Genomic DNA, 144,179 nt, shown 5'->3' with positions numbered 1-144,179 from the left:
CGTGATATGTTATCTCACATAAGCTTTAAAGTACTTCGGAGTAAACGGCGAGAAAAGCGCGTCAGTATTATCTGACTAGTTTTCTTCTGCTAAGAACCAAGTGTGAGTTTTAGCTCCAGTTTGCTCTGTAGAAACTTGGAGGAAGGAAAGGCTAATTCCTTCTAGTCGCAGGTTCCGTAAGAAATGCCCTGCTTTACTAGGTCAAATAAATCGAGTATTTTTTTTAAATCGCTAGGTAAGCTATCCAAGTATTTTCGAAGATACAGTGATGAAAGAAAAGTGTGTAATCTTTTAGATTGACATTACGTTGAAAATCAATGACTTACTACTGCTATTCACTCAACTTTTTCTCTATTTTCAATTCGATTATAGAGGTTTAATCCTTCGTCTCTTTTTCGGGTTCATCTTTAGAAAAATCTCACTATGTGCGGGGTTGGGAATCGATCCCCGGATGAGCTTCGATTAGGCAATAGATGTACCAACTAAGCTATGCACGCCCTCATCTACTCAACGATATGCTACACGTAGCTTACTTTTCTAACATTTTAACTACAACACAACTTTACTAAAACTAAAATAAAACAAGTTTTATATAAATCAAACAGTTTTACTGTATATTTCGTTGGTAACATGTTGTGTTGTTTGTCTATTCTAAAAATTGTATTATCGTTATGCTTTTTGCCCGACACCTGTTAGTAAATAAAGGTACTAAATATATAAATAAACAGTGACTCATTATTTTTGCGTTAAGGGGGAAGCAAAAATATTTCGAAAAATCATTGCAGATAGTACTTGGAGTTTTGAATTAAAGTAATAGATCGGCTCAATTCATTGTATAAAACGCATGGAATTAGATTTAAACACCTTCAGCAGATTTACCTAAAATTTGCTCAATTCTACAATTTTATTGAAAAAAATAACTTGTGTGTATCTCGAGTAATTCAATAATTTATGTTATTGAAAGAAGAATTTTTCTGTTTTCCCTGAATATCATAAGGTTTTACGGACAGGATAATATTCCTACTAAATTTGCATTCTGCACCACTCTCTATTGCATCACACTATCAATCTGAACTGATTTCACAGCTCGGATGCTATCTCAATAAATTTAGACGATCCATCAGGAATATTTTATTTAGTTGTAAAATAGCACTCTCTCTTTCCATCCTTCTCTATGTTTTGTGTGCGCTCTTGCATAATACTGGAGGTGGTTTGTGGCCCAATTTTTAGTTTTCTTTGTTACAGGGCACTCAGGTGTTATCCTCTGAATTGGTGTTGGTAGGTGTGTGTGTGTGAGTTTACAACATACTCCGGTAGATTCCGAGAGTGGGAGTGCATCTTTCGCGTGTCATAAGCGCGGTTTTGTTTGAATTATTTACAACTATTTTCTCAATGAATTTCAGTGTGAGTTCTAGGATATTATGGTGTTTAAATTCTGTAAGTTACGTTGACTGCGAAGTGTTTTCTTCAAAATTGGCAAAAAACAATTTAGGAGTTACTGTTGAATTCATTTTTTTATAATTCATGTTTTCTGTTAATTTTTCAAATTGCAAAATGAATGAAAAAAAAAACAAGAACACACATTCCGTTTAGTTTTACCTAAAACTGGGGCATAGTAATACATTGTATAGTAGTCAGTGGTGATTATCTATTTTGGAACAATAACAGATAGACAGATTATTCTAACCATGCTCTGACCCAGCGCCAGTTCTTGTTCAGGCTACATTACATTTGTTACACTAATCGAAGAACAATTTTCTTTTACATCCCTGGAAACCCCGTTCATGGGCTGGTCTACTGGTCATAACCAAAGCCAAACCATGCAAAGCATCGCATGGTCGCAATAAAATGTCAACATATTTGCTAGCGCCATTTAACTTCACTTGGTATGTAGGTATGAATGTGATGTGTTCTGTTCCACCCATTAAGGTATATGCGTCCCTTTAGCATAGAAAAAAAACAGTAGAGAATGCTCGAGCCATTATAATATGGAGAGTGAACTTCCTGGTATAATGATCCTTCGACCGCGGGTGACGGCTGGCGGATGCTGTACGGATTAGTTCGCTGATACACATGCTCCCGTATTGCGTCTTTCGTCTGGAATCAAGAATAGCAGGGAACTCACCCAGTGCATCCGTGTTTTTTTTTGTTTTTGTGTACGGAAACATAGTATTCTACAAATACTACATACCCACGCTCAATTGTAATCCTATTGAGAGCTTTTCTCGGTCGCGTAGGATTTTTCTCTCACATTCACTCATACGTGTACTTATATCTAGTATTGATAGATCCACCGACCACGTGGTTTACCTTTCTCTCGAGCATAATCGACCATAAGGTGGAAAACCGGCGGAACTCAGTCTCTACACTCTACACAGTGATGCAAGCTGAACTGGGCTTGGATGCTTCTAGTATAGTATCGATACAACACTCACCGCTGAATTCCGAACTGAAACTTTTGCTTTTTATCCGATCCTCTTAAATCTTTCAGGAAATGAAAAACTATTAATTAGTTGTGATTTACATAATTTATTTCATTCAATTTATTTTCCTATTCCGAAAGCTGGGGTCTTCCTGTTCATTACACACATTAAATTTTGTGCAACTGATGTGCCGTTTTTTCGTGTTTCGAAGATCAGCGTAGTGTCAGGACCCTAGATCCGGCCTGAATCGAATTGAAAGGTTGTGCTTCCATTTAGATGGCTTCTGAACATACTCTTTCTAATACTAGTATCTTAACGTATATTATATCAGAAAGAGCAGCGTAAAACTGATACACACACCGTCCTAATTCGTAGAGCTTTTTGTTTTACTATGTTTGTTTGATATAATATATGGAGTTAAGTTTGCATATAATTTATGGAGCTAAGTCACTTTATACATAAAGGGCACAAAACCTAACTTACGGGACCACGGAAGCTAGGAGTCTTTTAGTGTGTTCACAAGTAGGACTAGCGTCAGCATGGTCGAGTAGTCAGGTGTCATGGTTTTGAAAAGAAGAAATCAAAACGTAAACCCCTGGACTTATAGGACTCAGGTTCCTCGGCTTAAGAAATTTTTTTCAAAGTTTGTGCGACCTTTTCTACCTTTCAATCGGAGAGAGTGGATACACTTGATCCTTTTGAGTTTTCTCATTTCTCCGTATGAATAAAAGAAATTGATTAGAACTGTAATAACTAAGGATAGTATATAAACCCAAGTAATATATGAAAATAATGCTAAAATAAAGTTTTTTGTAAAAACATGGGGTAACATGATCTCCAACCTGCTAGGACTAAAAAATAAAATAGACAATGATTAATTGAAACTAAAGTTCAACAAATAATCTAATCTGACAAAATAATTGAACAGACTACTGTCACACTAACTAGTATCACGACTAACTTTAACCATATCATTCGCTTCCGAGCATTCGGTCGAGAAAAAAGTAGTTTTACTTTACTCCGTTTTTCTGCTCGAGTTCGTCGTGTAGCGCATAAGAATAATAGTGAAGGAGGCATTGCATTTATCACTCATATCAGTAAATGTAGGGTTACCAAATTGGCCTAGAGCAAATTAAGGACACATTAAATCAAATGTTAAAGTATGCACTTAGTATTCTGACAATTTATTAATTCTATAGTAGTGGTCGTCACTAGTGGTCATATTTGGAAAGTTCTAACAGCGATTTGTTCGTAAAATACACGTGTTACAGTGGGAAAAGTTTCGTCTTGATATAATCAGTAAAAAGCTGTGCTAGATGAAAGACGAGAACAAAAAGATCAGTGGGCAGTGTCAGAGAAACTCTAAGTCGATTTATATGTTTTTTTTTTTTTTTTCAAATTTGATAAATAATCTCAGTTATTTAACAAATTCGAAAAAAACATCGCATTTAGTGTTTCGAAATATGCAAGCTCTTTAAATCAATAAACATTTTCTCCAGGACGCTATTTGCATGAACTGTACCTATTTCAATGGTAATATTATTTACTACAAAAAATCTAGAACTGAACCACTCTTGAACATGCACTTCGATCATTACTTGACTCGAAATTATTTTCCCCAATCGATCAAACCTGAGGGCAGTGTGTTGAATACTCTTTATTTAAACATAGTTCTAAATGTGTTTCAAATGAAGCAACAAACAGCTTCAAAGTTCGAATCAAAACTGTTTGAAATAATAAATCCAAACGATTTGCTGTGGATGTAATCGTTACGAAATATGAAACGTTGTGCTATTAGGTACTTACAAACCAACAGCAGCATTTTGACATGAGAATTATCAGCCCAATGCACACACAAGCATAAAAGAACGCTAACGCTAACAAACAATCAGCACACACACGTGCAGTTTGCTGAACTCAAGCCAAACCCACCCTTATCTCCCAGAAGTAATACCGAGAGGTAGTCCCTGGGGCGAACAATGGCGGAGCCCAATGGAGTTTAGTCGGTATTACCTTGTTCATGGTTGAGACCTACACTCCAGTACTCCAGTGTGGTAGATTGGCATCTACTAAGCACGTGTACTGGGTCAGTGTGTAAATTGCATTCTCCATTGTAAAAAAAAGGCCAAACCCACCCTATCAACCCATTTTACAAATCATCGAGTATACACAACTCGAACCATACCATAGCATATCTATACTCGTTCGTTTCAAATCGCTTCGCACACAACAAATAACCGAGAACAAATTCGAACACGGTTAACAGTGTTCATCCGCTTATTGTACCGTCCGGACGTTATAGACATTAGGTTGTTCGTTTGGCAGACGAGCGACGAATGATTCAAACGGACACGCGGTACTTCTGTTTGTAACTTCATGTATTTGATTTAGTCTCTCAGGTGACACATCCCAAATATTGAAAGCTCTGGCTAACCAACGAGCGATCTGCGTTTTACAGACAACTGCAATCATGCTGCAGCTGATACAGCATCATAAAGCAAACTGATGAATTTTTCTTCTGGACCATGAAATATACGTGTCACATTTTTTTGACGACAGAAGACCGTGCTAACAACGCCAGCTCGCTCGGTCGAATAATTTTGAAATGTGTCTAGGTTTGAGACTAAAATTAAGGACCTTTGAGGTAAAATAAAGGACGCTTCCCAAACTCGTCAAAATTAAGGACATGTCCTTTAAAATAAGAACGGTTGGTAACCCTAGTAAATGAGTCCGGAAAATAGACCTTTCTCGTCAAAAAATTTTATATGATAGGATGCTTCCTTTTTTATCCCCAATTCGTTACTGCCGATTGTCGCGATGATTTGGTACCTCTAACTATTGAAAAAAATCAAAAATAGTGCAAGCTGCTCATTTAACCCCATATTCTGAATACCTATCTTGCCTTGTTTCCCCGTATTTTTACACCATTTGGATGAATTTCCTGTGGGGAATACTAAAAGGATGCCAGATCTGCATATATATTAGTAAATCTGCAGATTTTGCATTTTCACTACAGATGTTTTGCAGATTACAAATATTTAGCAGAACAAAGCCTATGCCAGCCAATTTATACACAAGCCTTCAACATTTTTGATCATTTAAAATATATACATACTACATTTCTATGTCAAATTTATTGAAGATTTTTGTAGCAATCTGCAGACTTTTATATTTTCACTGCAGGCTATTGTTTAAATAGACCTGGCATCACTGATGCTGAAATGATTCATTCATATACCTGTCAAAAACATAAAGCATTGCATGAAAATGTATAACCTCACTTTTCTGACAGTTCAGTGTGCTTGTTTACCTAAGACTTGTTTACATGGACTTTTAAAATTTACATTACTTGAATACTTTCGATGCTCTTTGAAAGACTATCAACTCAAGAGGGATGAGGATTGGAACAATGGGAACCTGGTGCCACATTATGCAACCAATTCGAATCGACCTTTTCACACAAGCTTGAATACAATAAACCTTTCGTTTTGAGATGCGTAATGTCACCCCTGGTTCATACATTGACCAATCGGCGCTAGATGCAAAACCCGGTGGCATATGCTGAATCGTAAGATCAAGCATTGGGCTATAAACGATTGCTTTCTGGATGATGGATAAGGATTTGTACACATTTGTTTGTTTGCTTGTGGGTTAAGTCCTAACAAGATGATCCGATTTATTACTCATTTTTAGGTGGTGAAGTTTACCTGAACTTTATAGGTAACGAATCCGGTCGATGATAAGTTGTTGAAATTATCGTTCAATGCCCATACCGAAAAACGTTTCCATTGGGCAGAATGCCTACCAGCGTATGATAGCTGCAAACATGAGGACAACAAGGTTATCGCTTTCGAATGGAACAATTATTTATTATTCGTGTTCAAGTTCCATTACAGCAAAAGTTTCGTCGATTGACGATTATCGCATTGTCGTTGATTTAGCCGGCAAATGCAAAACAGTGGTCGGCACTGACGATAAGGAGTAAGAAGGATTTGATAGGAGTGATAAGAATGCAGAGCATTATACATTCTGGAAGAATATCAGGGAGGAGAAATTATATGTAAATTTATATTATATCCCGAGTTGCCATCATTTTTGCGCCGCAATAAAGCTTTCTGCAACTGCTGTCTTGTTCAAATTGGCAGGAAAAAACTAGGCAGCGAATGATAAATTGCATAGTCAATTTATTTACTTTTTCGGAAGGATAAGTAATTAGTATGTTGTGAATATATATGTGTCGCCGGTGCCGTGTGTTATGGTGGTACCGGACGGAACCGTTGGTCAGCAGACCGTCCTTGTCGTACTGGTCATAGATGCGTTTTTTTTCATCTGATAGCACTTGACATGTTTCGGAGATCTGTCTTAACGCTCTCTACTTAGCGCAGGATACGCGAAACCGCTGCTAGCTTTCGAAAGAAAATTCCTAGCTGCTGCTACTCTATCAGTCTCTCTCTCTCTCTCTCGACTGAGGACTACAATTTCGGTCGACTAAATTGTGCTATGAAAATTGTACTTCCTGGAATTTCACCTAACGAGATCAATTCATTGTGAGGAATTTTGCTGTGTGGATTCACTTCGGCAGCCAGGTCTTACGTTTTGGGTAATTTTGCTATCTTATTCTGCTGAATAAATCATCTGGCTAAAGCCTCTACGTTATACTATGGTCACTTTAAAAACGCATTGATATTTAATCTTGTAGCTCTTGGCAAGTCAGTCCTGGCACTGTTCTCGACTCATCCTGGCACTATACCGCTGACGTCGCACTTATTACGGTGATCAAACTTGACGAGAGCGGCAGTGGTTTCGTCGGAATTGTTCACTCGACAAGCAGGAAGTGCAAGGACTCTGCTACTTATGCCTAAGCCCCTCGTTGAAACCTTCGTCCTGTCGGAGTGTTAGCTTCGTCCGATACCGGAGCGTATTGCTGAACCGAAGCAGTCTGCTACTGGCGCTGCTTCCTTCGAATCGGAATAGCTGAATATTCCCGTTAGCCGAATGTCCAACGTGGCCGAAGGCAAACCGATTGCAGCAACACCACCAACCGTAGCTGAAATTTTGGCCTTTAATCCAAGTCCCTGCCATTGACATAGCGACAGACGAGTGCGGCGCAGGTTGGACCATCGGTTGACTCGGTGCCGGACAGGGCGAAACAGCTGCAACAGGAGCGGACCTAGTATGGGGTGTAAAGGTCATCAATTGCCATAGATCACCAAAATGCTCTGCGACTAACATTGTGAACAAGACAAACCAAACGAAATTGATCGCAATAACGATAAAATAATCTAAATTCTACCCAAACATTTGAAAATGAGAAAAAGGCAAAAGAAGTTTTGGTCGAATTCATTATAATTCTATTTAAAAATTGAATGCTGTTTTATTTAGTTTGATTGCGCATATTGTTTACATCAGACACACCCCTTAATTCATTGAGTACGTATTTCACTGCCTTTATAATCCTTTTGGAATCAGTTACAATAATCCTTTATAATCATTTTATAATAAGTGTATTGCTAGTTAGGACTTTTATATCAGCCGGGCTCTTTTATAATTTGTTATAAAATCATTATCAAAATTCTTCATAATCCATTGCTGCGTTATGTTTATGTACATGGCCAGATAGATAATTTTTAACTGGGACGGAACGTGCGGATACGAAAAAACCTAATGTCAATTGTAGCCAGGGGAGCTGTCAAATGCAGCCAAAGGGAACCGTCAAATGCAGTCAGGGGGGGGACTGTCAAATGTAGCCAGTCCATTTAAAATATGTGAGGAGGAAAGAGTGGCTATGCAAGACAAGAGGTAAAATGAACAGAAAAAAGAAAAAGAAAACATCTATCCACAGGTTCTGTCCCAGGATTTTAATAGAGAACATCAAAATTCGATTTGTTTGCATTTGGCAGTAGGCTTTTTCAAATGTTTGGCTAGAAATTCCTTGCTTCTTCAATGAATCATGTACAAGAAAAGTAAAAATGTTAAATTTAACGGAACAATGTATGATGCCGACATCAATTAAAAAATACAGCTGAGCGACCTTGTTGGGAAAGTGTTAACATTTGGTAGCGAACCAAACCAAGTTTCTCATACTATGATCGAATCAACAAAAATTCCAAGATCATGTAAACAATCTCTTTGAACTGTCAAAAAAGTGAGGTTAAACATTACCATGCAACGTTCTCCACCGAGAGGTTCACTTTGTTTACATAACCAATGAACTTTGTACCGCGACTCACCACTTCATTTGCCGCGTTGCCAGGTAGCCAAGCAAAAATATACAAAACAGTGCTACCCAAACACATATTTTGAGTCCCACCATTCTTGCAAAGGTGAAAAAAATACTCAACATTCTTGCATTTTTCAAATTTAAAAAAAATCATTAAAAAATCACGATAGCTCTAAAAAGTATCATTTCAGCGGAAATATTCTTAAAAATGTGTAGTCTTTTGAATAAAAATAAGAAAAAAGGGGGTTAGGTCGGACGAGAAAGGTCTATTGATCACTTCGACAATAAAAGCTCACATTTTCACACGAAAGGTTATTGACACACAACTTCTCTGGATAAATACAACGCATTATTTCTCCAGATAAAACCGCCGGAGAATGAGCGAAAGAGTTTATCACGGCATCCTTTTTCCGCTCGCTGCCTTGGTGCTATTCAAATGTCCTATCTGGTGCTATTCAAATGTCCTATCTAACAAAAAGAGCACTTTGCACTAAGTTTATACTACCCATGATCGCATATTTGTCCCGTTTTCTATGGATTTTCCTATCTTTATGGGACTGATATGCGATCATGGGCAGTATAGTGCAGCTCGAAAGGCGGCAATTTTGACTAGGGTATCATTCAAAGAGTGGAGGGGTAAATATTAACGCGGCCGAATTATTAACATAAGAGAAAGTGAACCATGCTGCGAGTCTCTTATTGTTAGATACGTCTTTTTGAAAAATCCTGTAGATTTATTCTTTGCCAAACTCGTTTTGGGCGATCTCCGTCGGGTTTGCACTCTATGTCCTTTCGGATAAAATTCGTTCACTGGTTTGCCTATTTGTGCCGCGGGTCATGAAGTGATTCGATTGCAAACAGTTTGACCACACAGCCACCTACTACGAGTGAATTCCGCATGATCTTCCGTTATGTACTGCGTACAAGCATCGTGGGGATCCGATCAGAATGCAATAACAAGATTATAATAGAATGCAATTTTTGTAGCGAACTGTGTTATAAATCAACTGAAAAGCTTCAGCGGGCTCGGACAGCTTTGTTTAAGATTTTGTTTATGTTAATTGTTAGGTTACACTGACCGTTTTCCTTCCAATGCTGCAAACAGTATTAATGTTCACATAATTCAAACTAAAACAAAATGACCTATAAAATTATTTATTAAAATAGACTATCAATTGTCGTAATTTGAGTGCAAACAGAAGACATCTTTTTCACTTGCTACAATTTGAGATATCAACATTTGAAAAGGTTGTGTTTTTCACCAAAAATGATAAGCTCTAGAAGTTTCAAGAAGACATTATTGACGAAAAAAATTATTTATTTAAAAACTTTTTTTTAGAGATACCCTATTAACCAACATTCAAATTGCTATAACATTTAAACCATTAAAGTTTCAAATATGATGTCTTCAGCAAAGTTACACTAATAACTCAATTTTTTGTCTTTTGACTTAAATACCAATTTTTGGTATCTAGCGGGGAAATTAAATAGATCAAATCTGTTGGGGTGATCAGCTGCCGTTGTGTGTGATTCTCGCTTTGCAGGCAGGGTACGATCACTGTCGCCAGTGGGATAATCATATGTTCTTTCTGGGATGTCGCCATACCCAGGGATAGCATAAGGGTTAGTTCATTGGGCCGGAGTCTCAAAGGTTGCGAGTTCGAGTCTCGCCTCTGGGGGGAATTTTTTCACATGATTGCTTAGCTTCACTCACCATTTCCGATCGTTTTCCCCCGTTGGATACCACCAGTCCTTCAGCAAAGTTTTTTTTAAATATTGTATTACAATTTCACGGAACATTTCGCGGATTGATTACTCATGAGATAGAAAATAATTTTCAGATCATTCAAATAATTAGGGTCATCCTAATGCCACCCATCTCAAAAGATGCCTCCGTTGACACAGATTATTTATTCTGAACACTTTTATCATTTTTAATACTGCAATCGGTTCACTGTGTAACGTTGGTTCAATCTCCCAGTGAAGTAAAACTGGAGATCAAGGGAACAGCAAGAACAAGATACGATCTTCTACTTTCCATGGCTCGAATACGAAAAAGTGCAAACAGAAAAGAGCGGAAACACTAGCAAGTGCATGGTATATTAATAAGCCATTTTTAAAATAACGGAATTTACACAAACGTTTCAGACTATTCTGAAACAATGGTTCTCAAATTTGTCTGATTCGTTTTATTGATTTACTTTATTTAAATCAGTTTTGTTTTAATTTTCATTCCATATACTCATTTTTTAGATCATTTATTTCATTTAGTATTCATTTTTATTTATTTTGTTTATTTGAGTTCATTTATTCAGTTCATCTATTTTATTTGTTTCATTCTGTTCAGTTTCTTCATTTCATACATTTAACTCATTTGCTTTCAATTTATGTATTTTATTCATTTTTTCCTTTATTTTATACAGTTATAATCTTTATTCATTCATTCATTTCAACGCTTTTTTGTGAAAAGGGCGATACTTACAAATGTAAACATAAGGCTTTTTTCATACATGCGAATGAGGGTTTTAAAACGCAACAAATTAACCTAAAAATTTGGATTCTACGATATTGCTTTCTTAAACTACAGCAAAAAATACAACGGGCGAAACTGTATTTTTGTTTGTTTATTTAAAGTTTCGCCCTCCACGCTCCATGCAAAGAAACAGGGCGATACTGTTTTTGCTAGCAGTTTAGAGGCGAAACTGTTTTTTTCGTATTTTTTAGGATTATCAAGCTGATACCAGCTGTAAATAGTAACAATGATCACTATTGAAAAAACCCGGACGAAATCGGTGGAGTAAAACGGTAGTTATTGTAAAAAAACGTAAGGGCGATACTTCAATGCTGATAGGTGGGACCGAAAAAGTAAACAATCGCCAAAGGGGCGATACTATCATTTTGTCAATTTCAGTAGCAAAAACAAATTTTATTTTAATAATTTCAAATACTATAGGAAGATTTGGGTTTCGATCACTGAATCATGCAATCTAGGATGTAAAAAACACAATAGTTCGTAAATAGGAAATAAAACCAAGTCCGGAAATATTCACTGTTGATTTTCTTTGAATGGTGTCACTGCTAGTATCGCCCTTTTCAAGAAAAAGCGTTGATTTTAATCCTTCCATGCAAATTATTAATTTGACACAAATCAATTTATTCTATTAGTTTTATTACATTTTTATTATAGTTTATTTTTTTATTTTGATCATTTTCTTCGTTTTATTCTGCTTATTTTTTCTTCTTTTTATTTATTTCGTCAACTCTATTCATTTTTGGATTTCGTTCTTTTTTTTATTTTTTTTAATTTTGTTCATATTATTCAATTATTTTACTTTGTTTATTTTATTAATTTTTCTTTCTATTTCATTCCTTTATCCATTTTGTTTATTTTATTCATTCTATTAATTTTACTTGTTTTATTCATTTTGTCATTTTTATTAGTTTTGTTGGCTCTGTATATTTTAGAAGTTGGGTCATTCCACGCGAAGTGATCAAAAAAAGATGCAAACTTGAAATCGACCTTCACGAATTTGAACCAAATTTGGAGGAATTGTTCATCTAGGACCAATATATAAAAACCCAAATTTTTGTGTCAATTGAACCACCCCTCGGGTCATGGGAGCACCCCCCGTTTTGGCAAATTGCCAAAACCATTGATTTTCTTTTGATCATATCTCCGGTTCTATTCACTCTAGAATCAAACCGCAAGTTGGATTTTGAACAACATTGTTGAAGGAGTCTAGAAAAAAATAATAATTTTTGCCGGCAGTACTGCCAACTATGCTATTTTTCAGTTAAATATTAAAAGTTAATTTTTCTCTTAATACATATATTTTAATTCTGAAAATTTTAATGCCATCGCGTTCCTCAGACATTTTTACATAAAAAACACTTATCATCCCAATATAATATGAGCGCATCCTGAGATATACCGTTTTGAAGGGAAAAACATTCCTCATTTTTGGCTAATACAAAATCCATTTGTATTAGCCAAAAATGAGAAAATCTTCAAACGGTCATAAAAATCGACCCTGATCTGCTAGAAGCACACCAAAAACGTAATTTTTCATCATTTCTCGTCTACTTCACGAAAAATTATGTTTTAACTCAGAATAGTCAAGTTGGTTTTTTAGTGTTGTGCCCTTGCGATTTTATATGGGAAATTGCGGTTTTTTTTCTCTTCAAAACGGTGTATCTCAGGATACGCTCATATTATATTGAGATGATAAGTGTTTTTTATGTAAAAATGTCTGAGGAACGCGATGGCATTAAAATTTTCAAGATTAAAATATACGTATTGAGGGAAAAATTAACTTTTAATATTTAACTGAAACAATCGTATAGTTGGCAGCACTGCCAGCAAAAAATAATATTTTTTCTAGACTCCTTGAACAATTTTCTTCAAAAGCCAACTTGCGGTTTGATTCTAGAGTGAATAGAACCGGAGATATGATCAAAAGAAAATCAAGGGTTTTGGCAATTTGCCAAAACGGGGGTGGCTCCCATGACCCGAGGGGTGGTTCTTCAATTGACACAAAAATTTGGGTTTTTATATATTGGCCCTAGATGGACAATTCCTCCAAATTTGGTTCAAATCCGTGAAGGTCGATTACACGTGCCTTGATCACTTCGCATGGAATGACCCAGTTTTATAATTTTATTAATTCTATTCATTTCATTGATTTTTTAATTTTATTATATTAATCACTTTAGTTATTTTGTTTTTGTTAATTTTGATTATCTGATTCTTTTAAAGCAGCATTTTATTTATTTTATGATTTTTATAATTCTTATTTTTATTCATTTCATACAGCTGGTTTAGTTTATTCTAATTTGATTTATTTTATTAAATTCATCTATTTCGTTCCATGAGAAACCGGTTGACCGCAAAATATGACCATCGTCGATGCGAACGAAACTTTGCAGTTGTATTCGGTTTATGATTCTCCAGGATTTTCTCTGGCAATTGCAATATTTTAATTCAAGATAATTTTTGTAAAAGGGTGTAGACGTTTCAACGTGCATTAATTCCCCAAAAATTTAGGTCAATACTCTATTTTATACAGCGAAACTATCTGAGAACGAGATACAGGGAATTAATACTTCTTCACGAAAAATATACACTGAAAAGAATGTTGTCATTTTTCACAAAAACAAAAATTTAAATTAAAAATTTAAATTGCAGAAAAACCCATTTTATTATTTTTTTATATTTTGTCTAGTCTAGTCTAGTCTAGTCTAGTCTACACATACACAGCCAATACATGTAGGGATCCTAGAAAATTGCAGACGCTGGCCCACAATTTTTCTTGTCATTATTAATGATTGTGGCACATATTGAATATGACACTAGCATTAAAGCGGCCAGGCCAACTGTGCAGCGTACAAAATAAAGATGCTTCAAAATTATACGGCAATCAAATTTTTCATTCAATGAATAACTTAATCAACGGATCATTTTGAACCTTGAATAAGGAAGACGCGTGGACAACCGTACACAACCGTTTCAATTTGATGGAGGTTTGATAAATCGTTGGGAGTGACTTTGCTAAGAGGGTTAATGTCACTCCTTTGGTCCTAGGTTCCTGGGATGGGACAGAAGTATTTAGCCCTGCCCTGGCTAATGAGCCAGGGTTATAGCGCCCTTACTCGCTTATTATTTTTTTATATTTTGTCAACAAAAAACTGCAGAGAAAAGAAATATTTTGAATGTAATTGCATGATGGAGAACTTTCCGGTAAAAAGTTTTTTCTAACAATAACATTATACATGTTTTTAAATTTCACGCTAATTGGCATACAAAACTGTATTTTTATTACAGAATTTAATTCTAACTATCATTTTAAATCAAAATGCATTGAACAAAAAATCTCCCAAAATGCTAAAGTTTTCGAGATATTTGGAATTTTGCTCCAACAAAAACAAGTAATTCGTGTATTTATGCTCTTTTTAAAAGTTATTCGCGTTACCCCATCATAAAATGTCATCAATCTAATGTTTATCATTTTAAAGACGTAAAAGAAACTTTTTCAGTGTATTTAGATCAGAGAGAAACTTTCAATAGAATCGTTTTTCTAACAACAACTTTTGACATGTTTTTGTCGACAAAATATGAAAAAATTTAAAAAAAAATGTTTTTTTTGCAATTTAAGTTTTTAATGTAAATCTTTGTCTTTGTGTAAAATGACAATTTTTTGCAGTGCATATTTTTTTCTGAAGAAGTATTTATTGTAACTCGTACTCAGATAGTTTTGGTGTATAAAATAGAGTAATCAAACAAAAAGAATTAAATTAATTCACGTTGAAACGTGTAAACTTCTAAAAAATTGCTCTAAATAATGTTTAGTCTTCCATGCCGATGAGACCTGTAAAGTTTCATTGGAATCTTTGATTTTAGAGATTTTCGGAGGGATCTTCGTGGAATTCCTCATTTCGTTTATTTTATTCATTTTCTTTTATTCATTTATTTAATTTAATAATTTCATTTATTTTAATAATTTTATATTTTTTAATTTAATTGATTTTTTTTTATTATTTTTTTATTCATTTAGTTTATTAGGTCATTCATTTATTCAATTAATTTAATCTATTTTATTCATTTCATTACGTTTTTAATTTTATTCGTTACAATCATTTAATTCGTTTTAGTCATTTTGATTATTTTATTTATTGCTTTCATTTTATTTATTTTATTCATTTATTTTCTTCCTTTTATTAATATTATTAATTAATAATTTATTCTCCATCCCATTTGTAAACTTAATTTCTTCTATTAATTTCGTAACTTTTTTTTTAATTATCTCAGTTTTTCATTTGATGGGTTGAACTAATTTGAATTATTTATTTCAATCTTTTGTTTTAAAAATTTGATTGTCATTGTTTTGCTTTAATTAATTTTATTCATTATACACTGAAACCACCATTTACGGACTCTTTTTAACGTAATATTCGATTTACGTAACTTTTTTGCGAACTAAGTTCGAGTTGTATACAATGTTACATATTCTTAGCTACCTAATCGATGTCAGAAGTCATTTTGAGATCCAAGATGGCGATTTCCAGTTTAGAAAAAATCTCTATAACCTCAACAATATTTTTGTATTTTTGGCATCGTATTGACGAGTGCATGACGGAAATAGATGTCTTTAGCCCTTTTGTAATTCAAAATGGTGATTTCCGGTTTAAATAAATTTGCTAAAACCCTAATAATATGGGTATTTTAGACACGGGGTTAACTAGTACATGACGAAAATCGATATCTGAAGCTATTTTGAAACATAAGATGGCGAATTCCGGTTTAAATTTCCATATTGTTAGAGTTATCGTGAATATTGCTCAACCGGAAGTCGCCATCTTCGATTTCGAAAAGGTGTCAATTGTCCATTTTCATCATCTACTTGTCAAGCTCGTCTAAAAATACCCATATTGTTAGGGTTATCGAGAATATTGCTCAACCAACGAATTTTAATAAGAATGTGGAGCAAACTTTTTTTTGCGAACTATATCCCAAATAACGAACACTTTTTTACGAACTAATTCAATTTACGAACTTCCGGTTTGGATCGCAAATGGAGGTTGCAGTGTACTGATTTTCTATAATTTATTCAGTTTATTCGAGGTTTTATTCGTGCAGGACTAGAAACTATATTCATCCCATCTCTAGTTGGGGCCTACTTCGCATGAACTCATGAATGATCTAACGATGATATGTGTAAGAAATGTCTCATTTTCTTAGGGAATGGTAAGTAGGAATTCATATCAATCCGACCCATATTAAAACCTCAGCAGAAAATTTCCTTCTAGTCATCAAGTGACGTGACTGTGAGAATAGGGCCTCATGATAGCCATCATTGCCGACCGCCCCCATCTCCATCGTTCACGAAAAAGGATAAAACGATAAGGTAGGTGAGAAGTGTTGATGCTCAACCTACTTAACGGAAGGTAGTCGACTCATCAGACTCTTCCAAAGATGTCGCAGAGTTGGTGGTTTGAAAGGGTATAAGGTTTGAGATACTCTCCAAGCAAGCGATGCGACCCGTAAAAAAGTTTATTAGATAGTTTTTTAGTTAATCGGTTAATCGGTAGCCGGCTACCGAGAGTATCCTTCCGGTTCACTATTTATTGTAACAGAATTTAGAAAGATTTATTCTTTTAATTTCGTAACTTTTTTGAATAATATTTAATATTGAAACGCAACATTATCGAACATGTTCAATCTATATTGCATTTATAACGATGGAAAAAGTAGCAACTAGAGACCATTCATAAATCATGTCTGAAATTGTTTAAAATTTGTTCTGCCCCTTTCTCCATTGTCGCTGTGACAATTTTTATTGTTAATTTTTTAAAATTTTCTGTATTATCTTAGAAGCGTTTTGGACCGAGTCCTGTACAGTGTGACAAGTACCGTAAACCGGGGTGACATTGATCACTTTTCGAAGTAATCATTACATATTTTTAGACGCAAAACATTTTTTTCAAGTTTAATATTTTTAAACCATGTATTGATGTATGTAGAACAGGATTGGATGGTTTTACCTAAAATTTTCCACTTACAGCTATTTTTTCAAAAATTATTTCAAGTTGTAGTCCGTTTTCGTATTCCGGGGTGACTTTGATAACCTGTATGTTCAACCACATTAAGTTATAGATGTCAATGTTTTTCATTCAAATGTTTGTTTAAACTAATTCTAGAAAGATACTCATTGTTAAATAGATGTTAATTGGTATTATACAAAGTATTTCAATGTACTTGAAATTCGAGTAAACGAAATTCGTATAATTTGAATCCAACTAGAATAAAGGATTCTGAAAACCTTTAAAACTGCTAAAATTGTTTTATTTCAGTGCTTTATCAATGTTCAAAAAGTTTCATCCATTTTAACACGTTAGAATATTGAACAATACATTTGTTTTTGTGAATTTTAGCTTTAAATAATTTGAAATAATTGCTAACTAGTTTTACAAAAAATGTATTTAAAATAAACAAACTCTTAAAACTAAATTTGGCATATCCCAATCTAAAGGAAAATAAAAACTCGCTTGTAATTTTTTACTTTTGCTCAAATCTGAGCTTTATTTGTTTTAAAAAAAATAGACACTTTACGAAGCTTCGTAAAAATAAGGTAAAGTCAAATTTCGGTTTTTTGTAGTTTTTGTACCCAAAAACCGAACAATATACTCAAAAAGTATAACAAATCAGTATTTTATAAGTTTAGAGTAAAAATCATTCTAAATTAAAATGATTCTGTCGACTATTCTGGTTTAATAAGCGATCTACGAAAAAAGTTTCAAGTGATCAAAGTCACCCCGGTTTACGGTATATGGTTTACAGGCAAGGATTTCGAGCCTTCCGCGAGTGACATCACTCACTTTCCCCTAGAATACATAATTCGCTCAACGTTTTGCTCCCGAGCGCGGCTACTGGGTACTCACTACGTTTGGCGTGCCTGTCTGTGCATATAGATAGGGTCTGGGTTGGGCATGCGACACACAGAGACTGCGAGATGTTATCTCGAACTTCGTGTGTCGGTTTTGGCGTGGCTGGGGTCCTTTCTGGGTGGCAAGTTGGGTGGTACACTAGTAGCGAGTTCACGATCTTCCGATTTCCCTTGTTGAACACAGAATCGCTCGTTCTCCTGGTCGGGTCGTGGTCCGGTCGTCATTTAGTTGCCGCACTCAATGGAATCAAGTTGTGTATTTTTAATCTCGGTCTAAAAGTCTCCAAGTGTGTTCTCTGTATCATTTTTTCAAAGGATAGCAAGCTGAAGATCTGCAGTCGAAGGGAAGTTACTACCTGGAAGGAGCTGTTTGTTTTTGTGGTTGTGTTTGGTGAAAGCTGATAGTTGAAAAGTGACAAAAAGTGGTTCGTTGAAAGAGAGTTTTACTATCAACGGGGTGAAAAGTGTCCCGTTTTAAGCTGTGAGGTGTGAAAAAGGCGACTGCAAGTGTTCGTCTGGGCCTCGCCACTGGCGCTTTTGGCAGGAATAAACCCACCCATTATTACGCTGGGAAAATACCGTTCAGTGTTATATTGCAAAAACATAGTTTGCTGAATGTTGGCGAAAAATAATAATTTTCTGCATCACTGGTGATTTTATTGTTCCCCGGAATATAGTAGCTTCTTCTTTAAGTTTTATTAATAAGTAAAAGACATCATGTAAGTATTAAACTTTGTTCACTAACAATCCTTATATAATTCGCGACTGCTCTATTTGAAGTTCCACCAACCAACACCCTAGTAAAAAATCTAGAGCATCAATCGTCCCTACTCTTGCAAAGATGCACACACTTTCGAAAGTAATCCCGTCTTCCAATCTCATCATTCCGATGGTTTTCGATTGCCGGCCTTTGTGTGATTTTAACTAGATTTTTGGCATATCCTCCTTCCAAGCTGGGTGGAAGGAGGAAAACGCCCATTTAGTGTCCATTTGTGTGTGTGTATGTGTTCCTATTCATATAGATTGCGGTCTGTTTTCTGCTGTTCGTTCAACTTCTTTCGTGTGATGCTTCCGAAGCCTCCTTAGCTTGGCTGCTGCACTCGCAAGGATGTATATGTGTCACAGTTTCAGGTGGCAGGAGTGTGGGAATAACAGCTGCCAATTAGACATTTTGCTTGGAGTGTCTGCGAAGGGTCATGCGGGGCACTAGGTAGTTGCTTGTTGGGGCTTGGAAATTGCTACAATTTAGAACCTCGATTGTCTCAAATTTGACCACAAAGTGAAATTGCATCTCAGCTCCAGTTTATACATCCCTTGATGGAAACTAACATTATTCCTTCCGGAAGGCGCATGATTATCTACAGTTCGGCGACTGTCTGAAACTCTAAGACAATTTTGCCTGAATTTCAGAACGTTATGCACTCAGTGACTGTCAGAGCGTTATAGCAGGTCAAGTGGCATTGTGCTTGGCGCACTGTTGATCGACATCATGTTTACAAGTTATACATATGTGTCTAGTGTAAGAAACAGGACTTCTACTTATAAATAGTGTCAATGTTGATTGAGAGCACTGGTGTGTTCCTCGAAACATAAAGACATCAACCCAATTCATAGTTTGATGGAGACGCACGGTTTATAATGTGCTGCATATTATAAACCGTGCGTCTCCATCAAACATTTCGATAATTACAAAGTTGGGTAACGCAGACCCAGCGAAAGTCACTCGAATCGAACCCGACAGGCGATAAACATTCTTACCTTCCTCGAGAGATACTGAATGCAATTGCTTGTAATCAAGTATGTTTATACCAAGCACTCAGCTTGCGAAGCTCAAGAGGTGCAATGATCGCAGCCACCTGAATTCGGTGAGTCTTCCTATAACGAAACATTTGATCGAGATTCGACTCTCCAACCTCCGTTGCCAAGGATGCACTCGCCTTCCCCGTGATTTTGTGGGGAGGAAATCGCTTCTGGGCGTAAGTCGGCATCTCAATAACAATAACAGTCGTCATTGAAGCTACAGATCTTCCTTAGTTTCGGACATGGATATGAGCCTGTTGCGCGATGCTGCGCAACACCTTCATCTATATTGAAGACCATATCACGTAATGGCTGCAAATCAATGGGTGGATCTTCTGGCAATGATGGGATTTCAGCTGCAGGTACCTCAACAACCGCAACGGATTCATGACGTTCACTCTCGAATGACACTGAACTTCGCCTCGACACTGTTCAGCTCTATTGGAACTTCCTACTGAAACCTCCTCGAAATGTTTCAAAAATTTAGAAGAACATGATTTTTAACAATTTTGTAGTTTGTTTGGTGTAAACAAATTATTGCGTTGCGTTGCGTTGCGTGTTGCGAAGCACGGTGCTATTTGTAGATTGCATACTAACGATTATCATGTTGCCTATAGGTAGCTCAACTCATCTTGCTTGTGAGATAAATGATCGGGAATGAACTTTATCTCTTATGAGTTCAGTAAACCAATAGCATGAGAATCGTTATTACCGGCCACGACCATCTTCACCGATACTTAGGATAGGGTAGGAAATGTTGATGTAATACCTACTTAAGGAAGGCCCCCAACTCAGCGACGCTTCCATAGGTATTACGGAGTTGGATTGAAGGACAGGTACAGGTCTAGGATTCGCCACAAGCAGGCAATGCGACCACAAAATGAATATGTTTTATGCGGTTGGATAGTTAATCTCCGAGTACACGTATACTCAGGGCAAAAATGTCTTTAGTTATGATTTTTCTTGTGTTTAAACTCTGGATAGCCGGCCATCGAGAGTGATTTAGTTTCTCCCTAAGCTACAGCAATTTCAACTCCAAACAGCCGGCCGTAGGAGTATTGCTAAAAGTGCGAGCTAGTCTGATATCAATATTCGTTTGAGAATTGGGCAGTAAGAACACAAGATAAGAGTATTTTTAATATGCACTTTTAAATAAAGCCACAACTTGGTCTTTTCTCATATCGAGTCATAGCCCCCGCGGGCTGTAGCTACCTCCAACCTCTAAGACAAAGTTTCGCAGGACCACCGATCGCGATCTACTTTCAAATATCCAGTGTATGCACATATATACACACATGCACACATGTATGCATGCCTGCATAAATACATATGAAAAGACGCATGTATACATGTATACATACACACTCATGCGCATATTCACACACATATATTCGCACACACCTATGTGCACATATACATATATCCACATTTATACCCACACGCGTTTAACAGCGCCAGCTGAGGGGCCATCGCCGCAGCGCTGTACAGAATTAGGGTCCTCGATCTATGCGCGATCCTGAAGAGCTATTAATTGTATAACGGCACGTAAACGATTAACTTTCACCTTGCTAACTTCACACGACATTCAAAGAACCGTAGAGCACAACGGAAAGCGACTACTTCTTCTGTCTCATGAGTTTTTTTTAACTAAATATGCCAGTATTCACGTAGTTAAAATCCTCGTAATACAGGTAATACAACAATAATCGCACGCGTCGCTATGCTAACCGGAATGCATCCTGCGAGGTATAAAATAAGTATAACCGATGTGTCTGAACCGAGCGACCCTGTATGTCGGACACACAACCGACGACACACGCATGTTTTATTTCTCAGCCTACTACAAGAAATAGAAACAAACCTAGAGACAAGAAGAATAACAAGAAACCAATTTGCCAATTAAAAATGAGCATAAAGGGACCGCCAGTGTCGTACTACTCCACTATTGACCAGAACCAAACGAGATTGCAAAAATGTTCTCTGAAGCAACAACTTGAGAACATCCTGCTGATCTGCATAGTGCAATCTGTATTGATGCATACATACTGATCAATATCGACGCAGCCACAGTCCAAGATTTTAGAGTGTTGCCTTTTGCATAAAGCAGAGCGTCATTGATACATGCAACAATATAATCCAAGTTCTCACTTAATACTCAGAAACCCGGCATAGCGAATGCACAAATGAAATATCCGGCAGTATACGCAGAAATCGCAATCACATTAAAATAGACAGTTAGAAATCAGGCTCCAATTACCATAGACTTTTTTTTGCAAATAAAAAACCACAAAAGGGTACCCTCCCAAGCTCCGCGCCCATAGACTTTTCTACGGTTCATGCACGCACACGACACAAACCCCGAGCAAACGAAAAGCCCATAATACCCCCATGCTCATGGGGTTTGTCATGGGTGTTTGAAATGGGTTCAACCCATGAAAACACCATCACCATGGTCCGGTAGATCCCATATAAAACACCATATGTTGGTGTATTTATGGGTTACTGAGACCATTTTATGGTGTTTTGATGGTTGTGAATTTTGGCATGGACCATGTTTAAAGTCTTTTCAAGGGGCTATGTGGTTTTTTTTAATCTTAAATACGTTTATTTAGGCCCAAATGCTTTAGCTTAACGAGGCCGATAATTCATTTTTTTAATTACATGTCACATGTTAGTGGGGGAAGGGAAAGCCGTATTTAGGGGCGGCTTGCTCCCCTCTTATGTAAGTAAAGGAAAAAGGTAGGAAGTGGGATACATATTGTGTAATTGACATTGTCGTTTGCTGATCGATCATTGTGGCGGATATGCACACTTTCTTGTAGTGTTGTAGTTTCCAGCCTGTAATCGCAGGGGTGAGGGGAGGGTCGATATTTCGGATAATTATTGGCACTCTATATCATCTGCATGTGAGGTATGTCATGATGTTCTGGATAGACGGTTATCAAGAAGGGTATGCACCGAAGACTCGTGAAGCAATGCCATATTGTAGATACAGGGATAGGTTGGTGAGATTCTACTGTGAATGAGAGAGGAGAAAATGTATTAAACTTGGGCATCAATAGTTTTCAAAAAGATATAGATAAGAAAAATATAGGGGTGGTCACGGCTTGCTAGGACGTCCCGGACTGGCACATAGGGTGATCTACCTCGGGCCCGAAGGGAATCTATTAGTTGGGACCTGGCAACACAGTACTCTGCGCACAGCCAAACAACATGCTCGATGTCGTGATAGCCGTTCTCACAAACACAATGATTACTTTCAGCAAGCCCTATACGACGGAGATGCGCGTCAAACGAGTAATGGTTGGACATGATCCTTGACATCGTACGAATAAAGTCCCGGTTCACATCCAACCCCTTAAACCAAGCATTCGTTGATACCTTCGGGATAATGGAATGTAGTCACCGTCCCAGATGCCCATTGCTCCATGAGGTTTGCCAACTATCGAGCGTCCTCTGACGAGAGATACTGAAAAATTCGTTGAAGCAAATTGGTCTTTCGTAAGTGTCGCCTTCTAATGCGCCCACCTTGGCTAAAGAGTCCGCCTTCTCATTGCCCGCAATAGAACAATGTGACGGGACCCAAACCAAGGTAATCTGGTAAGATTTTTCAGATAAAGCACTCAGATATTCCCGTATTTTCCCCAGGAAATACGGTGAGTGCTTTCCAGGCTTCGCCGCACGGATGGCCTCAATGGAGCTGAGACTATCCGAAACGAAGAAGTAATGATCTGAGGGCAGGGTGTCAATGATCCCGGGAGTATACTGAATGGCAGCTAATTCTGCGACGTAAATTGAAGCAGGATCATTGAGTTTGAATGAGGCAGCAAGATTTTCGTTGAAGATACCGAAGCCTGTGGTCCCGTCGAGAATTGATCCGTCAGTGTAGAACATGTTGGCGCAGTCGACTTGATGGTATTTGTTTTAGAAAATATTTGGGACCACTTGTGGGCGAATATGATCCGGAATTCCACAAATCTCTTCCTTCATAGATGTATCGAAAAATACAGTTGGATCAGAAGTATCTAAGAGATGAGCACGGTTGACGTTATACGTAGATGAATTGATGTTCTGTGCCATGTAATCGAAGTACAAGGACATGAATCGGGTCTGAGAATTAAGCTCGACAAGCCTTTCGCAATTTGCAATCACCAATGGGTTCAGAATATCGCATCGAATGAGCAATCGATATGAGAGGTCCCAAAATCAATTTTTCAGCGGAAGAACGCCCGCCAGCACTTCGAGACTCATCGTATGGGTCGAGTGCATGCAACCCAAGGCAATACGCAAGCAACGATACTGGATTCGCTCCAGTTTGATGAAGTGTATGTTCGCAGCGGAGCGAAAGCAGAAACATCCGTTCTCCAACACTGATAATATCGTTGTTTGGTACAACCTGATTAGGTCTCCTGGATGGGCACCCCACCATGTTCCAGTTATTGTACGGAAAAAGTTGATCCTTTGTTGGCACTTCTGTTTCAGATACCTAATGTGACATCCCCAGGTACCTTTAGAGTCGAACCATACCCCGAGATATTTGAATGTTGAAGCCTGAGCAATAGTTTGATCCATTAATTGAAGCTGTAGTTGCGCTGGTTCACGCTTTCTAGAAAATACGACTAGCTCAGTTTTCTCGTGGAGAACTCGATACCCAGCTGAAGAGCCCAAGCAGACAAATTGTCCAAGGTATCTTGCAGTGGTCCTTGCAAGTCGACGGCTTTAGTACCTGTAATAGAGACCACACCGTCATCTGCAAGCTGCCTTAGCGTGCAGGAATTGACAAGACATTCGTCAATGTCATTCACGTAAAAATTGTAGAGGAGAGGGCTTAGACATGAGCCCTGGGGAAGGCCCATGTAGCTAAATCGTGATGTCGATAAATCACCATGCGAGAAATGCATTTGTTTTTCAGACAACAGGTTTAGCAAAAAGTTATTTAAAATTGGCGAAAGACCATGCTGGTGCAACTTCTCATAAAGAATGTTGATCGAAACTGAATCGAAAGCCCCCTTAATATCCAAGAATACTGATGCCATCTGCTCTTTGTTAGCATATGCCATTTGAATTTCTGTTGAGAGCAACGCAAGGCAATCGTTCGTCCCTTTGCCTTTGCGGAAACAGAATTGTGTATCTGACAGTAAGCCATTTGTTTCGACCCAATTATCGAGGCGAAACAAGATCATTTTTTCGAATAACTTCCGGATACAGGACAGCATTGCAATCGGACGATACGAATTGTGGTCGGAGGCTGGTTTTCCTGGTTTTTGGATGGCGATGACCCTCACCTGTCTCCAGTCATGTGGGACAATGTTACCCTCAAGAAACCTATTAAATAAATTCAACAAGCGTCTTTTGGCAGAGTCTGGCAGATTCTTCAACAAGTTGAATTTGATTCTATCTGGCCCCGGGGCTTTATTGTTACATGATAAGAGAGCAAGTGAGAACTCCATCATCGTAAACGGTGTTTCGTTCGCGGTATTGTAAGGCGACGCGGCGCGGTAGATTTTTTGTGCCTGGGCGGAATCCGGACAAACCTTCTTGGCGAAATCGAATATCCAACGGTTCGAATATTCCACGCTCTCGTTAGCACTGTTTCGGTTTCGCATACGTCGGGCCGTGCCCCAAAGAGTACTCATCGATGTTTCTCTTGTTAACCCGTCGACAAACCGGCGCCAGTAACTGCGTTTCTTAGCTTTCATTAAATTTTTCATTCGCTTTTCTAATATCGCGTACACTCGATAACTAGCAACTAACCCGTCGTTCCGGAAGGTTTTATACGCGGCAGCTTTCTCCGCGTACACGTCTGAGCACTCTTTGTCCCACCACGGGTTGGGAGAACGTTTTTGGGTGTTCACGTCGGGTACTCGTTTCGTCTGAGTTTGAATCGCGGTATCGAGAATCGAGTTGGACAAAAACTTATATTCTTCCTCCGGCGGAAGTACCTGTGTTGAATCGATAGTTTTGGATATCTCAGTAGCGTAGCTCTTCCAATCAATGTTTCGTGTGAGGTCATAGGGAACATTGATTGGTGCCGATGGTCTTGAACCAGTGGTGATTGCAATTACAATTGGTAAGTGGTCACTACCGTGGGGATCAGATATTACCTTCCACTTGCAATCTAACCGTAGTGATGTCGAGCATAAAGATATTTCCAGTGCACTTGCTTGCGCAGGTGGTCTAGGAATCCGTGTCATTTCCCCTGTGTTCAGAATTGTCATATTGAAGTTGTCACAAAGGTCTTGAATTGTCGAAGATCGATTATCGTCGTATAGACAGCCCCACCCCGTACCGTGAGAGTTAAAGTCTCCAAGAAGCAGGCGGGGCGAGGGAAGGTGTTCAATCACGTTGGAGAATCTTCGATATCCCATCATGGCCCTAGGAGGAATGTAAATAGAAGCAATGCAAAGATCTTTGCCTTTGATTGTTGTTTGACAAGCGACAACTTCAATGCCTGGCGTCGAAGGGAGGTTGATTCGATTGAAGGAGTAGCACTTTTTGATCCCTAAAAGTACCCCCCCCCATATGAGTCTTCTCGATCCAAGTGGATAATGTTAAAATCGTGGAAGTTGAGGTTTATATTAGAAGTTAGCCATGTTTCACATAGGGAAAATGCATCACAATGATTGTAATTTAGCAAGTGTTTTAATGAATCAATTTTGGGGATAATACTTCTGCAGTTCCACTGTAAAACAGTGATCAGATCCCTGATTCCGTCTAATAAGTTAGCCATCGAAGGATACGATCGCTGTAAGGAGGGGCCATTGTTCAGTCAACTGTTTTAAAAATGTTCTTACTGTTGGTAGAATAGCAACAAGCAAGCTTTTCATGGGATCGGTAATGTTGAAAGCTGTGAATATCCAGTCCACAATGTCAGAAAATTTAAGGAATCCCGTTTTAGGTTGAGTTTCTGACTGTAAAATTGGAGCACTTGGGATTTTTGGTGCCCCGGGGAGTGCTGGGAACTCCTGGTTGTATCTCAATTTCCCAAAACCAGGAGGTATTATCTTCGGATTTGTACCAGCACTTCCAGTTGATGAATTATTTTTATTTTGTACCCTTGTTTGGGACAACCTAGGACCCTTACGAGGAAGTTCAGGTGAGTTTTGATTAGGTCTTTTCCTAGTGTTTCCAAGCGGAGCCAAAGAATGCCCCTCGCAAGGGTCGTTAGAGGCGTTATCGTCAGTTGGCAAGAGAGCGAATGAGTTTTCGGAGATAAGTGGAACAGCTCTTTTAAGCATTTCTGCGTAAGAGCGTCTGGAGCGATCTTTGGCGGATCGCTTCAGTTTATCCGCGCGGAGTTTGTACGTTGGGCATGTCAAAAGTGCATGCGGATTCTCCCCACAGTAAACACACTTCTCAGCGGGCCTACTGCAAGTATCATCCGCATGTCGTTCCCCACATTTACCGCACCGTTGCTTGTTGCTACAGTAGGTGGCCGTGTGACCTAGCTGCTTGCAATTGGAACAATTCATGACCCGCGGTACAAACAGGCGTACAGGTAGACGAGCTCCTCCCACTTCAACGTAGCTCGGAAGTGCAGATCCGGCGAAGGTTACGCGAAACGAGTCTGATGGATAGTAATTACCATCTTCGAAGGACTTTGAGTGGAATTGCTTGCACTCCAAAATTTTAACTGATTGAAGGTTAGGGTCCTTAAAGCGGCCAGCCCCATCATTCATCAGATCATCGACAGTTAGACCCGCATCACTTACCACACCGTCGATCTCCACATCAAGAGAAGGGATGTAGACGCGATACTCCAGCGTAAAGAGGCTATTGCTAACGATTTCATTGGCCTGTTTCAAGTCAGTAACGACTACGCGCAGTTTATCTGACTGAACCTTTTTAATCTCGGTTACGGCCGAGTAACGTTTTGTCAGCTCCCGTGCAACAGTTATGCTGTTTAACGGTTTATTTTTGGCCCGAAAGTATACCACCCAAGGACCAGCGGATCCATCCTGGTAAACCTTGACTCGGGGGGGCTGTGAGACATTGGGGGGAAGTGGATCGACCATAACATTATCTGTCTCAGTATCAGATGTACGTTCTTCTTCCCCGTAATATTCGTCTTCGGAGGGTGATCCTTCTGTTTGTTCCATTTTCTTGCGGGAGCAACACGCTCGACCGCACTGTTTAACTTAAATCAAAATAAAAAATCAAAAGCCATAAAAAGAAAAAAATCGATAAGAAAAGTAAAAAACGAAACACTTCACCAGTTGGTTCCTGACGAGCTGGTAGGTGAATTGATCCTTCGTTTGTTTTATCCGTCACCCGCGTGACCTTCACACAGTAGAGCTGATATAGCTCGTCTAAACAAAGCCGTCTTTCAGGCAAGAAAACTGTTTAGTAACGCACTTCACTGATATCGCAGGTAATAATTATCACTCGCGGGACTGTTTAGTAATGCTTTACTGCAGCCTCTGCCACAGCAAGCACCTTCGTACTACAGAAAAAACTAAACCACACCGGAGAGAACAAAAAGCACTTGTTTCCCGGTACAAAGTTGGGTTACGAATGAAGGGGCTATGTGGTGTTTGAACCCATGAGTATTTGCTCGGGACACCACATCACCGGCTCGTGGACAAAGACGGCAAAAGCAAATGGGACCGCACTCAACCTAGAAACCGCACCAGTACCAACAAGAACTCAATTCAAAACAGGGATGCCAAGTGTTTTTCCAAGAAGTCTGTAATAACTTTCGAAAAAGTGTGGAATTGTCTGGATGGCCTATTTTTTTGAAAAAGCTTGAGGATTTAATTTGAGGCTGTGAGCTTTCAGCATCTTGGATTGTTGAAATTTCCAGCTGATGCAAACTTAACAAAATTTATTCGCTTTTAGCGAACAAAAACTTTGCCATTTGTGTTTCCAGCTATTCTAAAAAGTTTTGTTTTCAAAATCGTAGCTGGAAAAGGTGGTTTAAAAATCAACGATGCATTCTTGTATCTCATTTTGTTATTTTTCTAATCGTCTGGATAAATCTGGACAAATTTTCTGAAATCTGGATCAGAAAAACATAAATCTGTATATCCGGACGACGCTTTAAAATCTGGAAGAATCCAGATAAATCTGGAAGGTTGGCACCCCTGATTCAAAACCCAAATTCACACACACATTTGGACACGAAATGCGGGCCTAAAAAGAGCACAGAATTCGAGCGAACACCCCCCGCGGTGCTCACCTACAAAGCCTGAAAAAAGTTCGCTTCTTCGTTCCGCATCCCTAAACATGAACATTGCACACGAATACATTAAAGGGAAATACTCCCTTCGATATTCTGTCTCCGTATACATCAGCCGTGTAATACCGTTTCATCAGCTGACTTCGTTCACGTGATCACAAACACTTATAGATGAAAGCTTTCATTTTTTTCTCTATTTCTTCCAAAGTACCTTTTGTATACGACGATACAAAAGCAGCAATTCACTTAAGTACACTAACTCATTCGAGTACTGCTAGGTACTCAGAACAACCACTTAAACTTTCCCGTATTAATCGAATTGGACACTGAAAGCTTCTCAATTTCTCGCGCGTAAGATGGCTTGAGGCGATGTACCTGTGTAACAACCGAGTATAGGGGACAAACGATAGTACCAATACCAGCATCACCAGCGAAAAAGCTCTTGTAATGGCCTCACATTCTACCAATTATAATTGTTAATATTACGGATAAATCTCACGGATACAACATGCACTTCACTCAATTTCGCATGTAATCACACTTCACGTCACAGTTATACAGTTTCTATCGATAAATTTCACGAAAATTCACCCAAACTTTTGTAGCCAACTAAAATTCGCGTGCAACCCGCAACAACAGTGCTGCCGTTCATTCTGTTTGGTGTAAACAAATTATTGAGAAAAATATACGACAAACACAAACTGGGTCATTAAACGAGAAAAAAATCTTTTTTTATTACATACATCGATAAAGCTGATTTTCGTGATTACAACAATGTTTTTTCCAACTCATTTAACGTGAAAATTTAATTTAAATTTAAAATAAAGAGATATGTTGAGAGTCTTGATTTGACACTATCAGAAGCATTTGACATATCGAATTTCACGACAAGTGATGCCATGTCAGAAAAAAATGAATAGATGTTTTCCCGGTTTTCCCACAGGGTTATTTTTATTTGACATGAACACCACACAATGCATATAGTTTTTTTTTTAATTTTGGGTGTTGTCTTGATAGGTCAGATGTAAACGACCGCAGTTTTCCTATGTTTACATAAAATTTATTTAAAAAAAAACAAAAAAATCGTTTTTACGTATTACAACGATATTTTTTTAAATAATGTTATATTATGTATATTGGACTCAAAATTTATCGAATGGATTGGAAAACTATATATAGCTTAATGACCCAATTGTACCCACTTTGAATTTCTTTATTTGGTCGGTGTACTCTGTACTCTTAGTATAAATACCAGGCATCACATACAAGCGTACTAGGTAAACATAAATTTCAATTTACTGAGAATGATATAGCCGAGACGACAGATGATCAGAAATCAAATGTTTTAATTGCCGCAAGGTTCTACTGTACCGATTTCGTTGGCTATTTTCGGCAAATTTAAGACTAAGAGAAACGAAAGCAATGAAATTGATAGACGGACATGTATGAGCGAATCACTTATCAACTTAGAACGGAAAACTAGGACTAGGCAGGCTCATATGGACATGATCGAATGGAAATGTGAAGAATCCTTTGCCTTCTGCTGGTAGGAGTTGGGCGTTGCACCCAAGTCTACCGCGTATAGAACATAAGTCACCATCATGCGCTTGGTGGCGATTGAATACATACGTCACGGCTTGATGCTAGCAGAAGGGGAAAGAATGATCACGGGGTCGTTCTACGAGAGGATTTGCGAAGAATTTTTTGCCGGTGTCGGCGGTAAAACATGTTTGAATTGACTTAGAAAGTGTAACTGCAAGCAAATCTAACTGCTAGAAGGAACTATACAGTAGGCCATGCACACTGCCGTTGACAAAAATTTTGCGAAAGATTCTCAGGAATCGGATAAATTGCAGTAATTTAAAAACAGAGAAATCTAAAAGAAAGTCTCTTCGGTACAGTAGAAGCAAGTGCGATGCGTTTTTTTAGATTTGTCGCAAGCAAGTGTGATGCTAAAATTAAGGTCACCCATATTTATAGTTTCTAGCTATTTTAGTCGTGTCATCAATGCGATCAGTATTTATAGGGGAACCCGGGGCTATTCGGACCTACTTAAGCAAATCGCTCTTTAAGGTGGATAGATGTGAAAAAAGTTACAGGTCAAAAGTGCTAATTGTTAGTTTGAAACCTCAGGTACATTTTGATGCCATAAAAGGTTCATTTGCACCACTCAATGGCAGCGCTAAGCGACGATTTGCAAACCTATCTATTGTGGCTCATCAATGTTCTACATCTTAAATTAGATTACTAACACTCACTAACACAATCAACTGTTTATTTCTCATATACACTCATAATCTTTTTCATTCCAAAAGTACAAACACTCGTGGCCTTCGCGATAACACAAATGCGAAGATGCAATTGCAATCATCCATACATACTTACGCCCGCGATCTCGCCAACATTAGAACACCCCGGTAATTAGGTGAAGGTTATAGCACCTATAAATTTACAAACTCTAGTGATGCGGCAGAACTCTCTTCGAGTATCTGAACAGTAGGGGAAACCTAGGAGAGTTAAAACAGAGGAGAGTTCAAACAAAGCCCATTGCTAACGAAACCATGCCGTTAGAAATCTGGCCAAAGTACTTTTGTTTTACATCTTTCGTATGTGTTTAACAAAAGCATTTTTGCAAAATCCCTAACGGCATGTTTTGCTAGAAATGGAACTCTCCTCTGTTTCAACTCTCCACGGTTTACCCTACACAGTCACGTTCAAAAGCTCTTTACCCTCGGCTCGAGTAGCATAGGTACATGCCTTCAGTTGGACCAATCGAAAAAATAACGTTCATACCTACTAAATAACACTTTCCATGGCGACATGACTGGGAACTTTAGTGATATGGGGAATCTCATTCTTTTTTAAAATTCAGCACGTTAACATACAAACGCTTAATACCTTCGCGATCATCCACGCATACCTACGCTCGCGGTCTCGGTTATGGACCAATAAAAATGACGCTCATGTTCACTTGACAACTCATTCCATGGCGACATGACAGGGATGTGATATGGAAGAACTCACACTCTCCTAGCAGCTGTACCGTACACCGGAACTTAAGTATCAGATTCACGGTCCGCGTGCGATTATACAAGAACACATGCGAAGGTGCGAATGGACACTCGGTCATAAAATAGAGTTTATACACGCAAAGTTACATACACGTTAGCACACGCGATATACAAACGCACACGCAGTCGAACACGTTAACGCACAAACGCTCGAGCACTTCGCGATGAGAGACGTGATATAAATCGTACAATGAATATCACATTCAGAATCACGGCCCACTGCAATTGGTCTTAAGCAGTGTTTTAGTAGGTGACATTTTCCATCTCGTTTGCAACTGTAGCGAGTGATTCTGACGGGGAGTCCTTCCGAGACCCTAGCTCTACAGCTCTAGTAGATAGCATAAAAAATCGAATATAGGGGAGCTATGGCCTTTTCTTCTTAACCCCTTTTATTTTAAGAGGCTTGCGGTGATCACGATGGATGTTCAGCAGATCAACCAAAACCCTAAACTCCTCGCTTAGTGTAGAATTATTCCTCGTACCTTAACGATTAGTTGGATAATTTTTTTAGTTTCTAAACACTCAGTGTTTTATCGCGGTTTTATACGAGGTTTTTTACGCGGATTTTCCAATTATCGCGGAATTAAGTTTAATTTTTGTGTTTTGAATTCAGCTCGTCAGTAACTAGCACCAACTGGGTGTCTAGTTGGATGATGTATCTAAACTAGTACCCAAATTAGCTCTAGTTTGACATGAAAAACTTCCAAACAGTTCACACGACATGTGAACGTCTAAAGCAACTGACTTGTCTCGGGTGATGTCCCGGGAAGTAAATGCAGAAGCTCTAGTTTGCTGACTAGAAAGCGAAAACGAACTCTTGTCTTTTTGTTAGGGAGCCAAACACCTGGCATTATGGAATTTTGGGAATTAACCCAAAATAACGCATCATCGTCTGGTTAGTTGGTGCTTGTTACTGACGAGATGAATTCGAAACACAAAAATCAAAGTTAATTTAAGTTAGGTCTTGTGCCCTTAATGCGTAAATTAATTTAATCCAATTTTCCCTTTTGGGAATTTATTTTGTATAATTATCACGGTTTTTCTGAAAAATATTATAAGTCATTTGAAAGTCGACGATTTTTGGCAAAATAGAAAAGACGGATCCTGAAGAATTATTGTGGCCCGCACCCAGTGATGTACCGAAGGGAAAAAATCCATCTTCCCGGGTTTTTATTTTTGGGTTTTAACCGGGTTTTTCCCAAATCATTTTAACCCGGACGAAATATGGGTTTTTTCGTTTTATCGAATATATGATGTTCATTTAATGTTTTAACCTTTCGGCAGTCGCGCTAGTGCACTGAGTGCACGCTGCTCTGAAAATCTAGCGAAATCGTCTTAGGGCACCAGCGGCTGCTCGTTCAGTGGGCCACTTCCGGAGGGTTAAAGAATCATTTACATTTGAGAGACCGAAAATAAAAGTCGCAAGGATAAGACATACTTTGTAGAACCCACTCTAGATATCTTAGCATGTAAAAATCGAATATAAACATCAAGCGTGAAAATCGGACAGAGATCCTTGAGCATGAGAATCGCTTAAAATATTCTCACCCGAAAAAGTCGGCGAGTATGAACCTCCAGTATAATTAGCTCACAGGAAATTCCATACAACGTTACATTCAAGATTAAAAGTTGGATAAAGAAAAGTCCTTTGTAAGAACCGGACATACTTTTTTACGATTTTTATTCTATAGGACATAATCGAAAAGCTCCTGTCCGATTTTGAAACTTGATGACTTTAATTTCGGTCCATTCCATATTCCAGTTTGTTTCATATAATACTGGGAACAATAGTCATTGTTACTCTGACTAGTGCAAATTAGAATAATCGTGTGATGCCCGAACTACTTTTATTCTGCTTGTTACTCATTTTGGGGGTTGCTATACTTTTAGCGAAATAAGGTAGGTATTCACACATAATTTAGAAAATACCTATTTAGTTCGGTGAAAAGTAAAAGTGAGTAATATGCAGAAAGCGAGTGGCCTTGACATTCGTCTTTAGTATGAACAGTAATCAGAACTCTCACAAATCGCAATCCAAATTCTTTCGGCATCAACTACATCAGCAACAGTAGAAAAAATGTGTAGTACGTTTGGGTGGATTCACAGTAAGAAACGTAATCGACTTAGCCCAAAACAGGTTGAAAAGTTTTATCACTTATTTAACCACAATATTTGTAAAGAAATGTTGGATCACCGCTATAACAATGATTCAATCGAGGAAAACCATTCAGAATTAATATACATGCAAAACTTTATGACAATAATGCTCATAAATAAAATAAAAATGTTTGTATAACAATACATTAATGTTGAATTACTAAAATATCAAAAATTGCAAAAAACCCAATCTTCCCGCGAAAAAAACCGTTTTAACCGGGAAAAAACCTTGGGTTTTTTCCCCAAAATTATAAAAACCCGATTTGGTACATCACTGCCCGCACCTCAACAATATGGTTATTTTCGGAATGGCCTTGACGAGTGGGTGTCAGAGGTCAATGTTTTGCGCCTTTTTGAAATCGAAGATGGCGACTTTCAGTTCGATAAAATTCACTATAACCCAATCATGATGGGTATTCTAGGGAATGTCGTTACGATTAGGTACCAGAGGTCAACGTTTGACGCCTTTGTGAAATCCAAGGTGGCACTTCCCGTTTAACGAAATTCACTTTATACCAATCAATATGGGTATTTTCGGAATGATTTTGACAAGTGGGTGTCAGAGGTCAATATATGACACCATTGTGGAATCCCAGATGGCGACTTTCGGTTTAACGTAATTCGGTATAAATCAAGCAATATGGGTATTTACGGAATGGCCTTGTCGATGCTTCCAGATATTTAACGTTATTTTGAAATCCATAATGATGACTTTCAGTTTAACGAATTTATTTATAATCCATTCAATATGTTTGAAATGAATTTCTTGAGTGGGCGTCGGAGATGGATGGTTTACCTCATTTTAGAATCCGAGATGGTAATTCAGGTTTAGCGAAACTTTATAAACCTATCTAATTTTTCTTTTGGGGATTATGGTGACGAGTAGGTATCAGAAGTCGATGTTGTTTGGGGTTTATGTCATTAATTCAGAAATTACGACAGCTTTGAAATATGGAAGATTTGTCAAAGTCTGTGGTAGAATCAAAATACAAGCCACTAATCACATGTTTGCATACAGACGCTCGAGACCCTCGCGATGATACACGAAAACGAACGTATAATCGCGATCATCCACGCACAATTACGCCTAAGTTTTCGAATACACAAAAACGCCCTGATGATTAAGTGAATGCTTCTGCACTTATAATCTGATCAACGCAATCTCAAGCGCCAACATATAAACGCGCATTTTTACGCGATCGTGAAGGCTCTGCGCCCGCATATCTGAACCATGCAAGCAATATCACAATCAGAATGACGGCCTGCTGCAATTGGCCTTAAGCAATGTTTTAGTGGGTGACATTGCTCGTCTCGTCTGCAATTGTAGTGATTGATTCTGACGGGGAACCCTGCCGAGACCCTAGCTCTACAGCTCCAGTAGGACAACTCTCGAAAAAAAGCTATCACAATAACGCATTTGATGACTCCCAACTGATGAATGAAATTCGTGGCTTTACTGTGAAGACGCGATATTAACAGCCCCCGATTTTGTGTGTCACCGATTTTGTTTACCTTCGATTTTGTCAGCTTTTTGACCCTATTTTGACAGCTCTATTTAATGGGCTTTAGCAGTCGAACCAAGTCAAATTCGGGTAGATCCTTTTTTGAGCATAATTTTCTTATCTTAGTATACTAAAAAAATCAGAATGGGTTATGAGGCTTTGTTTGGGGATTAAAGAAGAATATTTTAATAGCTTCGGTTTATTCTAAAGATGGAAAAAATATGTCCTGTTCTTTCCAATGTCCCCTTTTTGTCAGCCTAAAATTCGCCAACGGGTCTTTACTGTATTTTTAGCACATGTTACTCATTTCATGGATGCAATATTTGCAAAAATAAAAAATCTATTTTTTCAATCATATGCACGAGAAGATCCCCTTAACGAGATTATATTCATAATGAAGAGAAATGATAATGAGTCAAGGATAGAAACCAAGTCAAACCCATTCGAAAACAACCATATTGAATGGGTTATACAAAAACTGGCTGTGGTCCACCAGGAGGTTGATAACTCTATTATCTTTCTCCGGACAAAACCAGCCTAGAGGCCGCGTGGCATCCGGTGGGTTTGAAGTATGTCAGTTATGGAAATAACAGTCAAATTCATTCGCAAAGGTGGCCGCGTCACTTATGAGGAGGCAAAGAGCTTAAGACCGATCAGTGTGACCTCCTTCCTTCTCAAATCAGTGGAACGTTTAATCGACCACTACATTCGGGATGGGAGCTTGGGCGAGCACCCGCTGCATGCAATGCAACATGCATATCAGCGGGGGAAGTCTATTACCACCCTGTTACCCAATGTTGTCTACAACGTTGATAAAGCTTTTTCACAAAAGCAATCAAGTTTGGGAGTTTTTCTCGATATTGAAGGTGCTTTTGACAACGTGTCTTTCGAATCCATTTTGGAAACAGCACGAGATCATGGAGTACCTTCATATATCACGAACTGGATACACGCAACGCTTAGCAACCGACATCTGTGCTCATCGTTAAGACAAGTAGAGATGAGGAAACTGAGTGTCTGCGGATGTCCTCAAGGTGGTGTAACTAGCCACACAAGACTGTGGCCCCAAATGGTTACTTGGGATGAATATACACTTGCTCCCAGTGACCTTACACTCACATGTAGTTTTCCTTTTAAAACTTTCAATGTGAGAATTCCTCTTCGTGAGGAATGGCGGTCTGGCTGGATGGAGCGACAACTTGAATAATACGTAGTTTGTTATACGGACGGTTCTTTGTTGGGGAGCCGAGCCGGTGCTGGTGTCTATTGTCATGGGATGAGATTAAACCAATCTTATTCGCTTGGTAGATACTGTACCGTATTCCAAGCAGAAATCTTTGCGATTCTGTGTGGCGTACAATCCGCACTTCAACAGGGAATTTGCGGTAAAAGAATCTATTTTTGCTCTGACAGTCAGGCTGCCCTGAAAGCACTTAGTTCGGCAGATTCGAGATCGAAATTAGTAATCGCATGTCGAACTCAAATCGAAGAACTTAGCATTTCAAATGCTATCTACCTTCTATGGGTACCCGGTCATTCCGGTTTTTACTGGAAATGAATGGGCGGACTAATTGGCTAGAGCTAGCGCTGCGACTGATTTCGTTGGTCCAGAACCAGTTCTACCATCGTCAATAAGTTAGATAAAGCACAAGATTCGCTCTTGGGCTGCATTCGAACATGCCAAACATTGGCGTATCTTGCAAACTTGCGTTCAAACAAAGGCTTTTCTGCCGGATGTGAGTCCGAAAATGTCAAGAAATTTGTTGCATTTTTCCAAGCACAACTGCAGTATTCTGGTCAGGGCACTGACTGGACATTGCAAACTCAATTATCACATGGCTACTATTCAGCGCGCTGAGTATTATTCATGTGATTTTTGTGAATCCGATTACGGAACATCATATCATTTGATATGCAATTGCCCTATATTAATGCAATTGCGCATCCGGTTTTTTGGTTCTCCATACATAGATGAACCTATGTACAGAGAGCTGAAATTTAAGGATATGCTTTTGTTCCTAACCCAGTGTGGTAAAGGGCTATAGTTTTTTTAGCCGTATTTGAATGACAATATCTCTTCGGGGGTGTTGTCGTTCTGTTATCTCAATATCCCCTCGGGGGTGTTGATATATCCGCTCACTGTTTGGGTAGAGGTTCTAAATCCCTCCGGGGGTTGGAAGTTTTATTCCTGCTGTTGTAACACCTGCAGATCGTTCAGCATCACTCCGGGGGTGCAGAATGCTCTGTTTTAATTGTTCTGTGTCGTTGTTTTCCTTACCCCTAACCTTACCACTTCCCCAATCCTTCTCATCAGGAAAATGATGAAAAGACGATTCTTGGCAAGGCACAAATCTCCGATCAATATGGGGAACGTGCCATTTGAGCCAGACGCTACTGATTCCTGATTCCCCTTAACGAGATTATATTCATAATGAAGAGAAATGATAATGAGTCAAGGATAGAAACCAAGTCAAACCCATTCGAAAACAACCATATTGAATGGGTTATACAAAACTTTGCTAAATCGGAAGTCGCTATCTTAAATTCTAAAATTGTGTTCGACATTCTGATGCAACATTTACTTCTCAAGTTTTTCTAGAAAATACCCGCGTTGATAAGGGATAACAAAAAGTCACCATCTTGGATCATCCTTGCTAAACTGCAAGTCGCCATCTTGTTTTTCAATATGGCGTCAAACATCGACCGTCCACGAGACCATTCTGAAAATCTTTATATTGATTGGGTTATAGTGAAATATTGTCTTCAAGATCCGCCTTTCCTATTTTTTTTTCCAAGAATCAAGTTATATAACTCCTCTTCTTGAACTTCCTGCAGGTCTGCTACTTTTAGTTTGATTAAAAATATACATTTATTTTCTATTTTATGTGTGAGAGGTGATTTTTTCTTATGATTTTCTATTTACTTTTGAACGGCCTGGTATTTTGGATTCGATCAATCGGAAGCTCAATTGAATATTCGTTTCTTTATTTTATAGGGGAACCCGGGGCTATTCGGACCTACTTAAAAAAATCAGTCTTTTAGGTGGATAGATGTGGAAAAATTTACCGGTCAAAGGTCTTAATTGTTAGTTTGAAACCTCAGCTACATTTTGGTACCATAAAAGGTTCATTTGTACAATTCAATGGCAGCGCTAGACGACGATTTGCAAACCTCTATGTTTTTCCATCCTTTTACAATGTAGGGGTAATTCGAACCCCCTACGGGGCAATTCAGAACGTCATTTTTCTTTAATTTTTTTACAATGGAATTATGTTTACCTATGAAATATTTATAAGGGACAGTCCTTAAGAAGCAAAAAAAAATTAAATTGATTTACAATTTATTTCTGGTATATCACAGCTGTCGATTGGCGGCCCATGTATTTTCTTTGCTGTGGCGTGTGCAATGGGGTGCGCAGCCGCAAGCCGCTGAACGGTGATTGACGGAATAGGGGGTCCGAATAGCCCCGTACGCTCATTTTGCACAAAAGTGGTAAGCGTTTCAAAAAATGACTGTGTTTTCACCCAAACAAAAATCATTTCATAAAGTTGGAGCATCAAGCTTTCCAAAACACTTACCGTTTATTTTTTCACATTTATTTGTTGATTTAATCACGATTTTTCCATTATAATGATTTTTGTTTTGAGAATGGCAAAAAAGCGAAACACGTTGTATCTTCTTTCTACAAAGAATCAAAATCAGCTCTCAAAATTAATGTTTCAGAATAGCGGTTCCACGAATATGTACGATAGTCAGAAAGTCTTGCTATTTTCTGAGAAATCGAGGGGGTCCGAATTACTCCCACTGTCTTAATAGCCCCGGGTTCCCCTACTAATTGTACTTCAAAGAGGATTTTTTGATTTGATATATTCAATAACAAATAAATTTGATAATTTTATTAAAAAATATTAGCAATTCACACGCATTCATTATTGCATTATTTGTGTGTTCACATGTTTTTATCCAGTCTACTTTCTCATCTTGATCAAAGCAGAAGCTAAAAATCGTTCCGTTTCAGATGTCAATTGAGCAGTCAATTTTATCTACAGCTTTGGGGCTGCCCACTGTAGTGCTATATCGTTACCCTGTGAATATATAGACTTAAAATCTAAGGCTTAAACTTACAACACTTAAACGAATCATCGGGAGTGTAAATACATCTGTTTTTTCGCTCTCGAACCAATATCTCCATGCTGTCTCACTTGTGATCGCTGCTGCAATGATGAGAGGCTTATATGACTCATTCGAAGAGCTAGTAAACATGTGTCGTTATGGCCTAGGGCGTAGAGAGGCGTTTTCATAGAGTAGATGTTTTCCTTATGCTACCCGTTGGTCTTTTTTTCTAGGGCGGTTTAGTCTCCAACACATACATACAAACATAATAACATTAGGAAAATTATACAAAAAAATGCGTCAATGACGTTGGTGCGAGGCAAACAAAATCATCACACTCATCATGGGTCTGAAGCTTATAAATGCCATTTTACAACTCAAAGAGTGTCTGTGTCGTCATAACAATCTGTGCGCGAATAGCTCCATGCTCAAGAAGGATTGCTTTTGGGTATAAGATTGTAAACGATAAAAAAGGAAAAATTGAGCGCGCTATTTTGGGTGTAGGTTAGTACATTCATGTAGGGCAAAAATCAGCGTACATGTTAAGTGCAAGGCTTATATAACGATCCTATTGATACTAATACTATTCGAACATAATATTGACATCAGCAATGATCGCCTGCCCATTGCACTGACAGCTATTGTGTCGGGATTTAAAGCTCTAGGGCATTAGACATTCTATAGAAATACGTTTTGAAGAAAACTCAATGACCCGGTTTCATCGTATTTTTTCCTCTCGCTTTTTCAAGTATGAGAAAAGCAGTATGTACCGAAATGCCGCGAGGATTAATTTAAATTTATGCAGTATTAACAAGTCTCAAGCGATGGAGAGAAATGCCTGCCAAAGACAAGACTGGAGGGCAGAAGAGGAAAACTGGAAACCGACGTCAGAGCGAAAAAAGGACCATCGGCTAAGAAAACACCCGAAGCCCTTCTTCTCAACCGGACCGGCAGTCGACTGGTGGCGAGCTTTTGTCTACCGTTCCAGAACATTGAGAGATTAACGAGGGTGGATAAGAAAAGAATAGTTGCAGAGAAGAGGATTAGAACCTTTTTTTGCATAGTGGAAGGTGCATTTCCACTCGGTTCTTGGCTATGCAGAACGGAGTCATGCCACCTATTTTGGAGCCAGCTACTTTACTGGATCCCGTAATAACGAGAACATAGATTGTTAATCAGTTCGTCTGAAGATTACAAACAGTTTCTGTCTAGTCATTTAGACATCTTACTGAAACTAAATAACTTAGCCTTATAATATGTTAAGAAAAGTTGTTGTATTTTGCACGGTTCTTTTTTCATTTAAATAGTTCGGCTTTAGTTTTAGTAAGATCTAAAATTGAACTCTTTAACAGTTCAAGATAGAGCTTGACTGCTTCAATGAAGTTGTTGAACAACACAATGCAATTATAACCCAATTCGAATTGACAAATGTCTCTGACCGATGCAACAGTCGCAATTTTCCGATGCAGCCTGTTTCGTACACCTGCAATTAACCTAATGTCGAAATTCAATGCTATAATGGTTCTTGCAGGCATCATCCCATTCTCGCTTGCTCCGCCGAAAGTTTATCAATAATATAGCTCCGAAAGTCCTGCTCCCGAGCTGCCGTAAAAGCAGTATCAAATTTCGATACCGCGCTCATCTCACCGAGATCAATCAGCATTAATAGAAATCGGTCTAAATGTATCCGACGGTCGTTGAAGGTGGCAGTTCTTCGGCAAAGTAGAATAGAAACCGTCTATGTCCTGAAAACGAATGTATCCGCATGTACCAAACATCATCAACAGGCCCGGTCGAGTTTCGAGTCGGAGTTCTTGCATATCGACTTCTAGTTCATTATTTATTTTTTCATTATGGCTGTTGTCACCTGCACCGCTGACACTTTTGGGTGGCTGAGGCTTTTGGCTGAGCTCCAAATTTGACGTTAAATGGCAACATCATCCGGTTGAACATTTATGGGGTCGCTGTTTCCGGTGACATTATTATTATTGGCACAGTCGGAGACGGGATTTGGCCACCTAATGGTTTCTGATAGTATTTTAATTATCCTGTGGGAGTTTAGTGGGGTAGCTTGCACTGTATTTCAAAGTTATTGGCAATTTATGCCGATTGTCTTCATTTTTGCATGCTCGTAGGGAATCGAAATTATGTCGGAACTCCGTTTTTTCCAGGTTTCTTCTGCAGTTTATCATTTCGGTGCCACAATTGTTTTGACCTTTTAAGGACATTATACATGCGGGCCACAACATAGCTGCTACGCCGCACACACTCCTCTCCCCTGCCTAACCATGTATCTGACATGAGCAAATATGAAAATACGTTTTTCAACACTAACCTTGCTGGTGTGCCACGAAACTGCTACTTAAGGAAGCTAGAACATTTTCCTATACAATCAACCCGAGTTTTTGACGGAATGTCATCTGTAGCTTCTATTTTGTGCGAAAATATCACCCCTCTTCATTTGGGGTTTCTTTTCGAAACCCGCTTATTTTTCTTCTTCTCGTTTTCATTGCACTTTTTCAAATGCACTTTATTCAAATTTATTATTATTATTACATCTTTGATATATATCGTACAGATTACACTTAATGCTATTGCTAGTGTCAATGTTAAAAATTTCTAATTGCTAACTTATAATTAGATTTAGTGGTATGGAAGTCATAAGCTAAAACAGTTTCGTTGAATCTGCTACAACATCTGTCTAGCGGATTGTTATGGCCATATACTGTGCGGTGCCTGCGAATCCACAGAAGCGGACGATTCCTTATATCACGAGGGGGTACAAATAAATGCATCCTTGAGAGAATGTCGGGACAGTCAATATTGTTCGACGACATATCGAAAATGAACATTCTTTGCAAGAACGTGCGGCGAGACTCCAGCGTTGGCAAATCTAGCAACATGCATCTATTATTATACGGCGGAAGACGGATAGGGTCGTTCCAAGGCAATTTTCTGAGAGCAAATCGTACAAAACTTCTCTGAACGCGCTCCAGTCGGCTGCTTTGAACGGCGTTGTATGGCGCCCATACTTGTACAGCATACTCCAAAGTGCTCTGGACCAGTGCGCAGTATAAAGATTTCAGTGCGTAGAAATCCACAAAATCGACAGCGTTCCGTTTTAGAAAACCCAATGTTGCAAAAGCCTTCGCCGTTGTTGCAGTGATGTGGTCGGCGAAACGAAGTTTTCTGTCGAATAAAACTCCCAGGTCACGGATAGAATCCACCCGCTCGATGACACAGGCTTGAAGAGTATATTCGCAACGCCTTATATTTGCCGAACGTCCGAAACTTATCATCTTACATTTATCAATGTTGATCTGCATACCGTTCAGCAAACACCATTCCTCTATATTGGCTATATCGTCTTGGAGTACAGCAGAGTCCAGTGCTGAAGCAATTGAACGAAAGATTTTCAGATCATCAATAAGAATAAGAGAAAGATCAGTGGGCCTAGGTGACTTCCTTGAGGCACACCGGTTGGCGTTACGAATGCGCTTGAGCATGTAGTGCCAATTCTAACGAAGGCAGATCGTTGTGAGAGGTAAGAATGCAGCCATCTGGTAACCCACTCAGGAAAGCCTAGTCGCTCCAGCTTCAAAACAGTAATGTTGTGGGGCACCTTGTCGAATGCTTTTGCGAAATCAAAATATATAGCGTCCACTTGTTGACGTTTCTCTACAGCTGGAACTAGAAAGCTCGTGTACGTCATCAAGTTCGAAGTAGCGGAGCGTTTTTTCATAAATCCGTGTTGTCGTTCGTTGATTATGTTGGAAGAAGCAGCGTGCATCGCATTGTACACAAACTTTTCCAGAACTGTAGCTAGGCAGTTCAGCAGCGAGATTCCTCTGTAGTTTTCAACATTGTGCCTATCTCCAGCCTTATGAATAGGAACTATAGCAGCTTCTTTCCATGCTGTTGGGAATATATTTTCCGAGATTGAACGCTGAAAAATAATACTTATTGGCGCAGAAAGTGCTCGGGCACAATGCTTTATAAACACAGGAGGCAAGCAATCCGGACCAGGCTCTTTCAAAGGATCAACGCTGGACAGAGCGCTCGCTACATCAGAATCATTTACGTTAGGAAGAGGAAGATTGATATTATGCGTTGGCAATGTTTCAAGGTACTGTTGCGATGGATAGACAGGAGGGCTGGTAAATACATCTCGGAAGTGATCTGCAAAATGCTTCGCCGACTCGGCAGCGGACTGTGAATTTTGGTCTCGAAGATCGACATTTTCTGGTACACCCACGGAACGTTTTCTGCTGTTTATAAATGTCCAGAATGTCGAAGGATTATTTCGAAGGCTGCGCTGAACTTGATTCAGATATTCACCGAATGCACTGTTCCGGGCTGTTTCTTACTGCAGTTCAGTTTGACGAAGAATAGTTTTGTTGTCGTCGGTCCTATGATGTAAATATCGCTTTCGTTGTTTCCGGAGTACGTTGCGTAGGCGACCAAGCTCAGCGTTCCACCACGGAAATTTATATTCTGCTTTTCTGCTGACACGTTTTTTAGGAACATTACGGCGAAGAATCTCATATATGGCATCATAGAACGCCACAACTGCCTGATCTAAGTCATTTCCAACCAGCATCTCACGCCAATTGAGTGCACCAATGGCCATTGAGACTTCATCGAAGTTGCATCGAGTAAAGTCAAAATTGAAGTCGTCGTTAATTGTATCAAAAGCTTCATCGTCGTCAGAACGCATATCAAATCTTAAAACGAAGGGTTTATGGTGAGGGTCAACCTTCAGTATAGATGTGGGAGGCTCAATCAGTTCGAACACGTCCGTGTCATTAACGAAAGCTAAATCGAGGGTCCGTCCATTCACGTTGCTAACAGAGCAGATTTGATACAAGCCACCAGCGACCAAAGTTTCTGTGATGGCCGTCTCTTGTTCCGTGGTTGCATTTTCATTGCATTATAATCGTCATCAAAAATCTACCGAAGATTAGGAAGATTATAATCACCTACAACAAGTACATTGTCGCGCCTATTACATTTGTCCAGGATGCTTTGGACTGCAGAAGAGTGAAGGTTGTACAAGTCAGGATCACTGTTCGGCCTTAGATAAATGCAACAAATATATAACGATCGACCAGGCAGTGAAACGCGTACGACAACTTGCTCCAAACATTCACATCCAGGTATAGTATAGTCCCAGTTAGATGTTTCTTTATCGCTATGAGAACACCACCTCCGCGACGTAGGTGACTGGTAGAAGAGTTGCGATCGCATCGGTAGATTGCGTAGTTCGTCGTTAGCTCGGTGTTTAATATATCATCACGTAACCAGGTTTCGGTGAGAACGATAATGTCGTAGTCGCAGGAAGTGAGCGCAAGCAAGAAAGCCTGCGTTTTTGTTCTCATTCCACGAACGTTCTGGTAGTAGACGGACAGGAAATCAGGTGTTGTACGCAACGGCATGCTATGAACCAAGAGGTTTTCAGAAAGCGAACTGTCATGTAAAGCAAAATACTCGCCTGAGAAGGGAGTTCGGAATACCCCCTCACGACCTCCGACCGCAGGACCGGGACGACTAAGTGGGTCGCTGGCTGGTAGCGCGACTGCGTCGGAGCGCTCGGGGGCTTCCGTAGTACTGTATAACGTGCGTCCCGGTGATGGACGCGACGAACAAAGTGCACCTTCATTTAGTTGGTTAAAATCGTTAGAGAGCACGACCGGGTCAGGAGGGTGAAATTCCAGTCGACTACTGTGCAGATAATCTTCGGTGACGGCGTCTAAACGGTTGTGTTCAGCAGCAGTCTGTAGTGGGAGGCGTTCTGAGCGAGCAGAAGCGATGCGATCTAACTTTCCACTTGGACATTGAAGTTGTTTGCCAGGCAGGATTGCAATGATGGTAGAATCAAACGAATTGTTTTTGTCGACAGACTGCAATTGAGATTTGTTTTGAGGGTGTGCAGAATCTATAATTGCTTCGGAAGGACATATACCCTCCTTAGCTTTACCTGACACAGAAGGAGTCTCCGATTCGTCAGGTATGTTGATTGCCGAGGAAAATAAAGTTGGAAAGAGATTTTCCGGTATAGCGTTGAGCTACAGAGCACCACCAGATGAATTCCTCTCTGCAGCAATCCTGATAATTGGTCGTTGACTTGTTGAGTTATTCACAAATTCCCTGAAGTAAATGTTTTCTGGCCAGGTTTGTTTGGAGAGGGCCTTATCCCTATAAGATTTACGAACGCCGATCTTAAATGTTATATAGCTCAGAGATGTTCACACACCACTGCAAAAATACTCGCGAAACTTTAATCGTTTACTAACAAAACTTCAAATTTTCTGCCAATGTGCAGATGACCAAAAGAAAGGACTCTCATTTGTGCATTTGAATTTTCATTTCAGATTTCAGTTTTTCTCAAGCGAGTTGGTGCCTAGCAACGTGGCTTCCACATATCTTCACCTTTAAGTGATTTAGTGTGGTTAGTAGGCCAAGCCGAGTAGGAACAAAATCATGCTTGAAACATTGAGTACACCTTCAAAATCTTGATTTGTTGTTGAATAACCATTTTTTGAAATCAAGTATTTCGTTTCCATGAAAAATGACTTTAAATAGCCTGAAATTTTAACATCTGGTGTGCCAATATAAACAAAAACGTCAGAAAAAAAGTTTTGTCCCCAGGACTTTGTTAAACATTTCTGGTGGAGACTTTTTACATAACCGAATTGAATTTCCTCAACAAACTTTGTATAAAATATTTGTTGCTGAAAAAAAGGATTCTATGCATGGTTTTAGCTCAATTTTCGAAAAAATGTACGGATATTATGCGAATTTTTTTGTCCTCAAAGAGAAAAAATTGAATGAGCTAATTTGTATGCAAGGGCACAACACCTAACTTGGAAAAGTTAGATTTCGGTGTTTCGACTTGGTGTCGCCAGTAACTGACACAAACTTGGGGCCGGTTAGACGATAAATTAAAACTAGCAGCATATTGACACCAGTTAGATATAAAATCCAAACAATTCAGAAAACTTATGCGAACTTCTAAAATTGTCGGCTTCATTGAAATGGAGATTCGCAGTTTAAAATCAGTAACGTTTGTATGATGAACTAGGAATGTTATACAGTAAAGACCCGTCTTTATCAGCCCCTTGGTGAATTTTAAGCTGATAAAACATTGATAAAATCGGGACATATATTTTTCTGTCTTTTCAATGAACCGAAGCTCTTAAAATATTCGTCTTTTTTCTTTAGATATAACCTTGCAACCTTTTCTGATTATTTACTTTAACTTTCCCTTAAGGGGGTCTGACAGCGTAAAATTTAAAAAAATAATATTTTTATTTTTCATTTTTTGGATCTCTAAGATAAATAATAGATGTCCAAGAAAGGATTTACTCGAATTCAACTTGGTTCGTCTGCTAGAGCCCATCAAACTACCAACTATCAATTTTCATGTGAAACTGATAAAATCGGGTCAAAAAGCTGATAAAATCGGGGGTAGATAAAATCGGGGGTAGATAAAATCGTGTGCTGATAAAATCGGGTCTCCACTGTAGTTAAAGGGAGACTGTAATGTTAGAAATCAAAAATTTTAATTTGATGCCAAATAGCTTCAAAATGTATGAAATGTGTACATTTGTTGCCAAAAAAAATCCTTCCGGACCTAGAACATTTTAGCAATGAAAGTGCTCCACTATATGGGGCTGGGACTAGGAGTAAAACTAAAATTTTAAATTCAATCCGCGTCACGTAAATGTGGCATAATTTTAAACGACTGTAGCGCTGTTAATTGTTGATGGATTTGCGTCATTTATAGACCAATCGATTCAGAGAAGACCAACTTAAAAATTGATTGAAAATCATGTAACATTATATTGGTATTTCAACTGTACACTATTGAAAAATCCGTATTATTATAAATCCGTTGTGAAAATGCAAGAAAACAGACAATGTTTTCAATTACGTTTTGTTAATTGTTGATGGATTTTCATGATTTGAACACCAATCGATTCAGAAAATTGCCAGTAAAAAATTTATCTGTGTATTTTATTAGCACACTATTGAAAATCCGTAAATCCGCAAAAAAAGAGAGAACATACAATTTTCACAAACTTGTGCAAAACTTTTCCTAACACAGACCTCATCTCGATACTCATAAACGTCTTACATTTTTCATCGCTTGATATAAAAGGAATGTTTCTGACCGCATTCCTTCATTGCCATACCTACTCTGCTGATCGGAAGAGGTAGGTTATCGCTACTGCTGCTGGTAGGATATCTGTTATATTTGATACGAGTCACGGAAGGGGAGCTTTTGTGTGTACTGGAAGGATTTTGCTCGCAGTTCCAAGCGACGATGGTGGAACAAAAGCGAGGTGGCGAATTGCTGGTTTATGCAGTGCGTTTAGTCGTGCAAGCAAGGCTCAAATCGTTTCATAGGATTCTCATCCTGTGTCACAAGACAGTTATTAGCAAACCGTCCTTATTAGGACGACTACATAATGGAAAAAGAATTGATGAAGGAAATTGATTTTATTAATTTGTATTAAGTTTGTGCTTGTTAATTCTGTACCTTTACCAGTAAACCATAATATAAGCAAATATTCTTCAAATTAATAATGTAAAAACTAGAAGGCTTTTGCAAAATGAATGTGGCAACCCTGCCACTAAGTGAAAGCCACACCAAAAAAAAAAAATGATGAAAATATTTTTATTTATCGTACAAAAGGATGGCCTTCCATCTGCACCAAAAAGTTGATAAAAGAGATAGGCTTGTTTCACAAAGTGCTTATGTGACATGAGCTGCGAAAGGGAAATGTTCGTGTGTGTAGCAGAAGCGAATCGCCGGCAAGGTTCGAATCGTTTCAAATGATTATCGTCCCGTATCACATAACATTGGTATCAGCAAACATAACATACATAATGGAAAAAAGAATTAAATTAGAAAATTCCTTTTATTAATTTTATTAATGTATTAAGTTTGCGCTTGGTAATTCTGTACTTTTACCAGTGAATCATAATATAAACAAACATGATACAAAAATCCCTTTTATAAGCTTGTCTTAAATTTGTGCTTGTTAATTATCAATTCTGTATCTTTACCAGTGAACAATAACATTAAAAGTAACAGCGTAATTTGAAAAATAATGCTATATTGATGTGATGATGGTGCAAAGGGTGTTCGCTAGTCATATCGCAATTCAATGTCGGTGGCCGAATCAGCTGCATCTCGATGTTAAGAATGTTGAAGCACTGCAGTTAGGTTGCGTGCCGAATGTCGTGATTATACACTAAGGTTTTTTTTTACACGGGGGATACGTACCGTGTAAAAAAAAACCGTGCAAAAAAAAAACCGCGTTAATTGCGAAATCCGTGTAAAAAAAAACCGCGTTGATTGCGAAATCCGTGTAAAAAAAAACCGCGTTAATTGCGAAATCCGTGTAAAAAAAAACCGTGTTAATTCAGAAAACCGTGCAAAAAAAGACCGCGTTAATTCCGAAAATCGTGCAAAAAAAAACCGCGTTACATTCAATGCAAAAGACTTAGACGATTTTAGGAAAAGGGATGATTTCGGAGTTTTATCAAAAATGTTCTAAGTCCTTTTGAAGGCAAAAGACTTAGACGATTTTTGAACAGGTTTTTTTTGCACGGATTATGCAAGTAGCACGGTTTTTGCTTTTTCCAATTCCTTAGGTTTTTGTAAAAGTGGAAACGTCGGATCTTGAGGTTTCCTTTTGTCCCGCACTTTAACAATATGGTTGTTTTCGGTACAGTGTTAACGAGTAGGCACCAAATATCGATGCCTGAGGCCATTTGGAATACCAAGATGACGACTTCCGGTCTAACAGAATTTTCAATAACGCAATCAGTATGCATATTTTCCGAGCGGGCCTAATGAGCGCATGATAGAGATCAATGTCTGAGGCCATTTTGAAATACAACATTGAGACTATCGGCTTAGCGATATTCTGTATAACTCACAACATGGAGTGTTTTGGAACTGGATTGACAAATATGCAGTTGCCAGAGGTCTGAGTATAAATATCCAGCGTAAAACAAAAAGATACATTTATTTTTGTATATTTTGCATTTATAAGATAAGAAAAATGTGCTCATGAATGGATTTACTCGAATTTGAGTTGGTTCGTCCGCTAGAGCTCATCGAGCGAATCTTCAAGCGAGACTCAAAGTCGAATCAAAAAGCTGACATAATCAGAGGGAAATAATAAAATCAGGTCTTCGCTGTATTATTAAGGGGGGCGTCTGGTGTAAAGTGCTCAAACCGAAAGTTATTTTGTTTTACGATTTTGAAGGCAAGGAAACAATGCATCTTTTATGTAATGTTAAGCTTTAAATTTGTACGTTTATTCTGTACGAAAAAAATATTTGCGCGGCCTTATTCTGCGCGGCGTGTGACGTGAGACGACAAAACTCACCTCACTTTACGTGACTTTTCTCACCCGATTCTGAGAGTCGACTCGGGTGAGATGAGATTCCTCATTGCGGTTAAATGGGAGTCTCACGTCACCCGAAGTGACTCTTCAGAATTGGGTGAAGTCACGTAGAGTGAGGTGAGATTAGTCGTCTCACGTCACACGCCGCGCAGAATAGGGTCGGCAGCCACGCAGAGCCACACATACGAGCGTTCCAAGAGTAGACGTCCAACCATTTCCACGTCGAGGAGCGCCGCGGCTAACACGATGACTCTTGATAAAATTGTTTGACACAGGAAATTAAGTAAAATTTGTAAAGCTTAGACTTGTAGTTACTCGATGAACCCAAAAAAAGTTCGAGTTTAGGAAAATGGCTTCATGTAAACCGAAAAATCTCATATTTTTCTGTAAAATTCGTGCACTTTTCTTCAAAATAATAGAGAGAACAATTTTTTCATTCTGTTTTCTGTGGTTCACCGACAGGCTACACATATTGTGCATTTTCATAAAAAAAAGTCAATTCTTTGGTTAGTTTTTGAGTTATCGTGTTCACCAATTTGAAAAACGCGGTTTCGAAAAAACGCTATTAAAAGATACTCCATATCAAATTGCATCACGGAAAAAATGACGTGGAAAACAATCCATTTGGTATTTTCTCTTAAAAATTTGGGTGGAAGTAGTTTAAAGTGTATTGTTCACACTGTATTTTTATCGCTGTCAGTCTTAAGAAAATTGTTGCCGATAGATTGAAATCTGCGTGTGTCACAGCAAATACGCGCGAGGAATGCATGGCTGTTTAAAACAAAAGAAGTTCAGCGTGGTCACCGAGATTGCGGGAGACTATTCTAGAGGCTCAATACTAACAATTAAGTGGATAAAAAAGAAGTCGATTTTTTTGCCCACTACACCAGACGCCCCCTTAAGATGAATGAGATGTACACTAAAGCAGAGATGATGCTTATAGAGATGCGCGAAGACTGAAGCCAAAAGTTCCAATCGAACCCAAAACAACGGTTCCAAACTAGCAATGTAAACAAATATGGCGGATTGAGGAAGTAATGCGTGGGGAGTATTGAAATTGAAATGAAAAGAAATGCATGTCTGCATCCTGCATCCTCGATACATTTTTTCTAGTGCAACGAAAAACATGTAGACAGGCTCAGTAACGTAAATCAATGCGTTTCCAAGTTACATGATTGAGTATTGTGGGAAATATTTCAAAAAAGGAATTCGCCAAGCATTCATTAAAACTACAAGTCACTCGCTGTTTACACAATATTCCTGGTTGCCAAAACTAGCAGACAAATAATTTGTAAAACCGTGCAGCCAAATTTACTGTTTTTCTCGCCGCGTGTCTTTATATTTAAAACATCGTCTTGGCACTAAAATAGAAGTCACCATCTTAGATGAAAACATGACTTCCGGAATTGACATCCGGTATCTATTCATTAACGCTATTACAAAAATTCTCACATTGTTGTGGTAATTGAAAATTTTACTAAACCGAAGTAGCCATCTTGATTTTCGAAATGGTCTCAGACATTGATATTTGGCACCTACTCGTCAATCCCGTTCCAAAAATACTCATATTGATTGGGCTTTGGAGAATTCCACAGAACCGGAAGTCGCCATCTTGAATTTCAATATGGCACCAGACATCGATATCTAGCGTCTATTCGTCAATTCCATTCCAAAAATACCCATATTGATTCGATTTTAGAGAATTCCAATGAACCTGAAGTCGCCATCTTGGTTTTCCAAATGGCCTCTGACACTGATCTCTATCATGCGCTCTATTAGGCCCGCTCTGAAAATATGCATGCTGATTGGGTTATAGAGAATTCCACTGAACCGGAAGTCGCCTTCTTGGTTTTTAAAATGGCCTTAAACATCGATATCTGACGTCCACTCATCAATCCCGTTCCAAAAATATCCATATTGATGGAGTTTCAGAGAATTCCACCGAATCAGAAGTCGCCATCTTGGTTTTCAATATGGCCATCGATATCTGACGTCCACTCATCAATCCCGTTCCAAAAATACCCATATTGATGGGGTTTCAGAGACTTCCACTGAACCGAAAGTCGCCATCTTGGTTTCCAAAATGGCCTTAAACATCGATATCTGACGTCCACTCATCAATCCCGTTCCAAAATTACCCATATTAATGGGGTTTCAGAGACTTCCAATGAACCGGAAGTCGCCATCTTGGTTTTCAAAATGGCCTTAAACATCGATATCTGACGTCCACTCATCAATCCCGTTCCAAAAATAGCCATATTGATGGGGTTTCAGAGACTTCCACTGAACCGGAAGTCGCCATCTTGGTTTCCAAAATGGCCATAAACATCGATATCTGACGTCCACTCATCAATCCCGTTCCAAAATTACCCATATTAATGGGGTTTCAGAGACTTCCAATGAACCGGAAGTCGCCATCTTGGTTTTCAAAATGGCCTTAAACATCGATATCTGACGTCCACTCATCAATCCCGTTCCAAAAATAGCCATATTGATGGGGTTTCAGAGAATTCCACTGAACCGGAAGTCGCCATCTTGGTTTTCTAAATGGCCTCAGACATGAACATTTGGCATCTACTCGTTAATGCTGTTCCAAAAGCAATCACTTCCACTTTTCCAAAAATCTTCGAAATTCTTTGCATTCAAAATGGAAAAGCAGAAACCGTGTAAATTTGAAAATCCGTGCAAAAAAACTTGGTCAAAAACCGTCTAAGTCTTTTGCCTTCATAAGGATTTTTGCTAAAACCGTGTTAATTGCGAAATCCGCGCAAAAAAAAAATTGATCAAAAATCGTTTTTTGCCTCCAAAAGGACTTAGAACATTTTTGCGAAACCCGTGCAAAAAAAATTGTTGAGAAATCGTCTAAGTCTTTTGCCTTTAAAAGGACTTAGAATATTTTTGCGAAAAACCGTGTTAATTGCGAAAACCGTGCAAAAAAAAACCGTGCTAATTGCGAAAACCGTGTAAAAAAAGCCGTGTAAAAAAAAACCGTGCAAAAAAAAACCGTGTAAAAAAAAACCTTAGTGTACTACAATTGAATGACTGAACGGGACAGAAGATCTTTACCACTGGCGGCTCCAGAGTGTGGCTGGTCTCCGAACCAGTGGCGTAGCTAGAAATTCGGTTTGGTGCAGGTTTTGATAAAAATCTCTGATATTTTGAAAATGTTATAATTTGATCTATATTTGATAAAATAGTGTACAAACAAGAAGAATCAATAAAGAATAGGTTCCAAAGTTATAGAAACTTAACTAACTTCTAAACTATGCACAATTAAGCTAAGAAGGTTTGGTGCGTGGCACTCTAGAACCCTATGAATAGAGTAAGCTTACTTTATCATATTTTTATATTTTTTCCATACAAAAATCAGCAAAAAAGGTTGGGTATGGCGTTGGCGCCGAAGTTAGGATAGTTTTGATTTGGGTATACACGTGTCAAATTAGCTCAATTGAAATAATTGTTCTTCCGTTGCCATATAACCACATCTATAACAATTTTTTTAGCTTGTTATACAGTTTGCAGTCTTTATGACTGACTTTTTTATTTTAAAGTGAAGATATTGAGAACACTAGGATAATTAAGTGAAAAGTTGAATTATAATTTTCCAGCGGCTTATCTTGCAGTGCTAGAAGCTGCTCAATTTTCATCTTCCGGTGCTCAATTCTCCTAGAATTTTTAAAATATTCCAATTGTTTGGAAAAGGTAGTAAAATGCACTCGAAATTGATAGGTTTCAATAATATTTGTGGACAACAAAGATCTATAAAAAATTAATTTTTCTCCGTTAACTTAAACTGTTCCTTACACTAATTGTAATAACTTCAGTTCTTCGGATCAAGTTCAGAACTGTTTTGCTCAAATGAAGAGTAATAGTCGCAGTTATTATTCTTACTTGTTTTTTGAACAAATCTTATGTAAATCGAAAGTTATAGATGTTTATAAGCGTTGTTGTTTATAAACAACCTGGGCACGATGGGTTAAATGAAGGTTGGATATTCAAAGTGATATAACTAACAATGTCCCCAAAATTCATTTGATTATTTTTTTTGTAACCCTAAGTTGATGCCTTCATTTTGGCGAGAAGGGCAAGTCAAAAATTTCAATAGCTTTATTGCATAAAAAATTGTTAGATAGTTTTATATTGTTAAAAAATTGGAACCTAAACCTTTTTGATTCAGCGCGCAAAGACGAATGACCCATCGAGGTTAAGCTCCAATAAACAATATAATAGAATAACCGCAACCAGATCGTCATTTCATAATGTACAGATACGCAAATTAGTTACGGGATTTGCGTTTCGACTTCGTCTCATCAGAATCCGACACTAACATAGTTAACGGACTAGGCTAGCGCCGGATTGACGCTAGCTCCAAAACCGGAGACAGAGTTTGTGTTCCTAGCAAACCCATAGTCAAGTGTGATATCCCGCAAGAAACTTCCATAACTAATTTAGTTATAGGTTTTGTACTCTTCACTTCACCAAAATTGTTCTCCACTAAGGAGAAATATTAAATATTTTTTTGCATATACAGTATGCTATGTATATGCAAAAAAATATTTACTTAAAAGCCATAAGAGTCGATAATACCGCTGCTCAAAGACAAATTGATACCCTTAAATCTTAGGTATCTTGTTCCATTTCATCAGGAAAGACCCACAAGCTTGGCATGAAAGATATTGCTTTTACACTTTCCCACCCACGAAGACGTTCCTTTCTGGAGTTCTACTTATTTTGCCACTCACCATAACGACGAGTTCGGGGAAGGAAAACTTGTATAAAAATGTCAATCCTATCTGCTTTTAGCAAACAAGGAATGAACAGACGGGCGAATGGGATTTCTGTTGGATTTCCTTTTTTTTTGTTTTGTCTACTCTCGTTTGCGATTTCACTCATTCGTGAAGGACGTGCAACCGAAACCGGGTGGGGTCTGTCAACGTTGCCAAAGGGCACACTACCCGATCAGAAAACCATATCAAAAATATATCAAAATTATTGCTCAATTTGATATTTATATCATATGATCATATAATTTTGATATATGTCGCTTGGAACAAATTATGAATAAAATTCAAATTATATCATGTTTTGATTTGTTAATAATGATATCATATAATATATCATATTAATATCAACCATGTTGTCTTTTCAACATAGTAAGAACAACAAAATAATATCTTTCCAAGACAGTTTTACGAAGCTATAACAACGCCATCAGAGATGAATCCTCCAAAGTATTGGCTCGAAAAAAACTTACTGGTAGTCTTGTCTTGTCATAGGTTGTAAATGAGTAATTCCACGCGAAGTGATCAAAAAAATATGCAAACTTGAAATCGACCTTCATGGATTTGAACCAAATTTGGTGGAATTGTTCATCTAGGGCCAATATATAAAAACCCAATTTTTTGTGTCAATTGAACTACCCCTCGGGTCACGGGAGCACCCCCCGTTTTGACAAATTGCCAAAACCTTTGATTTTCTTTTGATCATACCTCTGGTTCTCTTGACTCTAGAATCAAACCTTTAAAATGACTTTTGAAGGAAATTATTCAAGGAGTCTAGAAAAAATATAAATTTTTGGCGGCAGTGCTGCCAACTATGCGATTTTTTCAGGTGAATATTAAAAATTAATTTTTCTCCCAATGCATATATTTTAATTTTGAAAGTTCTAATGCCATCGTGTTCCTCATACATTTTTACATAAGAAACACTTATAACTTCAATATAATTTGAGCGGAACCCGAGATACACCATTTTGAAGGGAAAAACTCAGATTATTCTCATATATTTATTTTTATTGGCCGAAATTGAGAAAATCTTCAAACGGTCATAAAAATCGACCCTGATCTGCTAGAAGCAAACCAAAAACGTAGTTTTTCATCATTCCTCGTCTACTTCACGAAAAATCACGTTTGAACTCAGAATACTCAAGTTGGTTTTTTAATGTTGTGCATTTGCGATTTTATATGGGAAATTGCGATTTTTCCCTTCAAAATTGTGTATCTCAGGATCTGCTCAAATTATATTGAGATTATAAGTGTTTCTTGTGTAAAAATGTCTCAGGAACACGATGGCATTAGAATTTTCAAAATTAAGATATATGTATTGGGAGAAAAAATAATTTTTAATATTTAAATGAAAAAATCGCATAGTTGGCAGCACTGCAGCCAAAAATTTATATTTTTTATAGAATCCTTGAATAATTTTCTTCAAAAGCCATCTAACGGTTTGATTCTAGAGTCAATAGAACCGGAGGAGATATGATCAAAAGAAAATCAAGGGTTTTGGCAAGTTTTCAAAACGGGGGGTGCTTCCATGACCTGAGGGGTGGTTCAATCGACACAAAAATTTGAGATTTTATATATTGGCCTTAGATGCACAATTCCTACAAATTTGGTTCAAATCCGTTAACGTCGATTACACGTGCCTTGATCACTTCGCGTGGAATGACCCAAATACATAAGAGAATGTACGTTTTGTAAAGTTACTCGCTACTAACAAAACACAACAGAGAAAATGTTCCGCTGCAGGTCCACGAAGCAGCAAGTAGCAAACTATTGAAGAAGAGTATAAGAGAGAAGAACATGCGAAAAAATAGGAATAAGCATTTTAAATCTAGTAAGGATTTAAAGCGCAAAACAGTAACGCCTCAGAAGAAAAAAACAAATGAGCAAATTATAAAAGTACACTGAACTAACTGCGAGTTCTAAATCAGAACAACTTCTAACAAGTAGCTGCGACGGTAATAACAATAATAAAATTATTAAGACAGCGAAATTAAATGCAAATTGTACTAATGAGAATTATCTTTCACAAGAAATTATTAGATTTATTAATTAAAAACAGAAGAAAAACATATTTAGATTTATGTGATACAATTCTGATATTTTCAGATATATTTACTGCCCTCAATTAGATATAAAGTATCTTAAATATCCGTCTGTGTGATATAATTATTATATCAAACCAAGACTCAACAAAAATATTTTATATCAAAATAGACTGAGATATAATAAGATATAACCGATACATTTTCTTGGTATAAAAACTTGATATTTTAACAACTATCCAGCTATATTTTATATCAAACAGAGATAGATATTTTTCCATGATATAATATCTTATTTTGATATAATTTTGATGTGAATTTCTGATCGGGTAGTAGATACAAAATACAAGGTTGGGTATGGCGTCGATGGCGTCGACGTTAGGATAGTTTTGATTTGGGTATACACGTGTCAAATTAGCTCAATTGAAATAATTGTTCTTCCGTTGCCATATAACCATATAGTTATAGATGAACTATTTTTTTAGCTTGCTATACGGTTTGCAGTCCTTATGACTGACTTTTTTTTATTTCAGCGTGAAGATATTGAGAACACTAGGATAATTAGGTGAAAAGTTGAATTATAATTTTCCAGCTGAACGATGGTGTATCTTATTTTTTAAAATTATTCCGAACACTATTCAATCAAACCAAACCATTTTTTCTGCAAAACAAGTAAGTTCGCGGACGTTGACCTTCCGAACTTCCCTCGTGCGCTGTGGAACTCCGTGCAAAACTATCTCAGATATCACTTAGTTGAAAGTGTAATAACTTCTGCTAATGAAGAAGGTAAAGCGGTGCGTCTCCCGCAATATCGGTGACCATGCAGAACTTTTTTTTTAAACAGCTTAATTTAGCTTAAATTTCCCTTAAGGGGGTCTGGCAGCGCAAAATTTTAAATCAAATGATTTTTTTGCATATTTTGGATCTCTAAGATAAGAAAAATATGCTCAAGAAAGGATTTACTCGCATTCAACTCGATTCGTCAGCTAGAGCCCATCAAACTACCAACTATCAATTTTCATATGAAGCTGATAAAATCGAGTGTGGATAAAATCGGAAGCTGATAAAATCGGGTCTTCACTCTATCGCATAAGACCCATCTATCGATCAAATAACAAACATTTTTACTTTCAATGCTCATTAAAAAAGTCATACTAAAATGTATTTGAGCTGCAAAATCATACTAAAATGTATTTCAACTACAACACTAAGAAAAACCACGCAAATGTACAAAAGAATTTGCGTAAAGTGAAAAATTGCCTAAACGATCAACAACTCTAGAGTGCCATTTATTACAAACAATCGCTATCCGATCACCGAAAACGCAACGTTTATAAGTTTTTATTCGTGAAAAATTAAGTCCTTAAGTTTGTTCCTTCTGTTTGTGTATAAATCACTTAGAAGTATTATTTTTTGCCGTTTGAAAGTCAATTTCAAATTAGCTTTTAAACGACAAAAAACAACAATGCGAAAATAGTCATGTGTTGGATGCAGCATTCAAAAATTATTATATGGCGAAATAAGAAAAGATGCATACAGAAATTAATATTGTATTGATGTTGTACGTACTACATACATGTTTCGTTTTGATTATAATTTCTCAATTCTATATTTGAGTTAAAATAACTTTGGCGTCCAAATGATAGGTGAATGGGCATATCATTTGATATGCAACTGCCCTGTAGTAATGCAATTACGTATCCTGATTTTTGGTTCTCCATACATATATAAACCTACGTACAGAAAGCTGAAACTGAAGGATATGCTATTGTTCCTAACCCATTTTGGTAAAGAGCTATAGTTTTAGGCGCATTTGAATGATAATATCTCTTCGGGGGTTATCGTTCTGTTATTTCAATATCCCCTTGCTCACTGTATAACTAAAAATTTTAAATCCCTCCGGGGGTTGGAAGTTTACTACTGCTATTGTAGCACCTGCAGATCGTTCAGCATTCCTCAGGGAGTGCAGAATGCTCTGTTTTAATTGTTTTGTGTCGTTATTTTCCTTACCCCTAACCTTACCACTTCCCCAATCCTTCCCATCAGGAAATGATGAAAACACGATTCTTGGAAAGGCACAAATCTCCGACCAACATGGGGAACGTGTCGAACGAAAAATGGGCAATATTAGAGCGAAATTTGAGCTTGAAATTTGAGCACGCGCCCCAAAGCGATTGAATCTTTATATGGGAACTACATGTATTTTTCACACGTTTCACAAGAGAAAATTCATAACTTTTTTCAAAGTGATCGGAAAATGCTGAAACTTGGTAGAGTTCGAGCACACTATGAAAGCTTTCAACTGCCACCCTACTGTTTCAGTAAGGGGTCTTTGAAGCATCTAACCCCGTACTTCAACAGGTCTTCGCCATCGATCTCCACAGCCATTGCAGACACGTATACGCTAAATTTATGCATAAAACGGTCGCCGCAAGCAAGCTGGTTTGCCTGGTCGAGGTTATTTTTTCCAAAATGTTTTTTCCGTGATCACGATTGCCGAAACAATAGTCAACCGATTTTCTTCAATTTTTTTTTTCAATTGATCGTAATTAATTTTGCTCGTACCTTAACGGTTCCTTTTTTATGCATAAATTTTTAATTATAATTTTTAGAGCTTAAAACAGCGATTTTTAAGGAAAACGTTCCAGAATGCAGGAAAAAATTATTATTTATTCAACTAATCGTTTAGGTGCGAGGAATTCTCATGTAGTAACGGATTTTTTTGAGTTTTAAGGTTTTGGTTGATCTATTGGTCTTCAATCGTGATCATCGCAAACCTCTTAAATAAAAAAAGGTTTCGAAGAAAAAGCCACAGCTCCTCCAATTATCAATACATTTTTATAAACTTATGATTATTTATTTCACTGAAAAATGTGCTATCAAAACACTATAAGTTCGAGTTAATGAAATCATCGCCTTACGCCTTTACGTAAATTTAAACACAAAAAGGTATGTTCCCCTTGAAATTATATGCGGCAGTGCCATCTGCAGGACAATATCTGTAATCTTGTAGATTTTTTGGAATAGAAGCGAATTCGAAATTACTCCTGTTTGTTTTTATCTAATTATGAATTTTGGAATGGACAGTGCTCTTCGATATGTTAAACAATATAGAATAGGAGCTCATTCGAAATTATCTTAAAAGGAGGTTATGAGCTATAACATCGAAATATGGCAACCGATTTGCTAAAATTTATGATTTCCTGTAAGCTTGACCGATTGTTCACATTTCTTCTCGAACAAGTTTCCACGATCTCGTACCAGAATCGAAAACCGTTGATAGTCTCCCAAAGCAAGATATTAGATGAAAGATATTAACCAGCAGACAGTCGTAAACAAAAACATAAACATGATAATGCATACGGTTTCATTTATTGTTGTCGCCAACAAAAATACAGTTATGTGACATACACATTTTACAACATGACTTGACAATCATGAAGATGATATTTGCACTTTTCGTGGTATTACCATGGTTGAGAGAAATCTGAGAGTTCGATTTGACAAGCGATCCATATTGACAATATGAATAGTATTGTATGTTTTGCGAAACTATTCACGTGAAAATTTTAGAACGATGTACAAAATTGCATACTAAATGGATTATATCGTGAAAGTAGAAACCTTTTCCATGGTTTTATAAAGTACTAGCTAATACTCATCGCGCGTTGCTGCGACTTTCAACGAAATAGGAGGAAAACACAATTCGTTCCGTAGCGGCATTTGGCGGCCAGATAATCCCCAACCAATAGCGCATAAACACCCTCCATAACAAATGCCTACTATGTATAAATTTTGACGGTAATCGGTTAAGCGGTTTGGGAGTCCATAATAAGATTAGAAAATACCCCTCGCGCGTGGCTGCGACTTTCAACGAAGTAGGAGTAAAACACAATTTCCTCCGAAACGTCATCTGGCCGGTAGATAATCCCCAACCAACAGAAAAATTTAACACAATTATAAAGCACGTGATTGCAGTTTTCAAGTCAGTGTAAATTGCGTCAATCTGTGTGATGCATGTCGAGGTGAACTCCAATAAATTTGTCGAGACAGGCAGAAGCAAAATAATTCGCGAACAATTCACAAGACGTTGCTGCAGAGGTAGATTCGGTTTGGTCCGAATACACGGTAGACGGCACTGATTCAGATTTCCGCTTGGAATTTACAAAACTCCAAAATGCTCTTGGGTTTCTTCTTAAACTTGATTGGATACGTAGAACGTACGATTTGTATTATTGTTATTTGCGTTACGTTAACGGTACTCATTACTAGCACGATGAAAGCAATCTACAGTCTCCGGAGTTTGCTGTAGTCGAAGCTTACGTTGACATGCATTTCGTACACGTTTTAAATTTTTTTTATTTTATTACAAAACATTTCCGCCATATAGTCAACTCTATTCAGAGCGGAAAGTTGTGACCAGTCTATATTGCGTAGATAAGCATGCAAAGCAGTAGAGTCGATCTAGCGGAAATTAAGAGAATCAACTACGGACACGAAAGGCGCCTCACTGATTTTATATACGGCTATGACTGAAATTTCGAGCGACGGATGGTGACTGGGAGCAAAGGATCGGCGCAGCATTCGACAACACACGTAGATGAGCAGAAACATAAATCCAGTGTACGGCCCAGCAGACTGGACACACAATTAAATTGGCCGAGAAATAAAAAGTTAATTCCGTCCAAAAGATAGAAGCGAAGACAGAAATCTGCTTCAGTCCTTGGCTGCTAGCTGTATCGGTGAGGCTGCTAATATAGCGTTAGAAGCAGACTTCCCATGAACATGGACAATTTTGTAGCTGTGTACAAAATTTCGTACATGTGTTCAACTTCAAACATGCTTCGTTTCGATGTATAAGTTCGCCTCGAACATCGAACTCAAGCGAACGATGTGCAAACTCTAGTTCAAGCATCCGTGTGCGTACACGAGAACTATTCGCACATGGCCAAAAGAGTCAGCGCTAGTGACGATGAGAGTGAGAAAGAGAAAACTGGTGCCACGAACCGATGTGTACGCACACCGTGTACGTACATCGGGGTTCAGTTGTGCAGGCAAACATGTGCACGTGTTTAGATACGAAATAGCGTGTTTGAGTTCGTTCACGAAGTGTGGGTTTAATATGAGCACAGAACCAGAGCGAACATTGTGTGCGATGTGCATATGGGAAGACTGGTTGTAAGACAGCGATCAACATGCCTCCAAGTCGTGATTTTGTGCTATTACGGAGAGAGCGATCGCAACGGTAAACGTTGAAAGCAGTTCCAAACAATTGGAGATTATTGATGCTATCGTCCAAGCCTGTTTTCGTTAGCCCTATTACATCATAATTGCAATCTGATACCATGAGAAACAGGTCGTCGATTTTTGTTTTCAATCCACGAACATTTTGGTAGAACAAAAAAAATCCTGCTTTTGTCCTGAGTAGAGCGCTGCAAAAAACCATCATTGAGTGCAGGAGAATGTTTATTGCCGTTATTCGCCTCTGATGGGAGCCTGATGGCCTGAGCCTATGATAAGGACACAAAATCTAAATTTGTTATGGTCGTCTTCGTTCGACGTCGTCTCATCAGCATTCAACACTAACTTAATAACAGGACTAACTTAACGCCGAATTGACGCTAGCTCCAAAAAACAAAAACTTAAAAACTTCTGGGCAAACTTCTAGTCCTAGTCTTGCGGGACATCACTAATCCTGTCACTAAGTTAGTGTCGTATTCTGATGAGACGAAATCGAAACGCAAATTCCATTTCTAATTTTCTTGATTCGGGTTTACTTGTTTATTGAGAGGTGCCGAGCCAAAATGCCGGAAGCAAAATTATAATCGAAATACAAAGTCTTAACAGTGTTTACTCAAATTTTCATGGCGATCTGAGCACTACAACTACAACACTACTGAAATTGCAGCTATTAACAACACGGTATATCCTAAATACTTGCGGTACACTGCGCCAATCGTCGTAAGGTGCCTATTGCTGGCAACACTAGTCCCGTGTTTCAGATTTCGTGAAGTTTTTTGTCGTCTTTTAAAGCAGCAGCATCGAAAATATAATAGTGTATGTTCTGCCTTGTTATAAACAATCCACACAAAGATTCGCGTTCAACTTTCAACGCGATTATGTTGCCATCAACTTTTTCGAATAGCGACCTGAAATTTTTTTCTTGCTTCATTTACTTAAATGCTAGTCTTTCTAAAATGTGTATATGTTGAAAAACTGTGTATCGCAGAATTGAAACACAATTATTGGTATTGTAAGTTGTGACTTTTTTATAGTGAAGAAATGAGCTGTTCAAAACTGTGATGAATTCTTGTTCAAGAGTGCAAAATAATATTGTAGGTTTAGTGAAAACGTCAGCAGCGGTGTCGGTCCGTCACTGATTTAAAGTCAGAATCGTCACCCGGGTCCTCATCGATGCCTTCTTCGTCAACTGCATCTCAGAGTTTTCATTGTTGTGGTGCCTGACGCCTGCCACCACCCAAATAAATTTGGTGAGATCAATCCGATTTATAATAATTTTTATTATCCATTTTGCTGAATATATAAAATCACTCCAAACTCACATCCCATTTCCCCTTCCTACTAACAAAATCTAACATCCGTAATACCTATGGTGATTGCGTGGGTTCCCCGTATATTCTTAAGTAGGAACTCAACTAACATTCCCTTTAGCTATCGTAAGGACATGATCAGGTGTGCAGTGAACTATGTGATCGTATAAAAAACAATTCACTGTATCAGCCACCCATGATGAGTGTCGTTTTTGCTATGTTATGCTATCAACTTTTTCGAATAGTGACCTTGCAGTATTTCGAATGCCATTGAACCAATCTATCTGAAAATTTCACGGGTTGGTTATATTAACAAAAGCTAGTGATTGAAGAAAGGAGTTGACCATTATTACTAATCCTTTTGCCAACTACACGAATTGATTTTTTTTAGCGAAAATCGTCACAATTTTTGCAGTTTTGTTTCTCGTGACCATATTTCCAATAACTGAGCTAACGACTCTTTTCTAATTTACTATTGAGTTTTTCGTGAGATATCAATCTCAGTAATGAACACAAAAACAACGTTTTGGCGTTCATTTCTTCGATGATTGTTAAACATTTTTGTAATGAAAAGCTTTTATAATATAATTTATCATATACGCAGCCTTCTTGTGAAAAACTTATTTAATACCATTTTGCTAGTTTGGTTAGAGAAAAAATAATTCCTAAACCTTCTCGATCCGTTACTGATTTGCTCTTGCAATAAAAAACAGTGGAACTAAAATTAACTTGCTTATTAAGCAGCTCATGTTGTAAAGAAGGAAAAACCTTTGAAAAGCGTTACCCGAAATGGCTAATAAATCGTCATATCAAACACAGAAATAATTATATTTATGTTCCTTAAGGAAGCTACTAAGGATGGATTTTCTTGGTTGTATAGGGAAGGCACGTACCCCCCGTGCCTTCCTCTGGAGCCGCCAGTGGTGATACTGTAATCAAAGATAAAATCCTTCATTAGTGATTACATGAGTAGGTAAAAAAGCGAAGTGTTTTGTATACATTTGCTTAAGGAGGCCTTCTGGTTGTAAGCCCGAATTTCGAGTTTTTCCCCGGATGGATTGCAAAGGAACTACTTAAAATAATTTTTATTTTTAAATTTAGTCAACTCTTCTTCTTACGATTTTGCAATTGAAAGTGTTAATTTAATCTAATCTTGCCCTAGAAACGCCTGTAACCGCGACTCCACAAAAAATTGCATCCGACTTTATGGTAAGCTTTCTCCGGTTCAAGTGGTTGAAATTGGAAAAAAAGCGATATTTCTGTAAATGTTTTTTTTTCCATTGGCTATAGCCCGACACGAGCTCCTTAAAAATTAATTGAAAAACGTTCAAATTAGTTTGTTATATGCACAATAGACCGGCAACAATTTTGACTTTTTTTGGAACACTCTTTAATCGAACAGTAATTAGCTTCACATAACATTTGTCAAATATGAGCTTTTTCCGAAAACTCTAGCTCATTTACAAGATTTTTCAAGTTTGTATGCGAAAATATATGAAAAATAAGCAAAAGAAACAATAAATTTAATAAAAATGCCAGTATCATCTTATGCATCCCAAAATCTGCAGATATATTGCGTAAGGTGTAAGAATCAACATTGCCGCAGACTGCAAATTGATCCGATTTTGGAGTAAAAAGATATTTTCATATAAAGTAATGTGTTGCCTCTCTTTCTCGTACATGCTTTGAATAAGAAAGTTGAAAAAAGCGATTGGTCTTCAAAGTTAAATAACTTTATCGGGGATCCTCCAATCAATATGCAATCTTCTACAAAGCTGTTCGTTATAAAATAAGCTACGCGACCATACATTTTGAGGTAGGTAGAGTTACTGTGGAATTTTTATTGGATTTTAAGTTTTTATTTTCGAGTTTCCATATATATTACTATAGAAACTTGAAACCTCTTGTGAGTAAACTAGACCTAGCGGAAACAGCTCATATTTTGTATATGATTTGTGCATCCAATTACCAATTGAATTAGCAGTGTTCCGAAAAAAAGTCAAAATTGTTGCCGGTCCAATGCACAACCTTCTTATGAAAAAAGCTTGTTTAATACCATTTTGTTAGTTTGGTTAGAGAAAATGGGAAAAATTACCAACCTTTGTGGATCCGTAATTGATTTGTTCTTGAATAGTGAAACTATAATTAAGTCGCATATTAAATAGCTCATGTTGTAAAGAAGGAAAAATATATATATTTTTTTTAAGTCTGGGGATTTTCTTTTGAAAGCAGAGGTAGTCCAAAACTGGTTATCGAATAATTGCTCATAGAGTTTCACAATACTTCCATTTTTAACTTAGAAAAGATTTAAAATTTCGAAATTTTTAAAATATTCAAGGATGTCTCATATTCGTAGTTTTTATACGTGTGATACGACCAAATCTTTTCGTTGTTTGAATTAACAGTCGCTAATCGAGTATCTTGAACAAATTTCGATCGATTTGTTTATTGTATTTAGTCTAAATTTTATTGCACTTACTTTACATTTCATGACAGTCGTTAAACCGCTACTCCAATCCATCGCATAGCCAATTCAAGTTTTTCCCTTTTTTCTTCTCTTTCAGATGTAAGTAACAACGTTAAGCTGGCAGTAAAATGTGCTATTTCCACCACAGTCATTCCATTGTGTTCGTCCACTGACACAATTTTCCACATGATGTAAAATGTGGTGAGGCTGCCAATCTATGTTCGTCCCATCTACTCATACCCATACACATACACAACAATTGAATCGGTAGCCACCGGTACCGGTAGGTATTTATGTGCTGATTCCTTGCAGCTATGCTGCGCTAGCTCAACCTACCGATGCTACAGATGCCTTTGCCGTCAAGGGTGGTGTGGGTGTTTGTTGGAGCTGGTTTAGTTGATATGGGTGTCCAGCCTGCGGGTAAGGCTGCCTTTAGCGGAATGTAACACTACGGAGGTTCTTTTGTCACGGCATGGACGCCACAGTTTACTGATGTGGTCAACGAACCGAGAAGTGGGAAAACATCATAGTATCAGATTATTGAGATCGAGTTTTTCCTACTGCACGAAATGCTCATTATTATCTGCTAGTGTTAAAATATTTGTGCATGTTTTGGGCCGATGTAGCAGACACTGTGGAGTGCTACTTCAAATACGTTACAAGCCTGTTTAGAAAATATTCAACACCGACATAGCTGATTACAGGATACTAATAGATTTCAAGCTCATGGGTAGATTTAGAGATGCCTTTTCAGGGCAGGTTTATAGTTGCTTAAAACCTGTTTTCAATCAGGTACATACTATGGCTGTTCGACGAAGCATCACTACACTACAAAGAATGAAAATAATTGTACGAAACAATGGAAAAAAGTCATGTAGCAATTCACAGCAGACGATTACAAAGCTTTCCTCCAGTCGTCCCTCTGATCGACCCACGACAGGGTAAAAATTGCAACCATTGTTTGATAATGGGAAAGTTCGATTCCCGAGGACAAGCATTCATGCAATTGCACATCTTCTCTCGGGACTGCCAGCAGCAGTGCATTCGAGCGGTCCGAGACTCGGTCATTTCGATTTTGGGTTGCGTCCAATTTGCAGGCTTTTGTAGCTACACCACCGACCACCGCCGGTGGGGAATTTATTTGTGGAACAGACGTTATACTCTGTTGAAATTGGTGACCTAAATCTATACCTATATCTAATAGAGCGGGGAATTAGTTTCTCTATAGCATAGAAATGCTACTCTCTCTCTTGGAAAATCCGGTATAAAGATCACAGGTTACAGCTGGTTTGTGACGAGCTCGGAACGACGGTGCATTTGTTCCATGTTTGTAAATTGTCGTCCCATCGCCAAAGGCAACAGAAAACCAGCCGTTTTAGCAGGATGCAATAATTTGTATATGTGCGAACGTGCAGTTTGGAGTACTGTTCACATCCGTTGGCTAGTGTAGTCGGTGAAATCGAGTTTTACCTTCCCTGCGGATACGGAAATGTATTGGATCGAAGTTTGCATTATTGCATTGCTAGTAACCCCAAATAAAGAACTTATCTTTAATTCTATTATTGCTCAGTGATACTGTAATTAAAGATAAAATCCTTCATTAGGGATTACTTTACAGGTAATTAAGCTAAGTGTATACCATTTGCTTAATAATAACCTCTAATTTATTGTTACTCTTCGTTGTAGTTCTTGAACAGATAGATTTGTTTTCAATACGTGTAATTCTTTCTGCTATTCTCATATGGAGAGAATATGCAATTACTCCAAAAATCGACCTTCTAGCCGAGGCGGCACAAATCGGTTTCCCATTACTTGACAGATCCGTCAATTTTTCCGTTTTTATTTTGATAGGTTATGTAATCTTTCTAATCTTCGGCTCGGTTAGACAGGATCGGAAAACGTTTAGGTTCAAATAAAAGGTATAATCATTAGGATGGGTCAATTTCTGTAGAGCTGAAAAGGCAGAGCCGTCTTAAGACCACTCGTAGCTCCTGGGCACTATTGAACGAAGGGGCCCTTCTAGGATAAACACAGATTAAGAGTAAAATTCGATGCAAACGATTAAGCGTCACATCACACCAGGTTCCAAAATGGGACAATTGAAGGCTAGAAATATGCGTTGTGTTTCTCTTAAAAGTATCCGTATACAGTAATGTTTCGATTATATCACGGTCGGTCTTTATTTTAGCGTGACATATTTGAAGCGTGGTATATTCAAATAAAACAAAAAAATACTATTCAGGTATCAACCCATGTATTTATATAAACAAAAAGTACTAAAAAGTTAAAGCTAGTCAAAAAGAATAAATCATATTAGGGAAATGAGCTTATTTTTGCCATATTTCTATTATCATATTACCTATTTGAAGCTGTTGATTAAAGCAGCATCTGCCATCTTTGTTCAATGGGTATTGGGTATTGGAATTGGAAAATCGATTGCCTTGTACGCAGCGCACCTGGGTTCGAGTCGCGACCCCGCACATAGGGTTAGAATTTTTTCATAAGAGATTTTTCTAACCCGAAGAGGAGAAGGACTATAACTTTAAAACCTCTGCAATCGAAAAAAAATGGTATGGAATCAGCGGATAATTTTTCTCCACACAGCCTCACTTTACGTAGCTCATACCGTTTCTTAAAATTGTTGAACCTTCCAAAACTAACCTTGTAGGAATCTGGACCAGTAAGGTTTTGGGCAGATTTCTTGACTATTAAAATCAGTGTATTCGAAGAGATTACGATTTAGTTCTCGTTGTTTCAACATCCATAGAAATAGTCCCATCTTCAATTGTTGATGTTGTCCTCCCAAAAGAAAAGTATTCACATCAATTCAACAGATGCATATCTCGACGTACCTACCATATCTTGCGTATTTTTTTAATTATTTTGCGGATAGCTAACAATTAAGCGAATAAAAAAGAAGTCGATTGTTTACCCGCTACACCAGACGCCCCCCTTGAGGACACAACAAACAAGTTATGAGGAATTTAAAACCAAAATTGGGAAGATATTTCGTCAATCCTAGTTATTAAATATGATTTCGAGATTATTCACGTTTAAAGTTTCGGGCCACGCCCTCCGCCCCGTAAAGAAACAAGATGAACAGTGCTATAACTTGGCTTCTACTGCTTAGACCTCTATAAAAATTTGAGATACTTTCCTAAGAAACTACACTTTTTGATAAAAGTTTTTTTTTAGATTCCGCGTAAAAAACCGCCTTAAATCGAGAATCCGCGAAAAAAAACCGCGTTAATTCGAACATCCGCGTAAAAGAAAACCTCCAGAAAAAGACTTAGTATTGGAAGTTTTTTGTGCGGATTTCGCATGTCCTCTGGGACCATTCATAAACCATGTAGACCGAAATTTAAGATTTTTAAAGAAGAATAATCGAGCGTTAAAAATTGATAAACTTTAGAAAACAATTTGAAATAATGCTGTCGATGTTTAGTATTATCTAGACTAAAATATTAAACCAAACATGCACACAAATTTCACTTTTCGAGGACAAATTTCAATATTCCTAAGATAATTCGATTAAGGGGACGAAACTATCCAAATCTATCTATTCTTACACTCAGGTTTTAACGCGGTTTTTACGAGGTTTTTTTTATCGTGTTCGTTGGAAAATTCGCGTAAAAAGACCACGTTAAGTCGAAAAACCGCGTAAAACAAAATCCTCAACAAAAGACTTTTTGTTGAATATTTTTGGCTGCTAATTTTGCGCGGATTTCGAAAAAATATTCCAAGTCCGGAATCCGACCCAGAAGATTTTCGGAAAGATGGTAGAGATGGTAGATGATTTTTGGCGCCATTTTGAAATTCAAGATTGTGATTTGCGGTTTAGCGAAATTCGGTATAATCCATGCAATATGAGTGATTTCGGAATGGTTTTGACGAGTAGGAGAAAAAGGTCGATGTTTGATGAATTTAATATAATTTGCTGATTTTTTTTTCTATCATTTCATTCCATTTCACAAAAATGACTAGCAGGCGTCAAAAATAAATTTCTGGCACCTGCTCGTCAAGACCATTCTGATAATATCCATATTGATTGGGTTATAGAGAACTTCGCTAAACCGGAAGTCGCCATCTTGAATTGCGTCAGATGGAAGTGAACTTCCCCATGGGGTCTGTCCACCCAGCTCGATATGTTAGGTATCAGCCGGTGGGTCCACCTGCCTTTCGAGGAGTTATCCCACTCACGCTGCCACCTGGCGACCGAAGCCACCCTGGTGCGCTCGCGGGCTCCTCTATTTCCACGAAGCTCGAAGCACTCCTCATCTTCCCGGATGAACAGCCCGACTGGCATCATGCTCGCTATCACGCAGGATGCATCGTGTGATACCGTGCGGTAAGCAGATATCACTCTGAGGCACATCACGCGGTAGGTGCTCTCCACTTTCTTTAGGTAACAGGTTACCCTCAGTGCTCTTGACCATGACGGGCCGCCGTACCTGAGGATAGATACGACAACGCCTGCCAGTAGCCTACGTCTACTGGCGCACACCTTTGAGCTGTTGGACATCATACTCGATAATGCCGCAACAGCAGTCGACGCTCTCTTGCATGTATAGTCGACATGGCTGCCGAAGGTCAGCTTGTTGTCTATAGTGACTTCGAGAGACTTAAGACTTCGCTGTGAAGTAATCGCGACTTCTCCCACATGGATAACTGCATGTTGTGCCGACTTGCGTTTGTTGACGATAACTACCTCCGTCTTGTGCTGAGCGAGCTCCGGGCCTCTCGTGCTCATCCATTCCTCCACCGTGTTGATCGTGTGTTCTGCGGTTAGTTATACCTCAGGGATTGACTCCCCATAGAGCTCCAAGGTTAGTACCTTTCCAGTATCCGGTACAGACCCACCGGTAGGCTAATCCGGTGTAACGAGAGCGCGATGGCATCCCAGCTTGCGCTGTTGAATGCGTACTTCACGTCAAGTGTCACTAACGCACAGTATCGAATACCTCGCCTTTTCCGTTGGATCGCTATCTCGGCAGTCTTTATCACTGAGTTGATAGCGTCCATCGTGGACTTACCCTTCTGAAAGCCAAACTAGTTGCTTGATAGGCCGTCCTTACCTTCTGCGTACGGGGTTAGCCTTTTGAGGATGATCCTCTCAAGCAATTTGCCAGTCGTGTCGATCAGACAGATTAGTCTGTACGCCGATGAGTCGCCTGGCGGCTTCCCGAGCTTCGGCAACAGCACCAATTTCTGCCTTTTCCATCTATCGGGGAAGCGGCACTCGTCAAGGAATCTCTGCATAGCTAGCCTGAATATGTGTGGCTCGAGACAGGAAGAGTACTTCGATAATCGTTGCCAACCGGTCCGGAGACCGTTCTGGGGGTGGAGAGCCTCCTTTGGTCTTGGCCATCACGAGTCTGTAGGCATCACCCCACGGATTCGCGTTGGCACTCTCACACAGGTTGTCGAAACACGCTCTCTTGCTGCTTTTAATGGACTTGTTAAGGGCCAATTTCGCAGCTCGAAACAGTTCACGGCGGTTCTGTCTTGCATCCTCGGTGCGGGCTCTTTGCATCCTACGTCTAGCTCTGAGGCAGGCTGATCGTAGAGCTGCAATCTCGGCACTCCACGAGTATACCGTTTTTTGGCAGGGTTTTCCTCGGCATAGTGGCGTCGCACGCGCGTGGTAGGACGGCTTCCAGCGCATCCCCGCTTAGACTGTCGGTGTAGGCCTCCAGTTCCAGGGCCGCGGTGAAAGCTTCGATGTGGAAGTGATTGGACTTCACCCCGCGTACCTGACAGCTATCTCCCGCCCTCGGATGCTGCACACCATAGTTGATCCTAAAGCGAATTGCTAAATGATTGCTATGGGTGCAGCCCTCGTCTACCCTCCATTGCATGCCTGGAACCAGACCTTATGTATGTATTTATGTATGTGTCAAACAATCTCACCAATTTTTCCTCAGAGATGGCTAAACCGATTTGTACAAACCTAGTGAAAATAAACCTCAAATGAAAGGTACAACCTTCCCATAGTTCGCTATTGAATTTTCTATTGGTCGGACTCCTGGTTTCGGAGTTACGGGTTGAAGAGTACGATCATGCAGCAAATTCCCATATAAAATGGTACCAACATGATATCCAAATGATGCAATACGTATTAAAATGTGCTCAACATCCAACATCGAAGTCACCTTGACCACATTGGCCACCTATGACGGTTCTTGAGGCCCCTGGGAAAACTTGCTAACCCCTTTAGTTAATGTCATACCTATTTCTCAGCGCATTATTTACCGATTTTTACAAACATGGTCATAAATGACAGGTCCTACGTTCCCATCAGCTGCTATTTAATTTCTAATTGATCCGACTTCCGGTTCCGGAAGTACATGGTGATGAATTCACAGCGAATCCCGATTTCAAAGTCTACAGCGATGAATGTAGAAAGGTGATTTTTTTTGGAAAATGTTACCACAACTACCTGGATTTGTAGTTTTAGGTCACTAATAGTTATTCAAAGTCTCCTTAGCCACATTTTCCACCATCGACGGTTCCGGAAGCACCGGCGGAAGTATCCAAATTTAGATTAACAGTTATATCAATTTCTCAGTGATGATTGGACCGATTTGACCAAACTTAGTCTCAAATGAACGGTGTTGCGTCCCCAAAAACCGTTATTAAGGGCCATTTCGATCCGACTTCCGATTGCGGAGTTATGGGTTGTGGAGTGTGGTCACAGAGAAAACTCCTATTCAAACCGATACCGCGATTAATACAAAAAGGATTTTTTCTGCTAAAATGGGAGCCAAACATTTTGCATTTCTAGATCTAGGTTACTGACGTCCCATCGAAGTCGTGTTGACTACATTGACCACCATAGACGTGCCCGGGAAAAGTGACCATCTTTCAAAATTAAGGGAGGCATCTAGTGTAGTGGGTAAAGAAACGACTTCTTTTTTATTCGCCTTATTGTTAGTATTGAACCTCTAGAATACACAGAAAAAAATGTGTAATTTTGAATTTATTTTCATGCACATATTTGGAACATGCATATAAATGTAAAATTTCTACCACAAATACACACAACTTGTCGTGCTTTCTTCAACGAATTTTATTATAATGTTACACGTTGATTGAAAATTACAGTTTCATTAAGCGGCACACCTTAATGTATTTTTAATCCAATATTGCTTTAAATAAAGGACATGTAATATCACTCGAACGAAAGTGTAAAATCATACGCTTTTAGATGAGTGCATCGAATTCAATTTAATTTTCAATCAAATTTTTCATTCAAACTTTGTATGTTTACATTCGTATTGATTCACATGTCGTGTAAATTTCATTATTTTTGGGTGTGTAGTCTTCCGCAATCTCTGTTGTCACGCTGAATTTTTGTTTCAAACAACCATGCGTTCCCCGCGCGTATTTGCTGTAACACATGCAGATTTCAATCTATCGGCAACATTAATAGCATTTTTCTCGAAACCGCATTTTTCAAATTGTCGGACACGGTAACTTAAAAACTATTCAACGGATTGACTTGATTTTTTTACGACAGCTAAATTTTCCGAAATTCAAACTTGTTTCTATTTTTTTGGTTCATCGAATAACTACAAGTCTAAGCTTTAAAAATCTTACTGAATCTTCTATTTCAGACAATTGTATCAAGAGTTATCATGTCCGCCGTGACGCTTCTCGACGTGAAAATGTTTGGACATCTACTCTTTACGCGCTTGTATGTGTGGCTCTGCGTAACTTAAAAATACTTTTTTCGTACATATTGAATGTATAAATAAATCCTTACATTACACTAAAGGTACATTGTTACCTTACCTTCGAAATCGTATAACAAAATTACTTTCGGTTTGTCTAGTCTAGTCTAGTCTTCACCTACACAGCCAATACATATAGAGTTCCTGGAAAATTGCGCCTACAATTTTTCTCGTCATTTTTAATGTTTTTGGCACATGTGGTATGTGATACAATCATTAAAGCGGCCAGGCCAACTGTGCAGTGTAAAAAATGAAGATGATTCAAAATTACAAGGCAATCAAATTAATGATTTAATGAAGAATTTAATCAGCGAATTATTTTGAACCTTGAATAAGGAAGAAACGTGGACAACAGTACCGACCGTTTCAATTTGATGAGGGTATGATAAATCGTTGGAAATTACTTGGCTAAGAAAGTTATTGTCACTCCTTGAGTTCTTTCATAGGATAAATGTATTAAGCCCTGCCCTGCCTAAAACAAAATTACTTTCGGTTTGAGCACTTTACAGATCCCCCACCCCTTAACAAACACACATTAGATTCTAGTACGGTCACATAGAAAATTCCCATACAAACTGGTAACACCATGGCGTCCTAATGTAATACATATATAAATGGATTCAACATTACTTGGATTAGCGGGTCTAGATCAGATCTAGAATGACCAATCAGGAAATGAACATCGAACACCATGTTCGCTCTAGTTCTGTGCTCATCCTACACCATCATTTCGTGTGCAAACTCGAACGCGCTAATGCGTACCAAAACACGAGCACATGTTCGTCTGCATAACCGAATCCCATGTACGTACGTGGTGTTCGTACACACAGGTTCTTGATAGTAGTTTTCTCTTTCTCTCACCCATCATCACTAGCATTGACTCATTGTTTTGTGTGTGCCTTTCTTATGTACGTACACGGTGTTTAAACCTAAGTTTGTACATCGTTCGCTTGGGTTCGGTGTTCGATGCGAACCTGTACACTAAGGCAAAGCATGTTTTAGGTTGAACCCCGGGGAACTCGCCAAGTTCCTAAGCTTATGTCCTATTTTCCACCGAACTCTTAACTGATTTTTACAAACTGGCCTAGACCACTGATGGTGAACCTAATTTTCTTGGAATTTATTGTCCACTATCGATAATTCCTGGTTTCCGAGCATATTCCAGAACTAAAGCCACTTCGCTGATGACTGAATCAATTATCACTAACTATGACTAGGTTATGTTATGAAGTTAGGTGTTGCACTCCCCATCCATCCCTCTCCTTCCTCTCACACCCCTCCTCCACTCTCGCATTCCTCCCTCTCGAACCAACCTCACACCCGCTTTCGCTTCATCCACCTGTATACCAAAATACGTTAGGTTGTTCCCGACGTATCCTCCCCCTCCCACTAATTATCCCCCAGTTCCTCACCACCCCGCATTTCAAAATATGTTAACATGAAGACAATTTTGAACTGATGCTGATTAAATATTATATTATTGCTTGTTTCAAGTGTGTCAGCGTCAACATGTTGCTCGTCAGGTTCGTGGCAATTGATTTATTTTTTTTTGTTTTGAGGATGGCAAAAAAATGAAACACGTTGTATCTCCTTTCTAAAAAATCTACAGAATGAGATTTTTGTGTCAAAATTAATGTTTCAGAATGGCGCTTTCACGAATACGTACTACAACCTTAGAAAGTGCTACGATTTTCTAGGAAATCGAGGGGGTCTAAAATTACGGTCTTAACAGCCCCGGGTTCCCCTACTGTTTTCAGCTTTTGCATTATTTTTCAGGCCATACTCTCTTGGCAAACATTAAGTTTTGAAGGAGATTAAGTTCATGCTCAAAATCAGAGATAATACCATAATTAAATATTAGTCGGACTAAAGCTTACGACATGTTAGTGACATATGTTTACAGAATGTTAACATTGTATATTGGTTTCAATAGTTTGGTTCTTCGAGTAGTATTAAGATACTGATGTCCAAAACCAACTCTGTAATTATCCTATCGAAGCATGTTATTAAATTTCACCGAAAAGAATTGTAATAATGTTCCAATGATTTACGAAAAAATGCATTTTGTATAGAAGATTCGTACATCGGTTGATCGTGAACATTAAAGTTTATTGACAAAGTAAACACAGGCGTCACATCAAAGTATCTACCCAAGGACAATGCTACTTGTACTTATTCAGCTCTCATTACTAAATCAAAGTTTAGATCGTTGGACCTTATGAAACCAACCCAAATTTTATCTAAGCGAAGGAGCAGTATTCTCTGATTTATTGGGCGGTATGTTGAAACCCCAATTGTGAATTATTCTAACCCCATATCCATTCCAAATAACCACTCGTTCAGTGGACTAACGGCACCTGTCTTGTATGTATGCCTAAACGGTAGAGTCAAGTTAGCTTGAATTGACACCCACCGCGACTCGGAAAAGCCATACAAATATACAGTGCAAAGTGTCCAACTGTCAAGGCAGACGATCACTATACACATGGAAACTCGAGAACACGCGCTCCTGCAACGTGTTTTTTCCTCCGAAAGGGATGAGCGGTTACAGTAGATAGGGTATAATAGATACAAACCTGTCCGTGAAAATGTGGTCAGCGGTAAATACTGGGAGGAAGGTGACGGTTTGGTTATGGTTTACTCGCTCGATAGTAGCATAGTAAATGCGGGCCTAAATCACCTAGCAGATATGTTATGCAATCTGCATATTCGAAAAAAAATCGTGCATGTAAATTGGCCATTGACTCTTCCATATTTAGAGCGTTTGGCAACATGTAGTGAATATCATTTGAAAGGTTTTGAGAGTTTTGGAATTTGACCAATTTAATTACCGAAATTTCGTCATATACTGTCAAATACTGTCAGTGTTTAATTGAACAATATGTAGGTTCCCTCCTCCCACCCACGCAAACAAAAGAAATGAAACGGAACAAATTGACTTTTTTATTTCTACTTTAGAGGTTTAAGGTCATTCGCCTCTTCGGGTTAGAAAAATCTCTTAAGAAAAATCTCTATGTGCGGGGTTGGGACACGAACCCAGGTGAGCTGCGTACAAGGCAATCGATTTACCAACTACGCTATACCCGTCCCAACCATTTACCTTTTCTTGATGTTCTGGTCGTGATGAAGGCATCATCATTGATTTTTTAAAACAGGTATACAGGACATCAAGCAATACTGAAAGAGTGATCAGTTGTGAGAGAATAGTTTTTTTTGTATTTTTTTAAAGTAGATATAATTATAAACTAAATTGTCACAAGATCACGATTTCACTTTTGTAACCGCCAACAATTAATTCGATCAATGAGCGCTGACGACTGCACAGAACACGTATGGACACTCATAGAGTGTATTATGAAGAGTTGCTCCTAGACTATCATTACAATCGAGACATTGGTATTTCTAGCAGAGGGGGTACATCATTTCATCTGAGATTTCCACTAAGGTACGTTCAGTGGAAAGAGATGGTTAAGAAAATCCGATTAAGGATTAGGGATTCCCAATCAGAAGAGAACAACAGATTTATAACAACTGGAGTTATTTATTTCAAAAATATTTTGAAACAGAGCCTGTTATAAATCCGGCTGGTTAGTTGTTGAAATAACAAAAATTAAAGCAAAAAACTAGCTAATGATAACAAAATTGTAACAAAATTTGATATGATTTTATCAAAGTTAAAACAAAATGAGATCTAATTTTTTTCCAAACCTTTATTGAAACCTCTGTGAGAGAATAGATAAAAACTGTATTTGATATAATCATCTAATGACAGTGATTTAGTAACAAACGATCAATTCATAAATTGATCTTTCATAACAGGTTATGTTATAATATTGATAGTATAGAAAACTGTCCGCAATCCACTTTTAATTCCGTCATCTGAATTCAACCCCAGTTGTTATAAATATCAACCATAGCTATAATTGTGTTATTGTTTTGTTATGCTCTTCTGATCGGGTTAGCGCGGGGATCTAAATTGAGCGACGTCACTTGGATAATGTTTCAGAATCAATTAGTGTATTTTGACCATATCTACTTTTTCACTAAACCACCAAAAATTCAAGAGTCAGCCATTAGAAGAGACTGATGTGCACTAGGAAGTTATTGTTATCGAGCTTTTTACGCAAATCAATTAATTTAATGCGAATTGCCGGGACTTTTGTTTAATTCCTTCCATCAAGTTTTGAATAGCTTTCTTGGTCACTTTCAAGGTCGCAGAACGCCGGTTTGCTTTGAACTGTAACGTTGCTCGCGGCATACTACTTCATAGACTTTTTCGTTGTGACAAGATGGAACAATTGTGATGCTTGAGAAACTGCACATAAATTTCCTGGTTGATGGCTCCAATTGCAATTTAAATGTTGTTCTTCAAACCGCAAGAAAAGATGGCTTGGCACACGAGATATTTCTTTGCGAACTTTTACAGTTAAATGTTTCGGAAAATCTCTGCCACCTTTTCTCTTCCAGTCGACGTATAATATTCCTGTCTAGGAAAAGGTTTAAGGGCTACCTTGGCGACGGTTTCGTCATCCTGTATCACGCAATCAAACTTCGTCAGTATCTTCGTATACAGCTTCCGCGATCTAGCCGACTCGTTTTGCTTATCGTCACCAGCTTTTTGTAAGTCGACAATCCGGCTCCTTTTTTAGCTCGATCCACGGTTGAAGAGACACTCTCAGCTTGCTTCGATTTCCCCCCGATTCAGTCTTCCCGGCTGTCGACAAACGTTTTCCAAACACTTTTATTATGTTGGTGACAGTTGATGCGGCCACGTTTAATAATCTCTTCAACTTGGCGTTCGAGTAGTTCGGGTTATCGAGATACGCGAGCAAAATTTTGCTCCATTGCTCCTCTTGCATCTATGCCATTTTGTCAACTGAAGAGCAAATGTCAAAATCAAACAATAGGTAAGATGCTTTTTTATGCACAATGAAAAATGCGTCAAGTTCAAGTCGACCAATTTTTTATCGTAACATTTTTTTTACCACCGTTTGACAAAAAAAACAACTTTAACACTGTTCGACAAAAAAAACCAACTCGAGTGTGCTGAAGTTTTATAACAATGGTAAATAATCCCCCTAGAAATAATTATAGAGAATTAACTTTTCCAAAAACATTCAAAGACTTGGTATCTTTCGCAAAGTTGTTGTGAAAGATATTAGAAATAACTTTGTTGCATAGATGAAAGCTACAGCATATCGAGATATAGAAATAAATTCCCGAAATTTTTAAAAAAATCAATTTTCTTTGTTTAAACTTTTTAATATTTTGAAGACTCATACCTTGGATTAAAAGATGTATTTCTGGAGAAAATTTAGATTAAGACGTAAGTAACAATGAGATTCTTTTTGTTGTTTTTCTCTTCTGTTGATTACTCGGTCGTTTCAACATTTACTACACAACTCTTTGCATAATATTCTAGTAAAAACCGTCGGCTTTCGATGTGTACTAGAAAATTAGTGCAAAGTGTTATTATTTTGCAAAACGCAATATAGTGACGTCGTAATATTCGAAAGAGAAAGTACACAAAGAGAGGCTTTCAAGGTTACTTACATCCTAATCCAAATGTCTCCACATTCTTATATCATTGCCAACAACTTTGCTGAAGACGCGAAATCTCTAAATGATATTTTTTGAAGAGCTGATTCTTCATAATTACGCTGTACTTTTTATAATACTCCTTCAAATATCTTAACCTTCAAAGTTAACCGTTTCGAAATTATGACATCTCGACCGTAAAATACTGTTCAACATCTATTTAACGATATTTATTTAGTAAGGGACTAGAAGACATGAAGTATTTTAATATTAAGAGCCCCAGTACTCAAGAAAGAGGAAGGATGTGAAGGAAGAAAATTTAGGAAATGGTGGAATGCCCAGTAAAATATTGAATTTTATAAAACTCAATCAGCCCACCCCAGAGTCGATTTCTAGTTCCACCAGGAGTACTTGTTATAAATTTGAAGCAAATCGGACAAGTCTAGCCAGCAGACCAACGTGCCTGAAGTTTGTATGTGATTTTTCGACAATTTACGTGAAGAAAATCCTTTAACTCACATTTTACCGCTAGGTGGCCCTGCATGCATCGTCATATCACTGTATGTGAAAATAAGAAAGATAATAATTAGATTTAGCTGAATAGTAAGTTCAGAAGAATTGTAGTACATAGAACAAGTTATGTTTTGGTTGGAAAATTTTAGTTCCGCCTGTGATAGCATAGAGGGCACCAACACAAACTTTTCGTGGAAGAGAGATATAATATTGAAATATTCGGAAGAATTATCGCAAAATGCCTGTTCTACAACTTTGTAGAAGGCACCTAATTTCTATCTCTCTCCGTTGAAAAGTTAGTGTTGGCGCCCTCTATGCGGTGACATGTGAATCTAAAATGTTCTAAACAAAACATGACTAGTATTAAAAGTTTAAGTTAAAGTTTAAGAACTAGCAGTCTTCGACAAACTTGTAGACAATTAAATTATTTTTCTTATTTTCACTTACAGTGATGATACTTTGCATACAGTGCCACCTAGCGGCGAAAATGTCGTTTTTTTCATGTAAATTAACGAACAATCCCATACAAATTTCAGGCGCGTTGGTCCGGTAGCTAGACTTGTCCGATTTGCTTCAAATTTGGAGCTAGTACTCCTGGTGGGACTAGAAATCGACTCAGGGGTGGGCCGATAGGGGTCATTTTCTCTTGTCACTCTAGTAGAATAGGGTCATTTGAGCAAGGTTTGAGCTTTCCGACGACTTAACACTTTGACTTCTACTGCAGAAAGCAGGATGTTATGGCATTTTTGTCGACGCACAGAGGAGGAACTAGAACAAATTCCTGGCCAATAACCAAAATATTTTTTTTGACTTTGTTTCGTTATATTTTTTACATACCTGAAAACCTGCTGTATAATGTGGCAAAATTAGGAGCATGTCAAAAATTGGTAAAGAATTTTTGCATGGATGCAAAATGGTGATATTCTAAGGGGTTGTTTAATAATTTACATTATACATCCAGCAATTTTGCTTTCTAGCGATAATGACTGTATTAAATAAGAAAATATTATTACAAACGTAGTTGAACACAACCATTTGTATAACTTCAGCCTAAAACTAACTGAAAATATTAGTGTTGCTGTGCATTGCACTAATTTTAAAAAATACGTTCTTTAAACATTTAATTCTAAACTTGAATGACAAAAAATATATTAAACGGCGAGATCTGGCAAAGTTGCAGTATTACAAAACAAGATTCCAGCTATCCAAAAAACATAAAAACTCCACAAATTCCAAGCGATTTGAAAATATTGAATTTTTTTACTAATTTGAGGTACACCGAAATGCTGTAGGGCCAAATACTATGTTTGGAAAAACGTTTCTCTATGAATACGTGCACAGGCGTCCCTTGCCCTCTCACTTTTCCACTGATTATCTGTTTATGCAACTAGAAAAACAAACGTATTCACAAAGATCTTCTCGAGATTACTAGTCTTCGAAAGGATGTAGACAATTGACCTCTGCACTGTTAGATGGATAGATGCCAAATTGTTCCAAAAACTAGTTATTGTCTATTTTTAGAAATATCAGCAGTAAATAATTTTGGCCAGGATTCGACCCTAGTGCGACGGCGAATCGCCTGAGTATGCGGCATGCCTGGACAAGTGTAAAGTGACTTTTATGTTGTCAGAACCGAGTACTATGGCTCTTAATGTTAAAGGTGCTTCATGTATTTCAGTCTCTTACTAATTGCATGTCGTCAAAACATAAAATTTATTGGCAGTTTCAGCTTTTTGCATTAGATGATGATGGGGATTCGGCTTTTTCGAACAAAAAAGTTCGTAATACTTGTGTGAACATTTGTATACTGTATCCTAAATAGAGGTATAAGTATGTCGGCCAATTTGAAGTCTTTGTGTGATCAGTACCAACCAAACGAAATGGCGACAATAGCGTACCTGGTAGTGACGTATGTTCTCTGTACTATGATATTTCCATTTATTATTCACTGGAATAAAGAGATGCTAAATGCTTGTAGCGGTTTCCCAAATACTTTTATCTACCTGCCCGGCGGACCATAAGTGACAGGGCGGCCAATGTGCTACTACCAAGAATCCGTAAATCGTCAACACGACAAAACAAAGAAAGTAAAAGAATTTTAAGCTTACCGACTTGTATTCTCGCCAGGCTTGTTATTTGCTCACATAATGAGCCACAAAGAGTGAAATACACCGATTAAAAATAGAGCAGGACAAAAACACTGCGATCTGCAGAACGACCGCACAAAGAGAAATTTGAAAACGAAAAAGAGTAAAATCTGTGCACCAAGAGCTGCACAATTTCGTTCAAAGAGTCACCTGGAAGAGCTACTTTTTTGTGCTTCCCCTCACTGGAAAGCAGGTAAGAAGGCGAATCAAACAACAATTCAGATAAAGTCTGATCGGAAGAACGTTTTAAAAATGTTTTTGGTTGTCTTCTCTACTTACGTGCGCGTAGGAACAAGATTCACACTAAAGAGCCTCTTTATTTCTACTCTTTGTGGCGTGCAGCCATGGAGTAGAATACACGTGTGGGAGCAACACGCATCGGAGTGAAGAGGTTTATTGTGAAAGAGAAGAGCGGTGGTTCGCATGAGAAGTGCAAAGAGCGTTTGTTATTCTTCTCTTTATTTGCTCTGAGGTGCATAACATCTCTGATTCTCGCCTCCCCTCGCTGCGTTCTGCTATTTTTGCTAGAGACTGCTCGGGACGTAAATATGCTTTCGATCGGCCGGGATTCCAAATTGATTTGTTGAAAATCGAGTTTGGGTCGGGTACGGATTTTTATTTATTTTTTATGAGGAAGCGGGTCGAGTTCGGGTTTTGTTAACTTACAAAAAGAATAGTCGGGTTCGGGTCCGTGTATTAAAATACCATACCCGCCCATCTATAGTTTTGTTCATATCCCGTATTTGTAAAGTAGCGGTTTGCCCACTACTCGGGTTCTGTTTGCCCGGCGGACCCTTCTTATCAGGGCGGCCTAGGTACCTCTACAAGAATTTCGGATTTTCGTATGCAAACAAAAGGGTAAACAAACAAATATAAATTTTACCGTTTATTCCCTCCAATTCTCTCCACTGCTGCTGCTGCTGGGCGGAAAGGCGGATGGTCTCGTCCGACCAGCCAGGACAGCAATGGCCGTGTTCTCCCGATTTAAGTTGGCTGCTCCGGCAGCGGTCCTTGACAATTAGCTAGGGAGGTGAATTTTGTTATTTTGTTGGAACCTCCCTAGCGACGGGGCGAATAATCGCCGGGTCCACTCACTCCCCGTGAATGACCCAGGTAGACGCCGCAGTGACCTACTTCAGATGGATCCGCTGTCCAACCTGCATCGCTCTCCTTGACGATTAGAAGTGGAGGAGAGCTAGGCTCATAAATTTACAAACACGGTCTCAAACATTAACCCATTGCTCGCGCGATCATGAATCAGTCACGTCCGGATGTCTCTACTCTCGATCCTAGCAGCCCTTAACCAGACCAATTAAAAAATGACTCCCATATTGACTAGACAACACGTCCCATGGCGACATGACTACTAGCTTTAGTGAAATGGGAGAAGTCACTCTCTTCTAGCATCTGAACCATACACTAAAAATTAAGCATCAGATTCACGGTCCGCGCGCGATCATTCAAGATCACGCGAATATGCGAATGGCCATACGGTTATAAAAAATAGTTTATACATGCGAAGTTACATAGACGCTAGCAAACACATCAACAACGTAAACATGAAAACGCTCGAGTCCTTCGCGATCCTCCACGCACACCTACGCCCGATATCTCGCAAACAGGATAACTCCCCGGTGAATAAGTGAACGTTTCAGCACTTATGAATCACAAACGCGGTCTCACTCCTGAGACCTACAAACCTCCGTTTTCGCGCGATCATGAATCGGTTACTTCCGGAAGTCTCTATCCTCGGCCCTAATAGCATATGTTGAATACCTTCAAACAAAAAAATGATGTTCATAGCCACTAAACATCATGTTCCATGGCGACATGACCGAGAACTATAGTGATATGGGGAACTCACTCTTTTGTAGCATCTGAACCGTGTACTGAAAATTAAGCATCCGATTCACGGTCCGTACAGAGGAGTCGACGGAACAATTGGTTCGATGGCGAGTGCCAAGAGATATTGAACCGGAAGAATGCAGCACGCGCAGCGATGTTGCTTCAAGCCCCTCGTCAGAACGTGGAGTTATATCGACGGAAGCGAAAACAGCAGACTCGTCTTTTTCAGGACAAAAAGCGCCGCCTGGAAGAGTCTATAAGAGAGAGGAAATGGAGCTGCTGTATCGTTCTTCAAGAAGCTGAATGACTCTCGCAACGGTTTTGTGCCGTGGGCCGAAATGTGTAGAGACAAGTAAGGTGGCATCTTGACGGACGAACGTGAGGTGGTCGAAAGGTGGAGGCAGCACTACAATGAACATCTGAATGGTGCGCAGGCGGACAATCGGGCGTTCGAGGAGGACGATTATGTCAGTGTCGCAGCCGACGGGGATGTACCACTATGAATGAGGTTAACGAGGCTATTCAACAGCTCAAGAACAACAAGGCAGCTGGTAAGGATGATCTAGGAGCGGAACTCTTCAAGGTGGGTCCGGAGAAACTGACGGAATGCATGCACCGAATAATCGAAAGAATCTAGGACAGGGAACAGCTACCGGAGGAGTGGAAGCAAGGGGTCATCACCCCGATATACAAGAAAGACGACAAATTGAACTGTGAAAACTACAGAGCGATCACGGTGACAAATGCCGCATACAAAGTGCTATCCCAGATTCTGTTCCGGTGCCTATCACCGCTGGTAAATGGATTTGTCGGGAGTTATCAAGCCGGTTTCATCAACGGCAGATCAACAAGCGACCAAATCATTACTATACGGCAAATCCTCCAAAAATGCCGTGAATACCAGGTCCCGACACATCACCTGTTCATCGACTTTAAAGCCGCATGTGACACGGTGGACCGTGTGGAGCTATGGAAAATGATGGACGAGAACGGCTTTCCTGGGAAGCTGACAAGACTGATTAAGGCTACGATGGATGGTGTAAGGTGTTGTGTCAAAGTTTCGGGCGACCTCTCGGGTCCGTTTGAAACACGCAGAGGACTACGACAAGGCGATGCGTTGTCCTGCCTGCTGTTCAATATAGCGCTGGAAGGTGTAATGCGAAGAGCGGGATTCAACATGCGGGGCACGATTTTCACGAGGTCCGGACAGTTCGTGTGCTTCGCTGACGACGTGGACATAATCGGTAGAAACAAGGAGACGGTAGCAGATCTGTGTACCCGACTGAAGCGCGAAGCAGGACGAGCAGGACTGAAGATAAATGTGCCTAAGACGCAGTACATGCTGGCTGGCAGAACCGATCGCGATAGGGAACGCTTGGGCAGTAGTATTACGATTGACGGCGACGAGTTTGAGGTGGTTGACGAGTTCATCTATCTAGGCTCATTGGTGACTGCGGACAATAACACCAGCCGGGAGATCAGAAGGCGTATTATCTCTGGAAGTCGTGCTTACTATGGGCTCCACAAAACTTTGAGATCCAGGAAGCTTCACCACCGCACGAAATGCGCCATGTACAACACACTAATTAGACCGGTGGTTCTCTACGGGCACGAAACGTGGACAATGCTCGAGGAGGATCTGCAAGCACTCGAAGTCTTCGAAAGAAGGGTACTGAGAACGATCTTCGGTGGTGTGCAGGAGGATGGCGTGTGGAGGAGAAGGATGAACCACGAACATGCGCGACTCTATGGTGAGCCAAGTATCCGGAAAGTAGCTCAAACTGGAAGAGTACGGTGGGCGGGGCATGTTGTGAGGATGCCGGACAACAACCCCAACAAGTTGGTTTTCACCTCCAACCCGGCAGGTACAAGACGGAGAGTAGCGCAGCGTTCCCGGTGGCTGGACCAAGTGGAGCAGAACGTGGCGTGTATCGGGCACCCGAGAGGTTGGAGACAAGCAGCAACTGACCGTGTGACGTGACGGAATATTGTGGAACAGATTAAATCATGATAATATGATGTACAATCAGGAAATATAATATATTCAAGGTCCGCGTAATCATCTAAAAACACACGTGAACAAGATTATAAAGTCGGCTATACGCGGTTAACAAGTTAACATACAAACGCTTGCGCCCTGCACGATCATCCCCGCAACATACACCCGCGATCTCGCAAACATGATAACATGTTGGTGACAAGGTGAACGTCTCAGCACTTATACATTTTCAAACGATGTTGCAAGCGTAAAATCACAAACTCCCGCGCTCGCGCGATCATGAATCGGTCACTTTCGGAAGGCTATCCTCAGTCCAGCAGTCTATGCCTCAATACCAGGTCCATGCCTTCATTTGGACCAATAAAAAAAAAGAAATCTGTTATATCCACTACACAACACGTCATGGCGACATGACTGGGAACTCTAGTGATATGGAGTAACTCACTCCCTGTCAGAATCTGAACAATACACCGAAAAATAAATATCAGAATGACGGTCCGCGCGACCATCCAGTCACACGCGAATATGTGAATGGCCACACGGTTACAATATCGAATTCATACACGTGAAGTGATATACATGGGAGCACAAGCGACACACACGTTAACATATCAGCGCTTAAGCCTTTCGCGATCATCCACGCACACCTACGCTCGCGATCGCGCAAACTTGGTAACATTACGGTGATAAGGTGGACGTTTTCGTACTTACGAAGTTACACACGCGGTCTCAAACGCGAACCCACAAACACCCGTGTTCGCGCGATCATGAATTGGTCACGTCCGAAAATATTTACTCTGCGTCCTAGCAACTTAGAACCATACAATCAGTTGGACCAATCTAAAAATAAAGCTCATATCCACTAAACAACACAACAGTTCCTTGGTGACATGACCTAGAGTCCTACTCTAGTAATATGGAAGAACTCATTTTCTACTAGCGTCTGAACTGTACACCGAAAATTAAGTATAAAATTCGCTGTAAAATACAATTTATTCACGTGAAATTACATACACGTTAGCACAGGCGACATGAAAACCTTACCGTGTAATCGCTTGAGCCCTTCGCGATTATACACGCGATTGCGAAGGCACATATCTAAACCGTACAATGAATATCACATTCAGAATACCGGTCCAATGCAACTGACCTGAAGCAGTGGTTTAGTGACTTTTTCCGTCTCATCTGCAATTGTAGTGAGTGATTCTGACGGGGAGCCCTTCCGAGAACGCCAGCTTTAGTCGGGCAACTTGCGAAAAAAAAACGTGATTATATTCAATTGTGCATCGCATTCCACCGGATAATTCGCATTCGAAAAAAAAAACAGATGGGACTGTTGTGCTGTAGCAATCTCCTACAACAATGTTTACTGATGAGAGTTACCAATTTTCTGTACATTTAGTGATAGAAAAGCAGTAATTAAATGTTCGAATTTTAATCAGGATGGGTTCCACCTCCCCAAGGTTTGGGGGTTTGACGGTATTGCAAACATCATCAAGCATCAATTGCTTTAAGATGGGTATTGCATTACGCCTCGATAGTGGTGCATCGAGGAGACCGAGTGGGCTGATGTGCCTTTTTATGTTATATGTTGCTTCATACTCTGCACCTGCGCATACCAACGCTAAACCACTGGTCTATGCGCGGTGTTGTGGCCGACTGGCGGATCGACGTAGATTGACTTTAGCTGTGTGCCGTGTTTGCAAATATTGTTCTATTGGTGGTATTCGTGGACGGGCCTCACGGAGAGAGTCATTGTGTGTCCATTTATCGGTCGACTTCGTCATCGTGCATATACCGATTAAATCAATTTAATAATTAAATTAATTTAATAAAGTACAATAAGTAGAAAACTATTAGTTGTATTTTTGTGATAATCGTAGTTTTTCGTACCAGTGTAGAACTGTTATGTGCTAGTCGTATGTCTATCTATGTATGTGTTCGTCTGAGTATTTGTGACAGTTGGGTCAGGGAATGGATGCAGAACTGACGTATATGATAGAATAGTGGCTAATACTTCTGGTGATCAATCTGAGCATTTGGTTCTATTCATTCGGGAAAATCGGGTTGGATAAATTAGGGTAAAATAAATTTACCGACGCACGCGAGTCATCCATTCCCGGCCAGCATAGCATGATGAAAGTCTAACAGCATGCAATTGTCTTTAATGATAAATATACAACATTTGCTGCATTTAGACGAGTTTGATTGCATGTTACATATGTTTTTCTATTCTACTTCATTAATCTGTTTCTTTTGTACATCTATTAGTTTGATTTTCTATTATTTATGTCTACCAAAATAGTATTGTTCAATTTATGCACTTCTAGTCAAGCTCTTTGCATCTTTTTTCTTTATTCGGCATGTTATGATTCCTTTTATTAGTATATCTGTACTATACGCTATCTATACTCATATAGGTACAAACGCTCGTGGCCTTCGCGATAACACCAACCTGGCCATAAACGCGACCATGTAATTGCAATAATCCACATATACTTACGCCCTCGATTTCGCCTACATGAAAACACCCTGATAGTTAAGTAAACGTGGCATCTTTAAACTTCCAAACGCGGTCTCCAACATTAACCCACCACTCGCGCGAACATGGAACAGTCACGTCCGGAATTCTTTCCTCGGTCCTAGCGGTCTGGACTAATGCCTTCAGTTGAACCAATCAAAAAAATGACGCTCATATTCACTAAACAACACGTTCCATGGTGACATGACCTGAAACTCAAGTGATATGGGAAAACGGACTACCATCTGTACCATATACCAAAAATTAAGCTTCAGATTCACGGTCCGCGCGCGATCAAACAAAAATACACACTACGTCATTATAAAATCGAAGTTATACACGCAAAGTCACTTACACGTGACAAACACGTTAATATACAAATGCTTGAGCCCTTCGCGATCATCCCCGGCATCTACACCCGCGATCTAGGAAACATGATGGCATCCCAGTGATAAAGTGAATGTCTCAGCTCCTATAAATTTTCAAACGCGGTCTCAAGCGTGAACCTACAAACTCCCGCACTCGCACGATCATGAATCGGTCACTTCCGGATGTTTCTATTCTTGATTTCAGCAGGCTAGGTCCATGCCTTCAATTGGATCAATTAAAAAAAGAAAGCTCTCATATCCACTGGACACCACGTTACATGGCGACATGACCGAGGACTCTAGTGATATGGGGTAACTTACTCCCTGTCAGAATGTGAATTGTACACCGAAAACTAACTATCAGAATGAAGGTCCGCGTGACCATCCAAGAACGCACGCGTATATAGGAAATGCCACACGGTTACAAAATCCAGTCTTGTACACGCGAAGTCACATGAACGCGAGCACATGTGACAAACACGTTAACGTACGAACGCTTAAGCCCTTCGCGATTAACAACGCACACCTATGTTCGCGTTCGCGCAAACTTAGTAACACCCCGGTAATAAGGAGATCGTTTTAGCACTCACGAAGTTTCAAACGCTGTCGCAAACACGAATCTACAAACGTCCGTTTTCGCGCGCTCATGAATCGGTCACGTCTGGAAACCATTACTCTCTGTCCTAATAACTTAGGTCCATACATTCAGTAGGACAAAAAAATAATAAAGCACATATCCACTAGACAACACGTTCCATGGCGACATCACCGGGCACTCTAGTGATATGGAAGATCTCACACTCTTTTAGCATCTTAGCAGTACTCCAAAAAATAAAGTATTAGACTCACGGTCCGCGCGCGATTATTAAAGAACACACGCGAATATGCGAAAGGCACACGGTTATAAAATAGAATTTATACACACGAAGTTACATACACGTTAGCACACGCGACATACAAACGCACACGCGATCGAACACGTTAACGTATAAAAGCTCGAGCCTTCGCGATGATACACGCGATCGCGAGTCCCTACTCCCGCACATACCTGAACCGTACAATGAATATCACATTGAGAATCACGGCCCGCTACAATTGGCCTTATGCAGTGTTTTAGTGGGCGACATTGCCTGTCTCGTCTGCAAATTGTAGTATGTGATTCTGACGGGGAGCCCTTCCGAGAACCTAGCTCTACAGCTCCAGTAGGACAACTCTCAAAAAAAAAAAAAAGAATTTCAATCAGGATGGGTTCCCTGATGTCTTTTCTATTAGTTTTAATTGCTCTACAATTATTAAATATTGCTGTTTAGTGTAATGAAATGAAAGGGCAAGTTTTATTACGGGATTCGGTTTATAAAGCCGAAAGCCCCAAGCTGTTTGTTTAATTACTTGTACCTCCAATCTTTGGCACGAGAAAGGTAACATGGAAATGCTCTAATAACACACACTCACACCAATGCACAGACACACACGTTTAATGCGACTCATTTCCTTCATTTTCCCAACGCGCGCCGGTTGACGGCACCACATCAGTCCACCGGGTTCTGAAGAGGGGAGAAAATTTTTACATTTCGGCTCAATTTTGTTTCGCCCTCCGCCAAGTGAACAAGTCGCATTTTCTCGGTCGTTCGATTTATTTTCCTTTCCGTTTCGTTTTTGTTTTTCCGTTCTTTGGGTTCTGTTTAAGTTTTTTGGTTTTCGCTGCGTTTGTGTTTCTTTTGGGGAAAAAAGCGTATATCTTCGGCGCAGAACCCACATCGCGAGGCGCGTGGTTGAGTTCGTGGATTCGGTGACATTGATGGAAGCCAAACATCTGTGTCCTACTGAGAAAAAAAAACGCTCCTTTCTAATTGTGATAAAAAACGTCTTTGGCGTAGTTAGGAAATTTGATTTATGCCACTCGTGTCAGTAAACGTGGAAGTTGTGGCAAAATAGCAGGGAACATTATCAAACGTGTGATATATTTACGCTTATGTTTTTATACTTCTAAGCGAAGTGTCACGGAGCAGGAGAAGTCATTACTACAAACCTCCCAACCGGTGGACCGAAGTACTGTGTTACGTAAAGTTTCCACCGTTGTGATAAAAAGCAGAAGCTATGTGCAATCGAGACGCGGAAAATAGTGCAAATATAATTTAGGAGAGCAGAATATTGCCGTCGACTAAAAATAGGATTATTTATGACTTTTGTTTGAAACTTGTTTATTATTGTAGGTGAGTTTTATTTTCATCGGCATGCTCTCGATTCGTTTGAAGGCGTTACTTTGCGAGTTTTAAATTTTTATTTATAATTTTTGACGATGTTTGAAAGAGCGCAAGGCATGGTTGAATTGGTGATGAATTTTCTTCGATTGATGTGTATGTAGCTTTGAAGCCATAGTACATCAAAAAACGTTTCCCATCATTTTAAACAGAACCATGAACTCCATCCAGATTCGCTATTCCTGAATTGCGAACGGATATTAACAATCTATCGGAGCGATAACACACACAGTTAGTTTATAATCCGTTCAGGAACGGCCTTACAATCCTAATCCCAATAGCGAACGAATAGAAGCGTGGATACGTGGACTCATGTACGTGCAATGAACACTTCCAGGACTGGCGGCTAGTTTTGCCTGATGCTTGTTGAAAAGAGGACCAATTCTTCGTAGCTGATAGCAGGTCAACTCACTTAATCCTGCTTCCGAACATTTTCCCTGCTTGGTCCGTTGGACCGAACATTACAGCTGTACCTACACTATCGGTCTATTATTAGGTCGACAATAATAATAAATTATACCGAAAGCATCGTTGAAAATGACTAACCTATCTGCTCTTTGCCTGGTTGGTTAGTGTCTAAAAATTGGCGGGGATAAGGCGGGGCCGAAATACGATGCATAGGACGATAGCATTGACATTTTAGACTCGTCCTGTACTGAATTCAACTGCATATTATCGTTTTTTATTCATTTGTTTGTTATTCGACCTGATTAGGATAAAAATAGGATACTTCTGTAATAAGTTAAATATCATGAGATGGTGGAGCTGCTCGGTGGTTTGTTGCATATTTCAATTCATGGCGACAAATAGTGTTTAGAGATATTTTCACAATGTTATTAAACCTACTTTAGTGTGCAGTGGTGGCGTTCGCGTTAATGACCTTTATTTGGGTCAGACTTGTTTTTACGGCTTTGCTAGTCATTTTTGAAACGCAAAAAATACGCACACACCGTTATTTGTTTTTCGGTACAAATTTCAACGCGTGGGGATAATCGTTTTTTGTAAGTAGGTGACAATAGTGCATATGATTTTTTTTTAAGATAAGCAAGACAGTTTCAGTTTTACTCATCCATTGCGTTTCAAAATTAACTCTTTTCTATTTATGCTAGAGGTTTTACATCATGTTTTTTTCTGTTTGAATGTTTATAAATGCAATAAATCTCTCTACAGAAGTGTGTTATAGGATGCAAACGTTTTGATCGGAAACTGAGTTTAGTAATGGATTTAGTTCGATCTCATGGACCTTCATAGCAGTAACGCAAAACCGAAACCAAGATTTACTCTAATACTCCAACTTTCCGCAGTTTACCTGAACTGAAATTTCTACCATTTGATGCCTGAACATTTTTTAAATTTAAAAAAACTACAAGGGGCAGCCCTATGGGGTTGCACGAACTGTAGACGTAGGACTATACTACTTAATGTAAAATATTTATATAGTACATTTACAGTAATAATAAATCAAATATATTTCTTACGAATAGTTTAATTAACCCATTATGTCCTAGCGTATGTATTTTCATACGCAAAAACAACACATTTCTGCATCATACTTGTTATACAATAAAGACGTTTTCAAACTTCTGGTCTTCTGTGAACGTTAATTAATACCCTATAATTTATAATGTGTACGCTCAATAATCTTTTTTTTATAAAATGCCATTGTGTTTTCGAATGTCAAAGTTGGACAAAATTCAAACCAAAATATGAACAAAACATCTTATTAAATTTCTCTTCTAAATCACTAATTCTTGTTTCGTATTGAGAACGAAGTGCCATGAGAGGTGTGAAAGATGTGGCTTAGTGCGAAAAAATGGAAGAAATTGGTGAAACAATTGCGAAAATTCTGCTGGTAGTTCAAGGTATGAAATTTCATACGATAGGCTAAACCGATATCTTTTTTTTTCCTAAGTCAAAATTATTTCCTCTTTAGGACCCGGAAGGGATTCACAACTTTCTCGCTGATTTTAACGTTGAATCAGTGCATTCAAGGTTAACAAATGCTTAATACGTTGCAAATCATGCCTGTTACTAACCAGTAAATTTTTTATGTAAATTTTTGTAAGAAAATGTTCTTTTTCTTAAAATAATTGCAAAGATTGAGGGGAAGATGGTTTGATGCAACGACCAATCATGCGACGAAACGGCACGAAAGAGGAGACAAGTGTTAAAATCATTCAAAAACGCTGCTAAATTAATGATCTCGCAAGGTTGAAGATATTCGGTTTTATGCTAAATATAAGGATATTAGCCGAATTTTCTCTGTAGTGATTTTTTGATACCCTATCAGCCCAGCGTATAAAATTTCATACGTTAGTTTGTTTTGAACTAATATCTGAAACTAAATCTTTTTAGCACAAGATCAGCTTTTAAAAATTGTGTGTTGTAAAAAAACCCGGACGGAAAAATCAAATTTTAGACAATATAATCACACATCATGTATAGACCAAGCTTTCTAGTTTTATTTTGCCATCATTTTAGCTTTCCTAAAGTACGTATACAAATGTAGCGAATGCAGTGGTCTTAATCATATATCTGTGCTTTGCATCAATCCGCGTAAATTTGTTGCTAAGAAAGTTTTCGTCTTTGCGCAATGAAAGCACAGATTGCTATCATGCAGGTTACGCATGCATCCGTTAAAAAACAGGGATGCCACATTGAAAATCTGTGTTTCGGTCAAAAATATCATTTTACCATCTGTGGTAACTTAAACAGGAAAAAAATCTGTGATAAATTTCCGAAAAATCTGTGAAAAATCACAATATTTCCAAAAAACTATCAAATTATCATTAAAATGCCAAAAATCTACCATCTGTAAAAAAGAATCTCTGATCAAAAATTGTGAAAAAAATTTCTGACATTACAAATCTGCCAACAAATTAAATTCGCCTCAAACATTGAGCCCAAGCGAGACGCGGCGCGGTAGATCTTCTGTGCCGGGGTGGAATCCGGACAAACCCTCTTGGCAAAATCGAATATCCAACGGTTTGAATATTCCACGCTCTCGTTAGTACTGTTTCGGTTTCGTAAGCGCCGGGCCGTACTCCAAAGAGTGCTCATAGATGTTTCTCTCGTTAGTCCGTCGACGAGCCGGCGCCAGTAGCTACGTTTGTTGGCTTTCATCAAACTCTTCATGCGCGTTTCCGCCATCGTGTACTGTCGGTAGCTAGCTAGCAGTGCGTCGTCCCGGAAGGTCTTATATGCAGCGGCCTTCTCCGCGTACTCGTCTGAGCACTCTTTGTGCCACCATGGATTGGTAGGACGCCCGCGTGTGTTCGCGTCTGGTACGCGTTTAGTCTGAGCTTGAATCGCGGTATCGAGAATCAAGCCAGCCAGGAACCCGTATTCTTCCTCCGGAGGAAGCTCTTGTGTCGATTATACTTTTTCGGTTCGGTGGCCCTGAACCGTTAGCAATATTAATTACGATTGGCAGATGGTCGCTGCCGTGTGGATCAGAGACTAACTTCCACATGCAATCTAACCGCGGCGATGTCGAGCAGAGGGACAGGTTTAAGGCCCTCGGACGCGCTGGAGGGGCAGGAATCCGTGTCATAGGGGGAGGGGAGGGGGGGAGGGGGGGGGGGTGTTAAGAGCTATTATCCTCATGAGGGCAACCCCATGCCGTACCGTGGGAGTTGAAGTCACCTAAAACTAGCCTCGGTGCGGGGAGGAGTTCCGCAATATCGCAAAGCCGTCGGTGGCTGACTGAGGCTCTAGGGGGGATGTAGGTGGAAGCAATGCAAAGGTCTTTGCCTTTAATTCTGGTTCGGCAAGCGACAACTTCAATACCTGGTGTCGAGGGGAGGTCGATTCGGTTGAAAGAATAGCACTTTTTGATCCCCAAAAGTACTCCTCCGTAAGAGTCTTCTCGATCCAAGCGAATAATGTTAAAATCATGGAAGTGTAGGTCTATTTCTGAAGTAAGCCATGTCTCACATAGTGCAAAAGCATCGCATTTCAAGTTATTTAGTAAGATTTTAAAGGAATCGATTTTAGGGATAATGATTCTGCAATTCCATTGTAGAACAGTGCTTAAATCCTTGACCTCGTTCGATGAATTAGCCATCGAAGGATACAATCGCTGAAAGGAGGGGCCATTTCGCAGTGAACTGCATCAAGAATGTTTTTACTGCGGGGAGAAAGCTTTTCAAGATGCTTTTAAGGGGGTCAGAAATATTAAAAGCTGTCCCAATTGCTTGCAATTAGTACAGTTCATGACCCGCGGCACAAAGAGGCGAACAACTAGACGAACCTTGTCAAACAGGAGGTAGTTGGGTAGAGCAGAACCGGCGACGGTCACCCGATAAGAGTCTGAGTTGACGTATGTTTTCTTTCCGTCAGCTGCGACTGATGCTGAATGCAAAGGTTTGCACTCCAGGATCTTCACTGGTTTAAGCATGGGGTCTTTGAAGCAGCCAGTCCCATATTGTAGCAGGTCCTCGGAATTCAGACTCGAATCGGAAACGACTCCACTGACTTCAACCCTGTTAGCTGGAATATACACCCTGTACATCTTCGTAAAGGGCCCGTAGCCAGCAATATCGTTTGCCTGAGTCAAACTGTTAACAACCACCCGAAGCTTATCAGCGAATTTTCGATATCTCTGTCACGGCCGAATACCGATCCGCTAGAACCCGAGAAATCTGAAACAGGTTCAAACATTTTTTTTTCTTTGGTCCGATCACAAATGGCCCGTTGGCCGAGCTCGGATATACTTTGAGCCGGGGAACCGATTTTGTTTCGACGTCTATCTCACCTTGAGATGGACTCACCCGCCGTCAGGGGAAGTTGCCCAGTGCACGTTATTAAGACAACCAAGAAGGGGAAACGTAAACTAATACTTAACTTGTGTATGCAACGGTATCCAGACGGCTTACTAGAAGAACACTGCTTGGCTTGTCACTGACCGGCTAACGGTACTCAGAAACAGAAACACAAAAGAAGGGAAAAAATACTGAAACCTCGACTAGGCGTAGAGTGTGCGAAATAACCTTGAACGCGGATTAGCACTATTTGTCGCTATAGAGTGTACGGACCGACGAATAGAATTATTTTGTTTTATTACGATCTTTTTAGCAGTTATTCGCATTTCTTCATCAACCACAATAGATTTTTCAAAAGCTGCCTGTAATCAACTAAAATATTACCTAGCTATATAGTTTATACTACGTTCACACTACGAGTTAAAACGTGTATTAACGCTATCTTGATGACATTTTTCTTGTTGCTAATTATTATAATTATAATTTAACCTTGTAGTGTGAACCAGAACATAGTATTAATCATCAGACCCTATTTGTTGTTAATTTGCCACTGTGGCCATTATATTTTTAGGCTGCCCCTGTTTGCTCTACATGTGACAAATTGCCCGAATCCAAAGTAGTTGGAAGCGAGTTGTTTGTTTGTCCACATGTGTCGTCCCAACCGGGGAGTACATTATTAATGTAGCTGAGGATCCTTTTAGGACAGGTATGCCATACCTCGTGAGATGCCTTCCGATGTATTGATCCCTTTGAAGAAATAATACTGCACAATGGCAGAGAATATGTTCCGAGCTATAGTTGAATAATATGCTGCTTTTTTCCCAAATATAAAAATGTAAAAAATGTTTTTTTGCAATTTATATTTTCAACATAAAGTTTTACATTTCTTATAAAAGAAATGTATAGAATTCGCTCAAACTTTCAAGATTTTTTCCGAGGCCCGGAGGGCCGAGTCTTATATACCAATCGACTCAGCTCGACGATTTGGGACAATGTCTGTGTGTGTGTGTCTGTGTGTGTGTGTATGTAACGGACAAATTCTCATTCGTGTTTCTCAGCAATGGCTGAACCGATCTTATCCAAACCAATTTTAAATGAAAGAACTAAAAAACAGTATGAACGCTATTAATTTGTTTTTGATTCTGATGTTTAGTTTCCAAGATATGAATGTTTGAATGCGTAAAAATGGCGTTTTTTGCAGTTTTTTTAAATTATCTGCCAAAATTAACAATATAGATTAACAATTTATATGTTTTTATGTAGCTTAAACGAATACCTTTCCAACAAGCCATAGACTGTTGAAATCGGACTATTATCAAAAGAGATATTAAACATTAAATGCGGACGAAAGATTTTTATCATTTTCCATTGCCAGAAATATGACCAAAAACATGTTATCTATTATTAACGCCAAAACGGCTTATTTTAGGTCAATAGTATCTTCGGAGAATATAATGGAGGCAATATGCTCTTTCTTTTGGTATTGTGCTTTTACTGATTAATCACCCTATGAGTGAGATATTTTCACAAATTTTCTTGGAAGTGATTATATCGAAATGATGCCTTCAGCAAATTTGTAGCTCTTACTTTTGCGAATAACTTTACTGAAGACTTCAAATATCTATTTTGAATATTTTAAAAGTTATGGTTTGTTGTTTGTGGATTACTCTTTGTCGCCTATTTATTGTTCAATATAGTAATAATCCATTGAAATAAGCCAAACATTATTTCGATAAAACTAATTTTGTATTTCATTTTTCTATCTACAACCGCTAGAAATAATCACCGAACACTTCCAAGTTGTCTGGAAGGAACTTGATAACTTATCAGTGCAAAAATGCTCATTTGTGCGATCCTTCTGACTGCAATTTTTCCAACTTATAACCATCGGATTGATTTGAAACATATCGGAAAATGAAAAGCAAAATAAATAACTCCAAGCAACGGCGTAGCCAAGAGAAGGTTTTGGGGTTTAACACCATACAACCCCCCCCCCACCACACCCAAAAAAATATTTAATTTTTGTTGAAAATTTATTGATGCAAATTGATTTAATTCAATATTACAATAACAATTATCTGATCCGTAGTTTGATAACCTGTTGTTGTAAACATCATGAGGACTTTTGATAAATTGTCGGAATGGGGTCCTCCTGATATGTAACTGATCTATTGGTCTTGATTTCACAGTTGTCTAATAGCATCAATATCAAATTCCTGCCTGAAAACATTCCAATAGAAAATTCCAGAGTTCTGTAATCAATCATAATCCTCAGATTTCTTTTCAAATTGAGCTCGTTTTTGTAGTGATGTACTGTAATAAGGGTCTTTATTTAATAGGAAGCGAAGTTAAAATTGATTTAATGTCTATGAAACATAGAACTGCTCACCAAAAAAATGCATAACTTTCAACATTTGCTAAAAATGTTTTTGTCTTTCTCATTCACTCTAAAATTCGTCAATCTAATCCCGACCCGGAGGGTCGTGTCATATGCCAATCGACGAGATCGGAAAATGTCTGTGTGTGTATGTGTGTATGTGGAAAAAAATGTGACCTCTGTTTCTCAGAGATGGCTGGACCGATTTGTGCAAAGTTAGTCTCAAATGAAAGGTACAACCTTCCCATCGCCTACTATTGAATTTTTTTTATTGATTGGACTTCCGGTTCCGGGGTTACGAGTTGAAGAGTGCAATCACGCAGCATATTCCCATATAAACTGAAATGAAAAATTTTCAAAATCAAATTTGTATTTTTGATACCAAATGACTTTAAAATGCATGAAACATTGAGATGTTTGACAAAAATTGACTTTGGTACATTTTTGCCTTTCTCATATAGAAAGGTTATGTAATCACTCTAAAAATCGTCAATCATACCGGCCCGGAGCGAGTATGCAGTGAGGGGTTGCTACTTTAAAATTAAAACTAGTTTAAAATTTCTTAACAAGTTGAAAATTTTCGGCAGGACCTGGACCACCCGGATCTTTCTCCATGATCCGCCGGTTTCAAGCGATGTTTCAGTATCACATAGTATCTCAAGATCGTGGCTGTCGATCCGTTGTATGTATGTGCAAATCGTACTGAACATGTAATATTCATTTCCACCATTGTATTGCACATAACCAGCCATGGAATCATAGTCTGGACAAATGAGAAAAGCACAATTGCACCACTAGGTGGATTAAAACAGGTTTTTATTTTGGGAATGCGTCGAGTTGAGACGGAAACTTAATATGATTAATAACGGCGATAACACTTTCCGAATGTAGAGAGAAATATATGAAAAATGACGATTTCCATTCGACTCTAGCAGGTTCTTATCGATTTTGATGAGCATTTGATTTTTGTTGTATGACCAATTATATGTATAGGTCATTTTGAAACCGCCAATTTCGGAGGTTTAGTATCTTCAATGAGTTTTACAAACGTTAAACAGCGCATCATTTGATAAAATAATTTTGACGGTATATCGTCCAAGAAGTATTTATGGTGAATTTTCTCAGGTCTCAACAAATTCGCTAAAGACACGTACTCTGTTGCTATTTTCTGAAAAAATATTTCTGCATAATTTAAAACTTCAAAAATTACGGTTTCGGAATTATGCCGTTTGGACAGTATGATCGATTTTCACCAAACCCCCACCAAACCGATTTTTTGGCTACGCCGCTGACTTCAAGTAAGTAGAGACAAAGTCGTTCTACACTCGTTCACAAGAAACTTCTTCGAATGCTGAATATCTATTATAATACATTGAAACCAGGATTTTATCAGCCAAATATGAACATATGTTTGATGGGCTCTAGCAATTTCGTTTTTTTTTGGCTCAGTACAATATATAACCCCTTTAGGAAAATTCAGTTTTTCCACCACAATTTAGATATTTTATTAACAGGGCATTAGCAATAATTCGTTGGTATGTCTATTTTATGGGCCATTTTTTCGCTTTCCCATTGATTTGGTTTGAGATTTCTAGGACTGATGTTGTCCCATGCTGATTTGAGCGATTCTCTGAGTCCTGCCACTGTCCCATGTATTATGTGTTATCAAAAACATCGCGAAGCATCAAGTTCTAAATGTTCTCAAACGATATAATATCCGAAGAGAGTGATAAGAGTTATAAGAAATGTCCCATCACACTGTTAGGTGGATTAAAATCGTTTTTTTTTGTGCAAAATGACATAATATTTTTTCAGTGTATATTTTTCCATGCAGAAATATTCATTCCCTGTAACTCGTTCTCAGATAGTTTTGTTCTATAAAATACGGTAATTGAATAGAAACATCCACGCCATTTCAAAAAAATTGCTCTTGAGCCAAAAAAATAATATTGATGTGGCAACTCTAACTCAAAACGATGACGACCCCGCAGGTTTCAACCCGATTTTACGGTATGTATACTAGAGTGGGACATGGTTATATGAAAAAAATAAAATTTGGCTCCGAGTAACTTTTTGGGTCCCATTTAGCTCCCAGAACAACTCTGCAAATTTTTAGCTCGATCGGTGAAACTATATTTTTGCGCCCACTGTTTAAAGTTTACATGGGATTTCGTATGGGGAAATTGTCTTTTGCAAATTAATTCTTCCACGAGTCGCCCGTTATCTTCTAAAAATAAACAGATGTCTGATTTTTAAAGGAAATTTGTCAAGGAAACAAAGTCTAGAAGACTGCGAAACGATCTGATGCTTGTGGAAAATGTTATTAAGCAAAAACCGATTGATGCCCTGAAGATTGATGAAAATTTCACTTTTCATAGCATCACTGCTTCTGACGGTTTTATTATATACAAAAATTTTAACTTTCTCGTATTATGTACAAAAGAAGCCTCAATTTTTCCCTCAAATTCTTGCGAAGTGGCCAAATAGTATAGATAAACGATTTAGATACGTTAAGAGAAAATTAAAACAAAATTGCGTATAATTGGACAATCAACAGCAGTGGTGCTAGAAAAAATGAATATTTTATCAATCGTCAGAGCATCAATCGGTTTCTGGTTAATAACTTTTTTCTCAAGCATCAGATCGTTTCGTGGTTTTCGAGACTTTTTTTCTTCGTTAAATTTCCTATACAAGCCACATAACGAAATATTTTTAGGAAGTAATGGGCGACTCCTGGAGGAATTATTTTGTAAAAGTTTACTTTCCCATACAAAATCCCATGTAAACTTTAAACAGTGGGCGCAAAAATATAGTTTCACCGATCGAGCTAAGAATTTGCACAGTTGTTCTAGGACCCAAATGGTACCTAAAAAGTTGCTCGGAGCTGGAATCTATTTTTTGTCCCACCCTAATGTATACTCTGTACTCCTTCGTAAAGGGCCCGTAGCCAGCAATATAATTTGCCTGGTTCGAACTATTTACCACCCCCCTAAACTTGTCAGGGTGATTTTTTGATATTTGTGCAATGGCCGAATTTCGCACCGTCAGAACTCGAGAAATCTCCAATAAACTCAAGCGCTTTTTGTTTTTTACCCGGAAGAAGATCACGTTATGCCCTGTGGCCGAGCATGGATATTAGAGTGGGTCGCGGTTGTATGGGAAAACTTCAAAATGATTTAAACTAGCGGGCACAGCCCTTTTTGAGTTCCTTTTGTGGTCCCAAATGCCTGTGCAAAATTTGATAGCGGTTGGTTGCTTTCTGGGGTTGCGCATTGCGTTCAAAGTTTGTATGGGATTGTATATAAGGAAATCAATTATTTTGAATTTACGTTAATAAAGACCGCCATTTCACTGAATATGAAAAACCAGCTTTATAAAACTATAGTTCAAACCTTGGTGAACGATTTTGTCGAAGACCGTACTTAGCTACAAGTTTTCAAAAAATAGTTACAACGATTTTAAAACTTATGGTTAAATCAAAATGCAGAAATTGATTTCTTTTTCCAACCCTGCCGGTGCACCACCGACATCGACATTAAAAACTTAAATAAATGAATATATATTCATCGCAGAGACTTGGTACCTTTGAATGATATGTTCAGAATGAATTGCTGAATAACATAGACGTAGTCAGAAAATGAAAAGAAGAGGGGGGGGGGCTTGTGTACTTCCCAGTCCCCTTTTTAAATTGTTTTGTATAAGACAAAGAATCATTACGTCCTTGTAAATGTCAACGACTGAACTTTCTTAACATTTTGATAGATCCAAATATGAATCATACTACAATCTTTGTTAGGAATTCCACCAAGATCCGTCCGAAAATCTTTAAAATCGTGACCGACCATCTTAGATTCCAATGAAACTTTACACGTTTCACCGTCATGCAAGACTAAATATTTTCCATAGGTAATAAGATTATTTTGACTCAAGAGCAACTTTTCAAAAGGGCGTAAACGTTTCTACGTGTATGAATTTCGGATTTTTTTTTGTTCGATTACTGTATTTTATGCAGCAAAACTATCTGAGAACGAGTTACAGGGAATGAATACTTCTGTCTGAAAAAAATATACACTGAAAAAAATGTTGTGTCATTTTTCAAAAAAACAAATGTATGATAAAAATTTAAATTGCGAAAAAACCCATTTTTTAAATTTTTTATATTTTGTTACCAAAAACTTAAAGATAAAAGAAACATTTTGAATGTGATTGCATGATGGAGAAAAAATCGGTAAAAAAGTTTTCCTAACAATAACTTCGTACATGTTTTTAAATTTCATACTAATAGACATACAAAATTGTAATTCTATTACAGAATATAATTCTAAGCACCATTTAAAATCAAAATGCATTCACCAAAAATCTTCCAAAATGCGATAGTTTTCAAGATATTTGAAATTTTGCTCCTTCAAAAACAATTCGTGTAATTATACTCTTTTTAAAAGTTATTCGCGTTACCCCATCAAAAAATGTCAAAAATTTAATGTTTATCGTTTTAAAGACGTAAAAGCAACTTTTTAGTGTATTTGGATCCTGGAGAAGCTTTCAATAAAAAAGTTTTCCTAACAACAACTTATGACATTTTTTTATAATTTTTACTATTTGCAGTCAAAAATACAATTTTCTCTTTGAATATGATTCTAAACGCCATTTTAAATCGAAATGCTCTTAACAAAAATTTCTAAAATGTAGTAGTTCTCGAGATATTTTAACTTTTATTTTAACAACACAATTATTTTGTTTTATTACGACCTTTTCATAAGTTAGTCGCGTTTCTCCATAAACAATAATAGGTTTTTCAAAAGGCCCGTAAACTTTCCTGCAACTTTCTCTTTGACATCAAGGTGATATTGTGAAACATTTTAAAGTTACATGAAAACAATCAACATATGATTCAGCTATATAGTTTAATCAACAGACCCTATGGTTTAAATATATTTTGGTTGCTTTCATGTAACTTTCAAATGGTTTACAATATCGCCTTGATGTCAAAGAGAAAGTTGCACGAAAGTTTACGGGCCTTTTGAAAAACCTATTATTGTTGATGGAGAAACGCGACTAACTTATGAAAAGGTCGTAATAAAACAAAATAATTGTGCTGTTAAAACAAAAGTTAAAATATCTCGAGAACTACTACATTTTAGAAAATTTTTATTAAGAGCATTTCGATTTAAAATGGCGTTTGGAATAATATTCAAAAAGAAAATTGTATTTTTGACTGCAAATAGTAAGAATTATAAAAAAAATGTCAAAAGTTGTTGTTAGGAAAACTTTTTTATTGAAAGCTTCTCCATGATCCAAATACACTAAAAGGTTGCTTTTACGTCTGTAAAACGATAAACATTAAATTTTTGACATTTTTTGATGAGGTAACGCGAATAACTTTTATAAAGAGCATAATTACACGAATTAATTGTTTTTGAAGTAGCAAAATTTCAAATATCTCGAAAACTATCGCATTTTGGAAGATTTTTATTAAGTGCATTTTGATTTTAAATGGTGCTTAGAATTATATTCTGTAATAAAATTACAATTTTGTATGTCAATTAGTATGAAATTTAAAAACATATACGAAGTTATTGTTAGAAAAACTTTTTCACCGATTTTTTCTCCATCATCCAATCACAATCAAAATGTTTCTTTTCTCTTTAGGTTTTTGGTAACAAAATATAAAAAATTTAAAAAAATGGATTTTTTCAAAATTTAAATTTTTATCATAAATTTTTGTTTTTTTGAAAAATGACACATTTTTTTCAGTGTATATTTTTTCGGACAGAAGTATTCATTCCCTGTAACTTGTTCTCAGATAGTTTTGCTGTATAAAATACAGTAATCGAACAAAAAAATTTTGAAATTCATACACGTAGAAACGTTTACGCCCTTTTGAAAAATTACTCTTGTATCAAAATATTCCAATTGCCAGAGAATATCATGGAGATTCATACAGCGAACACACCTGCAAAGTTTCGTTCGAATCGACGATGGTCATATTTTGCGATCGGCCGGTTTCTCATGGAATCCCTATGGGAAATAACATTTACAATATTTGGAATTGCTAAAACTAACTCAAGTCTGCAAATCGCGTTGGGTTCTAACCTGAAGTATATTTCTGGTTCGCCAACATCACCTCTGTTTTGCGTGAACCTAACTCAATTTCATCAAAAAACGCTTGTTTGAAGTAACTATCCCGGTTTCGGTCCTAGATTCTTAAACGAAAACGTCAATAGAAACTATTCCGAAACTTCACGGAATCTAAGGATATGCATTTTTTTTTAAATTCTGACACTTAACGTTAGAAATAGGATTTTAAAATATGTAAAACTTATAAACCGTTGTACCATTTTAAATAACATAACAGTAGATAACAGTAGAGCCCTTAAATATTAGCACTCAAACACGTAAGCTTATTTTTAAATTCGGCGATATAAAACTGAGTTGAAGATGTGCTTCTTATGTTATACTAAACTATCTAAAAAGGGAACTGGGGAGCCAAACCCCCTCTTCTTTTCATTTTCTGACTACGTTTATGTTATTCAGAAACTCATTCTGAACATTTTATTCAAATGTACCAAGTCTCTGCGATGCCTATATTCTCATTTATTTAAGTTTAAAGTGTCGGTGGCGTGGTGTACTGACAGTGTTGGAAGAAATAATGAATTTCTGCATTTGGATTGAACCATAAGTTTTAACATCGTTATAACTATTTTTTGAAAACTCTAGCGTAGCTAGTTAGTTAACCACAGTTAGGCACAAATCTCCGATCAACATGGGGAACGTGCCATTTGAGCCAGACGCTAGTTAACCAAGGTTAGAATTATAGTTTTATAAAGCTGGTTTTTCATATTGAATGAAAGAGCGATCTTTATTAACGTAAATGCAAAATAATTCATTTCCCCATATAAAATTCCATATAAACTTTGAACGCAATGCGCAAACCCGGGAAGCAACCGACCGCTCCCAAACTTTGCACAGGCATTTGGGACCACAAAGAACTCAAAAAGTGCAGCGCTTAAAAATGTCATATTCGAGCCACTCTAATGGATATGCCTTGTGCCGGGGAGTCCATTTTGTTTACACATCCATCTGCTTTTCTGCACTGCACGGCACGGATTGAAAAAAAAACATCTACACGCTCTGAGAGTTACGAATGAGGTCCCAGTTCGTAGATTTTGGATTACGATATGAAAGACGATGTACGACGGTTCGAGCTCATGTCGTTCGAGCCTGTTTGCCAAATTATGCGTAATATCGTTAGAGCAAAGAGTTACATCTAACACCTCTCCCCTGCCAGATTGTGCAAATGTCGGACGATTTCCTACATTGAGTATATGCAGATTTGTACTACATTAGTATTCTATTAGTACCTCTTAAATTTATACCCGAGTAGCCCCAAACTATGTGGTGGGTATTTACATCACTGCCATCTTCAATACAGTTATAGACAGTAAAACGATCATTCAGAATCTTAATTGTTGTGATGTTTTGATGATCAAAGTGCTGCATAGTGGCAAAAATGCAAACAAGTGACAAACTCCCATGCAAACTTTAAAAACGTTGATCCAGCAGCTTGGCTTGATCGATTTGGCTCAAAATTAAATCAGATACTTCTACGGCGACTAGAAATACTCCGAGGCACATTCATTCTGCAAAAAAATCTTGAACAACTTACAAGAAAATAACATTTTGTTCGGTCGAAATTTCAAACACCGCCCTAGTTGTTCGTGAGGAAATTAATGCGACTAGTCCACATCGAAGCCATATGCTGTTTTGATATCAATTTCCCCTGATTAGATAAGCTGTAACCCTTTTACGGTGTCGAGTCTGTACCTACACTATCGATTACATTTAAATTAAGGGTTTATCTCTAGCATTTCACTAGACATACTGATAAGAGGAATCGATTATTTTCACCCCTTGTAAGTGCCAATGTGTCGGATTGGATTAACGGATAGTCGTACGGACAGAATGGAAATGGAAAATTGCGTGTTTTATCACATCCAACGCCACTTGCACGAGTACTCACTCGTGGGGACGATTTTCTAATACCATGTGAAACACGTTCGAAGCTACGATAAAAACCTGAATGAATGACATCGTGGTACAAAAACGGTAATGCATCTTCAATAAATTGAAAATAATCATTAAATAGTTGAGTGAAGCACACGCTAACCCGTTAGATCAATACTTTATTTATTTTATTTAATGTATAGACTTTATTGGAATTTCGAGGTAACCCTTCCATTTTTATTGTTTTATTTGAACTGTTCGGATAAAACGATACCGAGTAGTCACTATGGTATTTTCAGCTATCCTTTTTTTTAATTAAAAAAATTTGCCAAATTATGGCAATGGTACCCGTTGTTAAACTTTTCACTATTGACAAAAAAACTGTATCCACTCAAAATGACGCTGATGTTCTAGCCGGGTCGGTTATAGTACCGCATCAGCAAAGAATTAATGAACCACGTGCTGCTTTTTCTTTTATGTTTTTTATCTCATATCCAGCTTATTCCTGCTATAGATATACCCACAGGAAAACTTTATCTGGCCTTTGATGTTATCCTAGCGTCACCTCACGTTTTCAAGCGCTGCAACACCTTTTGCCACTTTCATCACCTTCTCAAGATACTGCCAGTAAGGTATAATCTTCGCATTTCATCTTGGCGGTGCTATTTGTCCCATCTTCCAGTTAACAAGTTTAGTGGTTGAACACCAAGCCTGTTAGAAGCTTCTTTGTGGAACGGAAAGTGATACGACTTGTAGATTTTCTGCTCAATATAAAACGACCAAAGAAAAAAGCCGACTACCCTAGTTTCCAACCGTGCCGAACTCTACGAAACTGGAACGAGCGTAAAAGAAAATAAGCAACCAGTTTGCAGTTTCCTGATGAATTTGCCTGCTTGCGAGGTAAAAACTTTTGGGCGACTCTAGTTGCATGCTTCGCCGTAAAATCAACAATTCCGGCAGTGTACCAGATTAAAATGAAAACTTTTTCGGATGACAAAGTTGCGCTTGTACCGATTCGGGTATAGTTTTGGGCGGAAACCGGTTCCGTGATTTGTGGCAAAATGAACTTCAGAACTGCGCTCACATACCCATGCATGTACGAACCCACAGAAGGGAGGTCGGTCGGTCGGTTAGCGTTGAATCATGTTCCTACCATCTGATCACGACCGACGAAAGTAGGCATGCATTATATCTAAAACATGGGAAAATGAGTGTTTTTAAATATAGACCACTCGAGCGCGCAGACTGCCGAAAATATGAATGCGTCTATTTTCGGAGCGCTCCGTTTTTGTATACCTATACATATTCTTCAATCCTGAATGACGCGCGATAGGCAACGGAATTGTTGTTTATAGCGATTAATTTTTCCTCCGTTTGATGATGGTTTGATTATGTGCAGAGTGAGTCGTTTGGATCTGTGCAGATGTGTGGGTTGGTGCGTGCGTTCAAAGGTAGCTGCTAACTGTGGAGTAAAAGTTTCTGTTGCACCCTGTAGACTACTTCATTTACCTTAATGGCTGAATTGTAATCAGTTATCCAGTAAACTTCAACAAACTGGTAGAACAAGCATGCAATATTGTTTTGGTGCCACATTTCGGAGGACGGGGGTAAGAAAAACGCCATGCTTGCATAGCCGCCTTAAGGCCTTTCGTTGCCCTTGAGCACTATTGAACTGGGGGACTTTATCATTGGACTGGGGTTAAAACGCGGTAATTCGACGTACAGTTTCAGAACGATATTTGAGGAGGAACAGTGCCTTGGCCGAAAAGAAAATAAAATTAATTAAAATTGTGTTAGTTGACTTCCAACTCCGGGAAAAGCTACATTCATTTAACATTCCACTTCGCTAACAGAAGGTCGAACCTTGCTCACCTTGAAATCAATTCATATTGTGTTGATCTCCAAGAGATTAAGTTACTTTTGATCATCGCATTCCTAGTCGCAGGAATGCAAATAATGATTCTTAGTTGCTTGTTATAGATTTCGACAGATGTTCTATGTAACTAGTCCAGAAATGCGCAAATTGGTTAATCCAATTTTTTTTAGGAAATATAAAGATTGCATGCTTGCAGAAGTTTGGTTCTCATGTCAAAAGACAGTTCGTTTCCCTATACTCGTTAGCAACCCAGAACTTCTCTGCTTGGCTACCCGAGACATTACTTGGTACCAGTCAGTTGCTTTAGACGTTCACACACGTTGTGTGATCTGATGGGATTTAATGTCTCATTCATTTATTTAGTTCAACATCAATTTCATGACAACACTGAATCAACAATTTGCCTCCACAATACTCGATTTGTAGCTGCAGCTCTCCAACGTCGGTTACGCCCAACACTCGCCAAATCACGTTCCACCTGGTCCGCCCATCATGCTCTCTGCGCTCCTCGCCTTCTTGTACCAACCGGATCATTAGCGAACATCATCTTTGCAGGATTGTTGTCCGGCATTCTTGCAACATGTCCTGCCCACCGTATCCCTCCAGCTTTGGCCACCTTTTGGATACTGGGTTCGCCGTAGAGTGCAGCGAGCTCGTGGTTCATTCTTCGCCGCCAAGTCTCGTACCCATAGAGAACCACCGGTCTTATAAGCGTTTTGTACATGGTGCATTTGGTGCGGGGGTGAATCTTTCTTGACCGCAGTTTCTTCTGGAGCCCATAGTAGGCCCGACTTCCACTGATGATGCGTCTTCGGATTTCACGGCTCACGTTATTGTCAGCCGTTAATAAGGATCCTAGGTAGACAAAATCCTCCACTTCCCCCGAAGGTATCCTCGTCGATCGTAACGCTGTTTTCTAGCCGGATCCTGTCGTTTCCGGTTCCGCCTACCAGCATATACTTTACTTTGGACGCATTTACCACCAGTCCGACCTTCGCTGCTTCGCGTTTCAGGCGGGTTTACAGGTCTGCCACCGTTCCAAATGTTTGGGCGATAATGTCCATGTCGTCCGCGAAACATACAAATTGGCCGGATTTCGTGAAGATCGTGCCTCGGCTCTTGAATCCGGATCGTCGCATCAAACCTTCCATAGCGATGTTGAATAGTAGACACGAGAGTCCATCGGCTTGTCATAGTCCCCGTCGAGATTCGAATGAACTGGAAAGTTCACCCGAAATCTTTACGCTGTTTTGTACACCGTCCATCGTTGCTTTGATCAGTCGAGTCAGCTTCCCGGGAAAGCTGTTTTCGTCCATGATTTTCCATAGCTTTACGCGGTCGATACTGTCGTATGCCGCCTTGAAGTCCTATGCTATATTTCACCCTAAGGAGGAAAATTTGGTAAAAACCAAAATTTCTCACTAGGGTGAAAATTTGTTGGTAAAAACCAGTCTTTGTACAGGAGGGCACAAATCCTTATTTCATACTTTGTTGCGTTTCGGCTTCGCCTCTTCAGAAACCGACACTAACGTATTGTCGGAATAGATTAGCGCCGGCTTGACGCAAATCCCTTAAAACTAAAACACACTATGTGTTTCAATCAAACGACTGATCAAACGTGATGTCCCGTTCGAGCAGAAGTTCTGTTTATGCCGATGAGACACAAGTGAAGCCGAAACTTGTCTTGGCTTAGCAGGCCTATGCGAAAGCACTATGCTATATTTCACCCTAAGGAGGAAAATTTGGTAAAAACCAAAATTTCTCACTAGGGTGAAAATTTGTTGGTAAAAACCAGTCTTTGTACAGGAGGGCACAAATCCTTATTTCATACTTTGTTGCGTTTCGGCTTCGCCTCTTCAGAAACCGACACTAACGTATTGTCGGAATAGATTAGCGCCGGCCTTGAAGTCGATGAACAGGTGATGCGTTGGGACCTGGTATTCACGGCATTTCTGGAGGATTTGCCGTACGGTGAAGATCTGGTCCATTGTCGACCGGCCATCGATGAAGCCGGCTTGATAGCTTCCCACGAACTCATTTACTTTAGGAGATAGACGACGGAAGATGATCCGGGATAGCACTTTGTAGGCGACATTCAAAATGGCCTTTCTTGTGAATGGGGCAGATCACCCCTCCTTTCCACTCCTCCGGTATCTGTTGGGTTTTCCAGATCCTGACTACTAACCGGTGCAGAAAAGTGGCCAACTTTTCCGGGCCTAACTTGATGAGTTCTGCTGCGATACCGTCTTTACCAGCTGCTTTGTTGTTCTTGAGCTGTTGAATGGCATCCTTAACTTCCCTCAACGTGGAAGTTAGTTCATTTTTGTCCTCAACTGCACTGACGTAGTCAAATCCTCCGTTGCCTTAGCCATCTGTACCTACATTCTCCTCGCCGTTCAGGTGCTCGTCGAAGTGCTGTTTTCACCTTTCGATCACCTCACGGTTATCCGTCAGCAGGCTCCCGTCCTTATCCGTACATATTTCGGTTAGCGGCACGAAGCCTTTGCAGGATGCGTTGAGCTTCTGGTAGGACTTACGTGTATCTTCAGAACGGCACAGCAGTTCCATTTCCTCGCACTCCGCTTCTTCCAGGCGTCGTTTTTTCTCCCGGAAGAGGCGTGTCTGCTGCCTCCGCTTCTGTTTGTATCGTTCCACATTCTGTCGGGTTCCATGCTGCAGCATGACCGCTCGCGCTGTATTCTTCTCCTCCAAAACAGCTCTGCACTCCCCGTCAAACCAATCGTTCCGTCGTCTCCGTTCCTTGTATCCGACAATGCCCTCAGCTACGTTGTTGATGGCTGCTTTTACTGTTCTCCAGCGGTCCTTTAGAGGGGCGTCCGGCAACGCTGCCTCGAGGTGCTGCCCGTATGCAGTGGCGACAGCTGGTTGCTTCAGTCGCTCCAGATCGTACCGAGGTGGCCGTCGGTACCGTACATGATTAATGACGGATAGTTTTGGACACCATTTAACCATCACCAGGTAGTGGTCAGAGTCGATGTAAGCGCCACGATAGGTCCTGACGTCGATAATGTCGGAGAAGTGCCGTCCATCGATTCCGTCTGTAGCGGTGATCTCCAGGTGTAACGATAAGGGAGGCTGTGCTGGAAGAAGGTGCTACGAATGGCCATGTTCTTGGAGGCGGCGAAATCAATGAGTCGAAGGCCGTTATCATTCGTCAGCTGGTGAGCACTGAACTTTCCAATCGTCGGTCTGAATTCCTCCTGCTGGCCTACCTGAGCGTTTATGTCCCTAATGATGATTTTGATGTCGTGGTTTGGGCAGCGGTCGTCTTCTCGTTCGAGCTGCGCGTAGAAACCGTCTTTGTCATCATCGGTGCTTCCGGAGTGAGGCTGTGCACGTTTATTATGCTGACGTTGAAGAAACGGCCCTTGATCCTCAACATGCACATTCTTTCGTCGATCGGCCACCAACCGATCACGCGCCGTTTGCATATCGTCCATCACAATAAAAGCTGTCCCTAGCTCATGTGTGTTGGCGCAGCTCTGGTAGATGATGTGATTACCTCTAAACGTTCGCACCATGGATCCTGTCCAACACACCTCCTGCAGCGCTATGATTCCGAACCCACGGTCCCTGAGAACATCGGCGAGAACGCGGGTGCTCCCGGTGGAGTTGAGAGATTTGCAGTTCCACGTTCTAAGCTTCCAATCGCTAGTCCCTGTTCGTCGCCATTGGTATCGGTTCGCATTCTTATCTTGTTGACTTTTCGCTGCAATTGATTTTTTACGGCTAGCTCGCAGGGCCTGACACCAACCCCCTAACTTTCCGGAGGATCATAGTGCACAGTTGAGCTTAGAGTCCTTAACTGGCACTCGGACGATGATCAGCCGCCCCTAATATGGGGCACAGACGCTGTTTTGAACCGATCCTCCTGGAGATCAGACGCTCAGGCTTGCAGCAGCTGTGATTTAATGTCTATCTGGCGCTAATTTGATGCTACTCTGTATATATCGTCTAACTGGCAGTAAGTTGGTGTAAGTTACTGACGAGTGGAACACGAAACAATAAAATCCAACTTTTTTTTCGAGATATCGGAAAAAGTATGTATGATTTCGATTTCGTTTATAACTTTTGCGTACACGGAGAGAAAATCGTTCATAAATTGATGAACAAAAAATAACGTGAACAGAGCATTTTACGAAAATCGTGACCAAGTTGTTAAATTTATGAATAATGAACCTCGTGTTCATGAAATTATTTGTGTTTCCAAAAAACTAGTTCGCAACAACAATATACATGGCGTTATATTCCAATGTTTCGTTGGGTTACTGTCATCATTCCCAGGACATGTTTAGTTTTCGTTATGATTCGTGTTCATAATATTGAGATACACTCGTTTGTATAAAATATATCAACTACAAGAACCGACATTTAAACGATGTTTTCGGGAGCTTTGTCACATTTCAGGAGCTTCGAAGCGATTTTCGTAACTTCCCACGTTTCCGAGATATTTTATTCATGAGATTACTATCGGATTTTCTTGGCAGAGTAGCGTGATTTAAGTTGATGATTTCAGGACCTTAGTCACGATTTTATTAATTTATGTTGTTTATCGTGCTATTTTATTCACGAGTTTCGTATCGAAATTTTCTGGCAGAGTAGTGTGATTTATGTTTATGATTGCAGTCTTAGTCAAGATCTTCGTCATTTATATGCACGTTATGATGATATTGTATTCTTGAGCTCTCTGTCGAATTTTACACGTGGAGTAATGAAACTCATGTTGGGGTGGGCGTAGCGTAGTTGGTAAATCGATTGCCTTGTACGCAGCGCACCTGGGTTCGAGTCCCGACCCCGCACACAGGGTTAGAAATTTTTCATAAGAGAGTTTCTCTAATTCGAAGAGGCGAATGACCTTAAGGTTGAAACCTCTATAATCGAAATAAAAAAAATTAAGGTTGAAACCTCTATAATCGAAATTTCTCACCGTCTTATCGCGATATGCTATTTTTTAATTACTATGGGATCTCTCGGAATAACGTGATTATATGAACTGGAGCATAAAAGTGTGATTGATACGCTGTATCTTGTTTTGTAAACTCTACCACGAACACAATTTGTATTATTGGTGTTCAGCAGAGTTTTCGTTTTCTATCCGGACATCACACTGAACGTTATCAAATGCATAACGATGTTCGAGGTCCTAATGGTTTTCTCATGTCTGCTGCGCGCACTATAACTAGTCGTTAGCAGCTGGACATAAGTATATTTCACGAAAAAGACGCTTATATTGTGAAACAGATTACGTAAAAATTTCTACTTTTAAACATTACAAGCGCTCAAGGTAGATTGTGAATCATGTACGAGGAATCATGAACCAATTCACATACATAAACAATATTTTATGATCTTGTGAACTATTTCACGGGAACGCATGAGCAGGCTTGTCTATTACACCTGAAAACATGAACCAGTTCACGTTTCTAGGATTTTTTTTTAAAAGTAACACTAGTCTAGTCTAGTCTACACATACACAGCCAATACATTTAGGGATACTGGAAAATTGCGGACGTTCATCCACAATTTTTCTTGTCATTATTAATGTTTGTGGCACATATTCAATATGACACAAGCATTAAAGCGGCCAGGCCAACTGTGCAGCGTACAAAACAAAGATGATTCAAAATTATACGGCAATCAAATTATTCATTCAATGAAGAATTTAATCAACAGATTATTTTGAACCTTGAATAAGGAAGAAACGTGGACAACCATACACAACCGTTTCAATTTGATGGGGGTTTGATAAATCGTTGGGAGTGACTTTGCTAAAAGGGTTAATGTCACTCTTTTGGTCCTAGGTTCCTGGGATGGGACAGAAGTATTTAGCCCTGCCCTGGCTAATGAGCCAGGGTTATAGCGTCCTTACTCGCTCTGAAAAAAAATTAAAAATATCACTAACAATAAATGCAATCCATTGACGTCATTCAGGTAAGAAAATGAGGAAGTGGTAAATGATGTCGTCGCCAGAGTGTGGAATTGAAGTTGTGCATTCCGGCTAACGTGGTTGCTTAGCTGTGCGATGATCACGTTTGTGCTTCGGAGCATTTTTTTATTCCTTTTCCTTCTCTTTTTCCATCATGTTTTATTTTCGATTATCCATAACTTTAAGGTTCAACTGAGAGCGCCTCAATAAGCGGCCATCTTGGAAAACGAAAAGAGCAGTTTTTTCTCACACCATTGGAAAAATCTTCATAGAAATGAATCAATGTATTCGGGGCATTGGAAGAGTATTGATGATTGATTTTCATGAAGATTTTTCCAACGGTGTGAGGAAAAACTGCTTTTTCGTTTTCCAATATGGCCGCTTTTCCAAGTTTTCTCAGTTGAACATTAATAATACCTTAAACTATTATAACTCACGCGAAATATCTAACTCACTTTTATTGATGGCAAGCACTTTCCTTTCACACAAGCACGTAGTTTTTCGAACGGAACCTTAAATGGTTTAAAGGTTGATCGAATACTGGCGCCATCTTGAACAGATGAAATTCCGTTTTTATGTCCTCTTCACTTCGTTTTGGCGTTTTCGCTCGAAATTTCGCACAATTTTGCTGTCAAAATAATACAAATTTACATTATAGTAATGACTTATGGGACCCCAAAATGGCTGATCTATCGTGCCCCAAGCGTATGTTTCATGTCGATGTCCGTATTTTTTTCAAAAGCAAGAATATCGAAAAATCAACACAAAGCCGTGCTCAGAATTAAGTTTTTTTCCCTCTCACCGATCGGGCCAAATCTCTCTCGTTATCTATTTTTAGGTCCAGTGGCCCTCCATAGCTCTTTCACTGCCAAATGTCTGGCGGCGACTGAGTTAGGAAAGGGGGCAAACAGTGATAATAAATGTCTCAAGCCTCGAGCGCAGTTTACTGGATTTATAAATAGATAACGAGACAGATTTGGCCCGATCGGTGAGAGGGAGAAGTGACGATCTGCTTATAGGAGAAGTTGGGGGTCGATGGGTCAATTTGGATGCATTGGAGGCTGCGGCGGTGATCACAAAAACTGTTGGGAACATGTGATGGCATCATCACAGTTCCTCGATGGCGGAGTGGTGAACGCACCCAACTAGAGACTGGGAGATTGCAGGTTCGATTCCTGCTTGAGGACATATCTTTTCTCAGTGTTTCCAGTAAAGGTGAATTTTCACCGTTTCTTCATTCTCACCGTTCCGGTCATTCTCTCTCTGTCTGTTTTCCAGTGGACACGTTCATAAAAATCCTTCAGAAAGGAAAAAAACAAAGACTTACGTCCAAACAAGGAATATATATTTTGCAGTAATTCTTCCGAACATCTCGATATTCTATCTCTCTTCAATGAAATGTTAGTGTTGGCGCTCTCTACGCGGTGACAGCTGGAACTATAATTTTCTAACCAAAACCTAACTCGTGTTATGTACTAAAAATTTTCTGAACATACTATTCAGCTAAATCTAACCATAATTTCACAAAAATGTATAGTTCGTGGGAGTCATGTACTGATACACAAGTAACAGAACTATGCACTGTTAGGACCCATGCAAAACTGACTCAGACATCACTTCGCTAAAAGTTTAAGAACTTCTTTTAACAAAGCCGAATTGAATTGATCCGGGATACCGGATTTTCTCCAAATAAATTATCGGAACATTTCATGGCACGTTGGTCTGGTAGCTAGACTTGTCCAATTTGCTTTAAATTTGGTACAAGTACTCCTGGTGGGACTAGAAATCGATGCAGGGGTGGGTCGATAGTGTTTTCAAAAATTTTTCTGGGCAGTCTAATGGGCAGTATATTATAGTATATTAGAACGAGTTTTATACTCAATTATGTGTACGTATTACAGACGTAATGATGTAGCCACTTAGTTGCTCTCACATCTCGATATCTTCCCACGCAAGCCACGTTGTACCATCGTCGGTTTGATGGGCTGATTATGAGGGTACAACGATTATTGCATTCGTCTTCGAGTTACATTTATGTACCGGAACGATTGCTGGCAACTACGCGCGTGAATAATAATAATATTAATAGTAACACGTACATAAAGAAGTATAATTAGTAACACAATACGTGTTGTCTCATTTTCCTTTGTCGTCGCATTCTACTCAGTTAAATCGATACCCAGCTGAGGCGGGAAAGGTGAAAATTTTGTCCCTGCTGCAGGGCCATTGACGTCAAACCCGTATATAAATTTCCAGGAATTAACTTTCGAATTGTGGTATGTGTGACGATATATCTGCTGTTCAAAACTAGGAAGTAAGCTTTCAAATGTTTGATTAGATTGATTTTAGATTTATTTAGATGATTTTTGTGATGTAGAGTAATGTAATTAGAGAGAGCATTTAACCCTCAAAAAGACAAGCTAAAATTCTGACTTCAAGAAACATTGCTCCTAAGACCCAATGAAATCAAAAACCTCTATTTTGTCGTTTTGTCAGTGAGAGAATCGGAAGCCCGAAAACGCTCGATTATTTGTATTTCAAATTACAAGTTCATTGAAACTAGAAAACTGTAACTAGCCGGGCCTCTGAGACACCTTGCCTTTTTGAGGGTTGAATCGGCATACAATGACCTATTATTCATCAAAATCGGTTAAAAAACACCGGGGTTATTATATTTTACCCAAATTAGAAACTTGTTAGCAAGTTTTAATGGAAGGATAAGGCTAATTCGGTAAAAAGGCACATTTTAAAAGAAATATTAATGTCGAAAATATGTTTTTAGGAGTAGATAATAACTTAAAATCTACTGGACCAATAGCGTTGAAATTTTGCACAGTTCTTCTTCACGTCATTCTCCAGGCGATGGCAAGAGCTTTTATTTTTGAATTTTGCATAGTACTTTTATGCCAAGAATCTGATGTTGATGATGATGATATAGGAACCCAGCATCAGTGCATGGAACACATTCAAATCTTTTCTGCGTCGCACTCAGCGTTGCCAACTTTATTTTCAAAAAAACTGGAACCTCTCTTTAAAAAAGAATGGAAAAAACTGGATGCCCGAATAACCAAATTTATCCTTGCAAAAGGGAATGTAGTTTAGGGATGCAAAGTATTTTAAAATAAAATGGATCTATTTTTAATAAAACAGGATTCTCAAATATGAAGACAAACATTCAATATGAAAACGTTCAGCTATTAGACAAAATAAGAAAACAATTCTCATATAGCAGCGAATTTCTAGTTTAAGATAGTATAAAAGCGATCGCTACTATTTAAATATAACTTTTAGATAATTTCACATTACAAGTTTTAAGAAATTTGAAATGTTAAACGAAAAAATTGGTACCTTCAAACTAACGCACTATGCCATGTGTAATTAACAGACTAAAAAACAATCATCATTTTAATTAACAATATCTGCTAATCTTGCACTCCATAGCATATCAATTTCTAATGTGTATTGAAATACGACAGGGTGCAGCAAAATATGGTTACTGAAAAACAATTTCCCTTGTTCCCTAGAGAGGTTGTACTCTTCACAATTTCATTTATTTTATTTTATTATTTATTACTAGTTTATATAGTAAACTACTATTGTAATGCAAACACCTCTGGGAAAAAACTGGATAAAACTGGACAATATTTAAAAAAAAAACTGGACGATTTACACATTTGTCTGTTTGACTGGATCGAGTAAAAAAACTGGAAGAATCCAGTTTAAACTGGAAGGTTGGCATCGCTGGTCGCACTCATGTTTCATCAATTCGCTTGTATTGCGCATCAAGCGAAGTGAACGAGTTTCGATTTTCTCTACACGACACATTTCGTATTTGAAGATCGGCTCACACTCGGCTAGCTTCAAGGCACAGCCAGAAAAAACCGACTCGGAGTAGTGGTGGGGTATTTCGGTCGGTGTTAAATTGAAATTTCGTTTCTATCACGGACGTCAACAGCAAGATAGTGACTGCACAAAACATGAACAGTCCTTCCCGTCATGTACGGGAAGTGAGGCATACGGTTTGGATCTACGTACTTGTCTGGATCCACGGCTTGCGTATACTAGGCTAGCTCGTTAGAGTATAAACATTTGACGAGCGGGCGTCATAGAACTCGTTGGTGAAAACAATTAGATGAAATTCATATCTAGAGAAAATTTTCAATAGGACGTAAGTAACAATGAGAGATTCTCTTTTGGGTCTTTCTCTTCTGTTCATTACTCGGCCATTTCAACATTTACTACTCTACTCTTTGCATAATATTCTAGTAAAAACTGTCGGCTTTCGATATGTACTGGAAAATTAGTGCAAAGTGTTGTAATGACGTCGTAATAAACGAAAGAGAAAGTAAACAAAGAGAGGCTCTCAATGTTACTTACGTCCTATCGAAAATTTTCTCTAGATATATTCTTTGCTGCTAACGGATGATCGGTACCTGCTAGATCACAAGGAAGCTATGCCGATGTTTAAAACCTTTGCTGGGAACAGGGAATTACGGTTAGATTTGTTTTCTATGGCTGCAGCCAAATTCCCAATTTTCGCTAATAATCACATAGATGCACTGATTATCGACTGTGCCTATTGTAATAATGGCGTAATTTACGTCAAGAATCCATTACACATTATTTTTTCCACCGTAAGAGCTTAAAAATTGTTAATTATCAACTTTCGAAAAATCCGTTTGTTTATCTCAACGATTTCTCTGACGTCACCGAAAACTGTCAATTCGCGGAGTAGCAAGCCTCGTTTATGTGAGCGGTGGTCTGGATCTAAGCACCAAGTCTGGGCCTGGTTCAGGTCCGGACCTGGTAAGGCGTAAAAGGGATGGGCTAGATGCAGGGACTGGTCCGGATGCGGGTACTGGTTCAGATGCGAGAGGTCCGGATTCGGGTATTGGTCCAGAACCGGGAACTGATCCGGATGCGGGAACTGGTGCGGATCCGGAGGTCCTGATTCGAGAAGTGGTAAAAAATATTCGTAACACCGGCTAGTTTTCGCCAATATTGAGGCGGAATCCAGCCTGAATTCGAGAAGAAATCCGCCAGAATTCTGGTTGGTTTGATTCGATACTAATACTATCATAGAAACCAAACGAATTATACTACATACCAACAGGGCCGAGGTTGACATATACTGGAAAAGTGTTTGGTTGTGTGATGCACTTACATGTACAGTAGAGTGACAGGAAAAAAATGACCCCTATCGGCCCAACCCTGAGTCGATTTCTAGTCCCACCAGGAGTACTTGTTCCAAATTTGAAGCAAATCTGACAAGTCTAGCTACCGGACCAACGTGCCTGAAGTTTGTATGGGATTTCTCGACAATTTACATGGAGAAAAGCCACTAGCTCACATTTTCGCCGCTAGGTGACACTGTTCGCATAGTATTATCACTGTAAGTGAAAATAAGAAAGATCATTTAATTGTCTACAACTTACGACAAATTTGTAGACGATTAAATTATCTTCCTTATTTTCACTTACAGTGATAATACGATGCATGCAGTGCCACCTAGCGGCAAAAATGCGAGTTGGTGGGTTTTCTCCATGTAAATTGTCGAAAAATCTCATACAAACTTCAGGCACGTTGGTCCGGTAGCTAGACTTGTCCGATTTGCTTCAAATTTGATGCAAGAACTCCTGGAGGGAATAGGAATCGAATCAGGGGTGGGCCGATTATGTTTTCAAAAATTCAATATTTTTCTGGGCAGTCTAATGTACAGCTACCGAAATTCGTCATTCTACCGTTTATTACCTTTGCGGTAAGATGAGCTTAATACATCAATGCGCAATTGTGTGGTTTGTTACTGAAAAGACAATAGAATCTTGCTCAAAAGTAATAGAATCATACCCGTCGGATTTTGAGTTTAAGTACCTGCGCAGTGATGTGAAGAACTGTGTGAATTTGCAAATGGTCCAGCAGATTTTGAGTTATTTTGTACACCGCATTTTTTCGAAGTGCCCCTGAAGTTTACCTGTTACTCACCCAATTTTTTTAAATCTTGCCATCAAAATTGTAGAAAATATTGTGCACATGTTGTATTATTAAAAGGAAATTGCCTGAATAGACTAACTCTTTGTGCACATCCAAAAAAAAATTTATGAACGATATTTTTTTTCACTGGAAATACCTGGGTTCTTGGAGAGGCGCCCCGTCAGAATCATTAACTACAATTGCAAACGAGACGGGAAATGCCACCCGCTAAAATACTATTCAATGCCAATTGCAGCGGGTCGTGATTCTGCTTGTGATATTGAGTGTACGGTTCCGGTGTGCGGGCGCATGGACTTTACGATCGCGTGAAATGAACGTTTATTTGTTCGCGTTTGAGACTGCGTTCATCAGATTTTAGTGTTATAGCATTCGCTAAATCATCAGGGGGTTTTCTGTTTGGGAAAGTTTGGAAGAGCGTTACTGATTCATGATCGTGAACACGGGCGAATGTAGGTTAACTTTTGAGACCGCGTTTGTAAGTTTATAAGTGAGAAACTGTTCACTTGGTCACCGGGGTGTTACCTTGTTTGCGAGATTGCGAGCGTAGGTGTGCGTGAAGGGCTCGAGCGTTTGCATGTTAACGTGTTTGTCGCGTGTGATATCGTGCATGTAACATCGATTTTATAATCGTGTGGCCATTTGCATATTTGTGTGTTTCCTTGAATGGTCAGGCGCGCACCGTGAACCTGATGCTTAATTTATAGTGTATGGTTCAGATGCTAGAAAAGGGTGAGTTTCCGGTCATGTCGCTATGGAACATGTTGTCTAGTGAATAAGAGCGTCATTTATTTTATTGGTCTAACTGAAGGCATGGACCTAGGCTGCTAGGGCCGAGGGTAAGGACTTTCCGACGTGATCGTTTCATGATCGCGCGACCTACGTGTTCACGCTTGAGACCGCGTTTCTGAGTTTATTAGTGCTAAGACGTTCTCCCAATCACCGCGTGATTCCATGTTTGCGAGATCACGGACAGAGTTGTGCGTGGATGCAGCACAAGCGTTTGTATGTTAACGCATTTGTCGCGTCTGCTAGCATGTATTCAGCTTCACGTGGATAAATTAAATTTTATAATATAGTCGCCATTCGCATATTCGCGTGTATTCTTAAATGATCGCGCGAAACGTGAATCAGATGCTTATTTTTCAGTTTACGGTTCAGATATTAGAAGACAGTGTACCCATATCACTAGAGTTCCTGGTCATGTCGCCATGGAACGTGTTGTCTAGTGGATATATGCGACATGTTTTGATTGGTTCGACTGAAGGCATGAGTCTGAGCTGCTAGGACTGAGGGTAGGGATGGTCGGACGTGACCGATGTATGTTTGCGCGAGCGGTGGGTTAATGCTTGAGACCGCGTTTGTAAATGTATAGGTGCTAAAATGTTCACTTAATTACCGGGGTGTTTTAATGTTAGCATATTATGTATAAATGATTGCAATTGCATGTTCGCGTTTGTGACCAGGTTTTCTTTATCGCGAAGGCCACCAGCGTTTGTACGCTTTGAATGAGGTGGATTGTGAGTGTGATAGAGAGAATATGCAATTGATTGCGTTTTGAGTTTTAGTGTGATGGTTAAAAAGCAGCCTACTTTTTTCTAGCTCTGCCTATGTCAGTCCTACAATCGAGCCGAGTGAACGACAACTAGCATTCTTTCGATTTAGTGTGCTTTATCTCGAGAACAAAGGAAGCATTGTAATTCTTCATGCCATCATGAATAAAGTCGACGAAAAAGCTTGGTTTCGACCGAACATCGCGGTCAGTGACTTTAAATGTTATTCAATACGAATTTTTGTGTCCTGAATGTGAAAAGTCAGACTAGGCTTGCAGAAGTCGTGTTAAAGTGACAACTTTGTAATTGAAGACTTTTTTTCATTAGGTCAATTAGGTCTGCAAATGAGAGCCCTCTTTTTTCGCTTTCTCTTTAGATAATTACTGCGAAACCATAGAACTTTTTAAACATTTATCAGTATGTTTCGAAAGACCAAGGTTTTTACTAGCTTATTATGCATACAGTTGACAGGGAATCAGAAAGATGACCGAGTAATTCGCGGAAGAGAAAGTAAACAAAGAGAGGCTCTCTATTGCAGATTGGACCTATTGAAAAAAAGTCTTCAATTAAGATTTCTGTCTACACCCAGGTTTTTTATGCGGGGATACGTACCGCCTAAAAAAAACCGCGTTAATTTGGAAATTCGCGTAAAATACTCGTAATTGGAAAATCCACGAAAAAAACCGCGTTAATTGGAAAATCCGCGTAAAAACTGCGTTAATTTGTGAATCCGCGTAAAAAACCCTCAGCAAAAGACTTACTTTTGGAAGTTTTTTGCACAGATTTCGCAAAAATATTTTTTCCTTTTGAATGCAAGACAGACTTTTTTTTAAAAAAAATTCCAATTTCTTTTAAATGCAAATAACTTAGAAGAATTATTGCATTTATTTGCGCGGTTTTCGCAGTTTACACGGTTTTTGCAAGTTTTCTTGAAAGCAAAAGCCAGCATAAGATTTTCAAGCTGTTTTGAAATCCAAGATGGCGACTTCCGGCTTAAGGAAATTTTCTACAACTCAATCAATATGGATATTTTCGGAATGGACTTGACTAGTAGGTGCCACAAATTAATTTTTGACGCCATTTTGAAAGCCGAGATGGCGACATCCGGTTTAGCGAATATCTCTATAACCCAGGTGTTTTCGGAACGGTCTTGACGAGTTGGTGCCAGAAATTAATGTTTGACGCCATTTTGAAATCCAAGATGGCGACTTCCGGTTTAGTGAAATTCGCTATAATTCATGCAATATGGGTACTTTCAGAATGGTCCTGACGAGTAGTTGCCAGAAATTGATTTTTGATGCCATTTTGAAATCCAAGGAGACGACTTCCGGTTTAACGAACTTCATTATAACACAATCAAAATGGGTATTTCCGGAATGGTCTTGACGAGTAGGTTCCAAAAATTGATCTTTGACGTCCTTTTGAAATCCAAGATCGCTATAATCCAATAAATATGAATATTTTTGGAAGTTGAAGTTGTACTGTAAATAGTTTTAATTAAACAGTTGAATTTACCTGAATTTTAGCAATAATTTGAATCAATTAAAACCCCGCAACTCACACCACATCTTCCTCTCACTTCCAATCTCACCACACTCTTCTGGATGAACACATAAAAATATTTTGCATTTCGCTGGATTATGATTAGATCTTATATTCGAGCAAGTTTTGGATGATAGCCCAAATGTTTCATGCTGGAATTTCGGTAAACCGGAAGTCACCATCTAGGATTTCAAAATGACGTCAAACATCGACCTTTTCTCTTACTCGTCACGACTATTCCGAAAATACCCATATTGATTGCGTAATAGCGAATTTCGTTAACCCGGAAGTCGCCATCTTGATTTCAAAATGGCGTCAAAAATCAATTTCTGGCACCTGCTCGTCACGTCCATTCCGAATATACTCATATCGCGTGGGTTATAGCGAATTTCGTTAAATCGGAGGTTGCCATCTTGGATTTCAAAATGTCGTCAAAAATTAATAATGTTGAGGTGCGGGCCATAAGGAGTCTTCCAGGCCCGTCTCTTTCATCTTTCCGAAAATCTTCTAAGTCCTTTGCATTTAAAAGGACCTTAAATTTTTTTTCAGGAAAAAGTCTAAGTCTTTTGTATTTAAAATGACTTCTAAGTCTTTTTTTGAGGGACTTTTTCACGCGGATTTTCAAATTACGGCGGTTTTTTACGCTGATTTTCCAATTATTGCGTTTTTTACACGGAAGCTGCGTAAAAAAACCTCGTAAAACACCGCGAAAAAAAACCACGTAAAAAACCTGAGTGTAGAAGATGACTATATAGAGGTAAGGCTACATGACCTATCATCGCGTACCCCTTCTGAGTTCATCGCAAAATGTATGTCGCAATACGGAGAAGTAGAATCCGTTTCACCTGATGCTTAGAAAATCTTCTTCCTGGGTATTCCTAACGGTATTCTTGTGGAATGCATATCAACCGATTGCCAACTCATTAACGGAAAACCAGTCCAAAATAGTTTTCACTACCAGTACCTGAACCACAAACGATGACCAAAGTTGTTGCAGCGGTCCACGCCATAATGAAGTATCTAGCACTCCAAAACCAATTGTAAGTAATATCGACAAGGAAGGTTACAGCAATGACAACGGGTTTACACCGATGACCTGTAAGTGCGAGAAGCAGGGAAGAAAGTCTGATGGCGGGTACCAAGACAGCTTCAACGATGATGATCTTAATATAAATATACGAGAGTATAGTATGACTCAGTAGGCGAGCAGGCGAATGTTTCGCCGTCACGAAAGAAGGTCCCTGCGCGCAATAGAAAGTTGCGTACACGAGTTGTCACGAATAATAAATAACATTTGCTTTTATTTACATATTGTAAACATATCGAATATCCACGGTTCCTTCGACGAATCATAAAAAATATGCAAAATACTACCAAAAAATTGGATCTTTCAATGAAATTGTAGTTTCTCCTAATTTGGGTGGCCCGTTTGAGAAATTTTGACTTACATCTTGCGTCTTAAAAATAGGGTATATTTGGGATTTTTGATTTCATAATTATGATTCTTTAGCGATTTCATTTTGAATATATCCTAGTACATGTTTTAAGGTATTCGTAGTAATTTTTATGTTGAAAAAGCTTGCAAAAATCTGTTGCCACTGGTCACCTCATTTTTTACCTCATGCTCGGTGACCACAATATATCAAGAACAGCTTATCGGTAATGGAAAAACCAACAGCTTTTCTTTAGTACATGCCTGGATACCTTTCGTAAATGAAGGATTTAACAACACCCAGAGAATTGTTTTTTTACCCAAAAAGTAGAAAATAATTATTTCTTTATTCACGAAAAAGCCGTATAATGGTAGAGTGAAAGTTTCAAATCGATCGATTTAGTTGTTGCCGGGAAATCGGGGTCACCTCTAAGCCGTTTTCGAAAAAACACGATTTTGCGATAATTTTGTTTAAAGGTTCACGTCAATATTATGCAATGTTAAAATGAGTAATATTCCACATACATATAGTCATCTACTCCGACCATCTTCTGAGCCCGTAGTAGTGTCAAGAATGTCATTTTCATGTTGAGATAAACTAATGGGCAATAGATGCATAAGACACCCCAATGATTGAACAATAGTCAAATCTGCAATATTTCCTTCGTTGTTTAAGAAACCGAATTTTTTTTTCGATCTACTCAAGTAGATATAACCCTCAACCGATTGGACAGATTAGTTTGTGTTTTAACTAAAGATGCTAAGGTCTCTGTATTTGCTTTTGTTGTGGTAAAGATTTTTGTACTGGGGATTTCCATGTAGGATTTTCCAGAATGTGGAGATTGTTTGCAATACTGACACATGGGAGACTGATTGTCATAAGTACATAGTGTGGTCTGAGAGTAGGCAGAGAACTTTCGGTTGTTTTGGATGTGTTGGTCCAGCATGATATCTGGCCACCAGTCCTTAGTGATATATTTATGCAGAATCGACCCTTTTCAGCCCGCAACAGACGGATTATTCAATGTGAATTTTTTATACAGTCTTACTATTGGTCCCTTAAACAAGCACTTGACAAATGTATGAGATATGTTAAGGTGTCACGTTGATGATTACTTGAGCATATATCCAAAGAAACCTACGTACCCAAGAAAACATAATCAACTTAGCTTCAGAAGTGTGAAATATTGGATGATGAAATGGGCACGAGCTCTCCCTATTTTTTTAAAGAGCATATAATAATGAACAAGTTACACATGTAGAAAATCACAAACTATCCAAACTAGTTCTACTAATCTCAACAGTTTCAACTGCTTATTTTGTGCAATTGTTTCAAATGAAGAACTACAATAAGCCATTGCACTCATTCAACTAATTTCTAATAGAACGTTCCCATTTCCTAGAAGTCTTTGCATAGTTACGAAACTCCCGAACAAATAACGCATCGAAAGACACGTTGGTAAGGTAATAATGTCATTTCGTCATGAGTCCTTCTCTTAGCGGAATCGTGCCACGTTGTTTCACACTTAACCATACCTTTGAGTCGTTCAAGCTTTTGCCGGTTTAATTTATTTTATTGCATTTCCCTTTCACTCTCTTTTCCAGAGGAGAAGTTTTTCACACCGTGGCAGAACAATACGAGCAAAACGAACTGGGACTGCAAATAAAAAAACGACGGGAACTAGGATTTATCACGCAAACGGTGTCACGCTTTCCACCACCAAGCCGAGAAGAACGAGCAGAACGAATATCATCAGTATTACTATATAATATAAGTCTTAACGAAAAAACCCAGCAAAACTGACAGTGAAATCCAATAAATTTTAACTGACTGCACGGGAAGCTAGCTTCGGCGTGCACGTTTTTATCAAACACTGAGAACCGAACCGGAACGGATAACAGACTACGTTAGTGCTTTTACACACGCGCCCTCCCCCTTGCCAACACTTTTTACGAGTGACGACTTGCGAAGGTAGTTTCATAGAACACAATCACCACCCCTCCCAGCGCCGCATCGGAAAAGAAAAAAGAATTGTCATGATGACGAACGGAATTGCGGATAATCAGCAGAACGGTGGCGGAGGTCAGGAGGACTCCAAGACCAATCTCATCGTCAATTATCTGCCGCAGCAAATGACCCAGGAGGAGATTCGCTCACTGTTCTCCAGCATCGGGGAAGTCGAGAGCTGCAAGCTGATTAGGGATAAAGTTACGGGTAAGTCCGGACCCTTGTGGGGGATAGGGTAGAAGGAAACTTCGTTCGTTAGTGGTAGGCGTTAATTATATTTATTTTTGTGTTCCTCGTTCGCTTTTTTTCTTTAGGTCAAAGTTTGGGTTATGGCTTCGTGAACTATCTGCGAGCGGAGGATGCGAGCAAAGCAATCAGTACACTGAATGGCCTAAGATTGCAAAACAAGCAGATTAAGGTGAGTTCGAGTAAGTTTTTTTTGCTTACCATGATCTGACCAGACTACTTTGCGCTTCACCCATTCCGCGTAGGTATCATTTGCACGACCAAGTTCCGAAGCAATAAAGGGAGCAAATCTGTACGTGTCTGGGTTACCGAAGAATATGCTTCAGGCTGATTTGGAGGTGTTGTTCAGCCCGTATGGACGCATCATCACATCCCGCATACTGTGTGACAATATTACAGGTGAGTTACTACTAAGGGATAGGGATGTTTATTGCAGGATGTGCCATCTTTTTGTTCCACTTTTCAATGTGTTTGGTACGCTACAATGAAATGTCCGATTTACACCAGTTTGAAAAAAGTTTTTAATTTAAAAATCCACTATATCAAAAAACTTAAAAATAACGGATGTTGTTATGATCGTCTTTTGTAGGTACGAATATTCGGCTATTCAGTAAAATATATCGATCACTACTAGCGTTCGATATTTTTGACAGATTGAAGGGCGAAAATAACCCTTCTTCTTCTTACTACAATATTTCTGCATTATACAGATATACTTTCACTTCAAAGTGCAAATGCGCTTCACTACAACAGATATTTCGATTTCAACTTGTGATATCAGACTGTAGACTTTTGTAGACTAAAGCAGTTATAATAAGGTACATTTGTATTTTTAAGTACTAGCATAACCCATCGATGCAGTACAAGTGTAGTTAAAGTAAATGGCAGGTGTTAAATTGTAGTTAAATTAAAACAAAAAACATTTTTGTTTTTCATACTTTCCGATCGAGCGGGTGTGATCCCAATTTTTTATATTTAAAAGAATACCGTAATTTACATGTAATTTTACTTATCTAATTTATAAGTTATAAGAGTTTCTTTTTTTAATGTGAAAAGAACACACGCGTCCCTGTTGGTAGTACAGTTGACTGCTGAGCAGCCAATACTTTTTATTTTACCTTTCACTTCATGCTCACGCATACAATCGAACGAGATACACAGAAGGTGAATCTCACTACTGGGCCATTCCACGAAGGTATAACAATTCTTATCCCTTTTTTTGTTAATTCTATTTTTTTACTTAAATACTAACTTTGCTTATCAAGTAAATTAAAATTTATTATTCACAATTCATTTATACTTATATATAAAGTTCTTCTCGATGTTGGCCTTCTTTAACCGTGTCGATCTCCTTAGCGTAGGAGCTTGTATCTTAGCAGTTTTCCTTCGAGCATCACATTCTGATTCGGAAAATTTCCGACGCTTAGAGATAGATTCGGGAAAACCTCGAAATACCTCCTCTTCATCACCACTGGCCATTCCATATTTGTTTATTTGTTTATTTGTTTGGTATAATTTCATCTGACATAGATTGTCTTAATGAAAACTTAAAACTAAAGGTTAAAACTAATCAAAAATTTAAACATTACGAACAACACGAAAATTATCAAGTACTCGTTGACGAAACACATTAGTCGACACATTAAAATCAAAGAAATCAGCAAGTTCGTTGAATCTCGAGCAAACGAATCGAAGTGGGTTGTGCTGTCCGTACTGTGTATTTCGTGACTCCAGGAACAAGAAGTTACGACGACGAAGTTGTCTCTCAGGAGCGTACAAATTCAGCTGAGTAAGCAGAGCAGAGCTGTCAATATCGCCTGTGAGTAGCTTTGCAGCGAATAATCCCTGTGAGTGTGATCCTCACATAAAGCTCATATAAAGCTCGCTTACGCTCATCCTTCTTTCCGACTCGATCATCACTGCTAGCGAAAGGAAGTATAATTCCGCAAGCCTTAGCAGATGAAAACTTCGGAGCTTTCAGTTGGTTACGATGAGCCATTACGAGCTTCCAATTGATACCTGGAATAAGTTTGTCGAAAGTTTTCGTACGTATTGAGCTTTCAACCATTGTGAAAAATCATGGGAGTTGTGGTTTTTATAGTAAACCACATCACCCATTGTAAGCCTATCTAGCGGTTCATTGAACGGAATCTTCACATGCTCAACTCTTTTTGTATGCTTTGGTTCATCAATAAGGGGTGGTGGTTCCGCTAATTGCTGTTTGTAATTAGACCTTGGGTTCAACAAATCAATCAACATTTTGGGTTTATAACAGAAAATATTTTCAGCTAGGAATCTCCCAACTGACGATAAAGAGGTATTTCTGTAGTTCATCAGAAATACATTTATCTGGTCTTCAATATCTAATTGTTTGATATTTGGCTCTATCATGAAACGTTTTAAAACATCTTTTACAATCCTAACCGAACGTTCAGCTTGTCCCTTACTGGATGGATTGTATGGTGGACTTTTTAAGATCTTGATACCTTGCCTTTCTAAAAACGGTAACAAAATCACAGGAATTAAAAGGAGGACCCCCATCTGTAACCACCACATCAGGCAACCCAAATCAAGCAAATATACTTATAAATTTCTTTAAAACTTTCTTCGCATCATTCCCATGTTTCATCCATTCAATTTCAATCCATTTCGAGCAACTATCGACAATAAGTAAGAAAGTTTTATGAAATCAGCGTGAATTCTGCTGAATGGTCGTTTAGTAGGAATCCAAGCGGAATTTATTTTTGGTTTAGGAACAATTGCCATTCTCTTGCAAGATTCAGAACGAGTAAAGGGGCTTTAACCTAGGCTCTTTAGCCAGGGCAAGGTGTAAATACCTCTGTCCCATCCCAAAGGACCAAAGGAGTGACATTAACCTTCTTAGCCAAGTCACTATCAACGTTTTATCCTAACCCCCTATAATCTGAAACGGTCGGTACGGTTGTCCTCGTTTCTTCCTCATTCAAATTTCAAAACGATTCGTTGGTTGAATTGTGTGAATAATTCAATTGCCGTATAATATTGAAACATCTTCAAACACAACTCTGCACAGTAGGCCTGGCCGTTTTAATATTTGCGACATATTATAATATGCTTCAAATATTAATGTTGACAAGAAACACACTAAAGAATAACTGCAGTGTTTTCTAGGATACTTTTCAATACTGGCTGTGTAAAGGTTAGAATAGAATAGAATTGCCATTCTCCTGCAAGATTCGCAAGCATCAACATATTTTTCAATGTCTAAGTTATTCCCAAACCAAAAAACTACTCGACGAGACAATTTCTTCATTTTCACAACCCCAGAATGATTAGCATGTAATAACTTCAAAATCCCGCTATGCATGGATTTTGGAATCACAACCCTGTCCTGGAATAGTAAACAATCTCCCACAATTTCCAAATCCACTCGATTCGCGAAAATGTGTGCGTAACCTTAATCTACTCTGTTTGGCCAACCATTCTGCATATAATGTGCAATTCGTTGTAAAAATTCGTCTGTTCTCGTCTTATTGGCAACCTGGGAATAATATATGGGAAATTCCTGACTAAAATTGATACTTTTGACAGCTTCCCTATCAAATTGTTCTGGTACTTCCTGGTTCAATGGGAATCGCGATCAAAAATCAGCGTTTCCCATCTTTTTAGACGGTCTATATATAATATCAAAATCATAAAAAGCCATCTCCAAAACATATCTTTGTAACCTAGTTACAAAAATAGCATTCTTCCCAGCCTTCCCGAAAATTCCTACCAAATGTTTGTGATCATTGTAAACCACAAACCTTTGATCATATAAAACTTATGAAATTTCTTCACAGTGCAAACTAATGCTAAAGCTTCTAAATGAACTGTGGGGTACTTCATTTGAGCTTTATTTAAAGAGAAGGAAGTAAAAGAAATAGGTTTTTCTGTACCTTTAACCTCATTACTCCTCTTAAACCATAACCTGAAGCGTCAGAAACCAGGGCCGGCGGATACCGTGGGTAGTATGGGTAGTACTACCCACTCGAAAATAACCGAGAGGACAAATACCCACTCGAAAGTTTAAAACCTGAAATTAACCGCAAATTTTTCTTGCGCACAAAATGCATGCGTCTGAAATTCTCGATGCACAATTTCATTTTTTTTATTGAGATACAAATTTCTTTTGGCTTACAATTTAAACTTTCTTTCTTTTAGTAATACTAAGGAGAATATATTTTGACACATCTTTGAACACGTCATATATACTATGCAAGAATCTCCGGTGGAGGTGAAGATGAATGAGAAACATAAATCTGGTTCGGAAAGTGGTAGCTTCCTCGGGGATCATTTATAATTGACCATTCACAGCTTAGAGCTAGCGATGAGGAACAAAGCGACGTATAAATTCTGTTTTCTCTTACTGGTTGGCAGACAATACCTCTCTAAAATCGTTTAATCACAATCATCGCATAGCTCATAAATTGAATTAGCTCGGGCATCGTCATATGATTCGCTCCAAATGGTGCATTGAAATCGCCTAATAATAATCTAGGTTGAGGCATGATAGATATAATGGCTTTAAAGTTGTTAAAACTAATGATTTGATACATCAAATCGTTAATTTTATATGGAATTACCTATTTCAGCCATAACATTTGACCATGTTAATATTTATGCAGCAATAACAACCGCATAAGGCCCACAGCCGGGGTTAAATTGCTTTACTACCGGTGATGTTTACCAAGAAAAATCTCTCCGCGTAAAAAAACTCCATTACGAAACAAGCTATATGACAATCATATGCCGATACTGCTGAAAACCTCACGAGGGAGGACATTAACAATAATCAATTTCAATTTCTTTTAAAGAGTTTATTCGAAGAGTTAAATCACGTATCCAGTGAAATGTTTTTCATAGTTTTTCATTTCAACTGCCCCACTGGTTCATTTTTAGATTTTTTTCCCTGTTACACTGCCTTGATGAGTTTTTGGATGTGATGAAGTATTATAGTATTTCAATTAGTTTTAAAAATAACCAGCTCCAGATTTTTGTTCAAAATATGTTAAGTAAACCTCAACCCTACATTAAGGTGGGGCTAAATCTTATGGTTTTTATCGAAACTTATTCGCATTTCATTTACAATAATTGTTTATTTTATTTCAGTTTAAGTGTTTCGTTATTTTTATGTTTATTTATTTTTTCTTTACTTTTGTAGCACGCCAGTACGCTTCAGCTTCTGGAGATTCTTCGCCCGGTATGTATAACTGGTGGTTTTAGTTAAGTTGAAATTTATTTAATAAATGTATATTTAAAATTGTAGCACTAGGTTACATGTTTCGGAGTAATCACGTTCAGTTTAGGAAAAAGTAGCATAGTTGAACACGAACATGTCAATTTTCCTGTTCGAAGAAGCGTTTTCGAGATGTTTTGGATACTCTTTGCAGTTATTTGTTAATATCTCATATGAACATCCGATCGACGTAACAGACTTTACACTTCGACAGATAATCTGCCCGGTTCAAAAATGTTCAATATGTGTACTGCCCAGAGGTGGGAAAATACCGGTTGAGTACCGGTACGGTAAACCAAACCTCCACACGTGTTTGTGTTTCCTTTACATTGTGTGCGGTCTAACCGCTGTTTCGTTTACACAGCACCGCGGTTTGGTTTTGATTTTCGTTTACCGGTGCACGAGTATGGGAAGGAAACACAAGAATAACGAAACCAAACTTCGGTTGTGTTGCGGTTGTGTACTCAGGTTGATGTTTATCGGTTGAGCTAGTGCTGCTAGTATTTTTATTACGAACTCTGAACCAATTTCTTTTGGGTATAATATAAGGTATCTTTTCGGTAATTGAAAAAATGTCTTCATACATCTTTCTACTCAAATAATATATGTTCGTTGTCATAAATGGCGTTCTTTAACTCAATATTGCGACATTTTCATAATGATTTATCATCAGGAAGTTTGCAATATGGGTATGTTTGGTATGGGAAACTGCCCAAAATCGAAAGTAAAAGAAAATTTAATTGCCTCCGCTATTTTTATATCTAAGATAGCAGATCAAAATTTATGATGAAGGTATATTCAAGATATTCTGTCATCTAGAATCACGCGACATGGACATTTTTAATATAAGAAATATGTCAAAAGACCGCAAATTGATGCCTGCCGTAATTTTAAATCTGATATGACGAGCTATATTCAATACTACTGGCATTCAATTACGTTTTAATGGTAAAAAATCACGAAACAAGGATATTTTTGATATCAAAAAGTTGTCTATAGATTAAAAATTGTTATTCGTTGCCAATTTGCATCCCAATATGGTGTTATTTTCACGACGATTTAGCATTTAAAAGCATGCATATTTAAATAGGAATATAATTCCAAGGAAACAAAACTTGAATTTCGTCGTAAATTAGAAATTCAAAATGGTGGAATTATATTAAAATTTATGGCCTATTCCTATTCATGATGATTTAACAACTAGCATGGTTACAGTATGGACCAATATCCACATTAATGATTGAAGGTCGTGTTATATGTATGTTTTGTTGTAATAAGACAGACAAATTCGTGATTGGTGGCAATGTGAATTTTTTTTTTCATTCGAATGTTTGCGCCGGAAATATTTATTCCTTAAAGAAACTTAGTTTCCAACGGCGGCCTATTAAATGAAATAATTCTTGCTGCACTCTTATAAACGGTGATGAGTGACTCGGTTTGGTTTTAGAAGCTGAGACCCAGTTGAGGTTTTGACTTCGTTTACCGTGTGAACGAAATCAAAGCCGAATACGATTTGCATCACTCGTTTACACGTGTTGAGATTTTGACAACCGTACCGGTGAATGTACGTACCGGTTGGTTTTCTTACCCACCTCTGGTACTGCCCATAAAAGCATAATAGTCCCATATGGGATTTTGGCGAAAATGAGTTATCTGTTGGATTGTATTCTGTATAACCACTTAATCACAATGCACAAATAAGATTACCAGATTTGTTTTGAAAATATAGAAAAAAAAAATACCAAAACATGATTGTCCCATCCATAAGGCTCTACGAGAATGTAAATCTTCAACAGCGTTTTTCTCAGTTTGCTGTTTTTCAATATGGGACTCTTATGCTTTTATGGGCAGTGTAGTTCAAATATAAAGCTATTTGGGTTTACATATATATGCGGTTCGCACATCTATCTGTCTATATATATATATATATATATATATATATATATATATATATACATATATATATATATATATATATATATATATATATATATATATATATATATATATATATATATATATATATATATATATATATATATATATATATATATATATATATATATATATATATATATATATATATATATATATATATATATATATATATATATATATATATATATATATATATATATATATATATATATATATATATGTAATTCCACGAAAAAAGTTATACGATCTCTCAGAATTCTGCAATAATTGGTTGAATCGTTCCTTACCGAAAAATATTAGATAGGGTGATGAGCCTATTTGCGCCATGTTTCTATTATCACCCTACCCATTTGAAGCCGTTGGCTAGAGCAGTGTCTGCCATCTTTGTTCAACGCATTGAGTCAAATGGTAGCGCAACAATAGGGGCACTCGATTCGAGTTTTCATTGTGCTCAAACACGAGAATTTTACTGTTTTCAACGCATTTGTGTTATTATATTGGTTCTTAACAACGAAGCGAAGCGGTTGATGTCCATTTTTACGCATTCCATTGATTGTAAGGCAAGAAATGACCGAATTAGTGAGGCACCTTGCTTAGTATGATGAAAATAGGCTCATCACCCTACATATTTTTTTTATTTCGTCATTAAGGTGTCCCTTTCCACGTTAGACTCGTTCAAAAAATTGTGATTTTTCAAAAGTTGATTTTTTTAAAATTCGTAACTTTTGAACCGCTGAACCGATTTTCATGTGTTATAGGTCAAATGAAAGGTATTTAAGTCTAGTTTCAAGAAAGAATTATTAACTTTGAAAAACATTGAGTTGTGTACGAACAAAATACGCATTTAATGCTTTTTCTTGATTTTTACTGCTAGGGTCCTTGAATACTCCATACTTTTATATTTTTATTTAAAAGATCATTCAATGCTAAACAACATCTGCAAACATATTTTTGAACCAGATCTAGGGGTTTCGAAGATATATTTTTTTGAAAATAAAAAATCTATGTATACACCCCACATCCATGGAAACGATGTAACCGCATGGTAGTTCACCATACACTTCCAGCGAGTCACAGCAGCTGTGAATAAAGAAATCTATGATTTACCTACAAGCTGGGTGCAACATTATTTTCAACCTGGGGGTTGTCCATTAACCACGTAAAAAAAAACAGCCATTGCAGAACCTCGCGTCACGGCCAAATATCCCTCCGTTACAACTCGAGAAACTTACAACGGATTTAAACAATGTTTGTCTTCGGTCCGGAAGAAGATCACGTATGGTCCGGTCGAGGAGTCTGGATATATCTTGAGCCTATTCTTGAGATGAATCGTTTTCAGGGGAAGTCATTTTTGCACGGGTTTAGAGCATGGTGCAGTATTATAGAAGAGACAATTCGCACTTCACACAGCAGAAGCAACAGATAACACCAAAACCGGACAAATCAATCGAACCAACCCAGCTTTTCGTGCTAAAACTTTTTGCTTACTTGTCCTTCCTCTTCTGTGAGTGATGGTAGGAATCGTTTCGGCAATTCTTTGGGCACACTTAAACAAAACTGTCCAGGTACAATGGATCACCGACGATCAGCTTACGATTAGCGGACAAAGCAATATTATCGTATTTGAAAGCGCACTTTTTGTGAAATGCACACGAGAGCGAAAGAAGAAGCGACTCGTCACAGATGAGAGCGAGCCTACTATGAACTTGATATTGTTGATAATTCATTTTTACGAGTGTTGGAAACCAGTTCTGCATCGGTTTTGATTGGTTATTATTTTTACGTGTATATTAACCCTTTAACGATCACTGTTTCAAAGGGATTCAAAACTGATAGCTCAAATGGATTTAGTTACTCAAAATTAGTTGAATACTCCATTTAGCCATGTAAACCAATTTTTACAACTTCTCTTTACTTCGTGTGTTTAGGAACTACTGTGGGATGGCGGCGATTCATAATTTGATGAAATGTTTTTTTCCATGCGACTTCTAAGCCGTTTTAGAAATGGGTAAATGTCGACCGACTCTGATCAACTTAGGAACAGGGTTTCAGCGTGGCATGGTCAAGATATGGCTTCTCGATATTAAATCCTGAGCTATCGTTGAAAATGATAAAGTATCATAGCACAGAGGTGATTTGTGTTCAAAGCCAAGATTTCCAAAATCCCTTTCGCAGGTTGATGGGATTGACGGTATTGTAAACATCATCAAGCCACAATAGATTCAATAGAGTTATCTAAATATAAGGACCTTCGCTCTTTTTAGTTTTTATTTGCACCAAGTTCTACTACTAGAGGTTAATTAGTTCTCATGTTAATAATCCACCAAACATTATGACTACTGAGGATTTGATTTATATAAGAAGCCCACTTCAAGATGTTGATTACAATACGCCTCGATAGTGGTGTGTCGAGGAGGCCGGGAGGGCTGATATGAGCCTTTTTCTGTTCTATACCTTTCCTCTATTTACCAGCTCATAACCAACAATCAACCAGTAACAAATAGATAATTGAGAAAGGATGTGCTATGTGTGGTGATTGGCTATTCAAGTATTAGTAGTGTTTGAAGTACTAATGTATGTCTCATGTGATGATCATAGCTTCAGCTGTATCTTGTACCTATCTAATCTATTACGTCTCTCATATATTGTCTTTTATTTCTTCTTTTCGAGTCCTATACTGCCATTCTACACCCGCCTTCAGCTGGGTCAACAAAGATGGTGATAGTGAACGTCTTAACACTCACACATTCTCAAACGCGGTCTCAGCGGGAAACTACAAAAATGCCATCGTGCACGCGATTACGAATCGGTCACGTCCGAAAGTCTATCCTTGATCCTAGAAGCCTAGGTCCATGTCTTCAGCTGGACCAATTAAGAAACTACGCTCATACCTATTAGACAACACGTCTCATGGCGACATGACCGGGAACCCTATCGATATAAACGATCCCACTCTCTGCCAGAATTCTAACCGCGCACTGAAAATTTAATATCAGACTCACGGTTCGCGCGACCATTCAAGAACACACGTTACAAAATCACGTCAGCGCACAAACGTTAGAGCTTTTCCAAGCAACCTACGCCCACGAACTCGCAAACATGATTACACCCCGGTGATAAGGTGAAAATCTCAGCACTCATAAACTTACCAACACGATCTCAAGCGTCAACCTACAAACTCCCGCGCTCGTGCCATCATGAATCAGAGTCGTCCGGAAGTCTCTGTCCTCGGTACAAAAAATCTAGGTCCTTGTTAATTAATAAAAAAATAATAAAATTGAAAAATAACTCCCATATCCACTAGACAAAACGTTCCATGGCGACATGACCGGAAACTCTAGTGATATGGGGTAACTCTCTCCCTGTCAGAATGTGATCAGTACACCGAAAACTAAAGATCTGAATGACGGTCCGCGAATATATGAATCGCCGCAGGGTTTCAAAATCGAATTTATACACGCGAAGTCACATACACGCGAGCACACGTGACAAACACGTCAACATACGAACGCTTAAGCCCTTCGCGATCATCTACGCACACCTATGCCCGCGATCGCGTAACCTTGATAACACTCCGGCAATTGTGTGAACGTTTTAGTACTTACGAAGTTACAAACGCGATCTCAAACGCCAACCCGCAAACGCGCGATCATGAATCGGTCACGTCCGGAAATCTTTAACCTTCATTCTAGCAATTTAGGTCCATACATTCAGTTGGACCAATCAAAAAAATAAAGCTCATATCCACTAGACCACGCGTTCTACGACGACATGATTGGGAACTCTAATGATATGGAAGAACCCACTTCCTTCTGGAATCTGAACCGTACACAAAAAATTAAGTATCAGATTCACGGTCCGCGCGCAATCATTCTAGAACACACGCGAATATGCGAAAGGCACACGGTTATGAAATAGAATTTATGCACGCGAAGTTACACGTTAGCACACGCGACATACAAACGCACACGCGACATACAAACGCACACGCGATCGAGCACGTTAACGTGCAAATGTTCGAGCCCTTCGCGATGATACACGCGATCGCGAGTCCCTACGCCCGCACATACCTGAACCGTACAATGAATATCACATTCAGAATCACGGCCCGCTACAATTGGCCTAATGCAGTGTTTTATTGGGCGACATTGCCTGTCTCGTCTGCAAATTGTAGTATGTGATTCTGACGGGGAGCCCTTCCGAGAACCTAGCTCTACAGCTCCAGTAGGACAACTCTCGAAAAAAAAGCCAAGATTTCCAAAATGAGAAATATTTTAAAGGCAATTGGTAAGATAGCAGAACATTTAAGGTATTCCCTTAATTTCATTTGTATAATGAACTATCACATGGTAATCTGGTCTTCATAACTGCATTGTGTTGTTTGAGGTTTGCCTTGGCCAAGAAGAAGGAATGATGGTGTAGTAAAGTGGTTGGACACAATTTAAACGTTGTTTAAACTACCAAAAATTACTTTATGCTAGATGATATATTTAATGCTGTTTTCGTAAACAAAGTGCGCTACTTTCTTCAATACTTAGTAGTATGGTTTTCACTTGTTAAACCTGAACTTCTTAAACCTGATGTTATTCGATACTAGTATATTGTGAATCACCTTTAATACACAATACACATACAAAACTATTATTTTCATTATAAAATAGAGAGAAACATTTTTCGCTTCTATTGTTTCTCGTTATGGGGCTTATATGCTACAGATCTTGCAAAAACGTGCCAAACTTTAGACAATAATGTCTACATATATAACAAATGATAATTTCGATTAGTTTATGGATGGGGAACGTGTTTTTCGTGGCGCTAAAACGAAGATTCCCTAGTTGGAAATTCCACAGCCAATTTTGTATGAGTAAGGATTTGTTTTTACTTCCAGGTCTCTCCAAAGGAGTGGGTTTCATCCGTTTCGATCAACGCATGGAAGCCGAAAAGGCCATCAAAGAACTGAACGGAACGGTACCGAAGGGATCAAGTGAGCCGATTACCGTCAAATTCGCCAACAATCCAAGCAATACGAAGACCGTCCCAGCGCTGGCAGCCTACCTGGGGCCACAGGCAGCTCGACGCTTTCCCGGTCCAATTCATCATGCGACGGGAAGATTCAGGTGATCTTTTATTTTAAAATAATATTTTTTTTTATTTGATGTAGAGAAACGTGATTGTAAAACCGTCTATAAGCAATTTTTCATGAGGAAAAATCGTAGCGAACGCTCTAACGCTTTTCATATGGGGTAGTGCTATTCCAAATTACAGATATTCCCCACTAGCTGGGGACCTGTTGGCCAACACAATGATCCCAACGAATGCCATCGCCAACGGGTCTGGGTGGTGTATTTTTGTTTACAACCTGGCACCGGAAACGGAAGAGAATGTCCTGTGGCAGCTGTTTGGTCCATTCGGAGCAGTGCAGTCCGTGAAGGTAAGTGTTCTCAGACAGCACCACTGTAGACTGAGTGTATAACTTACATTTTTGTTTTAGGTAATCAAAGATCTGCAGACTAACAAGTGCAAAGGATTCGGTTTCGTCACGATGACCAACTACGATGAGGCGGTTGTGGCGATTCAATCGCTCAACGGTTATACCCTCGGAAATCGCGTTCTGCAGGTCAGCTTCAAAACCAATAAGTCCAAGAACGCGTAAAAAGCCGGTCGAAGAATGGGAACAGATCCTACCCGCTATTGATCTGAGCGAAGCAGAAGTGACCGCTTTGGGTTCATTATTTTATCGTTATCCAAAATATGGAATGTTAACTGTCTACCCCAGCTCCAGAAACTAAATCAACCGAACGAACATGTCAGTATTCGATCACGAAATGAGAAATAGGGTAAAAGGACCCATTTTCCCAAGAGGACAAAAAAGGGAGAGCAAGAACGCGAACGAAAGAGTAATTAAATCAAGTATATATCCTCAGAAAAAAAGCGAACAGAAGGAATGATTGTGACTAAAACTGTGGCCAACGAATGTACGATTGCAGTCAGACTGCGATTGAATTACAGATATAATTCCAAGATTTTTTAATCAAACAAGTTAAACACGGTAAGGGTTCTCGCACGTGACATCTACCGTCCGCGTGGGGGCGATTATTGTGCAGACATTGGGGCATTTTTGCTCCTTTCAGAGGCTCCATTTTTTCAAATCCATTAGGACGACGTTTTCATCTAGTAGATTTTTAGATAAATTTATCGGAACAAACCGGTATGCATGGATATCTAGGGCAGTTTTTTATACACACAGTGTAGCGAAGCAGTAATGATTGACGAAAAGGAGCAAGCAGAGCGGAGAAAGAAGGCAAGCTTGCCCGATAGTGCTATTTTTCTTGCGTTAGTTTTTTAATTATTTGTTGGCTTTTGGTTAGGTTGGATGTACGGCTTATCAATTACGGAACGTTCTTCCGGATTAGTTTCGATTAAGGTTGTTTCGTTTGATTAATTTGAGGATTATTTTTTAAGATGTTTTACTGGGTTACCATTATCCATTTTCTTTGTACTTGATGCGTTCGTCTGCTAACCGCGTTTGAGTTGTATTTGTATTTGTTTATGTTTCAATAATAAAATAACAAGTTGTAAACACACCTGTGCCAGCTACGAGCGGAAAATACACCTGATTCAGTCTAAGTCAATGAATGACCAAAACAGTCTTCGCCGAACCAGAGTTAATTCTAGTCCTTTTAATTACGAACTTATTACACTATTATATTCAATAACTCTTATTTATTATATTCGTATGTGTCTTACTATATACTTTCACTGAGAAGTGTAGTGAATGAGTTGTAGTTTATAGTTTGCGTTAGTTTATTTATATATGTTTAATAACTTTTTTCACGTTCAACACAGTCTCAACACTACTTTGTCATATTTATTCGATTAAGTTTAACTTTTGGTTGATCTGTTGCTTTGATTATGTGCACTATATATTGAAACGAAACCTTGAAGGATTAAAATACACTATGCTGCAAAACAGTACTAATTAGGTATTTTTATTTTATTTTAGCGCTTATTTGCCCTCACTTTTTTCGATTAATAATTAAGATCTACAATTCTAAATTGAGCAATTTAGCAAATCAAAAGGATGTGTTAAGATTTGACAACATTTTAAAGGTAAACCATTATTGAATGGTTTATTAGGAGAGTGACCTGCTTACATTATCGAACAAATCGAGATTTTAATGCTTGTTTTGATGGATCAACTATTCAAGAAGTTCTTTCACACAGGCAGTATAAAATATCGCACAAGAGTCGAGATCTCGGAAAACAATATTTAAAAAATATTGTGGACAGAAGTATATAATGGCAATTTCTTCTTTGACTGTGCACTACATCGGTGAAGTCGGTGCTACACTCATTCAAACTTGAGTGTAATCAGTTTATCGCCTTTTTGGCACTACAGCAGTGTAGCACCAGGAAAAAACGAAAACGCTATAAAAATCTTACGCCCGATACTAACAAGCAGAAGGCAAAAGATTATTCACAATTCTTTTCGATCTTGCTCATGAGAGCCTGCCTAGTTTTAATTTTCCGTTATAAGTTCATGATTGATTGTTCTAGAATACCTAGCGTCTTTAAGTTGTAATACCTTTCGTTACGGTTAGTGATCAATTTGTAGACAATAATCAAAATAGTAGATTTATTTTTTGCGCCACGTTGTCAAAATACAAGGACATAAAACCGGTCTGAGGATTGCACGAGCCTCTAAAAATTTCCTATAACCAATAAGTTCGGATCTCATTCGAGTTTGATTAAATGTAGGCTTGTGAGCCAATTCGACCGTTGTTGGTCCTTCGGGAATTGCTGGGAATCCTTAATCTGATCTTACAGCGTTTTCGTTTTCTCTTGTTGCTACAACGGTGTAGTGCAAAGAAAGAGATAGACGGATTACACCCAAGTTTGAATGAGTGTAGCACCGACTATAGTTACTATATTCATAGTTAGGCGGAGACACTGAGCGGAGCCAATTGAACATGTCAAACGCCGGAGCCAATCGAGCATGACGTCACATAACATGTTCTCTTTGGATGTATATGGAAAAGGTATTGTGATTATGGTCATAAATATTTTACTCTTTTTTGTGTTACCGAGTGTAGAGAAACGAAGAGAACAAGATTTTTTTCTATAACACCAAGAGATATTCGCACAAATGTGAAATCATATCATAAGATCTTCGAATTGTTTTTTTCTATTGGTACATTACTCACAACAACAGTTAAATTATTAAGCTAGAGCTTGAACATTTGCATGGGATGCCAGTGTGTTCTTCCTGAAATAAGATCTGCCAGTTTTCCGGCTTTTGTGTACGCCTAACTCTTAATATAGTAACTCTAGTCGAGATGCGTTATAGTATAGGTTTTACATTCGTCACGTGTGTTGGTTTGTTGCTAGTGAAATTAATCATGGCGCCCCAGGACCGCGAAACACATAATCAACAAACCGACCAACAAACCGGTAGTTGAACTCAATCAGATGGCGTTGCCGCGTAAACGAAACAATTGAGCATTTACTCGGGTTTAAAACCATTCTGTTTAGATCACACCACGTACTAAAGATGTCCAGTTAACTCAAAAGAGACTCGGCATCGGTTTTATCAAGTAACGCTAATAAACGTGACTATTGCCTTTCATTTGAGTATTAACAGTAACAAGGATCAGCTCTAGAACTGAAGTTATTGCAATTAGTCTGATTGGATTCTGATGAAGCAGTGTTGCCAGAGACAGTTTACATTGACGACGGAAAATGAATTTTTCATATATCTTCGTTGTGTTGTAATTTTATTGAAAACTGATAAAACTCGTCAATTTAGACTACCTTTGGCTACGTTTTCCACGCAATCGGACTGTTGTAAATATTCTATGTGCCTCCTGTAAACAACTGGGATTCGCTGACATGAAATACGGCATCTGTAATTAACGATGAACTGGAATCGGGGAACATTTCAGCGCTTGAATTATTCAAAATAAATTGATACTTGCCGCAGTAGGAAGTTTGGAAGACCCTTTCTCCACTTCCACACGCAGGAACAGGACGACTGGTGAACGTTGGCTGCAGTAGCTGTAGTGAGGGGGGGGGGGGGATCGAGGGCTTCCAGAATACAGGCGGCAGTGCATCCCGGTATTCCATTAGCGAAATCTATCCTGTTTTAGCTGTTCGAAATTGAATTCCCGAACGAGTACTCCAGTCGGCCAAGTACACGCTTTGAGTGCAGTGTCCTTTAGTTCGCTCGGTAGCTCAACTCGGAAGGAAATGAAGTTGAGTTTCGTGAGATCGGTATCCTTCTTGATCAACAAAACTGCTTTGAGTGTGCCATTTTTTTTTCGAGGCATTCCTGGGTCATAGCAACAATTTCCTTCACTGTATGGCTCGGGTCGAGACGGCTCAAGCAGACCCAAAACTGCTCTCGTTCATCCGCAACAGTTTTGATTTTCCGCTGAATGGCTCTAGTACCACAGATAGCGGTTGCAGTGGCACGATTTTTTGCATTATTCTCGTGACTTTGTTTCGGAGTGGGTCCTAGTTTACCAACGAGTACAAGTTGTAGTGGGGGATGATGAGGCACATGCTGGAATAAAGAAGACGAAGCAGTGCAGCAGCACGGAGCGTAATCGCGGGTACTTACCAACCTGAGGTCCAATGTTCGTCCATTTTCGCTGATGACATAATTGATTTACCGAAGAGTTGCGCTACCGTAGCTCTTCAGAATACAACTGGTATTGTTGATAAACGTAGATTTTTCGATATCCAATCGTAAAAATTCATTACTTGCCTGGCACCACGTTAAGCCAGGTAAGTTGAAATCACCCAGTATAACAATTTCATCAGACGGAGCAGCGATCAAGGTGATGAAAGAAACGGAGGAAAGTTATACACCGATCAGGATGGAATCATGAATTTTATCAGATGGGAAATACACGACACACAGGAATAGATTGCGATCACCATGTTTCACTGATGGCCAGACTTGTTCGATGTTCGCCCAGCTGTTATTGCTGATGACTCGGGCTTTTATACCATGACAACGGCAATAAGCACACCACCACCTGATATCTTATGGCTGCGGTCATTACCGCTGTCGTCGAATGTTGAAGCAAATGCCTGGCGAGATAGAGTACGGTTGTCGAGCTTGGGTGAAGGCGATGATGTTGCAGTAG

At 38.7% G+C, this 144,179-nt stretch overlaps 1 protein-coding gene across 4 annotated transcripts; it reads left to right on the top strand.

The window, feature by feature from the left end:
- The first annotated feature begins 90,406 nt into the window (after window positions 1–90,406).
- LOC131681286 (ELAV-like protein 3) lies at window positions 90,407–141,003 on the top strand. 4 transcript variants are annotated; one of them, XM_058962011.1, is made up of 8 exons: window positions 90,408–91,049; window positions 126,185–126,794; window positions 126,902–127,005; window positions 127,079–127,232; window positions 132,016–132,054; window positions 138,917–139,145; window positions 139,294–139,459; window positions 139,520–141,003. In XM_058962011.1, the coding sequence occupies exons 2-8, from the start codon at window positions 126,617–126,619 to the stop codon at window positions 139,679–139,681; spliced, it is 1,032 nt and encodes a 343-aa protein (XP_058817994.1). In that variant the 5' UTR covers window positions 90,408–91,049; window positions 126,185–126,616; the 3' UTR covers window positions 139,682–141,003. The 4 variants fall into 4 exon arrangements, with proteins under 4 accessions (XP_058817996.1, XP_058817994.1, XP_058817995.1 ...); XM_058962009.1 differs by having other exon boundaries at window positions 90,409–91,049; window positions 139,276–139,459; XM_058962013.1 differs by lacking the exon at window positions 132,016–132,054 and having other exon boundaries at window positions 90,407–91,049.
- The last annotated feature ends 3,176 nt before the right edge of the window (window positions 141,004–144,179 follow it).

The sequence above is a fragment of the Topomyia yanbarensis genome, chromosome 2 (assembly GCF_030247195.1).
Source record: "Topomyia yanbarensis strain Yona2022 chromosome 2, ASM3024719v1, whole genome shotgun sequence".
Lineage (NCBI taxonomy): Eukaryota > Metazoa > Arthropoda > Insecta > Diptera > Culicidae > Topomyia > Topomyia yanbarensis.
This window is presented reverse-complemented; position numbering and strand designations above follow the sequence as displayed.

Bases quoted from the DNA above. Each gene is read 5' to 3' on its own strand.
- LOC131681286 (XM_058962009.1), top strand. From the start codon at position 126,617: ATGATGACGAACGGAATTGCGGATAATCAGCAGAACGGTGGCGGAGGT. The intron at 126,795-126,901 runs GTAAGTCCGGAC...TTTTTTCTTTAG, and splicing joins GATTAGGGATAAAGTTACGG to GTCAAAGTTTGGGTTATGGC. The intron at 139,146-139,275 runs GTGATCTTTTAT...CATATGGGGTAG, and splicing joins CATGCGACGGGAAGATTCAG to TGCTATTCCAAATTACAGAT.